Genomic DNA, 144,179 nt, shown 5'->3' with positions numbered 1-144,179 from the left:
AAGGAGTTGGATATCCCATCTCATGTTATAGGAAGAGTCTCAGGTTTGGTATTAGAAGCATTGAGATATCACATCTCATGCTATAGGAAGTGTCTCAGGATTGGAATGGGAATGACTTGGATATCACATCTCATGCTATAGGGAGGGTCTCAAGTTTGATATTAGAATCATTGAGATATCACATCTTATGCTATAGGAAGGGTCTCAGGATTGGAATGGGAAGGAGTAGGATATCACATCTCATGCTATAGGAAGGATCTCAGGTTTGGTATAAGCATTGAGATATCACATCTCTTCTATCGGAAGGGTCTCAGGATTGGAATGGGAAGGAGTTGGATATTCCCATCTCATGTTATAGGAAGGGTCTCAGGTTTGGTATTAGAAGCATTGAGATATCACATCTCATGCTATAGGAAGGGTCTCAGGATTGGAATGGGAAGGACTTGGATAATCCATCTCATGCTATAGGGAGGGTCTCAAGTTTGATATTAGAAGCATTGAGATATCACATCTCACGATATCGGAAGGGTCTCAGGATTGGAATGGGAAGGAGTTGGATATCACATCTCATGATAAAGGAAGGGTCTAAGGTTTGGAAGGGGAAGGATTTGGATATCACATCTCATGTTATAGGACGGGTCTCAGGTTTGGTATTAGAAGCACTGAGATATCAAGTCTTATGGTATAGGAAGGGTCTCAGAATTGGAATGAGAAGGAGTTGGATATCACATCTCAAGCTATAGGAAGGGTCTCAGGATTGGAATGGGAAGGAGTTTGATATCACATCTCATGCAATAGTATGGGTCTCAGGTTTGGTATAAGCATTGGGATATCACATCTCATGCTATCGGAAGGGTATCAGGATTGGATTTGGAAGGAGCTGGATATCCCATCTCATGCTATAGGAAGGGTCTCAGGTTGGAATGGGAAGGAGTTGGATATCACATCTCATGTTATAGGAAGGGTCTCAGGATTGGAATGGGAAGGACTTGGATATCACATCTCATGCTATAGGAAGGCTCTCAGGTTTGGAAGGGGAAAGAGTTGGATATCACATTTCATGTTAGAGGTAGGATCTCAGGTTTGGTATTAGAGGCATTGAGATATCACATCTCATGCTATCAGAAGGGTCTCAGGATTGGAATGGGAAGGAGTTGGATATCACATCTCATGCTAAAGGGAGGGTCTCAGGTTTGGAAGGGGAAGGATTTGGATATCACATCTCATGTTATAGGAAGGATCTTAGGTTTGGTATTAGAAGCATTGAGATATCACATCTCATGCTATCCGAAGGATCTCAGGTTTGGTATTAGAAGCATTGAGATATCACATCTCATTCTATCAGAATGGTCCAGGATTGGAATCGGAAGGAGTTGGATATCACATCTCATGCTAAAGGGAGGGTCTCAGGTTTGGAAGGGGAAGGATTTGGATATCACATCTCATGTTATCAGAAGGATCTCAGGTTTGGTATTAGAAGTATTGAGATATCACATCTCATGCTATAGGAAGGGTCTCAGGATTGGAATGGGAAGGAGTTGGATATCACATCTCAAGCTATAGGAAGGGTCTCAGGTTTGGTATAAGCATTGGGATATCACATCACATGCTATAGGAAGGGCCTCAGGATTGGAATGGGAAGGAGTTGGATATCGCACCTCATGTTATAGGAAAGATCTCAGGTTTGGTATTAGAAGCATTGAGACAACACATCTCATGTTATTGGAAGGGTCTCAGGATTGGAATGGGAAGAAGTTGGATATCACATCTCATGCTATAGGAAGAGTCTCAGGTTTGGTATAAGCATTGAGATATCACATCTCATGATATAGGAAGGGCTCAGGATTGGAATGGGAAGGAGTTGTATATGACATCTCATGCCATAGGAAGGGTCTCAGGTTTGGTATAAGCATTGAGATATCACATCACATGCTATAGGAAGGGTCTCAGGATTGGAATGGGAAGGACTTGGATATCACATCTCATGCTAAAGGGAGGGTCTCAGGTTTGGAAGGGGAAGGATTTGGAAATCACATCTCATGTTATAGGAAGGATCTCAGGTTTGGTATAAGAAGCATTGAGATATCACATCTCATGCTATCGGAAGAATCTCAGATTTGGTATTAGAGACATTGAGATATCACATCTCATGCTATCATAAGGGTCTCAGGATTGGAATGGGAAGGAGTTGGATATCACATCTCATGCTATAGGAAGGATCTCAGGTTTGGAACGGGAAGGAGTTGGATATCACATCTCATGTTATAGGAAGAGTCTCACATTTGGTATAAGCATTGAGATATCACATCTCTGCAATCGGAAGTGTCTCAGGATTGGGATGGGAAGGAGTTGGATATCACATCTCATGCTATAGGAAGGGTCTCAGGTTTGGAACGGGAAGGAGTTGGATATCCCATCTCATGTTATAGGACTGGTCTCAGGTTTGGTATTAGAAGCATTGAGATATCACATCACATGCTGTCGGAAGGGTCTCAGGTTTGGAATGGGAAGGAATTGGATATCACATCTCATGTTATAGGAAGGGTCTCAGGTTTGGTATAAGCATTGAGATATCACATCTCTGCTATCGGAAGTGTCTCAGGATTGGAATGGGAAGGAGTTGGATATCACATCTCATGTTATAGGACGGGTCTCAGGTTTGTTATTAGAATCGTTGAGATATCATATTGCATGCTGTAGGAAGGGTCTAAGGATTGGAATGGGAAGGACTTGGATATCACATCTCATGCTATAGGTAGGCTCTCAGGTTTGGAAAGGGAAGGAGTTGGATATCACATTTCATGTTAGAGGAAGGATCTCAGGTTTGGTATTAGAGCCATTGGATATCACATCTCATGCTATAGGAAGGGTCTCAGGATTGGAATGGGAAGGAGTTGGATATCACATCTCATGCTATAGGAAGGGTTTTAGGTTTGGTATAAGCATTGAGATATCACATCTCATGCTATAGGAAGGGTCTCAGGATTGGAATGGGAAGGATCTGTATATGACATCTCATGCCATAGGAAGGGTCTCAGGTTTGGTATAAGCATTGAGATATCACATCTCTGCTTTCGGAAGGGTCTCAGGATTGGAATGGGAAGGAGTTGGATATCCCATCTCATGTTATAGGAAGAATCTCAGGTTTGGTATTAGAAGCATTGAGATATCACATCTCATGCTATAGGAAGTGTCTCAGGATTGGAATGGGAAGGACTTGGATATCACATCTCATGCTATAGGGAGGGTCTCAAGTTTGATATTAGAAGCATCGAGATATCACATCTCATGCTATAGGAAGGGTCTCAGTATTGGAATGGGAAGGAGTTGGATATCACATCTCATGCTATAGGAAGGGTCTCAGGTTTGGTATAAGCATTGAGATATCACATCTCTGCTATCGGAAGGGTCTCAGGATTGGAATGGGAAGGAGTTGGATATTCCCATCTCATGTTATAGGAAGGGTCTATCAGGTCTTAGCATGAGACTCTTCCTATAACATGAGATGTGATATCCAACTCCTTCCCATTCCAATCCTGAGACCCTTCCGATAGCTTGAGATGTGATATCTCAATGCTTCTAATATCAATACTGAGACCCTCCCTATAGCATGAGATGTGATATCTAAGTCCTTCCCATTCCAATCCTGAGACCCTTCCGATAGCAGAGATGTGATATCTCAATGCTTATACCAAACCTGAGACCCTTCCTATAGCATGAGATGTGATATCCAACTCCTTCCCATTCCAATCCTGAGACCCTTCCTATAGCATGATATGTGAAATCTCAATGCTTCTACCAAAACTGAGACCCTTCCTTTAGCATGAGATGTGATATCCAACTCCTTCCCATTCCAATCCTGAGACCAGTCCTATAGCATGAGATGTGCTATCTCAATGCTTCTAATACCAAACCTGAGATCCTTCCTATAACATGAGATGTGATATCTAACTCCTTCACATTCCAATCCTGAGACCCTTCCTATAGCATGAGATGTGATATCTCAATGCTTCTAATACCAAACCTGAGATCCTTCAGATAGCATGAGATATGATATCTCAATGCTTCTAATACCAAACCTGAGATCCTTCCTATAACATGAGATGTGATATCCAAATCCTTCCCCTTCCGAACCTGAGACCCTCCCTTTAGCATGAGATGTGATATCCAACTCCTTCCCATTCCAATCCTGATACCCTTCTGATAGCATGAGATGTGATATCTCAATGCCTCGAATAGCAAACCTGAGATCCTACCTCTAACATGAAATGTGATATCCAACTCCTTCCCTTTCCAAACCTGAGAGCCTTCCTACAGCATGAGATGTGATATCCAAGTCCTTCCCATTCCAATCCTGAGACCCTTCCTATAACATGAGATGTCATATCCAACTCCTTCCCATTCCAACCTGAGACCCTTCCTATAGCATGAGATGGGATATCCAACTCCTTCCAAATCCAATCCTGATACCCTTCCGATAGCATGAGATGTGATATCCCAATGCTTCTACAAAACCTGAGACCCATACCATGGCATGAGATGTGATATCAAACTCCCGTCCTATACCATGAGACTTGATATCTCAATGCTTCTAATACCAAACCTGAGACCGGTCCAATAACATGAGATGTGATATCCAAATCCTTCCCCTTCCAAACCTTAGACCCTTCCTTTATCATGAGATGTGATATCCAAGTCCTTCCCATTCCATTCCTGAGACCCTTCCTATAGCATGAGATGTGATATCTCAATGCTTCTAATACCAAACCTGAGACCCTTCCTATAACATGAGATGTGATATCCAAGTCCTTCCCATTTCAATCCTGAGACCCTTCCTATAGCATGAGATGTGATATCTCAATGCTTCTAATACCAAACCTGAGACCCTTCCTATAACATGAATTCTGATATCCAAGTCCTTCCCATTCCAATCCTGAGACCCTTCCAATAGCAGAGATGTGATATCTCAATGCTTCTAATATCAAACCTGAGACCTGTCCTATAACATGAGATGGGATATCCAACTCCTTCCCGTTCCAAACCTGATACCCTTCCTATAGCATGAGATGTGATATCCAATTCCTTCCCATCCCAATCCTGAGACACCTCTGATAGCAGAGATGTGATATCTCAATGCTTATACCAAACCTGAGACTCTTCCTATAACATGAGATGTGATATCTAACTCCTTCCCGTTCCAAACCTGAGACCCTTCCTATAGCATGAGATGTGATATCCAACTCCTTCCCATTCCAATCCTGAGACCCTTCCTATAGCATGAGATGTGATATCTCAATTCTTATACCAAATCTGAGACCCTTCCTATAGCATAAGATGTGATATCCAACTCCTTCCCATTCCAATACTGAGACCCTTCCTATAGCATGAGATGTGATATCTCAATGCTTCTAATACCAAACCTGAGATCCTTCCTATAACATGAGATGTGATATCCAACTCCTTCCCATTCCAATCCTGAGACCCTTATGATAGCTTGAGATGTGATATCTCAATGCCTCTAATACCAAACCTGAGATACTTCCGATAGCATGAGATGTGATATCTCAATGCTTTTAATACCAAACCTGAGATCCTTCCTATAACATGAGATGTGATTTCCAAATCCTTCCCCTTCCAAACCTGAGACCCTCCCTTTAGCATGAGATGTGATATACAACTCCATCCCATTCCAATCCTGAGACCCTTCTGATAGCATGAGATGTGATATCTCAATGCCTCTAATACCAAACCTGAGATCCTACCTCTAACATGAAATGTGATATCCATCTCCTTCCCTTTCCAAACCTGAGACCCTGCCTATAGCATGAGATGTGATATTCAAGTCCTTCCCATTCCAATCCTGAGACCCTTCCTATAGCATGTGATGTGATATCTCAATGCGTATACCAAACCTGAGACCCTTCCTATGGCATGAGATGTCATATACAACTCCTTCCCATTCCAATCCTAAGACCCTTCCTATAACATGAGATGTGATGTCTCAATGCTTCTAATACCAAACCTGAGATCTTTCCTATAACATGAGATGTGATATCCAACTCCTTCCCATTCCAATCCTGAGACCCTTCCTATAGCATGAGATGTGATATCTCAATGCTTATACCAAACCTGAGACCCTTCCTATAGCTTGAGATGTGATATCCAACTCCTTCCCATTCCAATCCTGACACCCTTCCTATAGCATGAGATGTGATATCTTAAGGCCTCTAATACCAAACCTGAGATCCTTCCTCTAACATGAGATGTGATATCCAACTCCTTCCCATTCCAATCCTGAGACCCTTCCGATAGCTTGAGATGTGATATCTCAATGCTTCTAATATCAATACTGAGACCCTCCCTATAGCATGAGATGTGATATCTAAGTCCTTCCCATTCCAATCCTGAGACCCTTCCGATAGCAGAGATGTGATATCTCAATGCTTATACCAAACCTGAGACCCTTCCTATAGCATGAGATATGATATCCAACTCCTTCCCATTCCAATCCTGAGACCCTTCCTATAGCATGATATGTGAAATCTCAATGCTTCTACCAAAACTGAGACCCTTCCTTTAGCATGAGATGTGATATCCAACTCCTTCCCATTCCAATCCTGAGACCAGTCCTATAGCATGAGATGTGATATCTCAATGCTTCTAATACCAAACCTGAGATCCTTCCTATAACATGAGATGTGATATCCAACTCCTTCCCATTCCAATCCTGAGACCCTTTCTATAGCATGACATGTGATATCTCAATGCTTCTAATACCAAACCTGAGATCCTTCCTATAACATGAGATGTGATATCCAAATCCTTCCCCTTCCGAACCTGAGACCCTCCGTTTAGCATGAGATGTGATATCCAACTCCTTCCCATTCCAATCCTGATACCCTTCTGATAGAATGAGATGTGATATCTCAATGCCTCTAATACCAAACCTGAGATCCTACCTCTAACATGAAATGTGATATCCAACTCCTTCCCTTTCCAAACCTGAGAGCCTTCCTACAGCATGAGATGTGATATCCAAGTCCTTCCCATTCCAATCCTGAGACCCTTCCTATAACATGAGATGTCATATCCAACTCCTTCCCATTCCAACCTGAGACCCTTCCTATAGCATGAGATGGGATATCCAACTCCTTCTTATGCCAAACCTGAGACCCTTCCTATGGCATGAGATGGGATATCCAACTCCTTGCCATTCAAATCCTGAGACCCTCCCTATAACAAGAGATGTCATATCCAACTCCTTCCCATTCCAAACCTGAGACCCTTCCTTTAGCATGAGATGTAATATCCAAATCCTTCACATTCCAATCCGGAGACCCTTCCTATAGCATGAGATGTGATATCTCAATATTTCTAATACCAAACATGAGATCCTTCCTATAACATGAGATGTGATATCCAACTCCTTCCCATTCCAAACCTGAGACCCTTCCGATAGCATGAGATGTGATATCTCAATGCTTCAAAAACCAAACATGAGAACCATCCTAAAACATGAGATGTGAAATCCAAATCCTTCCCTTCCCAAACCTGAGACTCTTCCTATAGCATGAGATGTGATATCTCAATGCTTCTACCAAACCTGAAACCCTTCCTATAGCATGAGTTGTGATATCCAACTCCTTCCCATTCCAATCCTGAGACACTTCCTATAGCATGAGATGTGATATCACAATGCTTCTAATACCAAACCTGAGACCCGTCCTATAACATGAAATGTGATATCCATCTCCTTCCCTTTCCAAACCTGAGACCCTGCCTATAGCATGAGATGTGATATTCAAGTCCTTCTCATTCCAATCCTGAGACCCTTCCTATAGCATGTGATGTGATATCTCAATGCGTATAGCAAACCTGAGACCCTTCCTATGGCATGAGATGTCATATACAACTCCTTCCCATTCCAATCCTAAGACCCTTCCTATAACATGAGATGTGATGTCTCAATGCTTCTAATACCAAACCTGAGATCTTTCCTATAACATGAGATGTGATATCCAACTCCTTCCCATTCCAATCCTGAGACCCTTCCTATAGCATGAGATGTGATATCTCAAGGCCTCTAATACCAAACCTGAGATCCTTCCTCTAACATGAAATGTGATATCCAACTCCTTTCCCTTCCTAACCTGAGACCCTTCCTATAGCATGAGATGTGATATCCAACTCCTTCCCATTCCAATCCTGAGACCCTTCTGATAGCTTGAGATGTGATATCTCAATGCTTCTAATATCAATACTGAGACCCTCCCTATAGCATGAGATGTGATATCTATGTCCTTCCCATTCCAATCCTGAGACCCTTCCGATAGCAGAGATGTGATATCTCAATGCTTATACCAAACCTGAGACCCTTCCTATAGCATGAGATATGATATCCAACTCCTTCCCATTCCAATCCTGAGACCCTTCCTATAGCATGATATGTGAAATCTCAATGCTTCTACCAAAACTGAGACCCTTCCTTTAGCATGAGATGTGATATCCAACTCCTTCCCATTCCAATCCTGAGACCAGTCCTATAGCATGAGATGTGATATCTCAATGCTTCTAATACCAAACCTGAGATCCTTCCTATAACATGAGATGTGATATCCAACTCCTTCCCATTCCAATCCTGAGACCCTTCCTATAGCATGACATGTGATATCTCAATGCTTCTAATACCAAACCTGAGATCCTTCCGATAGCATGAGATGTGATATCTCAATGCTTCTAATACCAAACCTGAGATCCTTCCTATAACATGAGATGTGATATCCAAATCCTTCCCCCTCCGAACCTGAGACCCTCCGTTTAGCATGAGATGTGATATCCAACTCCTTCCCATTCCAATCCTGATACCCTTCTGATAGAATGAGATGTGATATCTCAATGCCTCTAATACCAAACCTGAGATCCTACCTCTAACATGAAATGTGATATCCAACTCCTTCCCTTTCCAAACCTGAGAGCCTTCCTACAGCATGAAATGTGATATCCAAGTCCTTCCCATTCCAATCCTGAGACCCTTCCTATAACATGAGATGTCATATCCAACTCCTTCCCATTCCAACTTGAGACCCTTCCTATAGCATGAGATGGGATATCCAACTCCTTCTTATGCCAAACCTGAGACCCTTCCTATGGCATGAGATGGGATATCCAACTCCTTCCCAATCCAATCCTGAGACCCTTCCGATAGCAGAGATGTGATATCTCAACGCTTCTACCAAACCTGAGACCCTTCCTATAACATGAGATGTGATATCCAATTCCTTCCCATTCCAAACCTGAGACCCTTCCTATTGGATGAGATGTGATATCCAACTCCTTCCCATTCCAACCCTGAGACCCTTCCTATACCATGAGATGTGATATCTCAATGCTTCTAATACCAAACCTGGGTCCCGTCCTATAACATGAGATATGATATCCAAATCCTTCCCCTTCCAAACCTGAGACCCTTCCTTTAGCATGAGATGTGATATCCAAATACTTCCCATTCCAATCCTAAAACCCTTCCTATAGCATGAGATGTGATATCTCAATGTTTCTAATAAAAAACCTGAGACCCTTCCTATAGCAAGAGATGCGATATCCAAATCCTTCCCATTCCAATCCTGAGACCCTTCCTATAACATGAGATGTGATATCCAACTCCTTCCCATTCCAACCTGAGACCCTTCCTATAGCATGAGAAGGGATATCCAACTCCTTCCCAATCCAATCCTGAGACCCTTCCGATAGCAGAGATGTGATATCTCAATGCTTATACCAAACCTGAGACCCTTCCTATGGCATGAGATGTGATATCCAACTCCTTGCCATTCAAATCCTGAGACCCTCCCTATAACAAGAGATGTCATATCCAACTCCTTCCCATTCCAAACCTGAGACCCTTCCTTTAGCATGAGATGTAATATCCAAATCCTTCACATTCCAATCCGGAGACCCTTCCTATAGCATGAGATGTGATATCTCAATGCTTCTAATACCAAACATGAGATCCTTCCTATAACATGAGATGTGATATCCAACTCCTTCCCATTCCAAACCTGAGACCCTTCCGATAGCATGAGATGTGATATCTCAATGCTTCAAAAACCAAACATGAGAACCATCCTATAACATGAGATGTGAAATCCAAATCCTTCCCTTCCCAAACCTGAGACTCTTCCTATAGCATGAGATGTGATATCTCAATGCTTCTACCAAACCTGAAACCCTTCCTATAGCATGAGATGTGATATCCAACTCCTTCCCATTCCAATCCTGAGACACTTCCTATAGCATGAGATGTGATATCACAATGCTTCTAATACCAAACCTGAGACCCGTCCTATAACATGAGATGTGATATCCAAATCCTTCCCCTTCCAAACCTTAGACCCTTCCTTTATCATGAGATGTGATATCGAAGTCCTTCCCATTCCATTCCTGAGACCCTTCCTATAGCATGAGATGTGATATCTCAATGCTTCTAATACCAAACCTGAGACCCTTCCTATAACATGAGATGTGATATCCAAGTCCTTCCCATTCCAATCCTGAGACCCTTCCTATAGCATGAGATGTGATATCCTAGTCCTTCCCATTCCAATCCTGAGACCCTTCCGATAGCAGAGATGTGATATCTCAATGCTTATACCAAACCTGAGACCCTTCCTATGGCATGAGATGTCATATACAACTCCTTCCCATTCCAATCCTGAGACCCTTCCTATAGCATGAGATGTGATATCTCAATGCTTATACCAAACCTGAGACCCTTCCTATAGCATGAGATGTGATATCCAACTCCTTCCCATTCCAATCCTGATACCCTTCCTATAACATGAGATGTGATGTCTCAATGCTTCTAATACCAAACATGAGATCCTTCCTATGGCATGAGATGTCATATAAAACTCCTTCCCATTCCATTCCTGAGACCCTTCCTATAGCATGAGATATGATATCCAACTCCTTCCCATTCCAATCCTGAGACCCTTCCTATAGCAAGAGATGCGATATCCAAATCCTTCCCATTCCAATCCTGAGACCCTTCCTATAACATGAGATGTGATATCCAACTCCTTCCCATTCCAACCTGAGACCCTTCCTATAGCATGAGAAGGGATATCCAACTCCTTCCCAATCCAATCCTGAGACCCTTCCGATAGCAGAGATGTGATATCTCAATGCTTATACCAAACCTGAGACCCTTCCTATGGCATGAGATGTGATATCCAACTCCTTGCCATTCAAATACTGAGACCCTCCCTATAACAAGAGATGTCATATCCAACTCCTTCCCATTCCAAACCTGAGACCCTTCCTTTAGCATGAGATGTAACTATAGCATGAGATGTGATATCCAACTCCTTCCCATTCCAATCCTGAGACCCTTCCTATAGCATGAGATGTGATATCTCAATGCTTCTAATACCAAACCTGAGATCCTTCCTATAACAAGAGATGTGATATCCAACTCCTTCCCATTCCAATCCTGAGACCCTTATGATAGCATGAGATGTGATATCTCAATGCCTCTAATACCAAACCTGAGATACTTCCGATAGCATGAGATGTGATATCTAAATGCTTCTAATACCAAACCTGAGATCCTTTCTATAACATGAGATGTGATTTCCAAATCCTTCCCCTTCCAAACCTGAGACCCTCCCTTTAGCATGAGATGTGATATACAACTCCTTCCCATTCCAATCCTGAGACCCTTCTGATAGCATGAGATGTGATATCTCAATGCCTATAATACCAAACCTGAGATCCTACCTCTAACATGAAATGTGATATCCATCTCCTTCCCTTTCCAAACCTGAGACCCTGCCTATAGCATGAGATGTGATATCCAAGTCCTTCCCATTCCAATCCTGAGACCCTTCATATAGAATGTGATGTGATATCTCAATGCTTATACCAAACCTGAGACCCTTCCTATGGCATGAGATGTCATATACAACTCCTTCCCATTCCAATCATGAGACCCTTCCTATAGCATGAGATGTGATATCTCAATGCTTATACCAAACCTGAGACCCTTCCTATAGCATGAGATGTGATATCCAACGTCTTCCCATTCCAATCCTAAGACCCTTCCTATAACATGAGATGTGATGTCTCAATGCTTCTAATACCAAACCTGAGATCTTTCCTATAACATGAGATGTGATATCCAACTCCTTCCCATTCCAATCCTGAGACCCTTCCTATAGCATGAGATGTGATATCTCAATGCTTATACCAAACCTGAGACCCTTCCTATAGCTTGAGATGTGATATCCAACTCCTTCCCATTCCAATCCTGAGACCCTTCCTATAGCATGAGATGTGATATCTCAAGGCCTCTAATACCAAACCTGAGATCCTTCCTCTAACATGAAATGTGATATCCAACTCCTTCCCCTTCCAAACCTGAGAGCCTTCCTATAGCATGAGATATGATATCCAAGTCCTTCCCATTCCAATCCTGAGACCCTTCCTATAACATGAAATGTGATATCCAACTCCTTCCCATTCCAACCTGAGACCCTTCCTATAGTATGAGATGGGATATCCAACTCCTTCCAAATCCAATACTGATACCCTTCCAATAGCATGAGATGTGATATCCCAATGCTTCTACCAAACCTGAGACCCATACTATGGCATAAGATGTGACATCAAACTCCTTCCCATTCCAATCCTGAGACCCTTCCTATAGCTTGAGATGTGATATCCAACTCCTTCCCATTCCAATTCTGAGACCCCTCCTATACCATGAGACTTGATATCTCAATGCTTCTAATACCAAACCTGAGACCCGTCCTATAACATGAGATGTGATATCCAAATCCTTCCCCTTCCAAACCTTAGACCCTTCCTTTATCATGAGATGTGATATCCAACTCCTTCCCATTCCAATCCTGAGACCCTTCCTATAGCATGAGATGTGATATCTCAATGCTTCTAATACCAAACCTGAGATCCTTTCGATAGCATGAGATGTGATATCTCAATGCTTCTAATACCAAACCTGAGATCCTTCCTATAACATGAGATGTGATATCCAAATCCTTCCCCTTCCGAACCTGAGACCCTCCCTTTAGCATGAGATGTGATATCCAACTCCTTCCCATTCCAATCCTGAGACCCTTCTGATAGCATGAGATGTGATATCTCAATGCCTCTAATACCAAACCTGAGATCCTACCTCTAACATGAAATGTGATATCCATCTCCTTCCCTTTCCAAACCTGAGACCCTGCCTATAGCATGAGATGTGATATTCAAGTCCTTCCCATTCCAATCCTGAGACCCTTCCTATAGCATGTGATGTGATATCTCAATACTTATACCAAACCTGAGACCCTTCCTATGGCATGAGATGTCATATACAACTCCTTCCCATTCCAATCCTGAGACCCTTCCTATAGCATGAGATGTGATATCTCAATGCTTATACCAAACCTGAGACCCTTCCTATAGCATGAGATGTGATATCCAACTTCTTCCCATTCCAATCCTAAGACCCTTCCTATAACATGAGATGTGATGTCTCAATGCTTCTAATACCAAACCTGAGATCTTTCCTATAATATGAGATGTGATATCCAACTCCTTCCCATTCCAATCCTGAGACCCTTCCTATAGCATGAGATGTGATATCTCAATGCTTATACCAAACCTGAGACCCTTCCTATAGCTTGAGGTGTGATATCGAACTCCTTCCCATTCCAATCCCGAGACCCTTCCTATAGCATGAGATGTGATATCTCAAGGCCTCTAATACCAAACCTGAGATCCTTCCTCTAACATGAAATGTGATATCCAACTCCTTCCCCTTCCAAACCTGAGAGCCTTCCTATAGCATGAGATATGATATCCAAGTCCTTCCCATTCCAATCCTGAGACCCTTCCTATAACATGAAATGTGAAATCCAACTCCTTCCCATTCCAACCTGAGACCCTTCCTATAGCATGAGATGGGATATCCAACTCCTTCCAAATCCAATACTGATACCCTTCCAATAGCATGAGATGTGATATCCCAATGCTTCTACCAAACCTGAGACCCATACTATGGCATAAGATGTGATATCAAACGCCTTCCCATTCCAATCCTGAGACCCTTCCTATAGCTTGAGATGTGATATCCAACTCCTTCCCATTCCAATTCTGAGACCCTTCCTATACCATGAGACTTGATATCTCAATGCTTCTAATACCAAACCTGAGACCCGTCCTATAACATGAGATGTGATATCCAAATCCTTCCCCTTCCAAACCTTAGACCCTTCCTTTATCATGAGATGTGATATCCAACTCCTTCCCATTCCAATCCTGAGACCCTTCCGATATCATGAGATTTGTTATCTCAATGCTTCTAATATCAAACTTGAGACCCTCCCTATAGCAAGAGATGTGACATCCAAGTCCTCCCCATTCCAATCCTGAGACCCTTCCTATAGTATGAGATGTGATATCTCAATGCTTCTAATACCAAACCTGAGACCCTTCCTATAACATGAGATGGGATATCCAACTCCTTCCCATTCCAATCCTGAGACCCTTCCGATAGCAGAGATGTGATATCTCAATGCGTATACCAACCTGAGATCCTTCCTATAACATGAGATGTGATATCCAAATCCTTCCCATTCCAAACCTGAGACCCTTCCTATAGCATATGTGATATCCAACTCCTTCCAATTCCAAACATGAGACCCTTCCCATAGCAAGAATGTAATATCCAACTCCTTCCCATTCCAATCCTGAGACCATTCCTATAGCATGAGATGTGATATCTCAATGCTTCTAATACCAAACCTGAGATCCTTCCTATGACATGAGATGTGATATCCAATTCCTTCCCATTCCAAACCTGAGACCCTTCCTACAGCATGCGATGTGATATCTCAATGCTTCTAATACCAAACCTGAGACCAGTCCTATAACATGAGATGGGATATCCAACTCCTTCCCGTTCCAATCCTGAGACACTTCCGATTGCAGAGATTTGATATCTCAATGCTTATACCAAACCTGAGACTCTTCCTATAACATGAGATGTGATATCCAACTCCTTCCCGTTCCAAACCTGAGACCCTTCCTATAGCATGAGATGTGATATCCAAATCCTTCCCATCCCAATCCTGAGACACTTCCAATTGCAGAGATGTGATATCTCAATGCTTATACCAAACCTGAGACTCTTCCTATAACACGAGATGTGATATCCAACTCCTTCCCGTTCCAAACCTGAGACCCTTCCTATAGCATGAGATGTGATATCCAACTCCTTCCCATTCCAATCCTGAGACCCTTCCGATAGCATGAGATGTGATATCTCAATGCCTCTAATACCAAACCTGAGATCCTTCCTATAACTTGTGATGTGATATTCAAATCCTTCCCCTTCCAAACCTGAGACCCTCCCTTTAGCATGAGATGTGATATACAACTCCTTCCCATTCCAATCCTGAGACCCTTCTGATAGCATGAGATGTGATATCTCAATGCCTCTAATACCAAACCTGAGATCCTACCTCTAACATGAAATGTGATATCCATCTCCTTCCCTTTCCAAACCTGAGACCCTGCCTATAGCATGAGCTGTGATATCCAATTCCTTCCCATTCCAATCCTGAGACCCTTCCTATAGCATGTGATGTGATATCTCAATGCTTATACCAAACCTGAGACCCTTCTTATGGCATGAGATGTCATATACAACTCCTTCCCATTCCAATCCTGGGACCCTTCCTATAGCATGAGATGTGATATCTCAATGCTTATACCAAACCTGAGACCCTTCCTATAGCATGAGATGTGATATCTCAAGGCCTCTAATACCAAACCTGAGATCCTACCTCTAACATGAAATGTGATATCCATCTCCTTCCCTTTCCAAACCTGAGACCCTGCCTATAGCATGAGCTGTGATATCCAATTCCTTCCCATTCCTATCCTGAGACCCTTCCTATAGCATGTGATGTGATATCTCAATGCTTATACCAAACCTGAGACCCTTCTTATGGCATGAGATGTCATATACAACTCCTTCCCATTCCAATCCTGAGACCCTTCCTATAGCATGAGATGTGATATCTCAATGCTTATACCAAACCTGAGACCCTTCCTATAGCATGAGATGTGATATCCAACTCCTTCCCGTTCCAAACCTGAGACACTTCCTATAGCATATGTGATATCCAACTCCTTCCATTCCAAACATGAGACCCTTCCTATAGAAAGAATGTAATATCCAACTCTTACCCATTCCAATCCTGAGACCCTTCCTATAGCAAGAGATGTGATATCCAAATCCTTCCCATTCCAATCCTGAGACCCTTCCTATAACATGAGATGTGATATCCAACTCCTTCCCATTCCAACCTGAGACACTTCCTATAGCATGAGAAGGGATATCCAACTCCTTCGCAATCCAATCCGGAGACCCTTCCGATAGCAGAGATGTGATATCTCAATGCTTATACCAAACCTGAGACCCTTCCTATGGCATGATATGTGATATCCATCTCCTTGCCATTCAAATCCTGAGACCCTTTTATAGCATGGGAAGGGATATCCAACTCCTTCCCAATCCAATCCTGAGACCCTTCCGATAGCAGAGATGTGATATCTCAACGCTTCTACCAAACCTGAGACCCTTCCTTTAGCATGAGATGTGATATCCAAATCCTTCGCATTCCAATCCTGAGACCCTTCCTATAGCATGAGATGTGATATCTCAATGGTTCTAATACCAAACCTGAGATCCTTCCTATAACATGAGATGTGATATCCAATTCCTTCCCATTCCAAACCTGAGACCCTTCCTATAACATGAAATGTGATATCTCAAGGCCTCTAATACCAAACCTGAGATCCTTCCTCTAACATGAAATGTGATATCCAACTCCTTCCCATTCCAAACCTGAGACCCTTCCTATAACATGAAATGTGAAATCCAACTCCATCCCATTCCAACCTGAGACCTTTCCTATAGCATGAGATGGGATATCCAACTCCTTCCAAATCCAATACTGATACCATTCCGATAGCATGAGATGTGATATCCCAATGCTTCTACCAAATCTGAGACCCATACTATGGCATGAGATGTGATATCAAACTCCTTCCCATTCCAATCCTGAGACCCTTCCTATAGCTTGAGATGTGATATCCAATTTCTTCCCATTCCAATCCTGAGACCCTTCCGATATCATGAGATTTGTTATCTCAATGCTTCTAATATCAAACTTGAGACCCTCCCTATAGCATGAGATGTGACATCCAAGTCCTCCCCATTCCAATCCTGAGACCCTTCCTATAGCATGAGATGTGATATCTCAATGCTTCTAATACCAAACCTGAGACCCTTCCTATAACATGAGATGGGATATCCAACTCAGATGGGATATCCAACTCCTTCCCATTCCAATCCTGAGACCCTTCCGATAGCAGAGATGTGATATCTCAATTCTTATATCAAACCTGAGACCCTTCCTATGGCCTGAGATGTCATATACAACTCCTTCCCATTCCAATCCTGAGACACTTCCTATAGCATGAGATGTGATATCTCAATCCTTATACCAAATCTGATACCCTTCCTATAGCATGACATGTGATATCCAACTCCTTCCCATTCCAATCCTGAGACCCTTCCTATAGCATGAGATGTGATGTCTCAATGCTTCTAATACCAAACCTGAGATCCTTCCTATAACATGAGATGTGATATCCAACTCCTTCCCATTCCAATCCTGAGACCCTTATGATAGCATGAGATGTGATATCTCAATGCCTCTTATACCAAACCTGAGATCCTTCCGATAGCATGAGATGTGATATCTCAATGCTTCTAATACCAAACCTGAGATCCTTCCTATAATATGAGATGTGATTTCCAAATCCTTCCCCTTCCAAACCTGAGACCCTCCCTTTAGCATGAGATGTGATATCCAACTCCTTCCCATTCCAATCCTGAGACCCTTCTGATAGCATGAGATGTGATATCTCAATGCCTCTAATACCAAACCTGAGATCCTACCTCTAACATGAAATGTGATATCCATCTCCTTCCCTTTCCAAACCTGAGACCCTGCCTATAGCATGAGATGTGATATCCAAGTCCTTCCCATTCCAATCCTGAGACCCTTCCTATAGCATGTGATGTGATATCTCAATGCTTATACCAAACCTGAGACCCTTCCTATGGCATGAGATGTCATGTACAACTCCTTCCCATTCCAATCCTGAGACCCTTCCTATAGCATGAGATGTGATATCTCAATGCTTATACCAAACCTGAGACCCTTCCTATAGCATGAGATGTGATATCCAACTTCTTCCCATTCCAATCCAGAGACCCTTCCTATAGCATGAGATGTGATATCTCAATGCTTATACCAAACCTGAGACCCTTCCTATAGCTTGAGATGTGATATCCAACTCCTTCCCATTCCAATCCTGAGACCCTTCCGATAGCATGAGATGTGATATCTCAAGGCCTCTAATACCAAACCTGAGATCCTTCCTCTAACATGAAATGTGATATCCAACTCCTTCCCTTTCCAAACCTGAGAACCTTCCTATAGCATGAGATATGATATCCAACTCCTTCCCATTCAAACCTGAGACCCTTCCTATAGCATGAGATGGGATATCCAACTCCTTCCAAATCTAATACTGATACCCTTCCGATAGCATGAGATGTGATATCCCAATGCTTCTACCAAACCTGAGAACCATACTATGGCATGAGATGTGATATCAAACTCCTTCCCATTCCAATCCTGAGACGCTTCCTATAGCTTGAGATGTGATATCCAACTCCTTCCCATTCCAATTCTGAGACCCTTCTTATACCATGAGACTTGATATCTCAATGCTTCTAATACCAAACCTGAGACCCGTCCTATAACATGAGATGTGATATCCAAATCCTTCCCCTTCCAAACCTTAGACCCTTCCTTTATCATGAGATGTGATATCCAACTCCTTCCCATTCCAATCCTGAGACCCTTCCGATATCATGAGATTTGTTATCTCAATGCTTCTAATATCAAACTTGAGACCCTCCCTATAGCATGAGATGTGACATCCAAGTCCTTCCCATTCCAATCCTGAGACCCTTCCTATAGCATGAGATGTGATATCTCAATGCTTCTAATACCAAACCTGAGAACTCATGCTAAAGGGAGGGTCTCAGGTTTGGAAGGGGAAGGATTTGGATATCACATCTCATGTTATAGGAAGGATCTCAGGATTGGTATTAGAAGCATTGAGATATCACATCTCATGCTATCGGAAGGATCTCAAGTTTGGTATTAGAAGCATTGAGATATCACATCTCATGCTATCGGAAGGATCTCAGGTTTGGCATTAGAAGCATTGAGATATCACATCTCATGCTATAGCAAGGGTCTCAGGTTTGGAACGGGAAGGAGTTGGATATCCCATCTCATGTTATAGGACTGGTCTCAGGTTTGGTATTAGAAGCATTGAGATATCACATTGCATGTTTTAGGAAGGGTCTCAGGTTTGGAATGGGAAGGAATTGGATATCACATCTCATGTCATAGGAAGGATCTCAGGTTTGGTATTAGAAGCATTGAGATATCACATCTCATGCTATAGGAATGGTCTCAGGATTGGAATGGGAAGGAGTTGGATATTACATTCTTGCTATAGGAAGGGTCTCATGTTTGGAATGGGAAGGAGTTGGATATCACATATGGTATAGGAAGGGTCTCAGGTTTGGAACGGGAAGGAGTTGGATATCACATCTCATGTTGTAGGAAGCGTCTCAGGTTTGATATAAGGATTGAGATATCACATCTCTGCTATCGGAAGTGTCTCAGGATTGGAATGGGAAGAAGTTGGATATCCCATCTCATGTTATAGGATGGGTCTCAGGTTTGTTATTAGAATCATTGAGATATCATATTGCATGCTGTAGGAAGGGTCTAAGGATTGGAATGGGAAGGACTTGGATATCACATCTCATGCTATAGGTAGGCTCCCAGGTTTGGAAAGGGAAGGCGTTGGATATCACATCTCATGCTATAGGAAGGGTCTCAGGATTGGAATGGGAAGGAGTTGGATATCACATCTCATGCTATAGGAAGGGTCTCAGGTTTGGTATAAGCATTGGATATCACATCTCATGCTATAGGAAGGGTCTCAGGATTGGAATGGGAAGGAGTTGGATATCACATCTCATGTTATAGGAAGGATCTCAGGTTTGGTATTAGAAGCATTAAGACATCACATCTCATGCTATAGGAAGGGTCTCAGGATTGGAATGGGAAGGAGTTGTATATGACATCTCATGCCGTAGGAAGGGTCTCAGGTTTGGTATAAGCATTGAGATATCACATCTCTGCTATAGGAAGGGTCTCAGGATTGGAATGGGAAGGAGTTGGATATCCCATCTCATGTTATAGGAAGGGTCTCATGATTGGAATGGGAAGGACTTGGATATCACATCTCATGCTATAGGAAGGCTCTCAGGTTTGGAAGGGGAAAGAGTTGGATATCACATTTCATGTTAGAGGTAGGATCTCAGGTTTGGTATTAGAGGCATTGAGATATCACATCTCATGCTATCAGAAGGGTCTCAGGATTGGAATGGGAAGGAGTTGGATATCACATCTCATGCTAAAGGGAGGGTCTCAGGTTTGGAAGGGGAAGGATTTGGATATCACATCTCATGTTATAGGAAGGATCTCAGGTTTGGTATTAGAAGCATTGAGATATCACATCTCCTGCTATCAGAATGGTCTCAGGATTGGAATGGGAAGGAGTTGGATATCACATCTCATACTAAAGGGAGGGTTCCCGGTTTGGAAGGGGAAGGATTTGGATATCACATGTCATGTTATCGGAAGGATCTCAGGTTTGGTATTAGAAGTATTGAGATATCACATCTCATGCTATAGGAAGGGTCTCAGGATTGGAATGGGAAGGAGTTGGATATCACATCTCATGCTAAAGGAAGGGTCTCAGGTTTGGTAGAAGCATTGAGATATCACATCTCATGCTATAAGAAGGGTCTCAGGATTGGAATGGGAAGGACTTAGATATCACATATCATGCTATAGGGAGGGTCTCAGTTTTGATATTAGAAGCATTGAGATATTACATCTCATGCTATCGGAAGTGTCTCAGGTTTGGAATGGGAAGGAGCTGGATATCACATCTCATGCTAAAGGAAGGGTCTCAGGTTTGGAACGGGAAGGAGTTGGATATCACATCTCATGTTATAGGAAGGGTCTCAGGTTTGGTATAAGCATTGAGATATCACATCTCTGCTATAGGAAGTGTCTCAGGATTGGAATGGGAAGGAGTTGGATATCCCATCTCATGTTATAGGACGGGTCTCAGGTTTGTTATTAGAATCATTGAGATATCATATTGCATGCTGTAGGAAGGGTCTAAGGATTGGAATGGGAAGGACTTGGATATCACATCTCATGCTATAGATAGGCTCTCAGGTTTGGAAAGGGAAGGAGTTGGATATCACATTTCATGTTAGAGGAAGGATCTCAGGTTTGGTATTAGAGGCATTGAGATATCACATCTCATGCTATAGGAAGGGTCTCAGGTTGGAATGGGAAGGAGTTGGATTTCACATCTCATGTTATAGGAAGGGTCTCAGGATTGGAATGGGAAGGACTTGGATATCACATCTCATGCTATAGGAAGGCTCTCAGGTTTGGAAGGGGAAAGAGTTGGATATCACATTTCATGTTAGAGGTAGGATCTCAGGTTTGGTATTAGAGGCAATGAGATATCACATCTCTTGCTAAAGGGAGGGTCTCAGGTTTGGAAGGGGAAGGATTTGGATATCACATCTCATGTTATAGGAAGGATCTCAGGTTTGGTATTAGAAGCATTGAGATATCACATCTCATGCTATCGGAAGGATCTCAGGTTTGGTATTAGAAGCATTGAGATATCACATCTCATGCTATCAGAAGGTTCTCAGGATTGGAATGGGAAGGAGTTGGATATCACATCTCATGCTAAAGGGAGGGTCTCAGGTTTGGAAGGGGAAGGATTTGGATATCACATCTCATGTTATCGGAAGGATCTCAGGTTTGGTATTAGAAGTATTGAGATATCACATCTCATGCTATATGAAGGGTCTCAGGATTGGAATGGGAAGGAGTTGGATATCACATCTCATGCTAAAGGAAGGGTCTCAGGTTTGGTAGAAGCATTGAGATATCACATCTCATGCTATCAGAAGGTTCTCAGGATTGGAATGGGAAGGAGTTGGATATCACATCTCATGCTAAAGGGAGGGTCTCAGGTTTGGAAGGGGAAGGATTTGGATATCACATCTCATGTTATCGGAAGGATCTCAGGTTTGGTATTAGAAGTATTGAGATATCACATCTCATGCTATATGAAGGGTCTCAGGATTGGAATGGGAAGGAGTTGGATATCACATCTCATGCTAAAGGAAGGGTCTCAGGTTTGGTAGAAGCATTGAGATATCACATCTCATGCTATAGGAAGGGTCTCAGGATTGGAATGGGAAGGACTTAGATATCACATATCATGCTATAGGGAGGGTCTCAGTTTTGATATTAGAAGCATTGAGATATCACATCTCATGCTATCGGAAGTGTCTCAGGATTGGAATGGGAAGGAGCTGGATATCACATCTCATGCTAAAGGAAGGGTCTCAGGTTTGGAACGGGAAGGAGTTGGATAGCCGATCTCATGTTATAGGAAGGGTCTCAGGTTTGGTATAAGCATTGAGATATCACATCTCTGCTATCGGAAGTGTCTCAGGATTGGAATGGGAAGGAGTTGGATATCCCATCTCATGTTATAGGACGGGTCTCAGGATTGTTATTAGAATCATTGAGATATCATATTGCATGCTGTAGGAAGGGTCTAAGGATTGGAATGGGAAGGACTTGGATATCACATCTCATGCTATGGATAGGCTCTCAGGTTTGGAAAGGGAAGGAGTTGGATATCACATTTCATGTTAGAGGAAAGATCTCAGGTTTGGTATTAGAGGCATTGAGATATCACATCTCATGCTATAGGAAGCGTCTCAGGATTGGAATGGAAGGAGTTGGATATCACATCTCATGTTATAGGAAGGATCTCAGGTTTGGTATTAGAAGCATTGAGACATCACATCTCATGCTATAGGAAGGGTCTCAGGATTGGAATGGGAAGGAGTTGGATATCACATCTCATGCTATAGGAAGGGTCTCTGGTTTTGTATAAGCATTGAGATATCACATCTCATGCTATCGGAAGTGTCTCAGGATTGGAATGGGAAGGAGCTGGATATCACATCTCATGCTAAAGGAAGGGTCTCAGGTTTGGAACGGGAAGGAGTTGGATATCACATCTCATGTTATAGGAAGGGTCTCAGGTTTGGTATAAGCATTGAGATATCACATCTCTGCTATAGGAAGTGTCTCAGGATTGGAATGGGAAGGAGTTGGATATCCCATCTCATGTTATAGGACGGGTCTCAGGTTTGTTATTAGAATCATTGAGATATCATATTGCATGTTGTAGGAAGGGTCTAAGGATTGGAATGGGAAGGACTTGGATATCACATCTCATGCTATAGATAGGCTCTCAGGTTTGGAAAGGGAAGGAGTTGGATATCACATTTCATGTTAGAGGAAGGATCTCAGGTTTGGTATTAGAGGCATTGAGATATCACATCTCATGCTATAGGAAGGGTCTCAGGTTGGAATGGGAAGGAGTTGGATTTCACATCTCATGTTATAGGAAGGGTCTCAGGATTGGAATGGGAAGGACTTGGATATCACATCTCATGCTATAGGAAGGCTCTCAGGTTTGGAAGGGGAAAGAGTTGGATATCACATTTCATGTTAGAGGTAGGATCTCAGGTTTGGTATTAGAGGCAATGAGATATCACATCTCATGCTAAAGGGAGGGTCTCAGGTTTGGAAGGGGAAGGATTTGGATATCACATCTCATGTTATAGGAAGGATCTCAGGTTTGGTATTAGAAGCATTGAGATATCACATCTCATGCTATCGGAAGGATCTCAGGTTTGGTATTAGAAGCATTGAGATATCACATCTCATGCTATCAGAAGGTTCTCAGGATTGGAATGGGAAGGAGTTGGATATCACATCTCATGCTAAAGGGAGGGTCTCAGGTTTGGAAGGGGAAGGATTTGGATATCACATCTCATGTTATCGGAAGGATCTCAGGTTTGGTATTAGAAGTATTGAGATATCACATCTCATGCTATATGAAGGGTCTCAGGATTGGAATGGGAAGGAGTTGGATATCACATCTCATGCTAAAGGAAGGGTCTCAGGTTTGGTAGAAGCATTGAGATATCACATCTCATGCTATAGGAAGGGTCTCAGGTTTGGAATGGGAAGGACTTAGATATCACATATCATGCTATAGGGAGGGTCTCAGTTTTGATATTAGAAGCATTGAGATATCACATCTCATGCTATCGGAAGTGTCTCAGGATTGGAATGGGAAGGAGCTGGATATCACATCTCATGCTAAAGGAAGGGTCTCAGGTTTGGAACGGGAAGGAGTTGGATAGCCGATCTCATGTTATAGGAAGGGTCTCAGGTTTGGTATAAGCATTGAGATATCACATCTCTGCTTTCGGAAGTGTCTCAGGATTGGAATGGGAAGGAGTTGGATATCCCATCTCATGTTATAGGACGGGTCTCAGGATTGTTATTAGAATCATTGAGATATCATATTGCATCCTGTAGGAAGGGTCTAAGGATTGGAATGGGAAGGACTTGGATATCACATCTCATGCTATGGATAGGCTCTCAGGTTTGGAAAGGGAAGGAGTTGGATATCACATTTCATGTTAGAGGAAAGATCTCAGGTTTGGTATTAGAGGCATTGAGATATCACATCTCATGCTATAGGAAGCGTCTCAGGATTGGAATGGAAGGAGTTGGATATCACATCTCATGTTATAGGAAGGATCTCAGGTTTGGTATTAGAAGCATTGAGACATCACATCTCATGCTATAGGAAGGGTCTCAGGATTGGAATGGGAAGGAGTTGGATATCACATCTCATGCTATAGGAAGGGTCTCTGGTTTTGTATAAGCATTGAGATATCACATCTCATGCTATAGGAAGGGTCTCAGGATTGGAATGGGAAGGAGTTGTATATGACATCTCATGCCGTAGGAAGGGTCTCAGGTTTAGTATAAGCATTGAGATATCACATCTCTGCTATCGGAAAGGTCTCAGGATTGGAATGGGAAGGAGTTGGATATCCCATCTCATGTTATAGGAAGAGTCTCAGGTTTGGTATTAGAAGCATTGAGATATCACATCTCATGCTATAGGAAGTGTCTCAGGATTGGAATCGGAAGGACTTGGATATCACATCTCATGCTATAGGGAGGGTCTCACGTTTGATATTAGAAGCATTGAGATATCACATCTCATGCTATAGGAAGGGTCTCAGGATTGGAATGGGAAGGAGTTGGATATCACATCTCATGCTATAGGAAAGGTCTCAGGTTTGGTATAAGCAGTGAGATATCACATCTCATGCTATAGGAAGTGTCTCATGATTGGAATGGGAAGGAGTTGGATATCACATCTCATGTTATAGGAAGGATCTCAGGTTTGGTATAAGCATTGAGATATCACATCTCTGCTATCGGAAGGGTCTCAGGATTGGAATGGGAAGGAGTTGGAGATTCCCATCTCATGTTATAGGAAGGGTCTCAGGTTTGGTATTAGAAGCATTGAGACATCACATCTCATGCTATAGGAAGGGTCTCAGGATTGGAATGGGAAGGACTTGGATATCACATCTCATGCTATAGGGAGGGTCTCAAGTTTGATATTAGAAGCATTGAGATATCACATCTCACGATATCGGAAGGGTCTCAGGATTGGAATGGGAAGGAGTTGGATATCACATCTCATGATAAAGGAAGGGTCTAAGGTTTGGAAGGGGAAGGATTTGGATATCACATCTCATGTTATAGGGCGGGTCTCAGGTTTGGTATTAGAAGCATTGAGATATCAAGTCTCATGGTATAGGAAGGGTCTCAGAATTGGAATTGGAAGGAGTTGGATATCACATCTCAAGCTATAGGAAGGGTCTCAGGATTGGAATGGGAAGGAGTTTGATTTCACATCTCATGCCATAGTATGGGTCTCAGGTTTGGTATAAGCATTGGGATATCACATCTCATGCTATCGGAAGGGTATCAGGATTGGATTTGGAAGGAGTTGGATATCCCATCTCATGCTATAGAAAGGGTCTCAGGTTGGAATGGGAAGGAGTTGGATATCACATCTCATGTTATAGGAAGGGTCTCGGGATTGGAATGGGAAGGAGTTGGATATCACATCTCATGCTATAGGAAGGCTCTCAGGTTTGGAAGGGGAAAGAGTTGGATATCACATTTCATGTTAGAGGTAGGATCTCAGGTTTGGTATTAGAGGCATTGAGATATCACATCTCATGCTATCAGAAGGGTCTCAGGATTGGAATGGGAAGGAGTTGGATATCACATCTTATGCTAAAGGGAGGGTCTCAGGTTTGGAAGGGGAAGGATTTGGATATCACATCTCATGTTATAAGAAGGAGCTCAGGTTTGGTATTAGAAGCATTGAGATATCACATCTCATGCTATCAGAAGGATCTCAGGTTTGGTATTAGAAGCATTGAGATATCACATCTCATGCTATCAGAAGGGTCTCAGGATTGGAATGGGAAGGAGTTGGATATCACATCTCATGCTAAAGGGAGGGTCTCAGGTTTGGAAGGGGAAGGATTTGGATATCACATCTCATGTTATCGGAAGGATCTCAGGTTTGGTATTAGAAGTATTGAGATATCACATCTCATGCTATAGGAAGGGTCGCAGGATTGGAATGGGAAGGAGTTGGATATCACATCTCAAGCTATAGAAAGGGTCTCAGGTTTGGTATAAGCATTGAGATATCACATCACATGCTATAGGAAGGGTCTCAGGATTGGAATGGGAAGGTGTTGTATATGACATCTCATGTCATAGGAAGGGTCTCAGGTTTGGCATAAGCATTGAGATATCACATCACATGCTATAGGAAGGGTCTCAGGATTGGAATGGGAAGGACTTGGATATCACATCTCATGCTATAGGCAGGGTCTCAGGTTTGGAAAGGGAAGGAGTTGGATATCACATTTCATGTTAGAGGTAGGATATCAGGTTTGGTATTAGAGGCATTGAGATATCACATCTCATGCTATCAGAAGGGTCTCAGGATTGGAATGGGAAGGAGTTGGATATCACATCTCATGCTAAAGGGAGGGTCTCAGGTTTGGAAGGGAAAGGATTTGGATATCACATCTCATGTTATAGGAAGGATCTCAGGTTTGGTATTAGAGGCATTGAGATATCACATCTCATGCTATCAGAAGGGTCTCAGGATTGGAATGGGAAGGAGTTGGATATCACATCTCATGCTAAAGGGAGGGTCTCAGGTTTGGAAGGGGAAGAATTTGGATATCACATCACATGTTATAGGAAGGATCTCAGGTTTGGTATTAGAAGCATTGAGATATCACATCTCATGCTATCGGAAGGGTCTCAGGATTGGAATGGGAAGGAGTTGGAAATCACATCTCATGCTATAGGAAGGGTCTCAGGTTTGGAACGGGAAGGAGTTGGATATCACATCTCATGTTATAGGAAGAGTCTCAGGTTTGGTATAAGCATTGAGATATCACATCTCTGCAATCGGAAATGTCTCAGGATTGGGATGGGAAGGAGTTGGATATCACATCTCATGCTATAGGAAGGGTCTCAGGTTTGGAACGGGAAGGAGTTGGATATCAAATCTCATGCTATAGGAAGGCTCTCAGGTTTGGAAGGGGAAAGAGTTGGATATCACATTTCATGTTAGAGGTAGGATCTCAGGTTTGGTATTAGAGGCATTGAGATATCACATCTCATGCTATCAGAAGGGTCTCAGGATTGGAATGGGAAGGAGTTGGATATCACATCTCATGCTAAAGGGAGGGCCTCAGGTTTGGAAGGGGAAGGATTTGGATATCACATCTCATGTTATAAGAAGGAGCTCAGGTTTGGTATTAGAAGCATTGAGATATCACATCTCATGCTATCGGAAGGATCTCAGGTTTGGTATTAGAAGCATTGAGATATCACATCTCATGCTATCAGAAGGGTCTCAGGATTGGAATGGGAAGGAGTTGGATATCACATCTCATGCTAAAGGGAGGGTCTCAGGTTTGGAAGGGGAAGGATTTGGATATCACATCTCATGTTATCCGAAGGATCTCAGGTTTGGTATTAGAAGTATTGAGATATCACATCTCATGCTATAGGAAGGGTCTCAGGATTGGAATGGGAAGGAGTTGGATATCACATCTCAAGCTATAGGAAGGGTCTCAGGTTTGGTATAAGCATTGAGATATCACATCACATGCTATAGGAAGGGTCTCAGGATTGGAATGGGAAGGAGTTGTATATGACATCTCATGCCATAGGAAGGGTCTCAGGTTTGGTATAAGCATTGAGATATCACATCACATGCTATAGGAAGGGTCTCAGGATTGGAATGGGAAGGACTTGGATATCACATCTCATGCTATAGGCAGGGTCTCAGGTTTGGAAAGGGAAGGAGTTGGATATCACATTTCATGTTAGAGGTAGGATATCAGGTTTGGTATTAGAGGCATTGAGATATCACATCTCATGCTATCAGAAGGGTCTCAGGATTGGAATGGGAAGGAGTTGGATATCACATCTCATGCTAAAGGGAGGGTCTCAGGTTTGGAAGGGGAAGGATTTGGATATCACATCTCATGTTATAGGAAGGATCTCAGGTTTGGTATTAGAGGCATTGAGATATCACATTTCATGCTATCATAAGGGTCTCAGGATTGGAATGGGAAGGAGTTGAATATCACATCTCATGCTATAGGAAGGGTCTCAGGTTTGGTATAACCAGTGAGATATCACATCTCATGCTATAGGAATTGTCTCAGGATTGGAATGGGAAGGAGTTGGATATCACATCTCATGTTATAGGAAGGATCTCAGGTTTGGTATAAGCATTGAGATATCACATCTCTGCTATCGGAAGGGTCTCAGGATTGGAATGGGAAGGAGTTGGATATTCCCATCTCATGTTATAGGAAAGGTCTCAGGTTTGGTATTAGAAGCATTGAGATATCACATCTCATGCTATAGGAAGAGTCTCAGGAATGGAATGGGAAGGAGTTGGATATCACTTCTCATGATAAAGGAAGGGTCTAAGGTTTGGAAGGGGAAGGATTTGGATATCACATCTCATGTTATAGGACGGGTCTCAGGTTTGGTATTAGAAGCATTGAGATATCAAGTCTCATTGTATAGGAAGGGTCTCAGAATTGGAATGGGAAGGAGTTGGATATCACATCTCAAGCTATAGGAAGGGTCACAGGATTGGAATGGGAAGGAGTTTGATATCACATCTCATGCCATAGTATGGGTCTCAGGTTTGGTAGAAGCATTGGGATATCACATCTCATGCTATCGGAAGGGTATCAGGATTGGATTTGGAAGGAGTTGGATATCCCATCTCATGCTATAGGAAGGGTCTCAGGTTGGAATGGGAAGGAGTTGGATATCACATCTCATGTTATAGGAAGGGTCTCAGGATTGGAATGGGAAGGACTTGGATATCACATCTCATGCTATAGGAAGGCTCTCAGGTTTGCAACGGGAAAGAGTTGGATATCACATTTCATGTTAGAGGTAGGATCTCAGGTTTGGTATTAGAGGCATTGAGATATCACATCTCATGCTATCAGAAGAGTCTCAGAATTGGAATGGGAAGGAGTTGGATATCACATCTCATGCCATAGTATGGGTCTCAGGTTTGGTAGAAGCATTGGGATATCACATCTCATGCTATCGGAAGGATTTCAGGATTGGATTTGGAAGGAGTTGGATATCCCATCTCATGCTATAGGAAGGGTCTCAGGTTGGAATGGGAAGGAGTTTGATATCACATCTCATGCCATAGTATGGGTCTCAGGTTTGGTAGAAGCATTGGGATATCACATATCATGCTATCGGAAGGGTATCAGGATTGGATTTGGAAGGAGTTGGATATCCCATCTCATGCTATAGGAAGGGTCTCAGGTTGGAATGGGAAGGAGTTGGATATCACATCTCATGTTATAGGAAGGGTCTCAGGATTGGAATGGAAAGGACTTGGATATCATATCTCATGCTATAGGAAGGCTCTCAGGTTTGGAAGGGGAAGGAGTTGGATATCACATCTCAAGCTATAGGAACGGTCTCAGGTTTGGTATAAGCATTGAGATATCACATCTCATGCTATAGGAATGGTCTCAGGATTGGAATGGGAAGGAGTTGGATATCACATCTCATGCTAAAGGGAGGGCCTCAGGTTTGGAAGGGGAAGGATTTGGATATCACATCTCATGTTATAAGAAGGAGCTCAGGTTTGGTATTAGAAGCATTGAGATATCACATCTCATGCTATCGGAAGGGTCTCAGGTTTGGTATTAGAAGCATTGAGATATAACATCTCATGGTATAGGACGGGTCTCAGGATTGGAATGGGAAGGACATGGATATCACATCTCTTGTTATAGGAAGGGTCTCAGGTTTGGTATTAGAAACATTGAGATATCACATCTCATGATATAGTAAGGGTCTCAGGATTGGAATGGGAAGGACTTGGATATCTCATCTCATGTTATAGGAAGGGTCCCAGGTTTGGTATTAGAAGCATTGAGATATCAAGTCTCATTGTATAGGAAGGGTCTCAGAATTGGAATGGGAAGGAGTTGGATATCACATCTCAAGCTATAGGAAGGGTCACAGGATTGGAATGGGAAGGAGTTTGATATCACATCTCATGCCATAGTATGGGTCTCAGGTTTGGTAGAAGCATTGGGATATCACATCTCATGCTATCGGAAGGGTATCAGGATTGGATTTGGAAGGAGTTGGATATCCCATCTCATGCTATAGGAAGGGTCTCAGGTTTGGAAGTGGAAGGATTTGGATATCACATCTCATGTTATAGGAAGGATCTCAGGTTTGGTATTAGAAGCATTGAGATATCACATCTCATGCTATAGGAAGGGTCTCAGGATTGGAAAGGGAAGGAGTTGGATATCACATCTCAAGCTATAGGAAGGGTCTCAGGATTGGAATGAGAAGGAGTTGGATATCACATCTCATGCTATAGGAAGGGTCTCAGGTCTGGAATCGGAAGGAGTTGTATATGACATTTCATGCCAAAGGAAGGGTCTCAGGTTTGGTATAAGCATTGAGATATCACATCTCTGCTATTGGAAGGGTCTCAGGATTGGAATGGGAAGGAGTTGGATATCCCATCTCATTATAGGAAGGGTCTCAGGTTTGGTATTAGAAGCATTGAGATATCACATCTCATGGTATAGGACGGGTCTCAGGATTGGAATGGGAAGGACATGGATATCACATCTCTTGTTATAAGAAGGGTCTCAGGTTTGGTATTAGAAACATTGAGATATCACATCTCATGCTATAGTAAGGGTCTCAGGATTGGAATGGGAAGGACTTGGATATCCCATCTCATGTTATAGGAAGGGTCCCAGGTTTGGTATTAGAAGCATTGAGATATCACATCTCATGCTATAGGAAGGGTCTCAGAATTGGAATGGGAAGGAGTTGGATTTCACATCTCATCCACTAGGAAGGATCTCAGGATTGGAATGGGAAGGATTTGGATGTCACATCTCTTGCTATAGAAAGGGTCTCAGTTTTTTATTAGAAACATTGAGATATCACATCTCATGCTATAGGAAGGGTTTCAGGATTGGAATGGGAAGGATTTGTATATCACATCTCATGCTAAAGGAAGGGTCTCAGGTTTGGAAGGGGAAGGATTTGGATATCATATCTCATGTTATAGGACGGGTCGCAGGTTTGGTATTAGAAGCTTTGAGATATCACATCACATGCTATAGGAAGGTCTCAGGATTGGAATGGGAAGGAGTTGGATATCCCTTCTCATGCTATAGGAAGGTTCTCAGGTTGGAATGGGAAGGAGTTGGATATCACATCTCATGTTATAGGAAGGGTCTCAGGATTGGAATGGGAAGGATTTGGATATCACATATCTTGCTATAGGAAGGGTCTCAGGTTTTTTATTAGAAACAATGAGATATCACATCTCATGCTACAGGAAGGGTTTCAGGATTGGAATGGGAAGGATTTGGATATCACATCTCATGCTAAAGGAAGGGTCTCAGGTTTGGAAGGGGAAGGATTTGGATATCATATCTCATGTTATAGGACGGGTCCCAGGTTTGGTATTAGAAGCTTTGAGATATCACATCTCATGCTATAGGTAGGGTCTCAGGATTGGAATGGGGAGGAGTTGGATATCACATCTCATGCTAAAGGAAGGGACTCAGGTTTGATAGAAGCATTGAGATATTACATCTCATGCTATAGGAAGGGTTTCAGGATTGGAATGGGAAGGAGTTGGATATCACATCTCATGCCATAGGAAGGGTCTCAGGTTTGGAAAGGGAAGGAGTTGGATATCACATTTCATGTTAGAGGAAGGATCTCAGATTTGGTATTAGAGGCATTGAGATATCACATCTAATGCTATAGGAAGGGTCTCAGGATTGGATTGGGAAGGAGTTGGATATCACATCTCATGCTATAGGAAGGGTCTCAGGTTTGCTATGAACATTGAGATATCACATCTCATGCTATAGGAAGGGTCTCAGGATTGGAATGGGAAGGAGTTGGATATCACATCTGATGTTATAGGAAGGATCTCAGGTTTGGTATTAGAAGCATTGAGACATCACATCTCATGCTATAGGAAGGGTCTCAGGATTGAAATAGGAAGGAGTTGGATATCACATCTCATGCTATAGGAAGGGTCTCAGGTTTGGTATAAGCATTGAGATATCACATCTCATGCTATAGGAAGGGTCTCAGGATTGGAATGGGAAGGAGTTGTATATGACATCTCATGCCATAGGAAGGGTCTCAGGTTTGGTATAAGCATTGAGATATCACATCTCTGCTATCGGAAGGGTCTCAGGATTGGAATGGGAAGGAGTTGGATATCCCATCTCATGTTATAGGAAGAGTCTCAGGTTTGGTATTAGAAGCATTGAGATATCACATCTCATGCTATAGGAATGGTCTCAGGATTGGAATGGGAAGGATTTTGATATCACATCTCATGCCATGTATGGGTCTCAGGTTTGGTATAAGCATTGAGATATCACATCTCATGCTATAGGAAGGGTCTCAGGATTGGAATGGGAAGGAGTTGTATATGACATCTCATGCCATAGGAAGGGTCTCAGGTTTGGTATAAGCATTGAGATATCACATCTCTGCTATCGGAAGGGTCTCAGGATTGGAATGGGAAGGAGTTGGATATCCCATCTCATGTTATAGGAAGAGTCTCAGGTTTGGTATTAGAAGCATTGAGATATCACATCTCATGCTATAGGAAGTGTCTCAGGATTGGAATGGGAAGGAGTTTGATATCACATCTCATGCCATGTATGGGTTTCAGGTTTTGTAGAAGCATTGGGATATCACATCTCATGCTATCGGAAGGGTATCAGGATGGATTTGGAAGGATTTGGATATCACATTTCATGTTATAGGAAGGATCTCAAGTTTGGTATTAGAAGCATTGAGATATCACATCTCATGCTATCGGAAGGATCTCAGGTTTGGTATTATAGGCATTGAGATATCACATCTCATGCTATCAGAAGGGTCTCAGGATTGGAATGGGAAGGAGTCGGATATCACATCTCATGCTAAAGGGAGGGTCTCAGGTTTGGAAGTGGAAGGATTTGGATATCACATCTCATGTTATAGGAAGGATCTCAGGTTTGGTATTAGAAGCATTGAGATATCACATCTCATGCTATAGGAAGGGTCTCAGGATTGGAAAGGGAAGGAGTTGGATATCACATCTCAAGCTATAGGAAGGGTCTCAGGATTGGAATGAGAAGGAGTTGGATATCACATCTCATGCTATAGGAAGGGTCTCAGGTCTGGAATCGGAAGGAGTTGTATATGACATTTCATGCCAAAGGAAGGGTCTCAGGTTTGGTATAAGCATTGAGATATCACATCTCTGCTATTGGAAGGGTCTCAGGATTGGAATGGGAAGGAGTTGGATATACCATCTCATTATAGGAAGGGTCTCAGGTTTGGTATTAGAAGCATTGAGATATAACATCTCATGGTATAGGACGGGTCTCAGGATTGGAATGGGAAGGACATGGATATCACATCTCTTGTTATAGGAAGGGTCTCAGGTTTGGTATTAGAAACATTGAGATATCACATCTCATGATATAGTAAGGGTCTCAGGATTGGAATGGGAAGGACTTGGATATCTCATCTCATGTTATAGGAAGGGTCCCAGGTTTGGTATTAGAAGCATTGAGATATCACATCTCATGCTATAGGAAGGGTCTCAGAATTGGAATGGGAAGGACTTGGATATCACATCTCATGCTATAGGAAGGCTCTCAGGTTTGGAAGGGGAAGGAGTTGGATATCACATTTCATGTTAGAGGTAGGATCTCAGGTTTGGTATTAAAGGCATTGAGATATCACATCTCATGCTATCAGAAGGATCTCAGGATTGGAATGGGAAGGAGTTGGATATCACATCTCATGCTAAAGGGAGGGTCTCAGGTTTGGAAGGGGAAGGAGTTGGATATCACATTTCATGTTAGAGGTAGGATCTCAGGTTTGGTATTAGAGGCATTGAGATATCACATCTCATGCTATCAGAAGGATCTCAGGATTGGAATGGGAAGGAGTTGGATATCACATCTCATGCTAAAGGGAGGGTCTCAGGTTTGGAAGGGGAAGGATTTGGATATTACATCTCGTGTTATAGGAATGATCTCAGGTTTGGTATTAGAAGCATTGAGATATCACATCTCATGCTATAGGAAGGGTCTCAGGATTGGAATGGGAAGGAGTTGGATATCACATCTCATGCTATAGGAAGGGTCTCAGGATTGGAATGGGAAGGAGTTGTATATGACATCTCATGCCACAGGAAGGGTCTCAGGTTTGGTATAAGCATTGAGATATCACATCTCTGCTATCGGAAGGGTCTCAGGATTGGAATGGGAAGGAGTTGGATATCCCATCTTATGTTATAGGAAGGGTCTCAGGTTTGGTATTAGAAGCATTGAGATATCACATCTCATGCTATCAGAAGGGTCTCAGGATTGGAATGGGAAGGAGTCGGATATCACATCTCATGCTAAAGGGAGGGTCTCAGGTTTGGTATTAGAAGCATTGAGATATCACATCTCATGTTATAGGAAGAATCTCAGGTTTGGTATTAGAGGCATTGAGATATCACATCTCATGCTATCAGAAGGGTCTCAGGATTGGTATGGGAAGGAGTCGGATATCACATCTCATGCTAAAGGGAGGGTCTCAGGTTTGGTATTAGAAGCATTGAGATATCACATCTCATGTTATAGGAAGAATCTCAGGTTTGGTATTAGAGGCATTGAGCTATCACATCTCATGCTATAGGAAGGGTCTCAGGATTGGAATGGGAAGGAGTTGGATATCACATCTCATGCTAAAGGAAGGGTCTCAGTTTTGGTAGAAGCATTGAGATATCACATCTCATGGTATAGGAAGGGTCTCAGTATTGGAATGGGAAGGAGTTGGATTTCACATCTCATCCAATAGGAAGGATCTCAGGATTGGAATGGGAAGGATTTGGATATCACATCTCTTGCTATAGGAAGGGTCTCAGGTTTTTTATTAGAAACATTGAGATATCACATCTCATGCTATAGGAAGGGTTTCAGGATTGGAATGGGAAGGATTTGGATATCACATCTCATGCTAAAGGAAGGGTCTCAGGTTTGGAAGGGGAAGGATTTGGATATCATATCTCATGTTATAGGACGGGTCCCAGGTTTGGTATTAGAAGCTTTGAGATATCACATCTCATGCTATAGTAAGGGTCGCAGGATTGGAATGGGAAGGAGTTGGATATCACATCTCATGCTAAAGGAAGGGACTCAGGTTTGATAGAAGCATTGAGATATTACATCTCATGCTATAGGAAGGGTCTCAGGATTGGAATGGGAAGGAGTTGGATATCACATCTCATGCCATAGGAAGGGTCTCAGGTTTGGTACAAGCATTGAGATATCACATCTCTGCTATCGGAAGGGTCACAGGATAGGAATGGGAAGGTGTTGGATATCACATCTCAAGCTATCTCAGGATTGGAATGGGAAGGAGTTTGATATCACATCTCAAGCTATAGGAAGGTTCTCAGGTTTGGAAGGGGAAGGATTTGGATCTCATATCTCATGTTTTAGGACGGGTCTCAGGTTTGGTATTAGAAGCATTGAGATATCACATCTCATGGTATAGGAAGGGTCTCAGGATTGGAATGGGAAGGAGTTGGATATCACATCTCAAGCTATCACAGGATTGGACTGGGAAGGAGTTTGATATCACATCTCAAGCTATAGGAAGGGTCTCAGGTTTGGAAAGGGAAGGATTTGGATTTCACATCTAATGTTATAGGATGGTTCTCATGTTTGGTTTTAGAAGCATTGAGATATCACATCTAATGCTATCGGAAGGGTCTCAGGTTTGGAAAGGGAAGGATTTGGATTTCACATATGTTATTGGATGGTTCTCAGGTTTGTTTTTAGAAGCATTAAGATATCACATCTCATGCTATAGGAAGGGTCTCAGGTTTTGGAGTGGGAAGGAGTTGGATACACATCTCATGTTATAGGAAGGATCTCAGGTTTGGTATTAGAAAAATTGTGATATCACATATCATGCTATAGGAAGGGTCTCAGGATTGGAATGGGAAGGAGTTGGATATGACATCTCATGCCACAGGAAGGGTCTCAGGTTTGGTATAAGCATTGAGATATCACATCTTTGCTATCGGAAGGGTCTCAGGATTGGAATGGGAAGGAGTTGGATATCCCATCTTATGTTATAGGAAGGGTCTCAGGTTTGGTGTTGGAAGCATTGAGATATCACATCTCATGCTATCAGAAGGGTCTCAGGATTGGAATGGGAAGGAGTCGGATATCACACCTCATGCTAAAGGGAGGGTCTCAGGTTTGGTATTAGAAGCATTGAGATATCACATATCATGTTATAGGAAGAATCTCTGGTTTGGTATTAGAGGCATTGAGATATCACATCTCATGCTATCAGAAGGGTCTCAGGATTGGAATGGGAAGGAGTCGGATATCACATCTCATGCTAAAGGGAGGGTCTCAGGTTTGGTATTAGAAGCATTGAGATATCACATCTCATGTTATAGGTAGAATCTCAGGTTTGGTATTAGAGGCATTGAGATATCACATCTCATGTTATAGGAAGGGTCTCAGGATTGGAATGGGAAGGATTTGGATATCACATCTCTTGCTATAGGAAGAGTCTCAGGTTTTTTATTAGAAACATTGAGATATCACATCTCATGCTATAGGAAGGGTTTCAGGATTGGAATGGGAAGGATTTGGATATCACATCTCATGCTAAAGGAAGGGTCTCAGGTTTGGAAGGGGAAGGATTTGGATATCATATCTCATGTTATAGGATGGTTCTCATGTTTGGTTTTAGAAGCATTGAGATATCACATGTAATGCTATCGGAAGGGTCCCAGGATAGGAATGGGAAGGACTTAGATATCACATCCCATGCTATAGGGAGGGTCTCAGTTTTGGAAAGGGAAGGATTTGGATTTCACATCTCATGTTATAGGATGGTTCTCATGTTTGATTTTAGAAGCATTGAGATATCACATGTAATGCTATCGGAAGGGTCTCAGGTTTGGAAAGGGAAGGATTTGGATTTCACATATGTTATTGGATGGTTCTCAGGTTTGGTTTTAGAAGCATTAAGATATCACATCTCAGGCTATAGGAAGGGTCTCAGGATTGGAATGGGAAGGAGTTGGATATCACATCTCAAGCTATCTCAGTATTGGAATGGGAAGGAGTTTGATATCACATCTCATGCAATCGGAAGGGTCTCAGGTTTGGAATGGGAAGGAGTTGGATATCACATCTCATGTTTTAGGACGGGTGTCAGGTTTGGTATTAGAAGCATTGAGATATCACATCTCATAGTATAGGAAGGGTCTCAGGATTGGAATGGGAAGGAGTTGGATATCACATCTCAAGCTATCTCAGGATTGGAATGGGAAGGAGTTTGATATCACATCTCATGCAATCGGAAGGGTCTCAGGTTTGGAATGGGAAGGAGTTGGATATCACATCTCATGTTATAGGAAGGATCTCAGGTTTATTATTAGAAGCATTGAGATTTCACATCTCATGCTATAGGAAGGGTCTCAGGATTGGAATCGGAAGGAGGTGTATTTGACATCTCATGCCATAGGAAAGGTCTCAGGTTTGGTATAAGCATTGAGCTATCACATCTCTGCTATCGGAAGGGTCTCAGGATTGGAATGGGAAGGAGTTGGATATCCCATCTCATTATAGGAAGGGTCTCAGGTTTGGTATTAGAAGCATTGAGATATCACATCTCATGCTATAGGAAGGGTCTCAGGATTGGAATGGGAAGGACTTGAATATCACATCTCATGTTATAGCAAGGGTCTCAGGTTTGGTATTAGAAGCATTGAGATATCACATCTCATGCTATAGGTAGACTCTCATGTTTGGAAAGGGAAGGAGTGGGATATCACATTTCATGTTCAAGGAAGGATCTCAGGTTTGGTATTAGAGGCATTGAGATATCACATCTCATGCTATAGGAAGGGTCTCAGGATTGGAATGGGAAGGATTTGGATATCACATCTCATGCTATAGGAAGTGTCTCAGGATTGGAATGGGAAGGAGTTTGATATCACATCTCATGCCATGTATGGGTTTCAGGTTTTGTAGAAGCATTGGGATATCACATCTCATGCTATCGGAAGGGTATCAGGATGGATTTGGAAGGATTTGGATATCACATTTCATGTTATAGGAAGGATCTCAAGTTTGGTATTAGAAGCATTGAGATATCACATCTCATGCTATAGGAAGGGTCTCAGGATTGGAAAGGGAAGGAGTTGGATATCACATCTCAAGCTATAGGAAGGGTCTCAGGATTGGAATGAGAAGGAGTTGGATATCACATCTCATGCTATAGGAAGGGTCTCAGGTCTGGAATCGGAAGGAGTTGTATATGACATTTCATGCCAAAGGAAGGGTCTCAGGTTTGGTATAAGCATTGAGATATCACATCTCTGCTATTGGAAGGGTCTCAGGATTGGAATGGGAAGGAGTTGGATATACCATCTCATTATAGGAAGGGTCTCAGGTTTGGTATTAGAAGCATTGAGATATAACATCTCATGGTATAGGACGGGTCTCAGGATTGGAATGGGAAGGACATGGATATCACATCTCTTGTTATAGGAAGGGTCTCAGGTTTGGTATTAGAAACATTGAGATATCACATCTCATGATATAGTAAGGGTCTCAGGATTGGAATGGGAAGGACTTGGATATCTCATCTCATGTTATAGGAAGGGTCCCAGGTTTGGTATTAGAAGCATTGAGATATCACATCTCATGCTATAGGAAGGGTCTCAGAATTGGAATGGGAAGGACTTGGATATCACATCTCATGCTATAGGAAGGCTCTCAGGTTTGGAAGGGGAAGGAGTTGGATATCACATTTCATGTTAGAGGTAGGATCTCAGGTTTGGTATTAAAGGCATTGAGATATCACATCTCATGCTATCAGAAGGATCTCAGGATTGGAATGGGAAGGAGTTGGATATCACATCTCATGCTAAAGGGAGGGTCTCAGGTTTGGAAGGGGAAGGAGTTGGATATCACATTTCATGTTAGAGGTAGGATCTCAGGTTTGGTATTAGAGGCATTGAGATATCACATCTCATGCTATCAGAAGGATCTCAGGATTGGAATGGGAAGGAGTTGGATATCACATCTCATGCTAAAGGGAGGGTCTCAGGTTTGGAAGGGGAAGGATTTGGATATTACATCTCGTGTTATAGGAATGATCTCAGGTTTGGTATTAGAAGCATTGAGATATCACATCTCATGCTATAGGAAGGGTCTCAGGATTGGAATGGGAAGGAGTTGGATATCACATCTCATGCTATAGGAAGGGTCTCAGGATTGGAATGGGAAGGAGTTGTATATGACATCTCATGCCACAGGAAGGGTCTCAGGTTTGGTATAAGCATTGAGATATCACATCTCTGCTATCGGAAGGGTCTCAGGATTGGAATGGGAAGGAGTTGGATATCCCATCTTATGTTATAGGAAGGGTCTCAGGTTTGGTATTAGAAGCATTGAGATATCACATCTCATGCTATCAGAAGGGTCTCAGGATTGGAATGGGAAGGAGTCGGATATCACATCTCATGCTAAAGGGAGGGTCTCAGGTTTGGTATTAGAAGCATTGAGATATCACATCTCATGTTATAGGAAGAATCTCAGGTTTGGTATTAGAGGCATTGAGATATCACATCTCATGCTATCAGAAGGGTCTCAGGATTGGTATGGGAAGGAGTCGGATATCACATCTCATGCTAAAGGGAGGGTCTCAGGTTTGGTATTAGAAGCATTGAGATATCACATCTCATGTTATAGGAAGAATCTCAGGTTTGGTATTAGAGGCATTGAGCTATCACATCTCATGCTATAGGAAGGGTCTCAGGATTGGAATGGGAAGGAGTTGGATATCACATCTCATGCTAAAGGAAGGGTCTCAGTTTTGGTAGAAGCATTGAGATATCACATCTCATCCAATAGGAAGGATCTCAGGATTGGAATGGGAAGGATTTGGATATCACATCTCTTGCTATAGGAAGGGTCTCAGGTTTTTTATTAGAAACATTGAGATATCACATCTCATGCTATAGGAAGGGTTTCAGGATTGGAATGGGAAGGATTTGGATATCACATCTCATGCTAAAGGAAGGGTCTCAGGTTTGGAAGGGGAAGGATTTGGATATCATATCTCATGTTATAGGACGGGTCCCAGGTTTGGTATTAGAAGCTTTGAGATATCACATCTCATGCTATAGTAAGGGTCGCAGGATTGGAATGGGAAGGAGTTGGATATCACATCTCATGCTAAAGGAAGGGACTCAGGTTTGATAGAAGCATTGAGATATTACATCTCATGCTATAGGAAGGGTCTCAGGATTGGAATGGGAAGGAGTTGGATATCACATCTCATGCCATAGGAAGGGTCTCAGGTTTGGTACAAGCATTGAGATATCACATCTCTGCTATCGGAAGGGTCACAGGATAGGAATGGGAAGGTGTTGGATATCACATCTCAAGCTATCTCAGGATTGGAATGGGAAGGAGTTTGATATCACATCTCAAGCTATAGGAAGGTTCTCAGGTTTGGAAGGGGAAGGATTTGGATCTCATATCTCATGTTTTAGGACGGGTCTCAGGTTTGGTATTAGAAGCATTGAGATATCACATCTCATGGTATAGGAAGGGTCTCAGGATTGGAATGGGAAGGAGTTGGATATCACATCTCAAGCTATCACAGGATTGGACTGGGAAGGAGTTTGATATCACATCTCAAGCTATAGGAAGGGTCTCAGGTTTGGAAAGGGAAGGATTTGGATTTCACATCTAATGTTATAGGATGGTTCTCATGTTTGGTTTTAGAAGCATTGAGATATCACATCTAATGCTATCGGAAGGGTCTCAGGTTTGGAAAGGGAAGGATTTGGATTTCACATATGTTATTGGATGGTTCTCAGGTTTGTTTTTAGAAGCATTAAGATATCACATCTCATGCTATAGGAAGGGTCTCAGGTTTTGGAGTGGGAAGGAGTTGGATACACATCTCATGTTATAGGAAGGATCTCAGGTTTGGTATTAGAAAAATTGTGATATCACATATCATGCTATAAGAAGGGTCTCAGGATTGGAATGGGAAGGAGTTGGATATGACATCTCATGCCACAGGAAGGGTCTCAGGTTTGGTATAAGCATTGAGATATCACATCTTTGCTATCGGAAGGGTCTCAGGATTGGAATGGGAAGGAGTTGGATATCCCATCTTATGTTATAGGAAGGGTCTCAGGTTTGGTGTTGGAAGCATTGAGATATCACATCTCATGCTATCAGAAGGGTCTCAGGATTGGAATGGGAAGGAGTCGGATATCACACCTCATGCTAAAGGGAGGGTCTCAGGTTTGGTATTAGAAGCATTGAGATATCACATATCATGTTATAGGAAGAATCTCTGGTTTGGTATTAGAGGCATTGAGATATCACATCTCATGCTATCAGAAGGGTCTCAGGATTGGAATGGGAAGGAGTCGGATATCACATCTCATGCTAAAGGGAGGGTCTCAGGTTTGGTATTAGAAGCATTGAGATATCACATCTCATGTTATAGGTAGAATCTCAGGTTTGGTATTAGAGGCATTGAGATATCACATCTCATGTTATAGGAAGGGTCTCAGGATTGGAATGGGAAGGATTTGGATATCACATCTCTTGCTATAGGAAGAGTCTCAGGTTTTTTATTAGAAACATTGAGATATCACATCTCATGCTATAGGAAGGGTTTCAGGATTGGAATGGGAAGGATTTGGATATCACATCTCATGCTAAAGGAAGGGTCTCAGGTTTGGAAGGGGAAGGATTTGGATATCATATCTCATGTTATAGGATGGTTCTCATGTTTGGTTTTAGAAGCATTGAGATATCACATGTAATGCTATCGGAAGGGTCCCAGGATAGGAATGGGAAGGACTTAGATATCACATCCCATGCTATAGGGAGGGTCTCAGTTTTGGAAAGGGAAGGATTTGGATTTCACATCTCATGTTATAGGATGGTTCTCATGTTTGATTTTAGAAGCATTGAGATATCACATGTAATGCTATCGGAAGGGTCTCAGGTTTGGAAAGGGAAGGATTTGGATTTCACATATGTTATTGGATGGTTCTCAGGTTTGGTTTTAGAAGCATTAAGATATCACATCTCAGGCTATAGGAAGGGTCTCAGGATTGGAATGGGAAGGAGTTGGATATCACATCTCAAGCTATCTCAGTATTGGAATGGGAAGGAGTTTGATATCACATCTCATGCAATCGGAAGGGTCTCAGGTTTGGAATGGGAAGGAGTTGGATATCACATCTCATGTTTTAGGACGGGTGTCAGGTTTGGTATTAGAAGCATTGAGATATCACATCTCATAGTATAGGAAGGGTCTCAGGATTGGAATGGGAAGGAGTTGGATATCACATCTCAAGCTATCTCAGGATTGGAATGGGAAGGAGTTTGATATCACATCTCATGCAATCGGAAGGGTCTCAGGTTTGGAATGGGAAGGAGTTGGATATCACATCTCATGTTATAGGAAGGATCTCAGGTTTATTATTAGAAGCATTGAGATTTCACATCTCATGCTATAGGAAGGGTCTCAGGATTGGAATCGGAAGGAGGTGTATTTGACATCTCATGCCATAGGAAAGGTCTCAGGTTTGGTATAAGCATTGAGCTATCACATCTCTGCTATCGGAAGGGTCTCAGGATTGGAATGGGAAGGAGTTGGATATCCCATCTCATTATAGGAAGGGTCTCAGGTTTGGTATTAGAAGCATTGAGATATCACATCTCATGCTATAGGAAGGGTCTCAGGATTGGAATGGGAAGGACTTGAATATCACATCTCATGTTATAGCAAGGGTCTCAGGTTTGGTATTAGAAGCATTGAGATATCACATCTCATGCTATAGGTAGACTCTCATGTTTGGAAAGGGAAGGAGTGGGATATCACATTTCATGTTCAAGGAAGGATCTCAGGTTTGGTATTAGAGGCATTGAGATATCACATCTCATGCTATAGGAAGGGTCTCAGGATTGGAATGGGAAGGATTTGGATATCACATCTCATGCTATAGGAAGGGTCTCAGGTTTGGTATAAACATTGAGATATCACATATCATGCTATAGGAAGGGTCTCAGGTTTATTATTAGAAGCATTGAGATTTCACATCTCATGCTATAGGAAGGGTCTCAGGATTGGAATCGGAAGGAGGTGTATTTGACATCTCATGCCATAGGAAGGGTCTCAGGTTTGGTATAAGCATTGAGCTATCACATCTCTGCTATCGGAAGGGTCTCAGGATTGGAATGGGAAGGAGTTGGATATCCCATCTCATTATAGGAAGGGTCTCAGGTTTGGTATTAGAAGCATTGAGATATCACATCTCATGCTATAGGAAGGGTCTCAGGATTGGAATGGGAAGGACTTGAATATCACATCTCATGTTATAGCAAGGGTCTCAGGTTTGGTATTAGAAGCATTGAGATATCACATCTCATGCTATAGGGAGGGTCTCAGGATTGGAATGGGAACGACTTGGATATCACATCTCATGATAAAGGAAGGGTCTAAGGTTTGGAAGGGGAAGGAGTTGGATATCACATCTCATGTTATAGGAAGGATCTCAGGTTTATTATTAGAAGCATTGAGATTTCACATCTCATGCTATAGGAAGGGTCTCAGGATTGGAATCGGAAGGAGGTGTATTTGACATCTCATGCCATAGGAAGGGTCTCAGGTTTGGTATAAGCATTGAGCTATCACATCTCTGCTATCGGAAGGGTCTCAGGATTGGAATGGGAAGGAGTTGGATATCCCATCTCATTATAGGAAGGGTCTCAGGTTTGGTATTAGAAGCATTGAGATATCACATCTCATGCTATAGGAAGGGTCTCAGGATTGGAATGGGAAGGACTTGAATATCACATCTCATGTTATAGCAAGGGTCTCAGGTTTGGTATTAGAAGCATTGAGATATCACATCTCATGCTATAGGGAGGGTCTCAGGATTGGAATGGGAACGACTTGGATATCACATCTCATGATAAAGGAAGGGTCTAAGGTTTGGAAGGGGAAGGATTTGGATATCACATCTCATGTTATAGGACCGGTCTCAGGTTTGGTATTAGAAGCATTGAGATATCAAGTCCCATGGTATAGGACTGGTCTCAGAATTGGAATGGGAAGGAGTTGGATATCACATCTCAAGCTATAGGAAGGGTGTCAGGATTGGAATGGGAAGGAGTTTGATATCACATCTCATGCCATGGTATGGGTCTCAGGTTTTGTAGAAGCATTGGGATATCACATCTCATGCTATCGGAAGGGTATCAGGATTGGATTTGGAAGGAGTTGGATATCCTATCTCATGCTATAGGAAGGGTCTCAGGTTGGAATGGGAAGGAATTGGATATCACATCTCATGTTATAGGAAGGGTATCAGGATTGGAATGGGAAGGACTTGGATATCACATCTCATGCTTTAGGAAGGCTATCAGGTTTGGAAGGGGAAGGAGTTGCATATCAAATTTCATTTTAGAGGTAGGATCTCAGGTTTGGTATTAGAGGCATTGAGATATCACATCTCATGCTATAGGAAGGGTCTCACGATTGGAATGGGAAGGATTTGGATATCACATCTCATGCTATAGGAAGGGTCTCAGGTTTGGTATAAGCATTGAGATATCACATCTCATGCTATAGAAACGGTCTCAAGATTGCAATGGGAAGGAGTTGGATATCACATCTCATGTTATAGGAAGGATCTCAGATTTGGTATTAGAAGCATTGAGACATCACATCTCATGCTATAGGAAGGGTCTCAGGATTGGAATGGGAAGGAGTTGGATATCACATCTCATGTTATAGGAAGGGTCTCAGGATTGGAATGGGAAGCACTTTGATATCACATCTCATGTTATAGGAAGGCTCCCAGGTTTAGAAGGGGAAGGAGTTGGATATCACATTTCATGTTAGAGGTAGGATCTCAGGTTTGGTATTAGAGGCATTGAGATATAACATCTCATGCTATCAGAAAGGTCTCAGGATTGGAATGGGAAGGAGTTGGATATCACATCTCATGCTAAAGGGAGGGTCTCAGGTTTGGAAGGGGAAGGATTTGGATATCACATCTCATGCTATAGGAAGGGTCTCAGGATTGGAATGGGAAGGACTTGAATATCCCATCTCATGCTATAGGGAGGCTCTCACGTTTGGAAAGGGAAGGAGTTGGATATCACATTTCATGTTAGAGGTAGGATCTCAGGTTTGGTATTAGAGGCATTGAATATCACATCTCATGCTATCAGAAGGGTCTCAGGATTGGAATGGGAAAGAGTTGGATATCACATCTCATGCTAAAGGGAGCGTCTCAGGTTTGGAAGGGGAAGGATTTTGATATCACATCTCATGTTATAGGAAGGATCTCAGGTTTGGTATTAGAGGGATTGAGATATCACATCTCATGCTATCGGAAGGGTATCAGGATTGGATTTGGAATTAGTTGGATATCCCATCTCATGCTATAGGAAGGGTCTCAGGTTGGAATGGGAAGGAGTTGGATATCACATCTCATGTTATAGGAAGGGTCTCAGGATTGGAATGGGAAATACTTCGATATCACATCTCATGCTATAGGAAGGCTCTCAGGTTTGCAAGGGGAAGGAGTTGGATATCACATTTCATGTTAGAGGTAGGATCTCAGGTTTGGTATTAGAGGCATTGAGATATCACATCTCATGCTATCAGAAATGTCTCAGGATTGGAAAGGGAAGGAGTTGGATATCACATCTCATGCTAAAGGGAGGGTCTCTGGTTTGGAAGGGGAAGGATTTGGATATCACATCTCATGTTATAGGAAGGATCTCAGGTTTGGTATTAGAAGCATTGAGATATCACATCTCATGCTATAGGAAGGGTCTCAGGTTTGGAATGGGAAGGAATTGGATATCACATCATAGGAAGGATCTCAGGTTTGGTATTAGAAGCATTGAGATATCACATCTCATTCTATAGGAATGGTCTCAGGATTGGAATGGGAAGGAGTTGGATATTAGATTCTTGCTATAGAAAGGGTCTCAGGTTTGGAACTGGAAGGAGTTGGATATCACATCTCATGTTATAGGAAGGGTCTCAGGTTTGGTCTAAGCATTGAGATATCACATCTCTGCTATCAGAAGTTTCTCAGGATTGAAATGGGAAGGAGTTGGATATCCCATCTCATGGTATAGGACGGGTATCAGGTTTGGTAATAGAATCATTGAGATATCACATCTCATGCTGTAGGAAGTGTCTAAGGATTGGAATGGGAAGGACTTGGATATCACATCTCATGCTATAGGTAGACTCTCAGGTTTGGAAAGGGAAGGAGTGGGATATCACATTTCATGTTCAAGGAAGGATCTCAGGTTTGGTATTAGAGGCATTGAGATATCACATCTCATGCTATAGGAAGGGTCTCAGGATTGGAATGGGAAGGATTTGGATATCACATCTCATGCTATAGGAAGGGTCTCAGGTTTGGTATAAACATTGAGATATCACATATCATGCTATAGGAAGGGTCTCAGGATTGGAATGGGAATGAGTTGGATATCACATCTCATGCCATAGGAAGGGTCTCAGGTTTGGTACAAGCATTGAGATATCACATCTCTGCTATCGGAAGGGTCTCAGGATAGGAATGGGAAGGAGTTGGATATCACATCTCAAGCTATCTCAGGATTGGAATGGGAAGGAGTTTGATATCACATCTCAAGCTATAGGAAGGTTCTCAGGTTTGGAGGGGGAAGGATTTGGATCTCACATCTCATGTTTTAGGACGGGCCTCAGGTTTGGTATTAGAAGCATTGAGATATCACATCTCATGGTATAGGAAGGGTCTCAGGATTGGAATGGGAAGGAGTTGGATATCACATCTCGAGCTATCACAGGATTGGAATGGGAAGGAGTTTGATATCACATCTCAAGCTATAGGAAGGGTCTCAGGTTTGGAAAGGGAAGGATTTGGATTTCACATCTCATGTTATAGGATGGTTCTCATGTTTGGTTTTAGAAGCATTGAGATATCACATCTAATGCTATCGGAAGGGTCTCAGGTTTGGAAAGGGAAGGATTTGGATTTCACATATGTTATTGGATGGTTCTCAGGTTTGGTTTTAGAAGCATTAAGATATCACATCTCATGCTATAGGAAGGGTCTCAGGTTTTGGAATGGGAAGGAGTTGGATACACATCTCATGTTATAGGAAGGATCTCAGGTTTGGTATTAGGAAAATTGTGATATCACATATCATGCTATAGGAAGGGTCTCAGGATTGGAATGGGAAGGATTTGGATATCACATCTCATGCTATAGGAAGGGTCTCAGGTTTTGTATAAGCATTGAGATATCACATCTCTGATATCGGAAGGGTCTCAGGATTGGAATGGAAAGGAGTTGGATATCCCATCTTATGTTATAGGAAGGGTCTCAGGTTTGGTATTAGAAGCATTGAGATATCACATCTCATGCTATCAGAAGGGTCTCAGGATTGGAATGGGAAGGAGTCCGATATCACATCTCATGCTAAAGGGAGGGTCTCAGATTTGGTATTAGAAGCATTGAGATATCACATCTCATGTTATAGGAAGAATCTCTGGTTTGGTATTAGAGGCATTGAGATATCACATCTCATGCTATCAGAAGGGTCTCAGGATTGGAATGGGAAGGAGTCGGATATCACATCTCATGCTAAAGGGAGGGTCTCAGGTGTGGTATTAGAAGCATTGAGATATCACATCTCATGTTATAGGAAGAATCTCAGGTTTGGTATTAGAGGCATTGAGATATCACATCTCATGTTATAGGAAGGGTCTCAGGATTGGAATGGGAAGGATTTGGATATCACATCTCTTGCTATAGGAAGAGTCTCAGGTTTTTTATTAGAAACATTGAGATATCACATCTCATGCTAAAGGAAGGGTCTCAGGTTTGGAAGGGGAAGGATTTGGATATCATATCTCATGTTATAGGATGGGTCCCAGGTTTGGTATTAGAAGCTTTGAAATATCACATCTCATGCTATAGGAAGGGTCTCAGGATTGGAATGGGAAGGAGTTGGATATCACATCTCATGCTAAAGGAAGGGATTCAGGTTTGATAGAAGCATTGAGATATCACATCTCATGCTATAGGAAGGGTCTCAAGATTGGAATGGGAAGGAGTTGGATATCACATCTCATGCCATAGGAAGGTTCTCAGGTTTGGTCCAAGCATTGAGATATCATATCTCTGCTATCGGAAGGGTCTCAGGATAGGAATGGGAAGGACTTAGATATCACATCTCATGCTATAGGGAGGGTCTCAGGTTTGGAAAGGGAAGGATTTGGATTTCACATCTCATGTTATAGGATGGTTCTCATGTTTGGTTTTAGAAGCATTGAGATATCACATCTAATGCTATCGGAAGGGTCTCAGGTTTGGAAAGGGAAGGATTTGGATACACATCTCATGTTATAGGAAGGATCTCAGGTTTGGTATTAGAAAAATTGTGATATCACATATCATGCTATAGGAAGGGTCTCAGTATTGGAATGGGAAGGAGTTGGATATCACATCTCATGCTAAAGGAAAGATCTCAGGTTTGGAAGGGGAAGGATTTGGACATCACATCTCATGTTTTAGGACGGGTGTCAGGTTTGGTATTATAAGCATTGAGATATCACATCTCATGGTATAGGAAGGGTCTCAGGATTGGAATGGGAAGGAGTTGGATATCACATCTCATGCTAAAGGAAAGATCTCAGGTTTGGAAGGGGAAGGATTTGGACATCACATCTCATGTTTTAGGACGGGTGTCAGGTTTGGTATTAGAAGCATTGAGATATCACATCTCATGGTATAGGAAGGGTCTCAGGATTGGAATGGGAAGGAGTTGGATATCACATCTCATGCTAAAGGAAAGATCTCAGGTTTGGAAGTGGAAGGATTTGGACATCACATCTCATGTTTTAGGACGGGTGTCAGGTTTGGTATTAGAAGCATTGAGATATCACATCTCATGGTATAGGAAGGGTCTCAGGATTGGAATGGGAAGGAGTTTGATATCACATCTCGTGCAATCGGAAGGGTCTCAGGTTTGGAATGGGAAGGAGTTGGATATCACATCTCATGTTATAGGAAGGATCTCAGGTTTATTATTAGAAGCATTGAGATATCACATCTCATGGTATAGGAAGGGTCTCAGGATTGGAATGGGAAGGAGTTGGATATCACATCTCATGCTAAAGGAAAGATCTCAGGTTTGGAAGTGGAAGGATTTGGACATCACATCTCATGTTTTAGGACGGGTGTCAGGTTTGGTATTAGAAGCATTGAGATATCACATCTCATGGTATAGGAAGGGTCTCATGATTGGAATGGGAAGGAGTTGGATATCACATCTCATGCTATAGGAAGGGTCTCAGGATTGGAATGGGAAGGAGTTGTATATGACATCTCATGCCACAGGAAGGGTCTCAGGTTTGGTATAAGCATTGAGATATCACATCTCTGCTATCGGAAGGGTCTCAGGATTGGAATGGGAAGAAGTTGGATATCCCATCTTATGTTATAGGAAGGGTCACAGGTTTGGTATTAGAAGCATTGAGATATCACATCTCATGCTATCAGAAGGGTCTCAGGATTGGAATGGGAAGGAGTCGGATATCACATCTCATGCTAAAGGGAGGGTCTCAGGTTTGGTATTAGAAGCATTGAGATATCACATCTCATGTTATAGGAAGAATCTCAGGTTTGGTATTAGAGGCATTGAGATATCACATCTCATGCTATCAGAAGGGTCTCAGGATTGGTATGGGAAGGAGTCGGATATCACATCTCATGCTAAAGGGAGGGTCTCAGGTTTGGTATTAGAAGCATTGAGATATCACATCTCATGTTATAGGAAGAATCTCAGGTTTGGTATTAGAGGCATTGAGATATCACATCTAATGCTATAGGAAGGGTCTCAGGATTGGAATGGGAAGGAGTTGGATATCACATCTCATGCTAAAGGAAGGGTCTCAGTTTTGGTAGAAGCATTGAGATATCACATCTCATGGTATAGGAAGGGTCTCAGTATTGGAATGGGAAGGAGTTGGATTTCACATCTCATCCAATAGGAAGGATCTCAGGATTGGAATGGGAAGGATTTGGATGTCACATCTCTTGCTATAGAAAGGGTCTCAGTTTTTTTATTAGAAACATTGAGATATCACATCTCATGCTATAGGAAGGGTTTCAGGATTGGAATGGGAAGGATTTGTATATCACATCTCATGCTAAAGGAAGGGTCTCAGGTTTGGAAGGGGAAGGATTTGGATATCATATCTCATGTTATAGGACGGGTCGCAGGTTTGGTATTAGAAGCTTTGAGATATCACATCTCATGCTATAGGAAGGTCTCAGGATTGGAATGGGAAGGAGTTGGATATCCCTTCTCATGCTATAGGAAGGTTCTCAGGTTGGAATGGGAAGGAGTTGGATATCACATCTCATGTTATAGGAAGGGTCTCAGGATTGGAATGGGAAGGATTTGGATATCACATCTCTTGCTATAGGAAGGGTCTCAGGTTTTTTATTAGAAACATTGAGATATCACATCTCATGCTATAGGAAGGGTTTCAGGATTGGAATGGGAAGGATTTGGATATCACATCTCATGCTAAAGGAAGGGTCTCAGGTTTGGAAGGGGAAGGATTTGGATATCATATCTCATGTTATAGGACGGGTCCAAGGTTTGGCATTAGAAGCTTTGAGATATCACATCTCATGCTATAGGAAGGGTCTCAGGATTGGAATGGGAAGGAGTTGGATATCACATCTCATGTTAAAGGAAGGGACTCAGGTTTGATAGAAGCATTGAGATATTACATCTCATGCTATAGGAAGGGTTTCAGGATTGGAATGGGAAGGAGTTGGATATCACATCTCATGCCATAGGAAGAGTCTCAGGTTTGGTACAAGCATTGAGATATCACATCTCTGCTATCGGAAGGGTCACAGGATAGGAATGGGAAGGTGTTGGATATCACATCTCAAGCTATCTCAGGATTGGAATGGGAAGGAGTTTGATATCACATATGTTATTGGATGGTTCTCAGGTTTGTTTTTAGAAGCATTAAGATATCACATCTCATGCTATAGGAAGGGTCTCAGGTTTTGGAGTGGGAAGGAGTTGGATACACATCTCATGTTATAGGAAGGATCTCAGGTTTGGTATTAGAAAAATTGTGATATCACATATCATGCTATCGGAAGGGTCTCAGTTTTGGAAAGGGAAGGATTTGGATTTCACATATGTTATTGGATGGTTCTCAGGTTTGTTTTTAGAAGCATTAAGATATCACATCTCATGCTATAGGAAGGGTCTCAGGTTTTGGAGTGGGAAGGAGTTGGATACACATCTCATGTTATAGGAAGGATCTCAGGTTTGGTATTAGAAAAATTGTGATATCACATATCATGCTATAGGAAGGGTCTCAGGATTGGAATGGGAAGGAGTTGGATATGACATCTCATGCCACAGGAAGGGTCTCAGGTTTGGTATAAGCATTGAGATATCACATCTTTGCTATCGGAAGGGTCACAGGATAGGAATGGGAAGGTGTTGGATATCACATCTCAAGCTATCTCAGGATTGGAATGGGAAGGAGTTTGATATCACATCTCAAGCTATAGGAAGGTTCTCAGGTTTGGAAGGGGAAGGATTTGGATCTCATATCTCATGTTTTAGGACGGGTCTCAGGTTTGGTATTAGAAGCATTGAGATATCACATCTCATGGTATAGGAAGGGTCTCAGGATTGGAATGGGAAGGAGTTGGATATCACATCTCAAGCTATCACAGGATTGGAATGGGAAGGAGTTTGATATCACATCTCAAGCTATAGGAAGGGTCTCAAGTTTGGAAAGGGAAGGATTTGGATTTCACATCTCATGTTATAGGATGGTTCTCATGTTTGGTTTTAGAAGCATTGAGATATCACATCTAATGCTATCGGAAGGGTCTCAGGTTTGGAAAGGGAAGGATTTGGATTTCACATATGTTATTGGATGGTTCTCAGGTTTGTTTTTAGAAGCATTAAGATATCACATCTCATGCTATAGGAAGGGTCTCAGGTTTTGGAGTGGGAAGGAGTTGGATACACATCTCATGTTATAGGAAGGATCTCAGGTTTGGTATTAGAAAAATTGTGATATCACATATCATGCTATAGGAAGGGTCTCAGGATTGGAATGGGAAGGAGTTGGATATGACATCTCATGCCACAGGAAGGGTCTCAGGTTTGGTATAAGCATTGAGATATCACATCTTTGCTATCGGAAGGGTCTCAGGATTGGAATGGGAAGGAGTTGGATATCCCATCTTATGTTATAGGAAGGGTCTCAGGTTTGGTGTTAGAAGCATTGAGATATCACATCTCATGCTATCAGAAGGGTCTCAGGATTGGAATGGGAAGGAGTCGGATATCACACCTCATGCTAAAGGGAGGGTCTCAGGTTTGGTATTAGAAGCATTGAGATATCACATCTCATGTTATAGGAAGAATCTCTGGTTTGGTATTAGAGGCATTGAGATATCACATCTCATGCTATCAGAAGGGTCTCAGGATTGGAATGGGAAGGAGTCGGATATCACATCTCATGCTAAAGGGAGGGTCTCAGGTTTGGTATTAGAAGCATTGAGATATCACATCTCATGTTATAGGAAGAATCTCAGGTTTGGTATCAGAGGCATTGCGATATCACATCTCATGTTATAGGAAGGGTCTCAGGATTGGAATGGGAAGGATTTGGATATCACATCTCTTGCTATAGGAAGAGTCTCAGGTTTTTTATTAGAAACATTGAGATATCACATCTCATGCTATGGGAAGGGTTTCAGGATTGGAATGGGAAGGATTTGGATATCACATCTCATGCTAAAGGAAGGGTCTCAGGTTTGGAAGGGGAAGGATTTGGATATCATATCTCATGTTATAGGACGGGTCCCAGGTTTGGTATTAGAAGCTTTGAAATATCACATCTCATGCTATAGGAAGGGTCTCAGGATTGGAATGGGAAGGAGTTGGATATCACATCTCATGCTAAAGGAAGGGACTCAGGTTTGATAGAAGCATTGAGATATCACATCTCATGCTATAGGAAGGGTCTCAGGATTGGAATGGGAAGGAGTTGGATATCACATCTCATGTCATAGGAAGGGTCTCAGGTTTGGTCCGAGCATTGAGATATCACATGTCTGCTATCGGAAGGGTCCCAGGATAGGAATGGGAAGGACTTAGATATCACATCCCATGCTATAGGGAGGGTCTCAGGTTTGGAAAGGGAAGGATTTGGATTTCACATCTCATGTTATAGGATGGTTCTCATGTTTGGTTTTAGAAGCATTGAGATATCACATGTAATGCTATCGGAGGGTCTCAGGTTTGGAAAGGGAAGGATTTGGATTTCACATATGTTATTGGATGGTTCTCAGGTTTGGTTTTAGAAGCATTAAGATATCACATCTCAGGCTATAGGAAGGGTCTCAGGATTGGAATGGGAAGGAGTTGGATATCACATCTCAAGCTATCTCAGTATTGGAATGGGAAGGAGTTTGATATCACATCTCATGCAATCGGAAGGGTCTCAGGTTTGGAATGGGAAGGAGTTGGATATCACATCTCATGTTTTAGGACGGGTGTCAGGTTTGGTATTAGAAGCATTGAGATATCACATCTCATAGTATAGGAAGGGTCTCAGGATTGGAATGGGAAGGAGTTGGATATCACATCTCAAGCTATCTCAGGATTGGAATGGGAAGGAGTTGGATATCACATCTCATGTTATAGGAAGGATCTCAGGTTTATTATTAGAAGCATTGAGATATCACATCTCATGCTATAGGAAGGGTCTCAGGATTGGAATCGGAAGGAGGTGTATTTGACATCTCATGCCATAGGAAGGGTCTCAGGTTTGGTATAAGCATTGAGCTATCACATCTCTGCTATCGGAAGGGTCTCAGGATTGGAATGGGAAGGAGTTGGATATCCCATCTCATTATAGGAAGGGTCTCAGGTTTGGTATTAGAAGCATTGAGATATCACATCTCATGCTATAGGAAGGGTCTCAGGATTGGAATGGGAAGGACTTGAATATCACATCTCATGTTATAGCAAGGGTCTCAGGTTTGGTATTAGAAGCATTGAGATATCACATCTCATGCTATAGGAAGGGTCTCAGGATTGGAATGGGAACGACTTGGATATCACATCTCATGATAAAGGAAGTGTCCAAGGTTTGGAAGGGGAAGGATTTGGATATCACATCTCATGTTATAGGACCGGTCTCAGGTTTGCTATTAGAAGCATTGAGATATCAAGTCCCATGGTATAGGACTGGTCTCAGAATTGGAATGGGAAGGAGTTGGATATCACATCTCAAGCTATAGGAAGGGTGTCAGGATTGGAATGGGAAGGAGTTTGATATCACATCTCATGCCATGGTATGGGTCTCAGGTTTTGTAGAAGCATTGGGATATCACATCTCATGCTATCGGAAGGGTATCAGGATTGGATTTGGAAGGAGTTGGATATCCCATCTCATGCTATAGGAAGGGTCTCAGGTTTGGTGTTAGAAGCATTGAGATATCACATCTCATGCTATCAGAAGGGTCTCAGGATTGGAATGGGAAGGAGTCGGATATCACACCTCATGCTAAAGGGAGGGTCTCAGGTTTGGTATTAGAAGCATTGAGATATCACATCTCATGTTATAGGAAGAATCTCTGGTTTGGTATTAGAGGCATTGAGATATCACATCTCATGCTATCAGAAGGGTCTCAGGATTGGAATGGGAAGGAGTCGGATATCACATCTCATGCTAAAGGGAGGGTCTCAGGTTTGGTATTAGAAGCATTGAGATATCACATCTCATGTTATAGGAAGAATCTCAGGTTTGGTATTAGAGGCATTGCGATATCACATCTCATGTTATCGGAAGGGTCTCAGGATTGGAATGGGAAGGATTTGGATATCACATCTCTTGCTATACGAAGAGTCTCAGGTTTTTTATTAGAAACATTGAGATATCACATCTCATGCTATAGGAAGGGTTTCAGGATTGGAATGGGAAGGATTTGGATATCACATCTCATGCTAAAGGAAGGGACTCAGGTTTGGAAGGGGAAGGATTTGGATATCATATCTCATGTTATAGGACGGGTCCCAGGTTTGGTATTAGAAGCTTTGAAATATCACATCTCATGCTATAGGAAGGGTCTCAGGATTGGAATGGGAAGGAGTTGGATATCACATCTCATGCTAAAGGAAGGGACTCAGGTTTGATAGAAGCATTGAGATATCACATCTCATGCTATAGGAAGGGTCTCAGGATTGGAATGGGAAGGAGTTGGATATCACATCTCATGTCATAGGAAGGGTCTCAGGTTTGGTCCGAGCATTGAGATATCACATGTCTGCTATCGGAAGGGTCCCAGGATAGGAATGGGAAGGACTTAGATATCACATCCCATGCTATAGGGAGGGTCTCAGGTTTGGAAAGGGAAGGATTTGGATTTCACATCTCATGTTATAGGATGGTTCTCATGTTTGGTTTTAGAAGCATTGAGATATCACATGTAATGCTATCGGAGGGTCTCAGGTTTGGAACGGGAAGGATTTGGATTTCACATATGTTATTGGATGGTTCTCAGGTTTGGTTTTAGAAGCATTAAGATATCACATCTCAGGCTATAGGAAGGGTCTCAGGATTGGAATGGGAAGGAGTTGGATATCACATCTCAAGCTATCTCAGTATTGGAATGGGAAGGAGTTTGATATCACATCTCATGCAATCGGAAGGGTCTCAGGTTTGGAATGGGAAGGAGTTGGATATCCCATCTCATGTTTTAGGACGGGTGTCAGGTTTGGTATTAGAAGCATTGAGATATCACATCTCATAGTATAGGAAGGGTCTCAGGATTGGAATGGGAAGGAGTTGGATATCACATCTCAAGCTATCTCAGGATTGGAATGGGAAGGAGTTGGATATCACATCTCATGTTATAGGAAGGATCTCAGGTTTATTATTAGAAGCATTGAGATATCACATCTCATGCTATAGGAAGGGTCTCAGGATTGGAATCAGAAGGAGGTGTATTTGACATCTCATGCCATAGGAAGGGTCTCAGGTTTGGTATAAGCATTGAGCTATCACATCTCTGCTATCGGAAGGGTCTCAGGATTGGAATGGGAAGGAGTTGGATATCCCATCTCATTATAGGAAGGGTCTCAGGTTTGGTATTAGAAGCATTGAGATATCACATCTCATGCTATAGGAAGGGTCTCAGGATTGGAATGGGAAGGACTTGAATATCACATCTCATGTTATAGCAAGGGTCTCAGGTTTGGTATTAGAAGCATTGAGATATCACATCTCATGCTATAGGAAGGGTCTCAGGATTGGAATGGGAACGGCTTGGATATCACATCTCATGATAAAGGAAGGGTCCAAGGTTTGGAAGGGGAAGGATTTGGATATCACATCTCATGTTATAGGACCGGTCTCAGGTTTGCTATTAGAAGCATTGAGATATCAAGTCCCATGGTATAGCACTGGTCTCAGAATTGGAATGGGAAGGAGTTGGATATCACATCTCAAGCTATAGGAAGGGTGTCAGGATTGGAATGGGAAGGAGTTTGATATCACATCTCATGCCATGGTATGGGTCTCAGGTTTTGTAGAAGCATTGGGATATCACATCTCATGCTATCGGAAGGGTATCAGGATTGGATTTGGAAGGAGTTGGATATCCCATCTCATGCTATAGGAAGGGTCTCAGGTTGGAATGGGAAGGAATTGGATATAACATCTCATGTTATAGGAAGGGTATCAGGATTGGAATGGGAAGGACTTGGATATCACATCTCATGCTATAGGAAGGCTATCAGGTTTGGAAGGGGAAGGAGTTGCATATCAAATTTCATTTTAGAGGTAGGATCTCAGGTTTGGTATTAGAGGCATTGAGATATCACATCTCATGCTATAGGAAGGGTCTCACGATTGGAATGGGAAGGATTTGGATATCACATCTCATGCTATAGGAAGGGTCTCAGGTTTGGTATAAGCATTGAGATATCACATCTCATGCTATAGAAACAGTCTCAAGATTGCAATGGGAAGGAGTTGGATATCACATCTCATGTTATAGGAAGGATCTCAGATTTGGTATTAGAAGCATTGAGACATCACATCTCATGCTATAGGAAGGGTCTCAGGATTGGAATGGGAAGGAGTTGGATATCACATCTCATGTTATAGGAAGGGTCTCAGGGTTGGAATGGGAAGCACTTCGATATCACATCTCATGTTATAGGAAGGCTCCCAGGTTTAGAAGGGGAAGGACTTGGATATCACATTTCATGTTAGAGGTAGGATCTCAGGTTTGGTATTAGAGGCATTGAGATATAACATCTCATGCTATCAGAAAGGTCTCAGGATTGGAATGGGAAGGAGTTGGATATCACATCTCATGCTAAAGGGAGGGTCTCAGGTTTGGAAGGGGAAGGATTTGGATATCACATCTCATGCTATAGGAAGGGTCTCAGGATTGGAATGGGAAGGATTTGGATATCACATCTCATGCTATAGGAAGGGTCTCAGGTTTGGTATAAGCATTGAGATATCACATCTCATGCTATAGGAAGGGTCTCAGGATTGGAATGGGAAGGAGTTGGATATCACATTTCATGCTATAGGTAGGCTCTCAGTTTTGGAAAGGGAAGGTTTTGGATATCACATCTCATGCTATAGGAAGGGTCTCACGATTGGAATGGGAAGGAGTTGGATATCGAATCTTATGTTATAGGAAGGGTCTCAGGTTTGGTATTAGAAGCATTGAGATATCACATCTCATGCTATAGGAAGGGTCTCAGGATTGGAATGGGAAGGACTTGAATATCCCATCTCATGCTATAGGGAGGCTCTCACGTTTGGAAAGGGAAGGAGTTGGATATCACATTTCATGTTAGAGGTAGGATCTCAGGTTTGGTATTAGAGGCATTGAATATCACATCTCATGCTATCAGAAGGGTCTCAGGATTGGAATGGGAAGGAGTTGGATATCACATCTCATGCTAAAGGGAGCGTCTCAGGTTTGGAAGGGGAAGGATTTTGATATCACATCTCATGTTATAGGAAGGATCTCAGGTTTGGTATTAGAGGGATTGAGATATCACATCTCATGCTATCGGAAGGGTATCAGGATTGGATTTGGAATTAGTTGGATATCCCATCTCATGCTATAGGAAGGGTCTCAGGTTGGAATGGGAAGGAGTTGGATATCACATCTCATGTTATAGGAAGGGTCTCAGGATTGGAATGGGAAATACTTCGATATCACATCTCATGCTATAGGAAGGCTCTCAGGTTTGCAAGGGGAAGGAGTTGGATATCACATTTCATGTTAGAGGTAGGATCTCAGGTTTGGTATTAGAGGCATTGAGATATCACATCTCATGCTATCAGAAATGTCTCAGGATTGGAAAGGGAAGGAGTTGGATATCACATCTCATGCTAAAGGGAGGGTCTCTGGTTTGGAAGGGGAAGGATTTGGATATCACATCTCATGTTATAGGAAGGATGTCAGGTTTGGTATTAGAAGCATTGAGATATCACATCTCATGCTATAGGAAGGGTCTCAGGTTTGGAATGGGAAGGAATTGGATATCACATCTCATGTCATAGGAAGGATCTCAGGTTTGGTATTAGAAGCATTGAGATATCACATCTCATTCTATAGGAATGGTCTCAGGATTGGAATGGGAAGGAGTTGGATATTAGATTCTTGCTATAGAAAGGGTCTCAGGTTTGGAACTGGAAGGAGTTGGATATCACATCTCATGTTATAGGAAGGGTCTCAGGTTTGGTATTAGAAGCATTGAGATATCACATCTCATGCTATAGGAAGGGTCTCAGGATTGGAATGGGAAGGACTTGAATATCACATCTCATGTTATAGCAAGGGTCTCAGGTTTGGTATTAGAAGCATTGAGATATCACATCTCATGCTATAGGAAGGGTCTCAGGATTGGAATGGGAACGACTTGGATATCACATCTCATGATAAAGGAAGGGTCCAAGGTTTGGAAGGGGAAGGATTTGGATATCACATATCATGTTATTGGACCGGTCTCAGGTTTGCTATTAGAAGCATTGAGATATCAAGTCCCATGGTATAGGACTGGTCTCAGAATTGGAATGGGAAGGAGTTGGATATCACATCTCAAGCTATAGGAAGGGTGTCAGGATTGGAATGGGAAGGAGTTTGATATCACATCTCATGCCATGGTATGGGTCTCAGGTTTTGTAGAAGCATTGGGATATCACATCTCATGCTATCGGAAGGGTATCAGGATTGGATTTGGAAGGAGTTGGATATCCCATCTCATGCTATAGGAAGGGTCTCAGGTTTGGTGTTAGAAGCATTGAGATATCACATCTCATGCTATCAGAAGGGTCTCAGGATTGGAATGGGAAGGAGTCGGATATCACACCTCATGCTAAAGGGAGGGTCTCAGGTTTGGTATTAGAAGCATTGAGATATCACATCTCATGTTATAGGAAGAATCTCTGGTTTGGTATTAGAGGCATTGAGATATCACATCTCATGCTATCAGAAGGGTCTCAGGATTGGAATGGGAAGGAGTCGGATATCACATCTCATGCTAAAGGGAGGGTCTCAGGTTTGGTATTAGAAGCATTGAGATATCACATCTCATGTTATAGGAAGAATCTCAGGTTTGGTATTAGAGGCATTGCGATATCACATCTCATGTTATCGGAAGGGTCTCAGGATTGGAATGGGAAGGATTTGGATATCACATCTCTTGCTATACGAAGAGTCTCAGGTTTTTTATTAGAAACATTGAGATATCACATCTCATGCTATAGGAAGGGTTTCAGGATTGGAATGGGAAGGATTTGGATATCACATCTCATGCTAAAGGAAGGGACTCAGGTTTGGAAGGGGAAGGATTTGGATATCATATCTCATGTTATAGGACGGGTCCCAGGTTTGGTATTAGAAGCTTTGAAATATCACATCTCATGCTATAGGAAGGGTCTCAGGATTGGAATGGGAAGGAGTTGGATATCACATCTCATGCTAAAGGAAGGGACTCAGGTTTGATAGAAGCATTGAGATATCACATCTCATGCTATAGGAAGGGTCTCAGGATTGGAATGGGAAGGAGTTGGATATCACATCTCATGTCATGGGAAGGGTCTCAGGTTTGGTCCGAGCATTGAGATATCACATGTCTGCTATCGGAAGGGTCCCAGGATAGGAATGGGAAGGACTTAGATATCACATCCCATGCTATAGGGAGGGTCTCAGGTTTGGAAAGGGAAGGATTTGGATTTCACATCTCATGTTATAGGATGGTTCTCATGTTTGGTTTTAGAAGCATTGAGATATCACATGTAATGCTATCGGAGGGTCTCAGGTTTGGAAAGGGAAGGATTTGGATTTCACATATGTTATTGGATGGTTCTCAGGTTTGGTTTTAGAAGCATTAAGATATCACATCTCAGGCTATAGGAAGGGTCTCAGGATTGGAATGGGAAGGAGTTGGATATCACATCTCAAGCTATCTCAGTATTGGAATGGGAAGGAGTTTGATATCACATCTCATGCAATCGGAAGGGTCTCAGGTTTGGAATGGGAAGGAGTTGGATATCACATCTCATGTTTTAGGACGGGTGTCAGGTTTGGTATTAGAAGCATTGAGATATCACATCTCATAGTATAGGAAGGGTCTCAGGATTGGAATGGGAAGGAGTTGGATATCACATCTCAAGCTATCTCAGGATTGGAATGGGAAGGAGTTGGATATCACATCTCATGTTATAGGAAGGATCTCAGGTTTATTATTAGAAGCATTGAGATATCACATCTCATGCTATAGGAAGGGTCTCAGGATTGGAATCAGAAGGAGGTGTATTTGACATCTCATGCCATAGGAAGGGTCTCAGGTTTGGTATAAGCATTGAGCTATCACATCTCTGCTATCGGAAGGGTCTCAGGATTGGAATGGGAAGGAGTTGGATATCCCATCTCATTATAGGAAGGGTCTCAGGTTTGGTATTAGAAGCATTGAGATATCACATCTCATGCTATAGGAAGGGTCTCAGGATTGGAATGGGAAGGACTTGAATATCACATCTCATGTTATAGCAAGGGTCTCAGGTTTGGTATTAGAAGCATTGAGATATCACATCTCATGCTATAGGAAGGGTCTCAGGATTGGAATGGGAACGACTTGGATATCACATCTCATGATAAAGGAAGGGTCCAAGGTTTGGAAGGGGAAGGATTTGGATATCACATCTCATGTTATAGGACCGGTCTCAGGTTTGCTATTAGAAGCATTGAGATATCAAGTCCCATGGTATAGCACTGGTCTCAGAATTGGAATGGGAAGGAGTTGGATATCACATCTCAAGCTATAGGAAGGGTGTCAGGATTGGAATGGGAAGGAGTTTGATATCACATCTCATGCCATGGTATGGGTCTCAGGTTTTGTAGAAGCATTGGGATATCACATCTCATGCTATCGGAAGGGTATCAGGATTGGATTTGGAAGGAGTTGGATATCCCATCTCATGCTATAGGAAGGGTCTCAGGTTGGAATGGGAAGGAATTGGATATAACATCTCATGTTATAGGAAGGGTATCAGGATTGGAATGGGAAGGACTTGGATATCACATCTCATGCTATAGGAAGGCTATCAGGTTTGGAAGGGGAAGGAGTTGCATATCAAATTTCATTTTAGAGGTAGGATCTCAGGTTTGGTATTAGAGGCATTGAGATATCACATCTCATGCTATAGGAAGGGTCTCACGATTGGAATGGGAAGGATTTGGATATCACATCTCATGCTATAGGAAGGGTCAGAGGTTTGGTATAAGCATTGAGATATCACATCTCATGCTATAGGAAGGGTCTCAGGATTGGAATGGGAAGGAGTTGGATATCACATCTCATGTTATAGGAAGGGTCTCAGGGTTGGAATGGGAAGCACTTCGATATCACATCTCATGTTATAGGAAGGCTCCCAGGTTTAGAAGGGGAAGGACTTGGATATCACATTTCATGTTAGAGGTAGGATCTCAGGTTTGGTATTAGAGGCATTGAGATATAACATCTCATGCTATCAGAAAGGTCTCAGGATTGGAATGGGAAGGAGTTGGATATCACATCTCATGCTAAAGGGAGGGTCTCAGGTTTGGAAGGGGAAGGATTTGGATATCACATCTCATGCTATAGGAAGGGTCTCAGGATTGGAATGGGAAGGATTTGGATATCACATCTCATGCTATAGGAAGGGTCTCAGGTTTGGTATAAGCATTGAGATATCACATCTCATGCTATAGGAAGGGTCTCAGGATTGGAATGGGAAGGAGTTGGATCTCACATTTCATGCTATAGGTAGGCTCTCAGTTTTGGAAAGGGAAGGTTTTGGATATCACATCTCATGCTATAGGAAGGGTCTCACGATTGGAATGGGAAGGAGTTGGATATCGAATCTTATGTTATAGGAAGGGTCTCAGGTTTGGTATTAGAAGCATTGAGATATCACATCTCATGCTATAGGAAGGGTCTCAGGATTGGAATGGGAAGGACTTGAATATCCCATCTCATGCTATAGGGAGGCTCTCACGTTTGGAAAGGGAAGGAGTTGGATATCACATTTCATGTTAGAGGTAGGATCTCAGGTTTGGTATTAGAGGCATTGAATATCACATCTCATGCTATCAGAAGGGTCTCAGGATTGGAATGGGAAGGAGTTGGATATCACATCTCATGCTAAAGGGAGCGTCTCAGGTTTGGAAGGGGAAGGATTTTGATATCACATCTCATGTTATAGGAAGGATCTCAGGTTTGGTATTAGAGGGATTGAGATATCACATCTCATGCTATCGGAAGGGTATCAGGATTGGATTTGGAATTAGTTGGATATCCCATCTCATGCTATAGGAAGGGTCTCAGGTTGGAATGGGAAGGAGTTGGATATCACATCTCATGTTATAGGAAGGGTCTCAGGATTGGAATGGGAAATACTTCGATATCACATCTCATGCTATAGGAAGGCTCTCAGGTTTGCAAGGGGAAGGAGTTGGATATCACATTTCATGTTAGAGGTAGGATCTCAGGTTTGGTATTAGAGGCATTGAGATATCACATCTCATGCTATCAGAAATGTCTCAGGATTGGAAAGGGAAGGAGTTGGATATCACATCTCATGCTAAAGGGAGGGTCTCTGGTTTGGAAGGGGAAGGATTTGGATATCACATCTCATGTTATAGGAAGGATGTCAGGTTTGGTATTAGAAGCATTGAGATATCACATCTCATGCTATAGGAAGGGTCTCTGGTTTGGAATGGGAAGAATTTGGATATCACATCTCATGTCATAGGAAGGATCTCAGGTTTGGTATTAGAAGCATTGAGATATCACATCTCATTCTATAGGAATGGTCTCAGGATTGGAATGGGAAGGAGTTGGATATTAGATTCTTGCTATAGAAAGGGTCTCAGGTTTGGAACTGGAAGGAGTTGGATATCACATCTCATGTTATAGGAAGGGTCTCAGGTTTGGTCTGAGCATTGAGATATCACATCTCTGCTATCAGAAGTTTCTCAGGATTGAAATGGGAAGGAGTTGGATATCCCATCTCATGGTATAGGACGGGTCTCAGGTTTGGTAATAGAATCATTGAGATATCAGATCTCATGCTGTAGGAAGTGTCTAAGGATTGGAATGGGAAGGACTTGGATATCACATCTCATGCTATAGGTAGACTCTCAGGTTTGGAAAGGGAAGGAGTGGGATATCACATTTCATGTTCAAGGAAGGATCTCAGGTTTGGTATTAGAGGCATTGAGATATCACATCTCATGCTATAGGAAGGGTCTCAGGATTGGAATGGGAAGGATTTGGATATCACATCTCATGCTATAGGAAGGGTCTCAGGTTTGGTATAAGCATTGAGATATCACATATCATGCTATAGGAAGGGTCTCAGGATTGGAATGGGAAGGAGTTGGATATCACATCTCATGCCATAGGAAGGGTCTCAGGTTTGGTACAAGCATTGAGATATCACATCTCTGCTATCGGAAGGGTCTCTGGATAGGAATGGGAAGGAGTTGGATATCACATCTCAAGCTATCTCAGGATTGGAATGGGAAGGAGTTTGATATCACATCTCAAGCTATAGGAAGGTTCTCAGGTTTGGAGGGGGAAGGATTTGGATCTCACATCTCATGTTTTAGGACGGGTCTCAGGTTTGGTATTAGAAGCATTGAGATATCACAACTCATGGTATAGGAAGGGTCTCAGGATTGGAATGGGAAGGAGTTGGATATCACATCTCGAGCTATCACAGGATTGGAATGGGAAGGAGTTTGATATCACATCTCAAGCTATAGGAAGGGTCTCAGGTTTGGAAAGGGAAGGATTTGGATTTCACATCTCATGTTATAGGATGGTTCTCATGTTTGGTTTTAGAAGCATTGAGATATCACATCTAATGCTATCGGAAGGGTCTCAGGTTTGGAAAGGGAAGGATTTGGATTTCACATATGTTATTGGATGGTTCTCAGGTTTGGTTTTAGAAGCACTAAGATATCACATCTCATGCTATAGGAAGGGTCTCAGGTTTTGCAATGGGAAGGAGTTGGATACACATCTCATGTTATAGGAAGGATCTCAGGTTTGGTATTAGAAAAATTGTGATATCACATATCATGCTATAGGAAGGGTTTCAGGATTGGAATGGGAAGGAGTTTTATATGACATCTCATGCCACAGGAAGGGTCTCAGGTTTGGTATAAGCATTGAGATATCACATCTCTGCTATAGGAAGGGTCTCAGGTTTGGAATGGGAAGGAATTGGATATCACATCTCATATCATAGGAAGGATCTCAGGTTTGGTATTAGAAGCATTGAGATATCACATCTCATTCTATAGGAATGGTCTCAGGATTGGAATGGGAAGGAGTTGGATATTAGATTCTTGCTATAGAAAGGGTCTCAGGTTTGGAACTGGAAGGAGTTGGATATCACATCTCATGTTATAGGAAGGGTCTCAGGTTTGGTCTAAGCATTGAGATATCACATCTCTGCTATCAGAAGTTTCTCAGGATTGAAATGGGAAGGAGTTGGATATCCCATCTCATGGTATAGGACGGGTCTCAGGTTTGGTAATAGAATCATTGAGATATCACATCTCATGCTGTAGGAAGTGTCTAAGGATTGGAATGGGAAGGACTTGGATATCACATCTCATGCTATAGGTAGACTCTCAGGTTTGGAAAGGGAAGGAGTGGGATATCACATTTCATGTTCAAGGAAGGATCTCAGGTTTGGTATTAGAGGCATTGAGATATCACATCTCATGCTATAGGAAGGGTCTCAGGATTGGAATGGGAAGGATTTGGATATCACATCTCATGCTATAGGAAGGGTCTCAGGTTTGGTATAAGCATTGAGATATCACATATCATGCTATAGGAAGGGTCTCAGGATTGGAATGGGAAGGAGTTGGATATCACATCTCATGCCATAGGAAGGGTCTCAGGTTTGGTACAAGCATTGAGATATCACATCTCTGCTATCGGAAGGGTCTCAGGATAGGAATGGGAAGGAGTTGGATATCACATCTCAAGCTATCTCAGGATTGGAATGGGAAGGAGTTTGATATCACATCTCAAGCTATAGGAAGGTTCTCAGGTTTGGAGGGGGAAGGATTTGGATCTCACATCTCATGTTTTAGGAGGGGTCTCAGGTTTGGTATTAGAAGCATTGAGATATCACATCTCATGGTATAGGAAGGGTCTCAGGATTGGAATGGGAAGGAGTTGGATATCACATCTCGAGCTATCACAGGATTGGAATGGGAAGGAGTTTGATATCACATCTCAAGCTATAGGAAGGGTCTCAGGTTTGGAAAGGGAAGGATTTGGATTTCACATCTCATGTTATAGGATGGTTCTCATGTTTGGTTTTAGAAGCATTGAGATATCACATCTAATGCTATCGGAAGGGTCTCAGGTTTGGAAAGGGAAGGATTTGGATTTCACATATGTTATTGGATGGTTCTCAGGTTTGGTTTTAGAAGCATTAAGATATCACATCTCATGCTATAGGAAGGGTCTCAGGTTTTGGAATGGGAAGGAGTTGGATACACATCTCATGTTATAGGAAGGATCTCAGGTTTGGTATTAGAAAAATTGTGATATCACATATCATGCTATAGGAAGGGTCTCAGGATTGGAATGGGAAGGAGTTTTATATGACATCTCATGCCACAGGAAGGGTCTCAGGTTTGGTATAAGCATTGAGATATCACATCTCTGCTATCGGAAGGGTCTCAGGATTGGAATGGGAAGGAGTTGGATATCCCATCTTATGTTATAGGAAGGGTCTCAGGTTTGGTATTAGAAGCATTGAGATATCACATCTCATGTTATAGGAAGAATCTCTGGTTTGGTATTAGAGGCATTGAGATATCACATCTCATGTTATAGGAAGGGTCTCAGGATTGGAATGGGAAGGATTTGGATATCACATCTCATGCTAAAGGAAGGGTCTCAGTTTTGGTAGAAGCATTGAGATATCACATCTCATGGTATAGGAAGGGTCTCATGATTGGAATGGGAAGGAGTTGGATATCACATCTCATGCTATAGGAAGGGTCTCAGGATTGGAATGGGAAGGAGTTGTATATGACATCTCATGCCACAGGAAGGGTCTCAGGTTTGGTATAAGCATTGAGATATCACATCTCTGCTATCGGAAGGGTCTCAGGATTGGAATGGGAAGAAGTTGGATATCCCATTTTATGTTATAGGAAGGGTCACAGGTTTGGTATTAGAAGCATTGAGATATCACATCTCATGCTATCAGAAGGGTCTCAGGATTGGAATGGGAAGGAGTCGGATATCACATCTCATGCTAAAGGGAGGGTCTCAGGTTTGGTATTAGAAGCATTGAGATATCACATCTCATGTTATAGGAAGAATCTCAGGTTTGGTATTAGAGGCATTGAGATATCACATCTCATGCTATCAGAAGGGTCTCAGGATTGGTATGGGAAGGAGTCGGATATCACATCTCATGCTAAAGGGAGGGTCTCAGGTTTGGTATTAGAAGCATTGAGATATCACATCTCATGTTATAGGAAGAATCTCAGGTTTGGTATTAGAGGCATTGAGATATCACATCTAATGCTATAGGAAGGGTCTCAGGATTGGAATGGGAAGGAGTTGGATATCACATCTCATGCTAAAGGAAGGGTCTCAGTTTTGGTAGAAGCATTGAGATATCACATCTCATGGTATAGGAAGGGTCTCAGTATTGGAATGGGAAGGAGTTGGATTTCACATCTCATCCAATAGGAAGGATCTCAGGATTGGAATGGGAAGGATTTGGATGTCACATCTCTTGCTATAGAAAGGGTCTCAGTTTTTTTATTAGAAACATTGAGATATCACATCTCATGCTATAGGAAGGGTTTCAGGATTGGAATGGGAAGGATTTGTATATCACATCTCATGCTAAAGGAAGGGTCTCAGGTTTGGAAGGGGAAGGATTTGGATATCATATCTCATGTTATAGGACGGGTCGCAGGTTTGGTATTAGAAGCTTTGAGATATCACATCTCATGCTATAGGAAGGTCTCAGGATTGGAATGGGAAGGAGTTGGATATCCCTTCTCATGCTATAGGAAGGTTCTCAGGTTGGAATGGGAAGGAGTTGGATATCACATCTCATGTTATAGGAAGGGTCTCAGGATTGGAATGGGAAGGATTTGGATATCACATCTCTTGCTATAGGAAGGGTCTCAGGTTTTTTATTAGAAACATTGAGATATCACATCTCATGCTATAGGAAGGGTTTCAGGATTGGAATGGGAAGGATTTGGATATCACATCTCATGCTAAAGGAAGGGTCTCAGGTTTGGAAGGGGAAGGATTTGGATATCATATCTCATGTTATAGGACGGGTCCAAGGTTTGGCATTAGAAGCTTTGAGATATCACATCTCATGCTATAGGAAGGGTCTCAGGATTGGAATGGGAAGGAGTTGGATATCACATCTCATGTTAAAGGAAGGGACTCAGGTTTGATAGAAGCATTGAGATATTACATCTCATGCTATAGGAAGGGTTTCAGGATTGGAATGGGAAGGAGTTGGATATCACATCTCATGCCATAGGAAGAGTCTCAGGTTTGGTACAAGCATTGAGATATCACATCTCTGCTATCGGAAGGGTCACAGGATAGGAATGGGAAGGTGTTGGATATCACATCTCAAGCTATCTCAGGATTGGAATGGGAAGGAGTTTGATATCACATATGTTATTGGATGGTTCTCAGGTTTGTTTTTAGAAGCATTAAGATATCACATCTCATGCTATAGGAAGGGTCTCAGGTTTTGGAGTGGGAAGGAGTTGGATACACATCTCATGTTATAGGAAGGATCTCAGGTTTGGTATTAGAAAAATTGTGATATCACATATCATGCTATCGGAAGGGTCTCAGTTTTGGAAAGGGAAGGATTTGGATTTCACATATGTTATTGGATGGTTCTCAGGTTTGTTTTTAGAAGCATTAAGATATCACATCTCATGCTATAGGAAGGGTCTCAGGTTTTGGAGTGGGAAGGAGTTGGATACACATCTCATGTTATAGGAAGGATCTCAGGTTTGGTATTAGAAAAATTGTGATATCACATATCATGCTATAGGAAGGGTCTCAGGATTGGAATGGGAAGGAGTTGGATATGACATCTCATGCCACAGGAAGGGTCTCAGGTTTGGTATAAGCATTGAGATATCACATCTTTGCTATCGGAAGGGTCACAGGATAGGAATGGGAAGGTGTTGGATATCACATCTCAAGCTATCTCAGGATTGGAATGGGAAGGAGTTTGATATCACATCTCAAGCTATAGGAAGGTTCTCAGGTTTGGAAGGGGAAGGATTTGGATCTCATATCTCATGTTTTAGGACGGGTCTCAGGTTTGGTATTAGAAGCATTGAGATATCACATCTCATGGTATAGGAAGGGTCTCAGGATTGGAATGGGAAGGAGTTGGATATCACATCTCAAGCTATCACAGGATTGGAATGGGAAGGAGTTTGATATCACATCTCAAGCTATAGGAAGGGTCTCAAGTTTGGAAAGGGAAGGATTTGGATTTCACATCTCATGTTATAGGATGGTTCTCATGTTTGGTTTTAGAAGCATTGAGATATCACATCTAATGCTATCGGAAGGGTCTCAGGTTTGGAAAGGGAAGGATTTGGATTTCACATATGTTATTGGATGGTTCTCAGGTTTGTTTTTAGAAGCATTAAGATATCACATCTCATGCTATAGGAAGGGTCTCAGGTTTTGGAGTGGGAAGGAGTTGGATACACATCTCATGTTATAGGAAGGATCTCAGGTTTGGTATTAGAAAAATTGTGATATCACATATCATGCTATAGGAAGGGTCTCAGGATTGGAATGGGAAGGAGTTGGATATGACATCTCATGCCACAGGAAGGGTCTCAGGTTTGGTATAAGCATTGAGATATCACATCTTTGCTATCGGAAGGGTCTCAGGATTGGAATGGGAAGGAGTTGGATATCCCATCTTATGTTATAGGAAGGGTCTCAGGTTTGGTGTTAGAAGCATTGAGATATCACATCTCATGCTATCAGAAGGGTCTCAGGATTGGAATGGGAAGGAGTCGGATATCACACCTCATGCTAAAGGGAGGGTCTCAGGTTTGGTATTAGAAGCATTGAGATATCACATCTCATGTTATAGGAAGAATCTCTGGTTTGGTATTAGAGGCATTGAGATATCACATCTCATGCTATCAGAAGGGTCTCAGGATTGGAATGGGAAGGAGTCGGATATCACATCTCATGCTAAAGGGAGGGTCTCAGGTTTGGTATTAGAAGCATTGAGATATCACATCTCATGTTATAGGAAGAATCTCAGGTTTGGTATCAGAGGCATTGCGATATCACATCTCATGTTATAGGAAGGGTCTCAGGATTGGAATGGGAAGGATTTGGATATCACATCTCTTGCTATAGGAAGAGTCTCAGGTTTTTTATTAGAAACATTGAGATATCACATCTCATGCTATGGGAAGGGTTTCAGGATTGGAATGGGAAGGATTTGGATATCACATCTCATGCTAAAGGAAGGGTCTCAGGTTTGGAAGGGGAAGGATTTGGATATCATATCTCATGTTATAGGACGGGTCCCAGGTTTGGTATTAGAAGCTTTGAAATATCACATCTCATGCTATAGGAAGGGTCTCAGGATTGGAATGGGAAGGAGTTGGATATCACATCTCATGCTAAAGGAAGGGACTCAGGTTTGATAGAAGCATTGAGATATCACATCTCATGCTATAGGAAGGGTCTCAGGATTGGAATGGGAAGGAGTTGGATATCACATCTCATGTCATAGGAAGGGTCTCAGGTTTGGTCCGAGCATTGAGATATCACATGTCTGCTATCGGAAGGGTCCCAGGATAGGAATGGGAAGGACTTAGATATCACATCCCATGCTATAGGGAGGGTCTCAGGTTTGGAAAGGGAAGGATTTGGATTTCACATCTCATGTTATAGGATGGTTCTCATGTTTGGTTTTAGAAGCATTGAGATATCACATGTAATGCTATCGGAGGGTCTCAGGTTTGGAAAGGGAAGGATTTGGATTTCACATATGTTATTGGATGGTTCTCAGGTTTGGTTTTAGAAGCATTAAGATATCACATCTCAGGCTATAGGAAGGGTCTCAGGATTGGAATGGGAAGGAGTTGGATATCACATCTCAAGCTATCTCAGTATTGGAATGGGAAGGAGTTTGATATCACATCTCATGCAATCGGAAGGGTCTCAGGTTTGGAATGGGAAGGAGTTGGATATCACATCTCATGTTTTAGGACGGGTGTCAGGTTTGGTATTAGAAGCATTGAGATATCACATCTCATAGTATAGGAAGGGTCTCAGGATTGGAATGGGAAGGAGTTGGATATCACATCTCAAGCTATCTCAGGATTGGAATGGGAAGGAGTTGGATATCACATCTCATGTTATAGGAAGGATCTCAGGTTTATTATTAGAAGCATTGAGATATCACATCTCATGCTATAGGAAGGGTCTCAGGATTGGAATCGGAAGGAGGTGTATTTGACATCTCATGCCATAGGAAGGGTCTCAGGTTTGGTATAAGCATTGAGCTATCACATCTCTGCTATCGGAAGGGTCTCAGGATTGGAATGGGAAGGAGTTGGATATCCCATCTCATTATAGGAAGGGTCTCAGGTTTGGTATTAGAAGCATTGAGATATCACATCTCATGCTATAGGAAGGGTCTCAGGATTGGAATGGGAAGGACTTGAATATCACATCTCATGTTATAGCAAGGGTCTCAGGTTTGGTATTAGAAGCATTGAGATATCACATCTCATGCTATAGGAAGGGTCTCAGGATTGGAATGGGAACGACTTGGATATCACATCTCATGATAAAGGAAGTGTCCAAGGTTTGGAAGGGGAAGGATTTGGATATCACATCTCATGTTATAGGACCGGTCTCAGGTTTGCTATTAGAAGCATTGAGATATCAAGTCCCATGGTATAGGACTGGTCTCAGAATTGGAATGGGAAGGAGTTGGATATCACATCTCAAGCTATAGGAAGGGTGTCAGGATTGGAATGGGAAGGAGTTTGATATCACATCTCATGCCATGGTATGGGTCTCAGGTTTTGTAGAAGCATTGGGATATCACATCTCATGCTATCGGAAGGGTATCAGGATTGGATTTGGAAGGAGTTGGATATCCCATCTCATGCTATAGGAAGGGTCTCAGGTTTGGTGTTAGAAGCATTGAGATATCACATCTCATGCTATCAGAAGGGTCTCAGGATTGGAATGGGAAGGAGTCGGATATCACACCTCATGCTAAAGGGAGGGTCTCAGGTTTGGTATTAGAAGCATTGAGATATCACATCTCATGTTATAGGAAGAATCTCTGGTTTGGTATTAGAGGCATTGAGATATCACATCTCATGCTATCAGAAGGGTCTCAGGATTGGAATGGGAAGGAGTCGGATATCACATCTCATGCTAAAGGGAGGGTCTCAGGTTTGGTATTAGAAGCATTGAGATATCACATCTCATGTTATAGGAAGAATCTCAGGTTTGGTATTAGAGGCATTGCGATATCACATCTCATGTTATCGGAAGGGTCTCAGGATTGGAATGGGAAGGATTTGGATATCACATCTCTTGCTATACGAAGAGTCTCAGGTTTTTTATTAGAAACATTGAGATATCACATCTCATGCTATAGGAAGGGTTTCAGGATTGGAATGGGAAGGATTTGGATATCACATCTCATGCTAAAGGAAGGGACTCAGGTTTGGAAGGGGAAGGATTTGGATATCATATCTCATGTTATAGGACGGGTCCCAGGTTTGGTATTAGAAGCTTTGAAATATCACATCTCATGCTATAGGAAGGGTCTCAGGATTGGAATGGGAAGGAGTTGGATATCACATCTCATGCTAAAGGAAGGGACTCAGGTTTGATAGAAGCATTGAGATATCACATCTCATGCTATAGGAAGGGTCTCAGGATTGGAATGGGAAGGAGTTGGATATCACATCTCATGTCATAGGAAGGGTCTCAGGTTTGGTCCGAGCATTGAGATATCACATGTCTGCTATCGGAAGGGTCCCAGGATAGGAATGGGAAGGACTTAGATATCACATCCCATGCTATAGGGAGGGTCTCAGGTTTGGAAAGGGAAGGATTTGGATTTCACATCTCATGTTATAGGATGGTTCTCATGTTTGGTTTTAGAAGCATTGAGATATCACATGTAATGCTATCGGAGGGTCTCAGGTTTGGAAAGGGAAGGATTTGGATTTCACATATGTTATTGGATGGTTCTCAGGTTTGGTTTTAGAAGCATTAAGATATCACATCTCAGGCTATAGGAAGGGTCTCAGGATTGGAATGGGAAGGAGTTGGATATCACATCTCAAGCTATCTCAGTATTGGAATGGGAAGGAGTTTGATATCACATCTCATGCAATCGGAAGGGTCTCAGGTTTGGAATGGGAAGGAGTTGGATATCCCATCTCATGTTTTAGGACGGGTGTCAGGTTTGGTATTAGAAGCATTGAGATATCACATCTCATAGTATAGGAAGGGTCTCAGGATTGGAATGGGAAGGAGTTGGATATCACATCTCAAGCTATCTCAGGATTGGAATGGGAAGGAGTTGGATATCACATCTCATGTTATAGGAAGGATCTCAGGTTTATTATTAGAAGCATTGAGATATCACATCTCATGCTATAGGAAGGGTCTCAGGATTGGAATCAGAAGGAGGTGTATTTGACATCTCATGCCATAGGAAGGGTCTCAGGTTTGGTATAAGCATTGAGCTATCACATCTCTGCTATCGGAAGGGTCTCAGGATTGGAATGGGAAGGAGTTGGATATCCCATCTCATTATAGGAAGGGTCTCAGGTTTGGTATTAGAAGCATTGAGATATCACATCTCATGCTATAGGAAGGGTCTCAGGATTGGAATGGGAAGGACTTGAATATCACATCTCATGTTATAGCAAGGGTCTCAGGTTTGGTATTAGAAGCATTGAGATATCACATCTCATGCTATAGGAAGGGTCTCAGGATTGGAATGGGAACGACTTGGATATCACATCTCATGATAAAGGAAGGGTCCAAGGTTTGGAAGGGGAAGGATTTGGATATCACATCTCATGTTATAGGACCGGTCTCAGGTTTGCTATTAGAAGCATTGAGATATCAAGTCCCATGGTATAGCACTGGTCTCAGAATTGGAATGGGAAGGAGTTGGATATCACATCTCAAGCTATAGGAAGGGTGTCAGGATTGGAATGGGAAGGAGTTTGATATCACATCTCATGCCATGGTATGGGTCTCAGGTTTTGTAGAAGCATTGGGATATCACATCTCATGCTATCGGAAGGGTATCAGGATTGGATTTGGAAGGAGTAGGATATCCCATCTCATGCTATAGGAAGGGTCTCAGGTTGGAATGGGAAGGAATTGGATATAACATCTCATGTTATAGGAAGGGTATCAGGATTGGAATGGGAAGGACTTGGATATCACATCTCATGCTATAGGAAGGCTATCAGGTTTGGAAGGGGAAGGAGTTGCATATCAAATTTCATTTTAGAGGTAGGATCTCAGGTTTGGTATTAGAGGCATTGAGATATCACATCTCATGCTATAGGAAGGGTCTCACGATTGGAATGGGAAGGATTTGGATATCACATCTCATGCTATAGGAAGGGTCTCAGGTTTGGTATAAGCATTGAGATATCACATCTCATGCTATAGAAACAGTCTCAAGATTGCAATGGGAAGGAGTTGGATATCACATCTCATGTTATAGGAAGGATCTCAGATTTGGTATTAGAAGCATTGAGACATCACATCTCATGCTATAGGAAGGGTCTCAGGATTGGAATGGGAAGGAGTTGGATATCACATCTCATGTTATAGGAAGGGTCTCAGGGTTGGAATGGGAAGCACTTCGATATCACATCTCATGTTATAGGAAGGCTCCCAGGTTTAGAAGGGGAAGGACTTGGATATCACATTTCATGTTAGAGGTAGGATCTCAGGTTTGGTATTAGAGGCATTGAGATATAACATCTCATGCTATCAGAAAGGTCTCAGGATTGGAATGGGAAGGAGTTGGATATCACATCTCATGCTAAAGGGAGGGTCTCAGGTTTGGAAGGGGAAGGATTTGGATATCACATCTCATGCTATAGGAAGGGTCTCAGGATTGGAATGGGAAGGATTTGGATATCACATCTCATGCTATAGGAAGGGTCTCAGGTTTGGTATAAGCATTGAGATATCACATCTCATGCTATAGGAAGGGTCTCAGGATTGGAATGGGAAGGAGTTGGATATCACATTTCATGCTATAGGTAGGCTCTCAGTTTTGGAAAGGGAAGGTTTTGGATATCACATCTCATGCTATAGGAAGGGTCTCACGATTGGAATGGGAAGGAGTTGGATATCGAATCTTATGTTATAGGAAGGGTCTCAGGTTTGGTATTAGAAGCATTGAGATATCACATCTCATGCTATAGGAAGGGTCTCAGGATTGGAATGGGAAGGACTTGAATATCCCATCTCATGCTATAGGGAGGCTCTCACGTTTGGAAAGGGAAGGAGTTGGATATCACATTTCATGTTAGAGGTAGGATCTCAGGTTTGGTATTAGAGGCATTGAATATCACATCTCATGCTATCAGAAGGGTCTCAGGATTGGAATGGGAAGGAGTTGGATATCACATCTCATGCTAAAGGGAGCGTCTCAGGTTTGGAAGGGGAAGGATTTTGATATCACATCTCATGTTATAGGAAGGATCTCAGGTTTGGTATTAGAGGGATTGAGATATCACATCTCATGCTATCGGAAGGGTATCAGGATTGGATTTGGAATTAGTTGGATATCCCATCTCATGCTATAGGAAGGGTCTCAGGTTGGAATGGGAAGGAGTTGGATATCACATCTCATGTTATAGGAAGGGTCTCAGGATTGGAATGGGAAATACTTCGATATCACATCTCATGCTATAGGAAGGCTCTCAGGTTTGCAAGGGGAAGGAGTTGGATATCACATTTCATGTTAGAGGTAGGATCTCAGGTTTGGTATTAGAGGCATTGAGATATCACATCTCATGCTATCAGAAATGTCTCAGGATTGGAAAGGGAAGGAGTTGGATATCACATCTCATGCTAAAGGGAGGGTCTCTGGTTTGGAAGGGGAAGGATTTGGATATCACATCTCATGTTATAGGAAGGATGTCAGGTTTGGTATTAGAAGCATTGAGATATCACATCTCATGCTATAGGAAGGGTCTCAGGTTTGGAATGGGAAGGAATTGGATATCACATCTCATGTCATAGGAAGGATCTCAGGTTTGGTATTAGAAGCATTGAGATATCACATCTCATTCTATAGGAATGGTCTCAGGATTGGAATGGGAAGGAGTTGGATATTAGATTCTTGCTATAGAAAGGGTCTCAGGTTTGGAACTGGAAGGAGTTGGATATCACATCTCATGTTATAGGAAGGGTCTCAGGTTTGGTATTAGAAGCATTGAGATATCACATCTCATGCTATAGGAAGGGTCTCAGGATTGGAATGGGAAGGACTTGAATATCACATCTCATGTTATAGCAAGGGTCTCAGGTTTGGTATTAGAAGCATTGAGATATCACATCTCATGCTATAGGAAGGGTCTCAGGATTGGAATGGGAACGACTTGGATATCACATCTCATGATAAAGGAAGGGTCCAAGGTTTGGAAGGGGAAGGATTTGGATATCACATATCATGTTATTGGACCGGTCTCAGGTTTGCTATTAGAAGCATTGAGATATCAAGTCCCATGGTATAGGACTGGTCTCAGAATTGGAATGGGAAGGAGTTGGATATCACATCTCAAGCTATAGGAAGGGTGTCAGGATTGGAATGGGAAGGAGTTTGATATCACATCTCATGCCATGGTATGGGTCTCAGGTTTTGTAGAAGCATTGGGATATCACATCTCATGCTATCGGAAGGGTATCAGGATTGGATTTGGAAGGAGTTGGATATCCCATCTCATGCTATAGGAAGGGTCTCAGGTTTGGTGTTAGAAGCATTGAGATATCACATCTCATGCTATCAGAAGGGTCTCAGGATTGGAATGGGAAGGAGTCGGATATCACACCTCATGCTAAAGGGAGGGTCTCAGGTTTGGTATTAGAAGCATTGAGATATCACATCTCATGTTATAGGAAGAATCTCTGGTTTGGTATTAGAGGCATTGAGATATCACATCTCATGCTATCAGAAGGGTCTCAGGATTGGAATGGGAAGGAGTCGGATATCACATCTCATGCTAAAGGGAGGGTCTCAGGTTTGGTATTAGAAGCATTGAGATATCACATCTCATGTTATAGGAAGAATCTCAGGTTTGGTATTAGAGGCATTGCGATATCACATCTCATGTTATCGGAAGGGTCTCAGGATTGGAATGGGAAGGATTTGGATATCACATCTCTTGCTATACGAAGAGTCTCAGGTTTTTTATTAGAAACATTGAGATATCACATCTCATGCTATAGGAAGGGTTTCAGGATTGGAATGGGAAGGATTTGGATATCACATCTCATGCTAAAGGAAGGGACTCAGGTTTGGAAGGGGAAGGATTTGGATATCATATCTCATGTTATAGGACGGGTCCCAGGTTTGGTATTAGAAGCTTTGAAATATCACATCTCATGCTATAGGAAGGGTCTCAGGATTGGAATGGGAAGGAGTTGGATATCACATCTCATGCTAAAGGAAGGGACTCAGGTTTGATAGAAGCATTGAGATATCACATCTCATGCTATAGGAAGGGTCTCAGGATTGGAATGGGAAGGAGTTGGATATCACATCTCATGTCATGGGAAGGGTCTCAGGTTTGGTCCGAGCATTGAGATATCACATGTCTGCTATCGGAAGGGTCCCAGGATAGGAATGGGAAGGACTTAGATATCACATCCCATGCTATAGGGAGGGTCTCAGGTTTGGAAAGGGAAGGATTTGGATTTCACATCTCATGTTATAGGATGGTTCTCATGTTTGGTTTTAGAAGCATTGAGATATCACATGTAATGCTATCGGAGGGTCTCAGGTTTGGAAAGGGAAGGATTTGGATTTCACATATGTTATTGGATGGTTCTCAGGTTTGGTTTTAGAAGCATTAAGATATCACATCTCAGGCTATAGGAAGGGTCTCAGGATTGGAATGGGAAGGAGTTGGATATCACATCTCAAGCTATCTCAGTATTGGAATGGGAAGGAGTTTGATATCACATCTCATGCAATCGGAAGGGTCTCAGGTTTGGAATGGGAAGGAGTTGGATATCACATCTCATGTTTTAGGACGGGTGTCAGGTTTGGTATTAGAAGCATTGAGATATCACATCTCATAGTATAGGAAGGGTCTCAGGATTGGAATGGGAAGGAGTTGGATATCACATCTCAAGCTATCTCAGGATTGGAATGGGAAGGAGTTGGATATCACATCTCATGTTATAGGAAGGATCTCAGGTTTATTATTAGAAGCATTGAGATATCACATCTCATGCTATAGGAAGGGTCTCAGGATTGGAATCAGAAGGAGGTGTATTTGACATCTCATGCCATAGGAAGGGTCTCAGGTTTGGTATAAGCATTGAGCTATCACATCTCTGCTATCGGAAGGGTCTCAGGATTGGAATGGGAAGGAGTTGGATATCCCATCTCATTATAGGAAGGGTCTCAGGTTTGGTATTAGAAGCATTGAGATATCACATCTCATGCTATAGGAAGGGTCTCAGGATTGGAATGGGAAGGACTTGAATATCACATCTCATGTTATAGCAAGGGTCTCAGGTTTGGTATTAGAAGCATTGAGATATCACATCTCATGCTATAGGAAGGGTCTCAGGATTGGAATGGGAACGACTTGGATATCACATCTCATGATAAAGGAAGGGTCCAAGGTTTGGAAGGGGAAGGATTTGGATATCACATCTCATGTTATAGGACCGGTCTCAGGTTTGCTATTAGAAGCATTGAGATATCAAGTCCCATGGTATAGCACTGGTCTCAGAATTGGAATGGGAAGGAGTTGGATATCACATCTCAAGCTATAGGAAGGGTGTCAGGATTGGAATGGGAAGGAGTTTGATATCACATCTCATGCCATGGTATGGGTCTCAGGTTTTGTAGAAGCATTGGGATATCACATCTCATGCTATCGGAAGGGTATCAGGATTGGATTTGGAAGGAGTTGGATATCCCATCTCATGCTATAGGAAGGGTCTCAGGTTGGAATGGGAAGGAATTGGATATAACATCTCATGTTATAGGAAGGGTATCAGGATTGGAATGGGAAGGACTTGGATATCACATCTCATGCTATAGGAAGGCTATCAGGTTTGGAAGGGGAAGGAGTTGCATATCAAATTTCATTTTAGAGGTAGGATCTCAGGTTTGGTATTAGAGGCATTGAGATATCACATCTCATGCTATAGGAAGGGTCTCACGATTGGAATGGGAAGGATTTGGATATCACATCTCATGCTATAGGAAGGGTCAGAGGTTTGGTATAAGCATTGAGATATCACATCTCATGCTATAGGAAGGGTCTCAGGATTGGAATGGGAAGGAGTTGGATATCACATCTCATGTTATAGGAAGGGTCTCAGGGTTGGAATGGGAAGCACTTCGATATCACATCTCATGTTATAGGAAGGCTCCCAGGTTTAGAAGGGGAAGGACTTGGATATCACATTTCATGTTAGAGGTAGGATCTCAGGTTTGGTATTAGAGGCATTGAGATATAACATCTCATGCTATCAGAAAGGTCTCAGGATTGGAATGGGAAGGAGTTGGATATCACATCTCATGCTAAAGGGAGGGTCTCAGGTTTGGAAGGGGAAGGATTTGGATATCACATCTCATGCTATAGGAAGGGTCTCAGGATTGGAATGGGAAGGATTTGGATATCACATCTCATGCTATAGGAAGGGTCTCAGGTTTGGTATAAGCATTGAGATATCACATCTCATGCTATAGGAAGGGTCTCAGGATTGGAATGGGAAGGAGTTGGATCTCACATTTCATGCTATAGGTAGGCTCTCAGTTTTGGAAAGGGAAGGTTTTGGATATCACATCTCATGCTATAGGAAGGGTCTCACGATTGGAATGGGAAGGAGTTGGATATCGAATCTTATGTTATAGGAAGGGTCTCAGGTTTGGTATTAGAAGCATTGAGATATCACATCTCATGCTATAGGAAGGGTCTCAGGATTGGAATGGGAAGGACTTGAATATCCCATCTCATGCTATAGGGAGGCTCTCACGTTTGGAAAGGGAAGGAGTTGGATATCACATTTCATGTTAGAGGTAGGATCTCAGGTTTGGTATTAGAGGCATTGAATATCACATCTCATGCTATCAGAAGGGTCTCAGGATTGGAATGGGAAGGAGTTGGATATCACATCTCATGCTAAAGGGAGCGTCTCAGGTTTGGAAGGGGAAGGATTTTGATATCACATCTCATGTTATAGGAAGGATCTCAGGTTTGGTATTAGAGGGATTGAGATATCACATCTCATGCTATCGGAAGGGTATCAGGATTGGATTTGGAATTAGTTGGATATCCCATCTCATGCTATAGGAAGGGTCTCAGGTTGGAATGGGAAGGAGTTGGATATCACATCTCATGTTATAGGAAGGGTCTCAGGATTGGAATGGGAAATACTTCGATATCACATCTCATGCTATAGGAAGGCTCTCAGGTTTGCAAGGGGAAGGAGTTGGATATCACATTTCATGTTAGAGGTAGGATCTCAGGTTTGGTATTAGAGGCATTGAGATATCACATCTCATGCTATCAGAAATGTCTCAGGATTGGAAAGGGAAGGAGTTGGATATCACATCTCATGCTAAAGGGAGGGTCTCTGGTTTGGAAGGGGAAGGATTTGGATATCACATCTCATGTTATAGGAAGGATGTCAGGTTTGGTATTAGAAGCATTGAGATATCACATCTCATGCTATAGGAAGGGTCTCTGGTTTGGAATGGGAAGAATTTGGATATCACATCTCATGTCATAGGAAGGATCTCAGGTTTGGTATTAGAAGCATTGAGATATCACATCTCATTCTATAGGAATGGTCTCAGGATTGGAATGGGAAGGAGTTGGATATTAGATTCTTGCTATAGAAAGGGTCTCAGGTTTGGAACTGGAAGGAGTTGGATATCACATCTCATGTTATAGGAAGGGTCTCAGGTTTGGTCTGAGCATTGAGATATCACATCTCTGCTATCAGAAGTTTCTCAGGATTGAAATGGGAAGGAGTTGGATATCCCATCTCATGGTATAGGACGGGTCTCAGGTTTGGTAATAGAATCATTGAGATATCAGATCTCATGCTGTAGGAAGTGTCTAAGGATTGGAATGGGAAGGACTTGGATATCACATCTCATGCTATAGGTAGACTCTCAGGTTTGGAAAGGGAAGGAGTGGGATATCACATTTCATGTTCAAGGAAGGATCTCAGGTTTGGTATTAGAGGCATTGAGATATCACATCTCATGCTATAGGAAGGGTCTCAGGATTGGAATGGGAAGGATTTGGATATCACATCTCATGCTATAGGAAGGGTCTCAGGTTTGGTATAAGCATTGAGATATCACATATCATGCTATAGGAAGGGTCTCAGGATTGGAATGGGAAGGAGTTGGATATCACATCTCATGCCATAGGAAGGGTCTCAGGTTTGGTACAAGCATTGAGATATCACATCTCTGCTATCGGAAGGGTCTCTGGATAGGAATGGGAAGGAGTTGGATATCACATCTCAAGCTATCTCAGGATTGGAATGGGAAGGAGTTTGATATCACATCTCAAGCTATAGGAAGGTTCTCAGGTTTGGAGGGGGAAGGATTTGGATCTCACATCTCATGTTTTAGGACGGGTCTCAGGTTTGGTATTAGAAGCATTGAGATATCACAACTCATGGTATAGGAAGGGTCTCAGGATTGGAATGGGAAGGAGTTGGATATCACATCTCGAGCTATCACAGGATTGGAATGGGAAGGAGTTTGATATCACATCTCAAGCTATAGGAAGGGTCTCAGGTTTGGAAAGGGAAGGATTTGGATTTCACATCTCATGTTATAGGATGGTTCTCATGTTTGGTTTTAGAAGCATTGAGATATCACATCTAATGCTATCGGAAGGGTCTCAGGTTTGGAAAGGGAAGGATTTGGATTTCACATATGTTATTGGATGGTTCTCAGGTTTGGTTTTAGAAGCACTAAGATATCACATCTCATGCTATAGGAAGGGTCTCAGGTTTTGCAATGGGAAGGAGTTGGATACACATCTCATGTTATAGGAAGGATCTCAGGTTTGGTATTAGAAAAATTGTGATATCACATATCATGCTATAGGAAGGGTTTCAGGATTGGAATGGGAAGGAGTTTTATATGACATCTCATGCCACAGGAAGGGTCTCAGGTTTGGTATAAGCATTGAGATATCACATCTCTGCTATAGGAAGGGTCTCAGGTTTGGAATGGGAAGGAATTGGATATCACATCTCATATCATAGGAAGGATCTCAGGTTTGGTATTAGAAGCATTGAGATATCACATCTCATTCTATAGGAATGGTCTCAGGATTGGAATGGGAAGGAGTTGGATATTAGATTCTTGCTATAGAAAGGGTCTCAGGTTTGGAACTGGAAGGAGTTGGATATCACATCTCATGTTATAGGAAGGGTCTCAGGTTTGGTCTAAGCATTGAGATATCACATCTCTGCTATCAGAAGTTTCTCAGGATTGAAATGGGAAGGAGTTGGATATCCCATCTCATGGTATAGGACGGGTCTCAGGTTTGGTAATAGAATCATTGAGATATCACATCTCATGCTGTAGGAAGTGTCTAAGGATTGGAATGGGAAGGACTTGGATATCACATCTCATGCTATAGGTAGACTCTCAGGTTTGGAAAGGGAAGGAGTGGGATATCACATTTCATGTTCAAGGAAGGATCTCAGGTTTGGTATTAGAGGCATTGAGATATCACATCTCATGCTATAGGAAGGGTCTCAGGATTGGAATGGGAAGGATTTGGATATCACATCTCATGCTATAGGAAGGGTCTCAGGTTTGGTATAAGCATTGAGATATCACATATCATGCTATAGGAAGGGTCTCAGGATTGGAATGGGAAGGAGTTGGATATCACATCTCATGCCATAGGAAGGGTCTCAGGTTTGGTACAAGCATTGAGATATCACATCTCTGCTATCGGAAGGGTCTCAGGATAGGAATGGGAAGGAGTTGGATATCACATCTCAAGCTATCTCAGGATTGGAATGGGAAGGAGTTTGATATCACATCTCAAGCTATAGGAAGGTTCTCAGGTTTGGAGGGGGAAGGATTTGGATCTCACATCTCATGTTTTAGGAGGGGTCTCAGGTTTGGTATTAGAAGCATTGAGATATCACATCTCATGGTATAGGAAGGGTCTCAGGATTGGAATGGGAAGGAGTTGGATATCACATCTCGAGCTATCACAGGATTGGAATGGGAAGGAGTTTGATATCACATCTCAAGCTATAGGAAGGGTCTCAGGTTTGGAAAGGGAAGGATTTGGATTTCACATCTCATGTTATAGGATGGTTCTCATGTTTGGTTTTAGAAGCATTGAGATATCACATCTAATGCTATCGGAAGGGTCTCAGGTTTGGAAAGGGAAGGATTTGGATTTCACATATGTTATTGGATGGTTCTCAGGTTTGGTTTTAGAAGCATTAAGATATCACATCTCATGCTATAGGAAGGGTCTCAGGTTTTGGAATGGGAAGGAGTTGGATACACATCTCATGTTATAGGAAGGATCTCAGGTTTGGTATTAGAAAAATTGTGATATCACATATCATGCTATAGGAAGGGTCTCAGGATTGGAATGGGAAGGAGTTTTATATGACATCTCATGCCACAGGAAGGGTCTCAGGTTTGGTATAAGCATTGAGATATCACATCTCTGCTATCGGAAGGGTCTCAGGATTGGAATGGGAAGGAGTTGGATATCCCATCTTATGTTATAGGAAGGGTCTCAGGTTTGGTATTAGAAGCATTGAGATATCACATCTCATGTTATAGGAAGAATCTCTGGTTTGGTATTAGAGGCATTGAGATATCACATCTCATGTTATAGGAAGGGTCTCAGGATTGGAATGGGAAGGATTTGGATATCACATCTCTTGCTATAGGAAGAGTCTCAGGTTTTTTATTAGAAACATTGAGATATCACATCTCATGCTAAAGGAAGGGTCTCAGGTTTGGAAGGGGAAGGATTTGGATATCATATCTCATGTTATAGGACGGGTCCCAGGTTTGGTATTAGAAGCTTTGAAATATCACATCTCATGCTATAGGAAGGGTTTCAGGATTGGAATGGGAAGGAGTTGGATATCACATCTCATGCTAAAGGAAGGGACTCAGGTTTGATAGAAGCATTGAGATATCACATCTCATGCTATAGGAAGGGTCTCAAGATTGGAATGGGAAGGAGTTGGATATCACATCTCATGCCATAGGAAGGTTCTCAGGTTTGGTCCAAGCATTGAGATATCATATCTCTGCTATCGGAAGGGTCTCAGGATAGGAATGGGAAGGACTTAGATATCACATCTCATGCTATAGGAAGGGTCTCAGGTTGGAATGGGAAGGAATTGGATATAACATCTCATGTTATAGGAAGGGTATCAGGATTGGAATGGGAAGGACTTGGATATCACATCTCATGCTATAGGAAGGCTATCAGGTTTGGAAGGGGAAGGAGTTGCATATCAAATTTCATTTTAGAGGTAGGATCTCAGGTTTGGTATTAGAGGCATTGAGATATCACATCTCATGCTATAGGAAGGGTCTCACGATTGGAATGGGAAGGATTTGGATATCACATCTCATGCTATAGGAAGGGTCTCAGGTTTGGTATAAGCATTGAGATATCACATCTCATGCTATAGAAACAGTCTCAAGATTGCAATGGGAAGGAGTTGGATATCACATCTCATGTTATAGGAAGGATCTCAGATTTGGTATTAGAAGCATTGAGACATCACATCTCATGCTATAGGAAGGGTCTCAGGATTGGAATGGGAAGGAGTTGGATATCACATCTCATGTTATAGGAAGGGTCTCAGGGTTGGAATGGGAAGCACTTCGATATCACATCTCATGTTATAGGAAGGCTCCCAGGTTTAGAAGGGGAAGGACTTGGATATCACATTTCATGTTAGAGGTAGGATCTCAGGTTTGGTATTAGAGGCATTGAGATATAACATCTCATGCTATCAGAAAGGTCTCAGGATTGGAATGGGAAGGAGTTGGATATCACATCTCATGCTAAAGGGAGGGTCTCAGGTTTGGAAGGGGAAGGATTTGGATATCACATCTCATGCTATAGGAAGGGTCTCAGGATTGGAATGGGAAGGATTTGGATATCACATCTCATGCTATAGGAAGGGTCTCAGGTTTGGTATAAGCATTGAGATATCACATCTCATGCTATAGGAAGGGTCTCAGGATTGGAATGGGAAGGAGTTGGATATCACATTTCATGCTATAGGTAGGCTCTCAGTTTTGGAAAGGGAAGGTTTTGGATATCACATCTCATGCTATAGGAAGGGTCTCACGATTGGAATGGGAAGGAGTTGGATATCGAATCTTATGTTATAGGAAGGGTCTCAGGTTTGGTATTAGAAGCATTGAGATATCACATCTCATGCTATAGGAAGGGTCTCAGGATTGGAATGGGAAGGACTTGAATATCCCATCTCATGCTATAGGGAGGCTCTCACGTTTGGAAAGGGAAGGAGTTGGATATCACATTTCATGTTAGAGGTAGGATCTCAGGTTTGGTATTAGAGGCATTGAATATCACATCTCATGCTATCAGAAGGGTCTCAGGATTGGAATGGGAAGGAGTTGGATATCACATCTCATGCTAAAGGGAGCGTCTCAGGTTTGGAAGGGGAAGGATTTTGATATCACATCTCATGTTATAGGAAGGATCTCAGGTTTGGTATTAGAGGGATTGAGATATCACATCTCATGCTATCGGAAGGGTATCAGGATTGGATTTGGAATTAGTTGGATATCCCATCTCATGCTATAGGAAGGGTCTCAGGTTGGAATGGGAAGGAGTTGGATATCACATCTCATGTTATAGGAAGGGTCTCAGGATTGGAATGGGAAATACTTCGATATCACATCTCATGCTATAGGAAGGCTCTCAGGTTTCCAAGGGGAAGGAGTTGGATATCACATTTCATGTTAGAGGTAGGATCTCAGGTTTGGTATTAGAGGCATTGAGATATCACATCTCATGCTATCAGAAATGTCTCAGGATTGGAAAGGGAAGGAGTTGGATATCACATCTCATGCTAAAGGGAGGGTCTCTGGTTTGGAAGGGGAAGGATTTGGATATCACATCTCATGTTATAGGAAGGATGTCAGGTTTGGTATTAGAAGCATTGAGATATCACATCTCATGCTATAGGAAGGGTCTCAGGTTTGGAATGGGAAGGAATTGGATATCACATCTCATGTCATAGGAAGGATCTCAGGTTTGGTATTAGAAGCATTGAGATATCACATCTCATTCTATAGGAATGGTCTCAGGATTGGAATGGGAAGGAGTTGGATATTAGATTCTTGCTATAGAAAGGGTCTCAGGTTTGGAACTGGAAGGAGTTGGATATCACATCTCATGTTATAGGAAGGGTCTCAGGTTTGGTCTGAGCATTGAGATATCACATCTCTGCTATCAGAAGTTTCTCAGGATTGAAATGGGAAGGAGTTGGATATCCCATCTCATGGTATAGGACGGGTCTCAGGTTTGGTAATAGAATCATTGAGATATCAGATCTCATGCTGTAGGAAGTGTCTAAGGATTGGAATGGGAAGGACTTGGATATCACATCTCATGCTATAGGTAGACTCTCAGGTTTGGAAAGGGAAGGAGTGGGATATCACATTTCATGTTCAAGGAAGGATCTCAGGTTTGGTATTAGAGGCATTGAGATATCACATCTCATGCTATAGGAAGGGTCTCAGGATTGGAATGGGAAGGATTTGGATATCACATCTCATGCTATAGGAAGGGTCTCAGGTTTGGTATAAGCATTGAGATATCACATATCATGCTATAGGAAGGGTCTCAGGATTGGAATGGGAAGGAGTTGGATATCACATCTCATGCCATAGGAAGGGTCTCAGGTTTGGTACAAGCATTGAGATATCACATCTCTGCTATCGGAAGGGTCTCTGGATAGGAATGGGAAGGAGTTGGATATCACATCTCAAGCTATCTCAGGATTGGAATGGGAAGGAGTTTGATATCACATCTCAAGCTATAGGAAGGTTCTCAGGTTTGGAGGGGGAAGGATTTGGATCTCACATCTCATGTTTTAGGACGGGTCTCAGGTTTGGTATTAGAAGCATTGAGATATCACAACTCATGGTATAGGAAGGGTCTCAGGATTGGAATGGGAAGGAGTTGGATATCACATCTCGAGCTATCACAGGATTGGAATGGGAAGGAGTTTGATATCACATCTCAAGCTATAGGAAGGGTCTCAGGTTTGGAAAGGGAAGGATTTGGATTTCACATCTCATGTTATAGGATGGTTCTCATGTTTGGTTTTAGAAGCATTGAGATATCACATCTAATGCTATCGGAAGGGTCTCAGGTTTGGAAAGGGAAGGATTTGGATTTCACATATGTTATTGGATGGTTCTCAGGTTTGGTTTTAGAAGCACTAAGATATCACATCTCATGCTATAGGAAGGGTCTCAGGTTTTGCAATGGGAAGGAGTTGGATACACATCTCATGTTATAGGAAGGATCTCAGGTTTGGTATTAGAAAAATTGTGATATCACATATCATGCTATAGGAAGGGTTTCAGGATTGGAATGGGAAGGAGTTTTATATGACATCTCATGCCACAGGAAGGGTCTCAGGTTTGGTATAAGCATTGAGATATCACATCTCTGCTATAGGAAGGGTCTCAGGTTTGGAATGGGAAGGAATTGGATATCACATCTCATATCATAGGAAGGATCTCAGGTTTGGTATTAGAAGCATTGAGATATCACATCTCATTCTATAGGAATGGTCTCAGGATTGGAATGGGAAGGAGTTGGATATTAGATTCTTGCTATAGAAAGGGTCTCAGGTTTGGAACTGGAAGGAGTTGGATATCACATCTCATGTTATAGGAAGGGTCTCAGGTTTGGTCTAAGCATTGAGATATCACATCTCTGCTATCAGAAGTTTCTCAGGATTGAAATGGGAAGGAGTTGGATATCCCATCTCCTGGTATAGGACGGGTCTCAGGTTTGGTAATAGAATCATTGAGATATCACATCTCATGCTGTAGGAAGTGTCTAAGGATTGGAATGGGAAGGACTTGGATATCACATCTCATGCTATAGGTAGACTCTCAGGTTTGGAAAGGGAAGGAGTGGGATATCACATTTCATGTTCAAGGAAGGATCTCAGGTTTGGTATTAGAGGCATTGAGATATCACATCTCATGCTATAGGAAGGGTCTCAGGATTGGAATGGGAAGGATTTGGATATCACATCTCATGCTATAGGAAGGGTCTCAGGTTTGGTATAAGCATTGAGATATCACATATCATGCTATAGGAAGGGTCTCAGGATTGGAATGGGAAGGAGTTGGATATCACATCTCATGCCATAGGAAGGGTCTCAGGTTTGGTACAAGCATTGAGATATCACATCTCTGCTATCGGAAGGGTCTCAGGATAGGAATGGGAAGGAGTTGGATATCACATCTCAAGCTATCTCAGGATTGGAATGGGAAGGAGTTTGATATCACATCTCAAGCTATAGGAAGGTTCTCAGGTTTGGAGGGGGAAGGATTTGGATCTCACATCTCATGTTTTAGGAGGGGTCTCAGGTTTGGTATTAGAAGCATTGAGATATCACATCTCATGGTATAGGAAGGGTCTCAGGATTGGAATGGGAAGGAGTTGGATATCACATCTCGAGCTATCACAGGATTGGAATGGGAAGGAGTTTGATATCACATCTCAAGCTATAGGAAGGGTCTCAGGTTTGGAAAGGGAAGGATTTGGATTTCACATCTCATGTTATAGGATGGTTCTCATGTTTGGTTTTAGAAGCATTGAGATATCACATCTAATGCTATCGGAAGGGTCTCAGGTTTGGAAAGGGAAGGATTTGGATTTCACATATGTTATTGGATGGTTCTCAGGTTTGGTTTTAGAAGCATTAAGATATCACATCTCATGCTATAGGAAGGGTCTCAGGTTTTGGAATGGGAAGGAGTTGGATACACATCTCATGTTATAGGAAGGATCTCAGGTTTGGTATTAGAAAAATTGTGATATCACATATCATGCTATAGGAAGGGTCTCAGGATTGGAATGGGAAGGAGTTTTATATGACATCTCATGCCACAGGAAGGGTCTCAGGTTTGGTATAAGCATTGAGATATCACATCTCTGCTATCGGAAGGGTCTCACGATTGGAATGGGAAGGAGTTGGATATCCCATCTTATGTTATAGGAAGGGTCTCAGGTTTGGTATTAGAAGCATTGAGATATCACATCTCATGTTATAGGAAGAATCTCTGGTTTGGTATTAGAGGCATTGAGATATCACATCTCATGTTATAGGAAGGGTCTCAGGATTGGAATGGGAAGGATTTGGATATCACATCTCTTGCTATAGGAAGAGTCTCAGGTTTTTTATTAGAAACATTGAGATATCACATCTCATGCTAAAGGAAGGGTCTCAGGTTTGGAAGGGGAAGGATTTGGATATCATATCTCATGTTATAGGACGGGTCCCAGGTTTGATATTAGAAGCTTTGAAATATCACATCTCATGCTATAGGAAGGGTTTCAGGATTGGAATGGGAAGGAGTTGGATATCACATCTCATGCTAAAGGAAGGGACTCAGGTTTGATGGAAGCATTGAGATATCACATCTCATGCTATAGGAAGGGTCTCAAGATTGGAATGGGAAGGAGTTGGATATCACATCTCATGCCATAGGAAGGTTCTCAGGTTTGGTCCAGGCATTGAGATATCATATCTCTGCTATCGGAAGGGTCTCAGGATCGGAATGGGAATGACTTAGATATCACATCTCATGCTATACGGAGGGTCTCAGGTTTGGAAAGGGAAGGATTTGGATTTCACATCTCATGTTATAGGATGGTTCTCATGTTTGGTTTTAGAAGCATTGAGATATCACATCTAATGCTATCGGAAGGGTCTCAGGTTTGGAAAGGGAAGGATTTGGATACACATCTCATGTTATAGGAAGGATCTCAGGTTTGGTATTAGAAAAATTGTGATATCACATATCATGCTATAGGAAGGGTCTCAGGATTGGAATGGGAAGGAGTTGGATATCACATCTCATGCTAAAGGAAAGATCTCAGGTTTGAAAGGGGAAGGATTTGGACATCACATCTCATGTTTTAGGACGGGTGTCAGGTTTGGTATTAGAAGCATTGAGATATCACATCTCATGGTATAGGAAGGGTCTCAGGATTGGAATGGGAAGGAGTTGGATATCACATCTCATGCTAAAGGAAAGATCTCAGGTTTGAAAGGGGAAGGATTTGGACATCACATCTCATGTTTTAGGACGGGTGTCAGGTTTGGTATTAGAAGCATTGAGATATCACATCTCATGGTATAGGAAGGGTCTCAGGATTGGAAGGGGAAGGATTTGGACATCACATCTCATGTTTTAGGACGGGTGTCAGGTTTGGTATTAGAAGCATTGAGATATCACATCTCATGGTATAGGAAGGGTCTCAGGATTGGAATGGGAAGGAGTTGGATATCACATCTCATGCTAAAGGAAAGATCTCAGGTTTGGAAGGGGAAGGATTTGGACATCACATCTCATGTTTTAGGACGGGTGTCAGGTTTGGTATTAGAAGCATTGAGATATCACATCTCATGGTATAGGAAGGGTCTCAGGATTGGAATGGGAAGTAGTTTGATATCACATCTCATGCAATCGGAAGGGTCTCAGGTTTGGAATGGGAAGGAGTTGGATATCACATCTCATGTTATAGGAAGGATCTCAGGTTTATTATTAGAAGCATTGAGATATCACATCTCATGCTATAGGAAGGGTCTCAGGATTGGAATCGGAAGGAGTTGTATTTGACATCTCATGCCATAGGAAGGGTCTCAGGTTTGGTATAAGCTTTGAGATATCACATCTCTGCTATCGGAAGGGTCTCAGGATTGGAATGGGAAGGAGTTGGATATCCCATCTCATTATAGGAAGGGTCTCAGGTTTGGTATTAGAAGCATTGAGATATCACATCTCATGCTATAGGAAGGGTCTCAGGATTGGAATGGGAAGGACTTGAATATCACATCTCATGTTATAGCAAGGGTCTCAGGTTTGGTATAAGCATTGAGATATCACATCTCTGCTATCGGAAGGGTCTCAGAATTGGAATGGAAGGATTTGGATATCACATCTCAAGCTATAGGAAGGGTGTCAGGATTGGAATGGGAAGGAGTTTGATATCACATCTCATGCCATGGTATGGGTCTCAGGTTTTGTAGAAGCATTGGGATATCACAACTCATGCTATCGGAAGGGTATCAGGATTGGATTTGGAAGGAGTTGGATATTCCATCTCATGCTATAGGAAGGGTCTCAGGTTGGAATGGGAAGGAGTTGGATATCACATCTCATGTTATAGGAAGGGTATCAGGATTGGAATGGGAAGGACTTGGATATCACATCTCATGCTATAGGAAGGCTATCAGGTTTGGAAGGGGAAGGAGTTGCATATCAAATTTCATTATAGAGGTAGGATCTCAGGTTTGGTATTAGAGGCATTGAGATATCACATCTCATGCTATAGGAAGGGTCTCACGATTGGAATGGGAAGGATTTGGATATCACATCTCATGCTATAGGAAGGGTCTCAGGTTTGGTATAAGCATTGAGATATCACATCTCATGCTATAGAAACTGTCTCAAGATTGCAATGGGAAGGAGTTGGATATCACATTTCATGTTAGAGGTAGGATCTCAGGTTTGGTATTAGAGGCATTGAGATATAACATCTCATGCTATCAGAAGGGTCTCAGGATTGGAATGGGAAGGAGTTGGATATCACATCTCATGCTAAAGGGAGGGTCTCAGGTTTGGAAGGGGAAGGATTTGGATATCACATCTCATGCTATAGGAAGGGTCTCAGGATTGGAATGGGAAGGATTTGGATATCACATCTCATGCTATAGGAAGGGTCTCAGGTTTGGTATAAGCATTGAGATATCACATCTCATGCTATAGGAAGGGTCTCAGGATTGGAATGGGAAGGAGTTGGATATCACATCTCATGCTATAGGTAGGCTCTCAGTTTTGGAAAGGGAAGGTTTTGGATATCACATCTCATGCTATAGGAAGGGTCTCACGATTGGAATGGGAAGGATTTGGATATCACATCTCATGCTATAGGAAGGGTCTCAGGATTGGAATGGGAAGGAGTTGGATATCACATCTCATGCTATAGGAAGGGTCTCAGGAATGGAATGGGAAGGAGTTTTATATGACATCTCATGCCATAGGAAGGATCTCAGGTTTGGTATTAGAAGCATTGAGACATCACATCTCATGTTATAGGAAGGGTCTCAGGATTGGAATGGGAAGGAGTTGGATATCACATCTCATGCTATAGGAAGGGCCTCAGGTTTGGTATAAGCATTGAGATATCACATCTCATTCTATAGGAAGGGTCTCAGGATTGGAATGGGAAGGAGTTGTATATGACATCTCATGCCATAGGAAGGGTCTCAGGTTTGGTATCAGCATTGGGATATCACATCTCTGCTATTGGAAGGGTCTCAGGATTGGAATGGGAAGGAGTTGGATATCCCATCTTATGTTAATAGAAGGGTCTCAGGTTTGGTATTAGAAGCATTGAGATATCACATCTCATGCTATAGGAAGGGTCTCAGGATTGGAATGGGAAGGACTTGAATATCCCATCTCATGCTATAGGGAGGCTCTCACATTTGGAAAGGGAAGGAGTTGGATATCACATTTCATGTTAGAGGTAGGATCTCAGGTTTGGTATTAGAGGCATTGCATATCACATCTCATGCTATCAGAAGGGTCTCAGGATTGGAATGGGAAGGAGTTGGATATCACATCTCATGCTAAAGGGAGGGTCTCAGGTTTGGAAGGGGAAGGATTTTGATATCACATCTCATGTTATAGGAAGGATCTCAGGTTTGGTATTAGAGGGATTGAGATATCACATCTCATGCTATCGGAAGGGTATCAGGATTGGATTTGGAAGTAGTTGGATATCCCATCTCATGCTATAGGAAGGGTGTCAGGTTGGAATGGAAAGGAGTTGGATATCACATCTCATGTTATAGGAAGGGTCTCAGGATTGGAATGGGAAATACTTCGATATCACATCTCATGCTATAGGAAGGCTCTCAGGTTTGGAATGGGAAGGAATTGGATATCACATCTCATGTCATAGGAAGGATCTCAGGTTTGGTATTAGAAGCATTGAGATATCACATCTCATGCTATAGGAATGGTGTCAGGATTGGAATGGGAAGGAGTTGGATATTAGATTCTTGCTATAGAAAGGGTCTCAGGTTTGGAACGGGAAGGAGTTGGATATCACATCTCATGTTATAGGAAGGGTCTCAGGTTTGGTCTAAGCATTTGTTAAGACGGATTTCTGAACTCTGTCCTGGTGGCGCAGAAGTTCAGAAGGCCAACCTAATTACTTGGAACAGGGTAACCTCTGGACAAGCCAGACCAATCAAGGTAGCGATCGCGGCGGTCAAGACTAGGTCTCAAGAGGGGTGAGGGTGACTGAAAGCCCGCAATGAGCACACAAAGCAAGAGCGCTTACAAACTACTCCAAACAGTTGTTATATCAAAAATATAAACACATTTATTTTAAGGCCTTTAAAACAACGACCGTAGCGAGAAAATCACAATAACACAGTATTAAGCCAACACATACCAAATCAACACAATATATATACAAATACACAGTCGCAAGCGTTTAAAGCACGAAATATGTAGTCCACCTGAAAGGAAAGGAAAACAGGCAGTGCGATAACGCTTTTGACTCAGTTCGCCTTTAGAGGCACCTAACTAGATGGAAGTCCGAGCCCTGCGAAGAGTGGAGCCTTGTGCTCAAAGTACCTGCCACGCCGGTGCCAACGGGCAAAAGGGGAAGCTCTTCGGAGGAAGTCAGGCAGTTCGGGTTAGTGCACAGCAGAAGGAGAACAGGTTCCGCAACTCAAGCGCAGCCTCCACAGCAGGCAGAAGCAGAGCGCGAGTACGGCCAAAAGGGTGCTGTTTTTACACAGCAGGGAAAAGCAATGGGATACTGCAGGAGGGCGACCAGATCCTAGCTAAACTACTCACCGGTCCCCGAAGCAAGCAGACCCAGGCTTCTCCACGTTTGTTTCAGCAGCTGGCAGGTTCAGAAGAGCAGGGAACGCCTCGTAGTCGTGTAGAGCAAAAAGACGTCCCAATCGACGAAACCAGCACAGTTTTGTTGCCGCAGCAGGACAACGGAGCGGCCGTGTGTATTCAAGCCAAATGTACACTCCTCCCTTCAGACTTGGGAACGCCAAGTGTACGAAGCGTGGGAGAGTGACAAGGACTCGAAATACAACACAACCTGGCGGCAGTTACAGAGCAGGACTCCCTTGTAAGCTGGTCAGTCAACTGGATGGCCCAGAGACACTTCCGAAGGCTTACTTGGCAGGAGATGATGAAGTCGCCGGGAATAGCTGTTCCTGCTATTCCAAAGGTCGAAGCACCAGTACAGGCCTTCTGGTTCGATCCAAGGAGGAAAGGGTTTCACAGGACGACAGCAGTGCAAAGGAGGATTCCTTCAGCAGGTCACCAGCGATTCCTCGGTCCAGCCTCTGGGTTGCAGGATACTTGGCTCCTGTATTCCTTCGTTCGTGAGAACTCAGGAGATCGACATGGTAGTGGTGTTTCCAGCTCCCTCTTATCCACGGTTCCCTTCGCGCCAAAACGGAGGGGAGCCAATGGGAGATCCGCTCATCAACACACATACCATACGTGGACCAATCACGGACCACGGTGGTCCCAGGCATTCACACTACCCCAGACTCTCTGGCACCCAGGATGTGTAATGGGGACAGACATCCCAGCCCACACCCTGGAGGCACACAAACGACATGTAGAAGCCCGCGAAAGCAACTACGTTTCGCGGGAAAGTACATGCCCAAAATAAGGAAGGCCCCGGGTCGCCCGACCTGGGGAAGGTGAAGGGAGCAAGACGGTCAGTGGACAAGACAAAGGAGCCTCGTGGTCTTGCCATTTTGGAGAGCCAGGCCACCATTTTGGGTTCAGGGCAAAAACGTGCTCAGAACGCCAAAAGGAGCTCAAAATAAACAAAGCGATCGCTGCCACCATTCGAGTCCCTGAATGACTTGCACCGATCAAATATCATCCTAAAAGAGTATCTAGGGTCTGTAGAAGGCTAGAGACCCAAGAGAGCTGTAACTTAGCTTACAGTGCCCTCTTGTGTCATGTTGCACTAAAGCCGCAACACGATAGAAGAAACTACGGGAAACAGCGTTCCCCGGTACTGACTGTCTTAAGGGCATGTCAGTTTCCCCGTAAGAAAGGAGCGAAAGCCCAGAGAAGTGCGGCAGAAGGCTGTACTTCTCTGGCAAAGTCAAGAACAAGGTTAAAAACAATAGCAAAAAGTTTAGGGGTTGCCACATGGAAGGAAAGTTCCCTACAATTACGAAATCTTTCCTAACACTCGCCCCTCCCAGACTATGGACAGGGGGAACTAATCCACCCCTGGATGAGTCTCTTGTTCAGGTCGGTTAAACATTCTGGACAACCCATCAGCATTGCCTATGCTCAATAGTGAAGTCGAAGCCTTGTAGACTTATGGACCACCTAAGCAACTTTGGATTCTCCCCCTTCATGTTCATTAGCCACTTTAACGGCTTATGGTCAGTCTGCACAGTGAAGTGGGTCCCATAGAGGTAGGGCCTCAGCTTCCTTAGGGCCCACACAACAGAGAAACATTCTTTCTCTACCGTGGACCATCTGAGCTCTCTGTCCTTAAGCTGGCGACTAATAAAACCGATAGGGTGTTCCTTACCCTTCTCATCTACTTGTGATAGTACAGCTCCTATCCCAGTGTCAGAGGCATCCGTCTGCACGATAAAAGGTCTTTGATAATCAGGGGCCCTGAGCACAGGGGCCTGGCACAAGGAGTCTTTTAAGCCATTGAAGGCCTTCTCACACTCGTCGGTCCAAGTTACCTTCTTGGGTTTCTTCGGAGTTGTGAGGGCAGTCAGAGGAGCAGCTATGGTGCCATAGTCTGCCACAAAATTGCGATAATACCCCGTGAGTCCTAAGAAGGCTCTCACTTGGGTTTGCGTAGTGGGGGTAGGCCAGTCTTGTACTGCTTGTACTTTACTGGGTAGAGGCTGTATCCTCCCTCCACCTACTTCATGTCCAAGGTAAACCACTGAGCCTTGACCAATCTGGCATTTACTAGCCTTTATGGTCAAGTGGGCTTTCTGAAGAGCCTGGAGCACAATCCTGAGGTGTTTCACATGGTCTTCCCAGGTGGCACTGAAAACTGCTATATCGTCCAGATATGCAAGACAGAATTCGTCCAACCCATTCAACACATGATTCACAAGCCTCTGGAAAGTGGCAGGTGCATTCTTCAACCCGAACGGCATTACCCGGAATTGGTAAAGGCCGTCTGGAGTAGAAAATGCTGTCTTCTCCTTGGCATGTTCTGCTAAAGCTATTTGCCAATAGCCAGCAGTGAGGTCAAACGTGCTGAGGTACTTGGAGGCACCCAAAGTATCCACCAGCTCATCTGTTCGAGGCAAGGGGTGTGCATCTGTCTTGGTGACAGCATTCAGAGCCCTGTAATCCATGCAGAACCTCAATGCAGAAGTGCCTGCCTTTGGAACCAATACCACAGGACTGGACCAAGGACTACTAGAGGGTTCAATCACCCCAAGGTCTAACATCTTGTTGACCTCGGTCTTAATATAAGACCGTACTTTATCTGACATCCTGTATCCCCTACTTTTGGTAGGTACACTGTCTCCTGTGTCAATGTTATGTTTGCACCAAGGTGTCAAACCAGGGGACTGTGAAAACAGGGGGGAAAACTGCCTAAGCAAACTTTTCACCTCAGCCTGCTGATCAGAAGTCAGGTGAGGGGCCACTCGGACACCCTCAACGGAGCTATCTGAAGGACCGCTTTGGAACAGGTCGGGGAGAGGTTCTGACTCCTCTTCCTCAACATCTGAAGCCAGTAGCAGTGCTGCGATTTTGACTCTTGGGACGAAAGCCTTCAGCCTATTCACGTGGAACACTTTTGGAGCCTGTCCAGGCCTTCCAAGGTCCACTAAATAGTTCACCTCACCCAGGGGCTCCACCACTGTGTAAGGGCCTGACCATTTGTCCTGTAAAGCTCGAGGCCTTATTGGATTCATGATCAGGACTTGCTGACCAGGTGTAAAGTTGATGAGGGAAGCTTTCTGGTCGTACCAATGTTTCACCAGCGCTTGCCCTGCCTTCAATTTATCACTAGCCAAGCCCATCAGAAGTACCATCCGTTTTCTGAGCCCTAGCACATAGTCAACTACATTGGTAGTAACAGGGGGAGTGGGCATCTCCCATCCCTCTTTGACGATGGCTAAGGGTCCCCGTACGGGATGACCGAACAGAAGTTCGAAGGGGCTGAAGCCAACACCCTCCTGTGGTACCTCTCGGTAGGCAAACAGTAGGCATGGTAAAAGAAGATCCCATTTTCTTCTCTGAGGCTCCTCCAGAGCCCCAATCATGCTCTTTAACGTTCTGTTGAAACGTTCCACCAGACCATTGGTCTGGGGGTGATATGCAGAAGAGAACTTGTAGGTGACCCCACATTCTTTCCACATAGCCTGCATATACTTCGACATAAAGTTGCTGCCACGATCTGACACAACTTCTTTAGGGAAGCCAACCCTAGTAAATATGCCGAGTAAAGCTTTTGCAACTGACTTGGCAGTTACAGTTTTCAATGGGATGGCCTCAGGATACCTGGTTGCATGGTCGACCAGCACCAGGATAAACCTATTGCCCGAGGATGTTTGCGGGTCAAGGGGACCAACGATGTCGATCCCTACCCTTTCAAATGGTACCCCCACAACTGGGAGCGGTACCAACGGAGCTTGGATTGTCGCGCCAACCTTACCAGACAACTGGCAGGAGGCACAACTCCTACAGTGACTTTCTACTTGCACCCCCATCTTGGGCCAGTAGAAGTGCATGGATAACCTTTGCTTGGTCCTCTTAATACCAAGGTGACCAGCAAGGGGAACTTCATGCACCAACTGCAGGAGGAAGGGCCTAACAGCAAGGGGAACCACCAACCTCCTATGGTCTCCTTCTGTAGACTCTGTGGGCTCACTATACAGGAGTCCACCTTCCCAATAAATCCTATGCTTCCCAGGAGGCTCACCCTCAAGCTGGGAGCAGGCCTGTCTCCTTAGGCCTTCCAGAGATGGGCACTCACGTTGGCCTTTACTGAATTCGTCCCTATCAGGACCTCCTTCAACTAACAAGTCTTTTAGTTCAGGATGATCGTTGGGGTCGAATACTTCAGGCATCGCCACCTCCTCGTCAGGCCCGGGCGATTGACCAACTTCCTCCACCGCAGTGGTAGGCGAGCTCGGGGGAATATTCTCTTTCCCTCGAATTGACTTGTAGACTCCTTTCGCCTTGGGTTTCCCCTTTGGCTGGGGCGGCGTATTGGACTTGGCCAATGCTGCCCGTGCTTGAGACCGTGTGTAGGGTCTTTCGGCAGTGTCTCCTACGAGCCCTAAAGCTCTGAGATCATTGCCCAACAAGACCTTTCCCGGGACGTTTCTCTGAATGCTCACTGGAATCCTGACTGCTGTACCATTTAAAGTAAGATTTACAGGGATCACGGGAAACATACGGAGGGGGCCGTCAGCCAACTTAGTGGGCATCAGAGTAGCTCTGGCAACTTCCTCTGAGTCTACCAAGGTAGAATCCACTACAGTGCGACTGCACCCACTATCCCTAAGAGCTGGAGTATCCACTCCATTGATCAGCACACTGTCTTTAAAGTAGTGCTTGGTATTATCCGGAATCCTAGCATAAGCCTCTGCGACTTTAGGCTCCCAGGAACCCAGGGACACTAAAACTACCTCAGCCTCTATTCCGCTGGGAAATGAGTCTGAGGAGAAGGATGCTCCTGTAATCTCTTCTTCCTCGTAGGAGGAGAAAGCCAGATTAGCGGAGTGGACCCCCAAAGGTCTAACCTTACAACGGGGATCCCCCTTCACATGGTCAGTTGCTCCACAAGAAAAACAAGCCCCAGTGGGTCTGTTTACGTAGGGAGGCTTATTGTAACCAGAGTTCTGTTTCGGAGGCTGACCTCCACTACCCTGTGAGTTCTCTTGTGTCTTACCCTTGTTTTTCTTTTTGTGGCCCTTATGGGAAGAAGATTTAGTAGATTCCCCACCCTCCATATCTTTGGACTTTTTCCCTTCCTCCTGCTTACCAGGATGAGTTTTGTCCTTATGGGACACTCGATGTGACACCCATAAGTCTGCTGCAATGGCCAGCTTCTTAGGATCTATCTCCTTCGAATCGGCCAAATGCTGCTTAAGCTCCGGGGAAGAAGAAGCAAAAATATGTTCCAGCATGACCAGATTGATCATGCCTTCGAAGGTAGAAACCTTATAACCTTCGACCCAGCCAGTTAAGTTTTTCAAAGATTCAGCGACATAAGATACCCAAGTACCACCTTCCTTTTTCTTATACTCTCGAAAACGCTTTAAATATTGGGCCGGAGTCTTCCCAAACTTTAAAATGAGAGTTTGCTTTAACATTGCGAAATCAGCCCGCTCAGCCTTCGACATTTCCATAATGGCACTGCAGCCAGAATGGGGCAGTCTACTGAGCAACCACACAATCTTATCAGCATTGTCAACTTCCTGGACCTCGCATGCATACTCAAACGCATTCAGCCAGTCCATAATGTCATTCCTCTCTTCATACACACTGAGCAGATCTTTTGGAAACCGTGGATGAGAGGAAGCCCCAGACCCATGTCTAGGACCCTTGGATCCATTTGCAACCTGAAGCTTGGCCAGTTCCAACTGGTGATCCCTGTCTTTCTGTTTTTCTGCCTGTTCGATTTTTAGTTTGGCTATGCTGAATTCAAGCTCCTGCTGCCTAAACCGCAGCTCTTGCTTCTTGAATTCAAGCATAGCCTCCCCATCAACACTGGCAGAGGAAACATTAGACATTACATCCTCCCTGTCCTCGTGGTCGCGATGGATCAGTGCAGCGGCAGAACCGTCGGTTCTGCCAGTGAGAGCAGCCCCACCACCTTCTGCACTGTCCTCGGAAGTTATAGCGTCAAGCTGCGCTTCTTGACACGCCACGATTCTCTGGATCATTTCCAATTTTGTGCCTTGAGAGGAAACACCTCTCTCCACACACATCTTTTTCAGCGTTTCTGATTTGGAAGCATTTAAAGTTAACAAGGTATTTGTTTCCATACTGTTTGATAGGACTATGGCCTTTTTAAAGTTATATTACAACAATTCACTACGTGTACTGTTTGGAATAACCTGAAATGCCTTAGTTCGAGCGCAACACTGGATACCTTCAGTCGTATCCCACCGCTGTACACCAATTTGTTAAGACGGATTTCTGAACTCTGTCCTGGTGGCGCAGAAGTTCAGAAGGCCAACCTAATTACTTGGAACAGGGTAACCTCTGGACAAGCCAGACCAATCAAGGTAGCGATCGCGGCGGTCAAGACTAGGTCTCAAGAGGGGTGAGGGTGACTGAAAGCCCGCAATGAGCACACAAAGCAAGAGCGCTTACAAACTACTCCAAACAGTTGTTATATCAAAAATATAAACACATTTATTTTAAGGCCTTTAAAACAACGACCGTAGCGAGAAAATCACAATAACACAGTATTAAGCCAACACATACCAAATCAACACAATATATATACAAATACACAGTCGCAAGCGTTTAAAGCACGAAATATGTAGTCCACCTGAAAGGAAAGGAAAACAGGCAGTGCGATAACGCTTTTGACTCAGTTCGCCTTTAGAGGCACCTAACTAGATGGAAGTCCGAGCCCTGCGAAGAGTGGAGCCTTGTGCTCAAAGTACCTGCCACGCCGGTGCCAACGGGCAAAAGGGGAAGCTCTTCGGAGGAAGTCAGGCAGTTCGGGTTAGTGCACAGCAGAAGGAGAACAGGTTCCGCAACTCAAGCGCAGCCTCCACAGCAGGCAGAAGCAGAGCGCGAGTACGGCCAAAAGGGTGCTGTTTTTACACAGCAGGGAAAAGCAATGGGATACTGCAGGAGGGCGACCAGATCCTAGCTAAACTACTCACCGGTCCCCGAAGCAAGCAGACCCAGGCTTCTCCACGTTTGTTTCAGCAGCTGGCAGGTTCAGAAGAGCAGGGAACGCCTCGTAGTCGTGTAGAGCAAAAAGACGTCCCAATCGACGAAACCAGCACAGTTTTGTTGCCGCAGCAGGACAACGGAGCGGCCGTGTGTATTCAAGCCAAATGTACACTCCTCCCTTCAGACTTGGGAACGCCAAGTGTACGAAGCGTGGGAGAGTGACAAGGACTCGAAATACAACACAACCTGGCGGCAGTTACAGAGCAGGACTCCCTTGTAAGCTGGTCAGTCAACTGGATGGCCCAGAGACACTTCCGAAGGCTTACTTGGCAGGAGATGATGAAGTCGCCGGGAATAGCTGTTCCTGCTATTCCAAAGGTCGAAGCACCAGTACAGGCCTTCTGGTTCGATCCAAGGAGGAAAGGGTTTCACAGGACGACAGCAGTGCAAAGGAGGATTCCTTCAGCAGGTCACCAGCGATTCCTCGGTCCAGCCTCTGGGTTGCAGGATACTTGGCTCCTGTATTCCTTCGTTCGTGAGAACTCAGGAGATCGACATGGTAGTGGTGTTTCCAGCTCCCTCTTATCCACGGTTCCCTTCGCGCCAAAACGGAGGGGAGCCAATGGGAGATCCGCTCATCAACACACATACCATACGTGGACCAATCACGGACCACGGTGGTCCCAGGCATTCACACTACCCCAGACTCTCTGGCACCCAGGATGTGTATTGGGACCAGACATCCCAGCCCACACCCTGGAGGCACACAAACGACATGTAGAAGCCCGCGAAAGCAACTACGTTTCGCGGGAAAGTACATGCCCAAATAAGGAAGGCCCCGGGTCGCCCGACCTGGGGAAGGTGAAGGGAGCAAGACGGTCAGTGGACAAGACAAAGGTCTGGCCATTTTGGAGAGCCAGGCCACCATTTTGGGTTCAGGGCAAAAACGTGCTCAGAACGCCAAAAGGAGCTCAAAATAAACAAAGCGATCGCTGCCACCATTCGAGTCCCTGAATGACTTGCACCGATCAAATACCATCCTAAAAGAGTATCTAGGGTCTGTAGAAGGCTAGAGACCCAAGAGAGCTGTAACTTAGCTTACAGTGCCCTCTTGTGTCATGTTGCACTAAAGCCGCAACACGATAGAAGAAACTACGGGAAACAGCGTTCCCCGGTACTGACTGTCTTAAGGGCATGTCAGTTTCCCCGTAAGAAAGGAGCGAAAGCCCAGAGAAGTGCGGCAGAAGGCTGTACTTCTCTGGCAAAGTCAAGAACAAGGTTAAAAACAATAGCAAAAAGTTTAGGGGTTGCCACATGGAAGGAAAGTTCCCTACAATTACGAAATCTTTCCTAACAGCATTGAGATATCACATCTCTGCTATCGGAAGTTTCTCAGGATTGAAATGGGAAGGAGTTGGATATCCCATCTCATGTTATAGGACGGGTCTCAGGTTTGGTAATAGAATCATTGAGATATCACATCTCATGCTGTAGGAAGTGTCTAAGGATTGGAATGGGAAGGACTTGGATATCACATCTCATGCTATAGGTAGACTCTCAGGTTTGGAAAGGGAAGGAGTGGGATATCACATTTCATGTTCAAGGAAGGATCTCAGGTTTGGTATTAGAGGCATTGAGATATCACATCTCATGCTATAGGAAGGGTCTCAGGATTGGAATGGGAAGGATTTGGATATCACATCTCATGCTATAGAAAGGGTCTCAGGTTTGGTATAAGCATTGAGATATCACATCTCATGCTAAAGGAAGGATCTCAGGATTGGAATGGGAAGGAGTTGGATATCACATCGCATGCTATAGGTAGGCTCTCAGGTTTGGAAAGGGAAGGATTTGGATATCACATTTCATGTTAGAGGAAGGATCTCAGGTTTGGTATTAGAGGCATTGAGATATCACATCTCATGCTATAGGAAGGGTCTCACGATTGGAATGGGAAGGATTTGGATATCACATCTCATGCTATAGGAAGGGTCTCAGGTTTGGTATAAGCATTGAAATATCACATCCCATGCTATAGGAAGGGTCTCAGGATTGGAATGGAAGGAGTTGGATATCACATCTCATGTTATAGGAAGGATCTCAGATTTGGTATTAGAAGCATTGAGACATCACATCTCATGCTATAGGAAGGGTCTCAGGATTGGAATGGGAAGGAGTTGGATATCACATCTCATGTTATAGGAAGGGTCTCAGGATTGGAATGGGAAGGACTTCGATATCACATCTCATGTTATAGGAAGGCTCCCAGCTTTGGAAGGGGAAGGAGTTGGATATCACATTTCATGTTAGAGGTAGAATCTCAGGTTTGGTATTAGAGGCATTGAGATATAACATCTCATGCTATCAGAAGGGTCTCAGGATTGGAATGGGAAGGAGTTGGATATCACATCTCATGCTAAAGGGAGGGTCTCAGGTTTGGAAGGGGAAGGATTTGAATATCACATCTCGTGTTATAGGAAGGATCTCAGGTTTGGTATTAGAAGAATTGAAATATCACATCTCATGCTATCGGAAGGATCTCAGGTTTGGTATTAGAAGCATTGAGATATCACATCTCATGCTATCAGAACGGTCTCAGGATTGGAATGGGAAGGAGTTGGATATCACATCTCATGCTAAAGGGAGGGTCTCTGGTTTGGAAGGGGAAGGATTTGTATATCACATCTCATGTTAAAGGAAGGATCTCAGGTTTGTTATTAGAAGCATTGAGATATCACATCTCATGCTATAGGAAGGGTCTCAGGATTGGAATGGGAAGGAGTTGGATATCATATCTCATGCTATAGGAAGGGTCTCAGGAATGGAATGGGAAGGAGTTTTATATGACATCTCATGCCATAGGAAGGATCTCATGTTTGGTATTATAAGCATTGAGACATCACATCTCATGTTATAGGAAGGGTATCAGGATTGGAATGGGAAGGAGTTGGATATCACATCTCATGCTATAGGAAGGGTCTCAGGTTTGGTATAAGCATTGAGATATCACATATCATGCTATAGGAAGGGTCTCAGGATTGGAATGGGAAGGAGTTGTATATGACATCTCATGCCATAGGAAGGGTCTCAGGTTTGGTATAAGCATTGAGATATCACATCTCTGCTATCGGAAGGGTCTCAGGATTGGAATGGGAAGGACTAGGATATCACATCTCATGCTATAGGAAGGGTCTCAGGATTGGAATGGGAAGGACTTGGATATCACATCTCATGTTATAGGAAGGGTCTAAGGTTTGGAAGGGGAAGGATTTGGATATCACATCTCATGTTATAGGATGGGTCTCAGGAATGGAATGGGAAGGACTTGGATATCACATCTCATGATAAAGGAAGGGTCTAAGGTTTGGAAGGGGAAGGATTTGGATATCACATCTCATGTTATAGGACGGGTCTCAGGTTTGGTATTAGAAGCATTGTGATATCACATCTCATGCTATAGGAAGTGTCTCAGGATTGGAATGGGAAGGAGTTGGATATCACATCTCATGCTATAGGAAGGGTTTCAGGTTTGGTAGAAGCATTGAGATATCACATCTCATGCTATAGGAAGAGTCTCAGGTTTGGGAAGGGAAGGATTTGGATTTCACATCTCATGTTATAGGATGGTTCTCATGTTTGGTTTTTGAAGCATTGAGATACCACATCTCATGCTATCGGAAGGGTCTCAGGTTTGGAATGGGAAGGAGTTGGATATCACATCTCATGTTATAGGAAGGATCTCATGTTTGGTATTAGAAGCATTGAGATATCACATCTCATGCTATAGGAAGGGTCTCCGGATTGGAATGTGAAGGATTTGGATATTACATCTCATTCTAAAGGAAGGGTCTCAGGTTTGGAATGGGAAGGAGTTGGATATGACATCTCTTGTTATAGGGTGGGTCTCAGGATTTGAATGGCAAGGAGTTGGATATCACATCTCATGCCATGGGAAGGGTCTCAGGTTTGGTATAAGCATTGAGATATCACATCTCTGCTATCGGAAGGGTCTCAGGATTGGATTGGGAACGAGTTGGATATCACTTCTCATGCTATAGGAAGGGTCTCAGGTTGGAATGGGAAGGAGTTGGATATCACATCTCATGTTATAGTAAGGGTCTCAGGATTGGAATGGGAAGGATTTGGATATCGCATCTCTTGCTATAGGAAGGGTCTCAGGATTTTTATTAGAAACATTGAGATATCACATCTCATGCTATAGGACTGGTCTCAGGATTGGAATGGAAAGGAGTTGGATATCACATCTCATGCTAAAGGAAGGGTCTCAGTTTTGGTAGAAGCATTGAGATTTCACATATCATGCTATAGGAAGGGTCTCAGGATTGGAATGGGAAGGAGTTGGATATCATATCTCATGCTATAGGAAGGGTCTCAGGTTTGGTATAAGCATTGAGATATCACATCTCTGCTATCGGAAGGGTCTCAGGATTGGAATGGGAAGGACTTAGATATCACATCTCATGCTATAGGGAGGGTCTCAGTATTGATATTAGAAGCATTGAGATATCACATCTCAAGCTATCAGAAGGGTCTCAGGATTGGAATGGGAAGGAGTTGGATATCACATCTCATGCTATAGGAAGGGTCTCAGGTTAGGAAGGGAAAGGAGTTGGATATCACATTTCATGTTAGAGGAAGGATCTCAGGTTTGGTATTAGAGGCCTTGAGATATCACATCTCATGCTATAGGAAGGGTCTCAGGATTGGAATGGGAAGGAGTTGGATATCACATCTCATGTTATAGGAAAGATCTCAGGTTTGGTATTAGAAGCATTGAGACATCACATCTCATGTTATAGGAAGGGTCTTAGGATTGGATTGGGAAGGAGTTGTATATGACATCTCATGCCATAGGAAGGGTCTCAGGTTTGCTATACGCATTGAGATATCACATCACATGCTATAGGAAGGGTCTCAGGATTGGAATGAGAAGGACTTGAATATCACATCTCATGCTATAGGCAGGGTCTCAGGTTTGGAAAGGGAAGGAGATGGATATCACATTTCATGTTATAGGACGGGTCTCAGGTTTGGTATTAGAAGCATTGTGATATCACATCTCATGCTATAGGAAGTGTCTCAGGATTGGAATGGGAAGGAGTTGGATATCACAACTCATGCTATAGGAAGGGTTTCAGGTTTGGTAGAAGCATTGAGATATCACATCTCATGCTATAGGAAGAGTCTCAGGTTTGGGAAGGGAAGGATTTGGATTTCACATCTCATGTTTTAGGATGGTTCTCATGTTTGGTTTTTGAAGCATTGAGATATCACATCTCATGCTATCGGAAGGGTCTCAGGTTTGGAATGGGAAGGAGTTGGATATCACATCTCATGTTATAGGAAGGATCTCATGTTTGGTATTAGAAATATTGAGATATCACATCTCATGCTATAGGAAGGGTCTCCGGATTGGAATGTGAAGGATTTGGATATTACATCTCATGCTAAAGGAAGGGTCTCAGGTTTGGAATGGGAAGGAGTTGGATATGACATCTCTTGTTATAGGGAGGGTCTCAGGATTTGAATGGCAAGGAGTTGGATATCCCATCTCATGCCATAGGAAGGGTCTCAGGTTTGGCATAAGAAGGAGTTGGATATCCCATCTCATGCTATAGGAAGGGTCTCAGGTTGGAATGGGAAGGAGTTGGATATGACATCTCATGTTATAGGAAGGGTCTCAGGATTGGAATGGGAAGGACTTGGATATCACATCTCATGCTGTAGGAAGGCTCTCAGGTTTGGAAAGGGAAGGAGTTGGATATCACATTTCATGTTAGAGGTAGGATCTCAGGTTTGGTATTAGAGGCATTGATATATCACATCTCATTCTATCAGAAGGGTATCAGGATTGGAAGGGGAAGGAGTTGGATATCACATCTCATGCTAAACGGAGGGTCTCAGGTTCGGAAGGGGAAGGATTTGGATATCACATCTCATGTTATAGGAAGGATCTCAGGTTTGATATTAGAAGCATTGAGATATCACATCTCATGCTATCAGAAGGATCTCAGGTTTGGTATTAGAAGCATTGAGATATCACATGTCATGCTATAGGAAGGGTCTCAGGATTGGAATGGGAAGGAGTTGGATATCACATCTCATGTTATAGCAAGGATCTCAGGTTTGGTATTAGAAGCATTGAGATATCACATCTCATGCTATAGGACTGGTCTCAGGATTGGAATGGGAAGGAGTTGGATATCACATCTCATGCTAAAGGAAGGGTCTCAGTTTTGGTAGAAGCATTGAGATTTCACATATCATGCTATAGGAAGGGTCTCAGGATTGGAATGGGAAGGAGTTGGATATCATATCTCACGCTATAGGAAGGGTCTCAGGTTTGGTATAAGCATTGAGATATCACATCTCTGCTATCGGAAGGGTCTCAGGATTGGAATGGGAAGGACTTAGATATCACATCTCATGCTATAGGGAGGGTCTCAGTATTGATATTAGAAGCATTGAGATATCACATCTCAAGCTATCGGAAGGGTCTCAGGATTGGAATGGGAAGGAGTTGGATATCACATCTCATGTTAGAGGAAGGATCTCAGGTTTGGTATTAGAGGCCTTAAGATATCACATCTCATGCTATAGGAAGGGTCTCAGGATTGGAATGGGAAGGAGTTGGATATCACATCTCAAGCTATAGGAAGGGTCTCAGGTTTGGTATAAGCATTGAGATATGACATCTCATGCTATAGGAAGGGTCTCAGGATTGGAATGGGAAGGAGTTGGACATCACATCTCATGTTATAGGAAGGGTCTTAGGATTGGAATGGGAAGGTGTTGTATATGACATCTCATGCCATAGGAAGGGTCTCAGGTTTGGTATACGCATTGAGATATCACATCACATGCTATAGGAAGGGTCTCAGGATTGGAATGGGAAGGACTTGAATATCACATCTCATGCTATAGGCAGGGTCTCAGGTTTGGAAATGGAAGGAGATGGATATCACATTTCATGTTAGAGGTAGGATCTCAGGTTTGGTATTAGAGGCATTGAGATATCACATCTCATGCTATCAGAAGGGTCTCAGGATTGGAATGGGATGGAGTTGTATATCACATCTCATGCTAAAGGGAGGGTCTCAGGTTTGGAAGGGGAAGGATTTGGAAATCACATCTCATGTTATAGGAAGGATCTCAGGTTTGGTATTAAAAGCATTGAGATATCACATCTCATGCTATCGGAAGTATCTCAGGTTTGGTATTAGAGGCATTGAGATATCACATCTCATGCTATCATAAGGGTCTCAGGATTGGAATGGGAAGGAGTTGGATATCACATCTCATGTTATAGGAAGGATCTCAGGTTTGGTATTAGAAGCATTGAGATATCACATCTCATGCTATAGGAGGGGTCTCAGTATTGGAATGGGAAGGAGTTGGATATCACATCTTATGCTATAGGAAGGGTCTCAGATTTGGTATAAGAATTGAGATATCACATCTCATGCTATAGGAAGGGTCTCAGGATTGGAATGGGAAGGAGTTGGATATCACATCTCATGCTATAGGAAGGGTCTCAGGTTTGGAACGGGAAGGAGTTAGATATCACATCTCATGTTATAGGAAGAGTCTCAGGTTTGGTATAAGCATTGAGATATCACATCTCTGCTATCGGAGGTGTCTCAGGATTGGGATGGGAAGGAATTGGATATCACATCTCATGCTATAGGAAAGGTATCAGGTTTGGAACGGGAAGGAGTTGGATATCCCATCTCATGTTATAGGACAGGTCTCAGGTTTGATATTAGAAGCATTGAGATATCACATCTCTGCTATTGGAAGGGTCTCAGGATTGGAATGGGAAGGACTTGGATATCAGAATTCATGTTATAGGAAGGGTCTCAGGTTTGATATTAGAAGCATTGAGATATCACATCTCATGTTATAGGAAGGGTCTCAGGTTTGGTATTAGAAGCATTGAGATATCACATCTCATGCTATAGGAAGGGTCTCAGGAATGGAATGGGAAGGACTTGGATATCACATATCATGATAAAGGAAGGGTCTAAGGTTTGGAAGGGGAAGGATTTGGATATCACATCTCATGTTATTGGACCGGTCTCAGGTTTGGTATTAGAAGCATTGAGATATCAAGTCTCATGGTATAGGACGGGAGTTTGATATCACATCGCATGCCATGGTATGGGTCTCAGGTTTTGTAGAAGCATTGGGATATCACATCTCATGCTATCGGAAGGGTATCAGGATTGGATTTGGAAGGAGTTGGATATCCCATCTCATGCTATAGGAAGGGTCTCAGGTTGGAATGGGAAGGAGTTGGATATGACATCTCATGTTATAGGAAGGGTCTCAGGATTGGAATGGGAAGGACTTGGATATCACATCTCATGCTGTAGGAAGGCTCTCAGGTTTGGAAAGGGAAGGAGTTGGATATCACATTTCATGTTAGAGGTAGGATCTCAGGTTTGCTATTCGAGGCATTGAGATATCACATCTCATGCTATCAGAAGGGTATCAGGATTGGAATGGGAAGGAGTTGGATATCACATCTCATGCTAAAGGGAAGGTCTCAGGTTCGGAAGGGGAAGGATTTGGATATCACATCTCATGTTATAGGAAGGATCTCAGGTTTGGTATTAGAAGCATTGAGATATCATATCTCATGCTATCTGAAGGATCTCAGGTTTGGTATTAGAAGCATTGAGATATCACATCTCATGCTATAGGAAGGGTCTCAGGATTGGAATGGGAAGGAGTTAGATATCACATCTCATGTTATAGGAAGGATCTCAGGTTTGGTATTAGAAGCATTGAGATAGCACATCTCATGCTATAGGACTGGTCTCAGGATTGGAATGGGAAGGAGTTGGATATCACATCTCATGCTAAAGGAAGGGTCTCAGTTTTGGTAGAAGCATTGAGATTTCACATATCATGCTATAGGAAGGGTCTCAGGATTGGAATGGGAAGAAGTTGGATATCACATCTCATGCTATAGGAAGGGTCTCAGGTTTGGTATAAGCATTGAGATATCACATCTCTGCTATCGGAACGGTCTCAGGATTGGAATGGGAAGGACTTAGATATCACATCTCATGCTATAGGGAGGGTCTCAGTATTGATATTAGAAGCATTGAGATATCACATCTCAAGCTATCGGAAGGGTCTCAGGATTGGAATGGGAAGGAGTTGGATATCACATCTCATGTTATAGGAAGAGTCTCATGCTAAGACCTGATAGACCCTTCCTATAACATGAGATGGGAATATCCAACTCCTTCCCATTCCAATCCTGAGACCCTTCCTATAGCATGTGATGTGATATCTCAATGCTTATACCAAACCTGAGACCCTTCCTATGGCATGAGATGTCATATACAACTCCTTCCCATTCCAATCCTGAGCCCTTCCTATATCATGAGATGTGATATCTCAATGCTTATACCAAACCTGAGACTCTTCCTATAGCATGAGATGTGATATCCAACTTCTTCCCATTCCAATCCTGAGACCCTTCCAATAACATGAGATGTGTTGTCTCAATGCTTCTAATACCAAACCTGAGATCTTTCCTATAACATGAGGTGTGATATCCAACTCCTTCCCATTCCAATCCTGTGGCCCTTCCTATAGCATGTGATGTGATATCCCAATGCTTATACCAAACCTGAGACCCTTCCTATAGCTTGAGATGTGATATCCAACTCCTTCCCATTCCAATCCTGAGACCCTTCCTATAGCATGAGATGTGATATCTCAATACTTCTAATACCAAACCTGAGATCCTTCTGATAACATGAGATGTGATATCCAAATCCTTCCCCTTCCAAACCTGAGACCCTCCCTTTAGCATGAGATGTGATATCCAACTCCTTCCGATTCCAATCCTGGACCATTCTGATAGCATGAGATGTGATATCTCAATGCTTCTAATACCAAAGCTGAGATCCTTCCGATAGCATGAGATGTGATATCTCAATGCTTCTAATACCAAACCTAAGATCCTTCTTATAACATGAGATGTGATATCCAAATCCTTCCCCTTCCAAACCTGAGACCCTCCCTTTAGCATGAGATGGGATATCCAGCTCCTTCCAAATCCAATCCTGATACCCTTCCGATAGCATGAGATGTGATATCCCAATGCTTATACCAAACCTGAGACCCATACTATTGCATGAGATGTGATATCAAACTCCTTCCCATTCCAATCCTGAGACCCTTCCTATAGCTTGAGATGTGATATCCAACTCCTTCTCATTCCAATTCTGAGACCCTTCCTATACCATAAGACTTGATATCTCAGTGCTTCTAATACCAAACCTGAGACCCGTCCTATAACATGAGATGTGATATCCAAATCCTTCCCCTTCCAAACCTTAGACCCTTCCTTTATCATGAGATGTGATATCCAACTCCTTCCCATTCCAATCCTGAGACCCTTCCGATATCGTGAGATGTGATATCTCAATGCTTCTAATATCAAACTTGAGACCCTCCCTATAGCATGAGATGGATTATCCAAGTCCTTCCCATTCCAATCCTGAGACACTTCCTATAGCATGAGATGTGATATCTCAATGCTTCTAATACCAAACCTGAGACCCTTCCTATAACATGAGATGGGAATATCCAACTCCTTCCCATTCCAATCCTGAGACCCTTCCGATAGAAGAGATGTGATATCTCAATGCTTATACCAAACCTGAGATCCTTCCTCTAACATGAAATGTGATATCCAACTCCTTCCCTTTCCAAAGCTGAGAGCCTATCCATAGCATGAGATGTGATATCCAAGTCCTTCCCATTCCAATCCTGAGACCCTTCCAATAACATGAGATGTGATGTCTCAATGCTTCTAATACCAAACCTGAGATCTTTCCTATAACATGAGATGTGATATCCAACTCCTTCCCATTCCAATCCTGAGGCCCTTCCTATAGCATGTGATGTGATATCTCAATGCTTATACCAAACCTGAGACCCTTCCTATAGCTTGAGATGTGATATCCAACTCCTTCCCATTCCAATCCTGAGACCCTTCCTATAGCATGAGATGTGATATCTCAATACTTCTAATACCAAACCTGAGATCCTTCTGATAACATGAGATGTGATATCCAAATCCTTCCCCTTCCAAACCTGAGACCCTCCCTTTAGCATGAGATGGAATATCCAACTCCTTCCGATTCCAATCCTGAGACCATTCTGATAGCATGAGATGTGATATCTCAATGCTTCTAATACCAAACCTGAGATCCTTCCTATAACATGAGATGTGATATCCAAATCCTTCCCCTTCCAAACCTCAGACCCTCCCTTTAGCATGAGATGTGATATCCAACTCCTTCCCATTCCAATCCTGAGACCCTTCTGATAGCATGAAATGTGATATCTCAATGCCTCTAATACCAAACCTGAGATCCTACCTCTAACATGAAATGTGATATCCAACTCTTTCCCCTTCCAAACCTGAGAGCCTTCCTATAGCATGAGATGTGATATCCAAGTCCTTCCCATTCCAATCCTGAGACCCTTCCTATAACATGAGATGTGATATCCAACTCCTTCCCATTCCAACCTGAGACCCTTCCTATAGCATGAGATGGGATATCCAGCTCCTTCCAAATCCAATCCTGATACCCTTCCGATAGCATGAGATGTGATATCCCAATGCTTATACCAAACCTGAGACCCATACTATTGCATGAGATGTGATATCAAACTCCTTCCCATTCCAATCCTGAGACCCTTCCTATAGCTTGAGATGTGATATCCAACTCCTTCTCATTCCAATTCTGAGACCCTTCCTAGACCATAAGACTTGATATCTCAGTGCTTCTAATACCAAACCTGAGACCCGTCCTATAACATGAGATGGGATATCCAACTCCTTCCCATTCCAATCCTGAGACACTTCCGATGGTAGAGATGTGATATCTCAATGTTTATACCAAACCTGAGACCCTTCCTATAGCATGAGATGTGATATCCAACTCCTTCCCATCCCAATCCTGAGACACTTCCGATTGCAGAGATGTGATATCTCAATGCTTATACCAAATGTGAGACTCTTCCTATAACATGAGATGTGATATCCAACTCCTTCCCGTTCCAAACCTGAGATCCTTCCTATAGCATGAGATGTGATATCCAACTCCTTCCCATTCCAATCCTGAGACCCTTATGATAGCATGAGATGTGATATCTCAATGCCTCTAATACCAAATCTGAGATTCTTCCGATAGCATGAGATGTGATATCTCAATGCTTCTTATACCAAACCTGAGATCCTTCCTATAACATGAGATGTGATTTCCAAATCCTTCCCCTTCCAAACCTGAGACCCTCCCTTTAGCATGAGATGTGATATCCAAGTCCTTCCCATTCCAATCCTGAGACCCTTCCTATAGCATGTGATGTGATATCTCAATGCTTATACCAAACCTGAGACCCTTCCTATGGCATGAGATGTCATATACAACTCCTTCCCATTCCAATCCTGAGCCCTTCCTATATCATGAGATGTGATATCTCAATGCTTATACCAAACCTGAGACTCTTCCTATAGCATGAGATGTGATATCCAACTTCTTCCCATTCCAATCCTGAGACCCTTCCAATAACATGAGATGTGTTGTCTCAATGCTTCTAATACCAAACCTGAGATCTTTCCTATAACATGAGGTGTGATATCCAACTCCTTCCCATTTCAATCCTGAGGCCCTTCCTATAGCATGTGATGTGATATCCCAATGCTTATACCAAACCTGAGACCCTTCCTATAGCTTGAGATGTGATATCCAACTCCTTCCCATTCCAATCCTGAGACCCTTCCTATAGCATGAGATGTGATATCTCAATACTTCTAATACCAAACCTGAGATCCTTCTGATAACATGAGATGTGATATCCAAATCCTTCCCCTTCCAAACCTGAGACCCTCCCTTTAGCATGAGATGTGATATCCAACTCCTTCCGATTCCAATCCTGGACCATTCTGATAGCATGAGATGTGATATCTCAATGCTTCTAATACCAAAGCTGAGATCCTTCCGATAGCATGAGATGTGATATCTCAATGCTTCTAATAGCAAACCTAAGATCCTTCTTATAACATGAGATGTGATATCCAAATCCTTCCCCTTCCAAACCTGAGACCCTCCCTTTAGCATGAGATGGAATATCCAACTCCTTCCGATTCCAATCCTGAGACCATTCTGATAGCATGAGATGTGATATCTCAATGCTTCTAATACCAAACCTGAGATCCTTCCGATAGCATGAGATGTGATATCTCAATGCTTCTAATACCAAACCTGAGATCCTTCCTATAACATGAGATGTGATATCCAAATCCTTCCCCTTCCAAACCTCAGACCCTCCCTTTAGCATGAGATGTGATATCCAACTCCTTCCCATTCCAATCCTGAGACCCTTCTGATAGCATGAAATGTGATATCTCAATGCCTCTAATACCAAACCTGAGATCCTACCTCTAACATGAAATGTGATATCCAACTCTTTCCCCTTCCAAACCTGAGAGCCTTCCTATAGCATGAGATGTGATATCCAAGTCCTTCCCATTCCAATCCTGAGACCCTTCCTATAACATGAGATGTGATATCCAACTCCTTCCCATTCCAACCTGAGACCCTTCCTATAGCATGAGATGGGATATCCAGCTCCTTCCAAATCCAATCCTGATACCCTTCCGATAGCATGAGATGTGATATCCCAATGCTTATACCAAACCTGAGACCCATACTATTGCATGAGATGTGATATCAAACTCCTTCCCATTCCAATCCTGAGACCCTTCCTATAGCTTGAGATGTGATATCCAACTCCTTCTCATTCCAATTCTGAGACCCTTCCTAGACCATAAGACTTGATATCTCAGTGCTTCTAATACCAAACCTGAGACCCGTCCTATAACATGAGATGGGATATCCAACTCCTTCCCATTCCAATCCTGAGACACTTCCGATGGTAGAGATGTGATATCTCAATGTTTATACCAAACCTGAGACCCTTCCTATAGCATGAGATGTGATATCCAACTCCTTCCCATCCCAATCCTGAGACACTTCCGATTGCAGAGATGTGATATCTCAATGCTTATACCAAATGTGAGACTCTTCCTATAACATGAGATGTGATATCCAACTCCTTCCCGTTCCAAACCTGAGATCCTTCCTATAGCATGAGATGTGATATCCAACTCCTTCCCATTCCAATCCTGAGACCCTTATGATAGCATGAGATGTGATATCTCAATGCCTCTAATACCAAATCTGAGATTCTTCCGATAGCATGAGATGTGATATCTCAATGCTTCTTATACCAAACCTGAGATCCTTCCTATAACATGAGATGTGATTTCCAAATCCTTCCCCTTCCAAACCTGAGACCCTCCCTTTAGCATGAGATGTGATATCCAAGTCCTTCCCATTCCAATCCTGAGACCCTTCCTATAGCATGTGATGTGATATCTCAATGCTTATACCAAACCTGAGACCCTTCCTATGGCATGAGATGTCATATACAACTCCTTCCCATTCCAATCCTGAGCCCTTCCTATATCATGAGATGTGATATCTCAATGCTTATACCAAACCTGAGACTCTTCCTATAGCATGAGATGTGATATCCAACTTCTTCCCATTCCAATCCTGAGACCCTTCCAATAACATGAGATGTGTTGTCTCAATGCTTCTAATACCAAACCTGAGATCTTTCCTATAACATGAGGTGTGATATCCAACTCCTTCCCATTCCAATCCTGAGGCCCTTCCTATAGCATGTGATGTGATATCCCAATGCTTATACCAAACCTGAGACCCTTCCTATAGCTTGAGATGTGATATCCAACTCCTTCCCATTCCAATCCTGAGACCCTTCCTATAGCATGAGATGTGATATCTCAATACTTCTAATACCAAACCTGAGATCCTTCTGATAACATGAGATGTGATATCCAAATCCTTCCCCTTCCAAACCTGAGACCCTCCCTTTAGCATGAGATGTGATATCCAACTCCTTCCGATTCCAATCCTGGACCATTCTGATAGCATGAGATGTGATATCTCAATGCTTCTAATACCAAAGCTGAGATCCTTCCGATAGCATGAGATGTGATATCTCAATGCTTCTAATACCAAACCTAAGATCCTTCTTATAACATGAGATGTGATATCCAAATCCTTCCCCTTCCAAACCTGAGACCCTCCCTTTAGCATGAGATGGGATATCCAGCTCCTTCCAAATCCAATCCTGATACCCTTCCGATAGCATGAGATGTGATATCCCAATGCTTATACCAAACCTGAGACCCATACTATTGCATGAGATGTGATATCAAACTCCTTCCCATTCCAATCCTGAGACCCATCCTATAGCTTGAGATGTGATATCCAACTCCTTCTCATTCCAATTCTGAGACCCTTCCTATACCATAAGACTTGATATCTCAGTGCTTCTAATACCAAACCTGAGACCCGTCCTATAACATGAGATGTGATATCCAAATCCTTCCCCTTCCAAACCTTAGACCCTTCCTTTATCATGAGATGTGATATCCAACTCCTTCCCATTCCAATCCTGAGACCCTTCCGATATCGTGAGATGTGATATCTCAATGCTTCTAATATCAAACTTGAGACCCTCCCTATAGCATGAGATGGATTATCCAAGTCCTTCCCATTCCAATCCTGAGACACTTCCTATAGCATGAGATGTGATATCTCAATGCTTCTAATACCAAACCTGAGACCCTTCCTATAACATGAGATGGGAATATCCAACTCCTTCCCATTCCAATCCTGAGACCCTTCCGATAGAAGAGATGTGATATCTCAATGCTTATACCAAACCTGAGATCCTTCCTCTAACATGAAATGTGATATCCAACTCCTTCCCTTTCCAAACCTGAGAGCCTATCCATAGCATGAGATGTGATATCCAAGTCCTTCCCATTCCAATCCTGAGACCCTTCCAATAACATGAGATGTGATGTCTCAATGCTTCTAATACCAAACCTGAGATCTTTCCTATAACATGAGATGTGATATCCAACTCCTTCCCATTCCAATCCTGAGGCCCTTCCTATAGCATGTGATGTGATATCTCAATGCTTATACCAAACCTGAGACCCTTCCTATAGCTTGAGATGTGATATCCAACTCCTTCCCATTCCAATCCTGAGACCCTTCCTATAGCATGAGATGTGATATCTCAATACTTCTAATACCAAACCTGAGATCCTTCTGATAACATGAGATGTGATATCCAAATCCTTCCCCTTCCAAACCTGAGACCCTCCCTTTAGCATGAGATGGAATATCCAACTCCTTCCGATTCCAATCCTGAGACCATTCTGATAGCATGAGATGTGATATCTCAATGCTTCTAATACCAAACCTGAGATCCTTCCGATAGCATGAGATGTGATATCTCAATGCTTCTAATACCAAACCTGAGATCCTTCCTATAACATGAGATGTGATATCCAAATGCTTCCCCTTCCAAACCTCAGACCCTCCCTTTAGCATGAGATGTGATATCCAACTCCTTCCCATTCCAATCCTGAGACCCTTCTGATAGCATGAAATGTGATATCTCAATGCCTCTAATACCAAACCTGAGATCCTACCTCTAACATGAAATGTGATATCCAACTCTTTCCCCTTCCAAACCTGAGAGCCTTCCTATAGCATGAGATGTGATATCCAAGTCCTTCCCATTCCAATCCTGAGACCCTTCCTATAACATGAGATGTGATATCCAACTCCTTCCCATTCCAACCTGAGACCCTTCCTATAGCATGAGATGGGATATCCAGCTCCTTCCAAATCCAATCCTGATACCCTTCCGATAGCATGAGATGTGATATCCCAATGCTTATACCAAACCTGAGACCCATACTATTGCATGAGATGTGATATCAAACTCCTTCCCATTCCAATCCTGAGACCCTTCCTATAGCTTGAGATGTGATATCCAACTCCTTCTCATTCCAATTCTGAGACCCTTCCTAGACCATAAGACTTGATATCTCAGTGCTTCTAATACCAAACCTGAGACCCGTCCTATAACATGAGATGGGATATCCAACTCCTTCCCATTCCAATCCTGAGACACTTCCGATGGTAGAGATGTGATATCTCAATGTTTATACCAAACCTGAGACCCTTCCTATAGCATGAGATGTGATATCCAACTCCTTCCCATCCCAATCCTGAGACACTTCCGATTGCAGAGATGTGATATCTCAATGCTTATACCAAATGTGAGACTCTTCCTATAACATGAGATGTGATATCCAACTCCTTCCCGTTCCAAACCTGAGATCCTTCCTATAGCATGAGATGTGATATCCAACTCCTTCCCATTCCAATCCTGAGACCCTTATGATAGCATGAGATGTGATATCTCAATGCCTCTAATACCAAATCTGAGATTCTTCCGATAGCATGAGATGTGATATCTCAATGCTTCTTATACCAAACCTGAGATCCTTCCTATAACATGAGATGTGATTTCCAAATCCTTCCCCTTCCAAACCTGAGACCCTCCCTTTAGCATGAGATGTGATATCCAAGTCCTTCCCATTCCAATCCTGAGACCCTTCCTATAGCATGTGATGTGATATCTCAATGCTTATACCAAACCTGAGACCCTTCCTATGGCATGAGATGTCATATACAACTCCTTCCCATTCCAATCCTGAGCCCTTCCTATATCATGAGATGTGATATCTCAATGCTTATACCAAACCTGAGACTCTTCCTATAGCATGAGATGTGATATCCAACTTCTTCCCATTCCAATCCTGAGACCCTTCCAATAACATGAGATGTGTTGTCTCAATGCTTCTAATACCAAACCTGAGATCTTTCCTATAACATGAGGTGTGATATCCAACTCCTTCCCATTCCAATCCTGAGGCCCTTCCTATAGCATGTGATGTGATATCCCAATGCTTATACCAAACCTGAGACCCTTCCTATAGCTTGAGATGTGATATCCAACTCCTTCCCATTCCAATCCTGAGACCCTTCCTATAGCATGAGATGTGATATCTCAATACTTCTAATACCAAACCTGAGATCCTTCTGATAACATGAGATGTGATATCCAAATCCTTCCCCTTCCAAACCTGAGACCCTCCCTTTAGCATGAGATGTGATATCCAACTCCTTCCGATTCCAATCCTGGACCATTCTGATAGCATGAGATGTGATATCTCAATGCTTCTAATACCAAAGCTGAGATCCTTCCGATAGCATGAGATGTGATATCTCAATGCTTCTAATACCAAACCTAAGATCCTTCTTATAACATGAGATGTGATATCCAAATCCTTCCCCTTCCAAACCTGAGACCCTCCCTTTAGCATGAGATGGGATATCCAGCTCCTTCCAAATCCAATCCTGATACCCTTCCGATAGCATGAGATGTGATATCCCAATGCTTATACCAAACCTGAGACCCATACTATTGCATGAGATGTGATATCAAACTCCTTCCCATTCCAATCCTGAGACCCTTCCTATAGCTTGAGATGTGATATCCAACTCCTTCTCATTCCAATTCTGAGACCCTTCCTATACCATAAGACTTGATATCTCAGTGCTTCTAATACCAAACCTGAGACCCGTCCTATAACATGAGATGTGATATCCAAATCCTTCCCCTTCCAAACCTTAGACCCTTCCTTTATCATGAGATGTGATATCCAACTCCTTCCCATTCCAATCCTGAGACCCTTCCGATATCGTGAGATGTGATATCTCAATGCTTCTAATATCAAACTTGAGACCCTCCCTATAGCATGAGATGGATTATCCAAGTCCTTCCCATTCCAATCCTGAGACACTTCCTATAGCATGAGATGTGATATCTCAATGCTTCTAATACCAAACCTGAGACCCTTCCTATAACATGAGATGGGAATATCCAACTCCTTCCCATTCCAATCCTGAGACCCTTCCGATAGAAGAGATGTGATATCTCAATGCTTATACCAAACCTGAGATCCTTCCTCTAACATGAAATGTGATATCCAACTCCTTCCCTTTCCAAACCTGAGAGCCTATCCATAGCATGAGATGTGATATCCAAGTCCTTCCCATTCCAATCCTGAGACCCTTCCAATAACATGAGATGTGATGTCTCAATGCTTCTAATACCAAACCTGAGATCTTTCCTATAACATGAGATGTGATATCCAACTCCTTCCCATTCCAATCCTGAGGCCCTTCCTATAGCATGTGATGTGATATCTCAATGCTTATACCAAACCTGAGACCCTTCCTATAGCTTGAGATGTGATATCCAACTCCTTCCCATTCCAATCCTGAGACCCTTCCTATAGCATGAGATGTGATATCTCAATACTTCTAATACCAAACCTGAGATCCTTCTGATAACATGAGATGTGATATCCAAATCCTTCCCCTTCCAAACCTGAGACCCTCCCTTTAGCATGAGATGGAATATCCAACTCCTTCCGATTCCAATCCTGAGACCATTCTGATAGCATGAGATGTGATATCTCAATGCTTCTAATACCAAACCTGAGATCCTTCCGATAGCATGAGATGTGATATCTCAATGCTTCTAATACCAAACCTGAGATCCTTCCTATAACATGAGATGTGATATCCAAATCCTTCCCCTTCCAAACCTCAGACCCTCCCTTTAGCATGAGATGTGATATCCAACTCCTTCCCATTCCAATCCTGAGACCCTTCTGATAGCATGAAATGTGATATCTCAATGCCTCTAATACCAAACCTGAGATCCTACCTCTAACATGAAATGTGATATCCAACTCTTTCCCCTTCCAAACCTGAGAGCCTTCCTATAGCATGAGATGTGATATCCAAGTCCTTCCCATTCCAATCCTGAGACCCTTCCTATAACATGAGATGTGATATCCAACTCCTTCCCATTCCAACCTGAGACCCTTCCTATAGCATGAGATGGGATATCCAGCTCCTTCCAAATCCAATCCTGATACCCTTCCGATAGCATGAGATGTGATATCCCAATGCTTATACCAAACCTGAGACCCATACTATTGCATGAGATGTGATATCAAACTCCTTCCCATTCCAATCCTGAGACCCTTCCTATAGCTTGAGATGTGATATCCAACTCCTCATTCCAATTCTGAGACCCTTCCTAGACCATAAGACTTGATATCTCAGTGCTTCTAATACCAAACCTGAGACCCGTCCTATAACATGAGATGTGATATCCAAATCCTTCCCCTTCCAAACCTTAGACCCTTCCTTTATCATGAGATGTGATATCCAACTCCTTCCCATTCCAATCCTGAGTCCCTTCCTATAGCATGTGATGTGATATCTCAATGCTTATACCAAACCTGAGACCCTTCCTATAGCTTGAGATGTGATATCCAACTCCTTCCCATTCCAATCCTGAGACCCTTCCTATAGCATGAGATGTGATATCTCAATACTTCTAATACCAAACCTGAGATCCTTCTGATAACATGAGATGTGATATCCAAATCCTTCCCCTTCCAAACCTGAGACCCTCCCTTTAGCATGAGATGGAATATCCAACTCCTTCCGATTCCAATCCTGAGACCATTCTGATAGCATGAGATGTGATATCTCAATGCTTCTAATACCAAACCTGAGATCCTTCCGATAGCATGAGATGTGATATCTCAATGCTTCTAATACCAAACCTGAGATCCTTCCTATAACATGAGATGTGATATCCAAATCCTTCCCCTTCCAAACCTCAGACCCTCCCTTTAGCATGAGATGTGATATCCAACTCCTTCCCATTCCAATCCTGAGACCCTTCTGATAGCATGAAATGTGATATCTCAATGCCTCTAATACCAAACCTGAGATCCTACCTCTAACATGAAATGTGATATCCAACTCTTTCCCCTTCCAAACCTGAGAGCCTTCCTATAGCATGAGATGTGATATCCAAGTCCTTCCCATTCCAATCCTGAGACCCTTCCTATAACATGAGATGTGATATCCAACTCCTTCCCATTCCAACCTGAGACCCTTCCTATAGCATGAGATGGGATATCCAGCTCCTTCCAAATCCAATCCTGATACCCTTCCGATAGCATGAGATGTGATATCCCAATGCTTATACCAAACCTGAGACCCATACTATTGCATGAGATGTGATATCAAACTCCTTCCCATTCCAATCCTGAGACCCTTCCTATAGCTTGAGATGTGATATCCAACTCCTTCTCATTCCAATTCTGAGACCCTTCCTAGACCATAAGACTTGATATCTCAGTGCTTCTAATACCAAACCTGAGACCCGTCCTATAACATGAGATGGGATATCCAACTCCTTCCCATTCCAATCCTGAGACACTTCCGATGGTAGAGATGTGATATCTCAATGTTTATACCAAACCTGAGACCCTTCCTATAGCATGAGATGTGATATCCAACTCCTTCCCATCCCAATCCTGAGACACTTCCGATTGCAGAGATGTGATATCTCAATGCTTATACCAAATGTGAGACTCTTCCTATAACATGAGATGTGATATCCAACTCCTTCCCGTTCCAAACCTGAGATCCTTCCTATAGCATGAGATGTGATATCCAACTCCTTCCCATTCCAATCCTGAGACCCTTATGATAGCATGAGATGTGATATCTCAATGCCTCTAATACCAAATCTGAGATTCTTCCGATAGCATGAGATGTGATATCTCAATGCTTCTTATACCAAACCTGAGATCCTTCCTATAACATGAGATGTGATTTCCAAATCCTTCCCCTTCCAAACCTGAGACCCTCCCTTTAGCATGAGATGTGATATCCAAGTCCTTCCCATTCCAATCCTGAGACCCTTCCTATAGCATGTGATGTGATATCCCAATGCTTATACCAAACCTGAGACCCATACTATTGCATGAGATGTGATATCAAACTCCTTCCCATTCCAATCCTGAGACCCTTCCTATAGCTTGAGATGTGATATCCAACTCCTCATTCCAATTCTGAGACCCTTCCTAGACCATAAGACTTGATATCTCAGTGCTTCTAATACCAAACCTGAGACCCGTCCTATAACATGAGATGTGATATCCAAATCCTTCCCCTTCCAAACCTTAGACCCTTCCTTTATCATGAGATGTGATATCCAACTCCTTCCCATTCCAATCCTGAGGCCCTTCCTATAGCATGTGATGTGATATCTCAATGCTTATACCAAACCTGAGACCCTTCCTATAGCTTGAGATGTGATATCCAACTCCTTCCCATTCCAATCCTGAGACCCTTCCTATAGCATGAGATGTGATATCTCAATACTTCTAATACCAAACCTGAGATCCTTCTGATAACATGAGATGTGATATCCAAATCCTTCCCCTTCCAAACCTGAGACCCTCCCTTTAGCATGAGATGGAATATCCAACTCCTTCCGATTCCAATCCTGAGACCATTCTGATAGCATGAGATGTGATATCTCAATGCTTCTAATACCAAACCTGAGATCCTTCCGATAGCATGAGATGTGATATCTCAATGCTTCTAATACCAAACCTGAGATCCTTCCTATAACATGAGATGTGATATCCAAATCCTTCCCCTTCCAAACCTCAGACCCTCCCTTTAGCATGAGATGTGATATCCAACTCCTTCCCATTCCAATCCTGAGACCCTTCTGATAGCATGAAATGTGATATCTCAATGCCTCTAATACCAAACCTGAGATCCTACCTCTAACATGAAATGTGATATCCAACTCTTTCCCCTTCCAAACCTGAGAGCCTTCCTATAGCATGAGATGTGATATCCAAGTCCTTCCCATTCCAATCCTGAGACCCTTCCTATAACATGAGATGTGATATCCAACTCCTTCCCATTCCAACCTGAGACCCTTCCTATAGCATGAGATGGGATATCCAGCTCCTTCCAAATCCAATCCTGATACCCTTCCGATAGCATGAGATGTGATATCCCAATGCTTATACCAAACCTGAGACCCATACTATTGCATGAGATGTGATATCAAACTCCTTCCCATTCCAATCCTGAGACCCTTCCTATAGCTTGAGATGTGATATCCAACTCCTTCTCATTCCAATTCTGAGACCCTTCCTAGACCATAAGACTTGATATCTCAGTGCTTCTAATACCAAACCTGAGACCCGTCCTATAACATGAGATGGGATATCCAACTCCTTCCCATTCCAATCCTGAGACACTTCCGATGGTAGAGATGTGATATCTCAATGTTTATACCAAACCTGAGACCCTTCCTATAGCATGAGATGTGATATCCAACTCCTTCCCATCCCAATCCTGAGACACTTCCGATTGCAGAGATGTGATATCTCAATGCTTATACCAAATGTGAGACTCTTCCTATAACATGAGATGTGATATCCAACTCCTTCCCGTTCCAAACCTGAGATCCTTCCTATAGCATGAGATGTGATATCCAACTCCTTCCCATTCCAATCCTGAGACCCTTATGATAGCATGAGATGTGATATCTCAATGCCTCTAATACCAAATCTGAGATTCTTCCGATAGCATGAGATGTGATATCTCAATGCTTCTTATACCAAACCTGAGATCCTTCCTATAACATGAGATGTGATTTCCAAATCCTTCCCCTTCCAAACCTGAGACCCTCCCTTTAGCATGAGATGTGATATCCAAGTCCTTCCCATTCCAATCCTGAGACCCTTCCTATAGCATGTGATGTGATATCTCAATGCTTATACCAAACCTGAGACCCTTCCTATGGCATGAGATGTCATATACAACTCCTTCCCATTCCAATCCTGAGCCCTTCCTATATCATGAGATGTGATATCTCAATGCTTATACCAAACCTGAGACTCTTCCTATAGCATGAGATGTGATATCCAACTTCTTCCCATTCCAATCCTGAGACCCTTCCAATAACATGAGATGTGTTGTCTCAATGCTTCTAATACCAAACCTGAGATCTTTCCTATAACATGAGGTGTGATATCCAACTCCTTCCCATTCCAATCCTGAGGCCCTTCCTATAGCATGTGATGTGATATCCCAATGCTTATACCAAACCTGAGACCCTTCCTATAGCTTGAGATGTGATATCCAACTCCTTCCCATTCCAATCCTGAGACCCTTCCTATAGCATGAGATGTGATATCTCAATACTTCTAATACCAAACCTGAGATCCTTCTGATAACATGAGATGTGATATCCAAATCCTTCCCCTTCCAAACCTGAGACCCTCCCTTTAGCATGAGATGTGATATCCAACTCCTTCCGATTCCAATCCTGGACCATTCTGATAGCATGAGATGTGATATCTCAATGCTTCTAATACCAAAGCTGAGATCCTTCCGATAGCATGAGATGTGATATCTCAATGCTTCTAATACCAAACCTAAGATCCTTCTTATAACATGAGATGTGATATCCAAATCCTTCCCCTTCCAAACCTGAGACCCTCCCTTTAGCATGAGATGGGATATCCAGCTCCTTCCAAATCCAATCCTGATACCCTTCCGATAGCATGAGATGTGATATCCCAATGCTTATACCAAACCTGAGACCCATACTATTGCATGAGATGTGATATCAAACTCCTTCCCATTCCAATCCTGAGACCCATCCTATAGCTTGAGATGTGATATCCAACTCCTTCTCATTCCAATTCTGAGACCCTTCCTATACCATAAGACTTGATATCTCAGTGCTTCTAATACCAAACCTGAGACCCGTCCTATAACATGAGATGTGATATCCAAATCCTTCCCCTTCCAAACCTTAGACCCTTCCTTTATCATGAGATGTGATATCCAACTCCTTCCCATTCCAATCCTGAGACCCTTCCGATATCGTGAGATGTGATATCTCAATGCTTCTAATATCAAACTTGAGACCCTCCCTATAGCATGAGATGGATTATCCAAGTCCTTCCCATTCCAATCCTGAGACACTTCCTATAGCATGAGATGTGATATCTCAATGCTTCTAATACCAAACCTGAGACCCTTCCTATAACATGAGATGGGAATATCCAACTCCTTCCCATTCCAATCCTGAGACCCTTCCGATAGAAGAGATGTGATATCTCAATGCTTATACCAAACCTGAGATCCTTCCTCTAACATGAAATGTGATATCCAACTCCTTCCCTTTCCAAACCTGAGAGCCTATCCATAGCATGAGATGTGATATCCAAGTCCTTCCCATTCCAATCCTGAGACCCTTCCAATAACATGAGATGTGATGTCTCAATGCTTCTAATACCAAACCTGAGATCTTTCCTATAACATGAGATGTGATATCCAACTCCTTCCCATTCCAATCCTGAGGCCCTTCCTATAGCATGTGATGTGATATCTCAATGCTTATACCAAACCTGAGACCCTTCCTATAGCTTGAGATGTGATATCCAACTCCTTCCCATTCCAATCCTGAGACCCTTCCTATAGCATGAGATGTGATATCTCAATACTTCTAATACCAAACCTGAGATCCTTCTGATAACATGAGATGTGATATCCAAATCCTTCCCCTTCCAAACCTGAGACCCTCCCTTTAGCATGAGATGGAATATCCAACTCCTTCCGATTCCAATCCTGAGACCATTCTGATAGCATGAGATGTGATATCTCAATGCTTCTAATACCAAACCTGAGATCCTTCCGATAGCATGAGATGTGATATCTCAATGCTTCTAATACCAAACCTGAGATCCTTCCTATAACATGAGATGTGATATCCAAATCCTTCCCCTTCCAAACCTCAGACCCTCCCTTTAGCATGAGATGTGATATCCAACTCCTTCCCATTCCAATCCTGAGACCCTTCTGATAGCATGAAATGTGATATCTCAATGCCTCTAATACCAAACCTGAGATCCTACCTCTAACATGAAATGTGATATCCAACTCTTTCCCCTTCCAAACCTGAGAGCCTTCCTATAGCATGAGATGTGATATCCAAGTCCTTCCCATTCCAATCCTGAGACCCTTCCTATAACATGAGATGTGATATCCAACTCCTTCCCATTCCAACCTGAGACCCTTCCTATAGCATGAGATGGGATATCCAGCTCCTTCCAAATCCAATCCTGATACCCTTCCGATAGCATGAGATGTGATATCCCAATGCTTATACCAAACCTGAGACCCATACTATTGCATGAGATGTGATATCAAACTCCTTCCCATTCCAATCCTGAGACCCTTCCTATAGCTTGAGATGTGATATCCAACTCCTTCTCATTCCAATTCTGAGACCCTTCCTAGACCATAAGACTTGATATCTCAGTGCTTCTAATACCAAACCTGAGACCCGTCCTATAACATGAGATGGGATATCCAACTCCTTCCCATTCCAATCCTGAGACACTTCCGATGGTAGAGATGTGATATCTCAATGTTTATACCAAACCTGAGACCCTTCCTATAGCATGAGATGTGATATCCAACTCCTTCCCATCCCAATCCTGAGACACTTCCGATTGCAGAGATGTGATATCTCAATGCTTATACCAAATGTGAGACTCTTCCTATAACATGAGATGTGATATCCAACTCCTTCCCGTTCCAAACCTGAGATCCTTCCTATAGCATGAGATGTGATATCCAACTCCTTCCCATTCCAATCCTGAGACCCTTATGATAGCATGAGATGTGATATCTCAATGCCTCTAATACCAAATCTGAGATTCTTCCGATAGCATGAGATGTGATATCTCAATGCTTCTTATACCAAACCTGAGATCCTTCCTATAACATGAGATGTGATTTCCAAATCCTTCCCCTTCCAAACCTGAGACCCTCCCTTTAGCATGAGATGTGATATCCAAGTCCTTCCCATTCCAATCCTGAGACCCTTCCTATAGCATGTGATGTGATATCTCAATGCTTATACCAAACCTGAGACCCTTCCTATGGCATGAGATGTCATATACAACTCCTTCCCATTCCAATCCTGAGCCCTTCCTATATCATGAGATGTGATATCTCAATGCTTATACCAAACCTGAGACTCTTCCTATAGCATGAGATGTGATATCCAACTTCTTCCCATTCCAATCCTGAGACCCTTCCAATAACATGAGATGTGTTGTCTCAATGCTTCTAATACCAAACCTGAGATCTTTCCTATAACATGAGGTGTGATATCCAACTCCTTCCCATTCCAATCCTGAGGCCCTTCCTATAGCATGTGATGTGATATCCCAATGCTTATACCAAACCTGAGACCCTTCCTATAGCTTGAGATGTGATATCCAACTCCTTCCCATTCCAATCCTGAGACCCTTCCTATAGCATGAGATGTGATATCTCAATACTTCTAATACCAAACCTGAGATCCTTCTGATAACATGAGATGTGATATCCAAATCCTTCCCCTTCCAAACCTGAGACCCTCCCTTTAGCATGAGATGTGATATCCAACTCCTTCCGATTCCAATCCTGGACCATTCTGATAGCATGAGATGTGATATCTCAATGCTTCTAATACCAAAGCTGAGATCCTTCCGATAGCATGAGATGTGATATCTCAATGCTTCTAATACCAAACCTAAGATCCTTCTTATAACATGAGATGTGATATCCAAATCCTTCCCCTTCCAAACCTGAGACCCTCCCTTTAGCATGAGATGGGATATCCAGCTCCTTCCAAATCCAATCCTGATACCCTTCCGATAGCATGAGATGTGATATCCCAATGCTTATACCAAACCTGAGACCCATACTATTGCATGAGATGTGATATCAAACTCCTTCCCATTCCAATCCTGAGACCCTTCCTATAGCTTGAGATGTGATATCCAACTCCTTCTCATTCCAATTCTGAGACCCTTCCTATACCATAAGACTTGATATCTCAGTGCTTCTAATACCAAACCTGAGACCCGTCCTATAACATGAGATGTGATATCCAAATCCTTCCCCTTCCAAACCTTAGACCCTTCCTTTATCATGAGATGTGATATCCAACTCCTTCCCATTCCAATCCTGAGACCCTTCCGATATCGTGAGATGTGATATCTCAATGCTTCTAATATCAAACTTGAGACCCTCCCTATAGCATGAGATGGATTATCCAAGTCCTTCCCATTCCAATCCTGAGACACTTCCTATAGCATGAGATGTGATATCTCAATGCTTCTAATACCAAACCTGAGACCCTTCCTATAACATGAGATGGGAATATCCAACTCCTTCCCATTCCAATCCTGAGACCCTTCCGATAGAAGAGATGTGATATCTCAATGCTTATACCAAACCTGAGATCCTTCCTCTAACATGAAATGTGATATCCAACTCCTTCCCTTTCCAAACCTGAGAGCCTATCCATAGCATGAGATGTGATATCCAAGTCCTTCCCATTCCAATCCTGAGACCCTTCCAATAACATGAGATGTGATGTCTCAATGCTTCTAATACCAAACCTGAGATCTTTCCTATAACATGAGATGTGATATCCAACTCCTTCCCATTCCAATCCTGAGGCCCTTCCTATAGCATGTGATGTGATATCTCAATGCTTATACCAAACCTGAGACCCTTCCTATAGCTTGAGATGTGATATCCAACTCCTTCCCATTCCAATCCTGAGACCCTTCCTATAGCATGAGATGTGATATCTCAATACTTCTAATACCAAACCTGAGATCCTTCTGATAACATGAGATGTGATATCCAAATCCTTCCCCTTCCAAACCTGAGACCCTCCCTTTAGCATGAGATGGAATATCCAACTCCTTCCGATTCCAATCCTGAGACCATTCTGATAGCATGAGATGTGATATCTCAATGCTTCTAATACCAAACCTGAGATCCTTCCGATAGCATGAGATGTGATATCTCAATGCTTCTAATACCAAACCTGAGATCCTTCCTATAACATGAGATGTGATATCCAAATCCTTCCCCTTCCAAACCTCAGACCCTCCCTTTAGCATGAGATGTGATATCCAACTCCTTCCCATTCCAATCCTGAGACCCTTCTGATAGCATGAAATGTGATATCTCAATGCCTCTAATACCAAACCTGAGATCCTACCTCTAACATGAAATGTGATATCCAACTCTTTCCCCTTCCAAACCTGAGAGCCTTCCTATAGCATGAGATGTGATATCCAAGTCCTTCCCATTCCAATCCTGAGACCCTTCCTATAACATGAGATGTGATATCCAACTCCTTCCCATTCCAACCTGAGACCCTTCCTATAGCATGAGATGGGATATCCAGCTCCTTCCAAATCCAATCCTGATACCCTTCCGATAGCATGAGATGTGATATCCCAATGCTTATACCAAACCTGAGACCCATACTATTGCATGAGATGTGATATCAAACTCCTTCCCATTCCAATCCTGAGACCCTTCCTATAGCTTGAGATGTGATATCCAACTCCTCATTCCAATTCTGAGACCCTTCCTAGACCATAAGACTTGATATCTCAGTGCTTCTAATACCAAACCTGAGACCCGTCCTATAACATGAGATGTGATATCCAAATCCTTCCCCTTCCAAACCTTAGACCCTTCCTTTATCATGAGATGTGATATCCAACTCCTTCCCATTCCAATCCTGAGGCCCTTCCTATAGCATGTGATGTGATATCTCAATGCTTATACCAAACCTGAGACCCTTCCTATAGCTTGAGATGTGATATCCAACTCCTTCCCATTCCAATCCTGAGACCCTTCCTATAGCATGAGATGTGATATCTCAATACTTCTAATACCAAACCTGAGATCCTTCTGATAACATGAGATGTGATATCCAAATCCTTCCCCTTCCAAACCTGAGACCCTCCCTTTAGCATGAGATGGAATATCCAACTCCTTCCGATTCCAATCCTGAGACCATTCTGATAGCATGAGATGTGATATCTCAATGCTTCTAATACCAAACCTGAGATCCTTCCGATAGCATGAGATGTGATATCTCAATGCTTCTAATACCAAACCTGAGATCCTTCCTATAACATGAGATGTGATATCCAAATCCTTCCCCTTCCAAACCTCAGACCCTCCCTTTAGCATGAGATGTGATATCCAACTCCTTCCCATTCCAATCCTGAGACCCTTCTGATAGCATGAAATGTGATATCTCAATGCCTCTAATACCAAACCTGAGATCCTACCTCTAAGATGAAATGTGATATCCAACTCTTTCCCCTTCCAAACCTGAGAGCCTTCCTATAGCATGAGATGTGATATCCAAGTCCTTCCCATTCCAATCCTGAGACCCTTCCTATATCATGAGATGTGATATCCAACTCCTTCCCATTCCAACCTGAGACCCTTCCTATAGCATGAGATGGGATATCCAGCTCCTTCCAAATCCAATCCTGATACCCTTCCGATAGCATGAGATGTGATATCCCAATGCTTATACCAAACCTGAGACCCATACTATTGCATGAGATGTGATATCAAACTCCTTCCCATTCCAATCCTGAGCCCCTTCCTATAGCTTGAGATGTGATATCCAACTCCTTCTCATTCCAATTCTGAGACCCTTCCTATACCATAAGACTTGATATCTCAGTGCTTCTAATACCAAACCTGAGACCCGTCCTATAACATGAGATGTGATATCCAAATCCTTCCCCTTCCAAACCTTAGACCCTTCCTTTATCATGAGATGTGATATCCAACTCCTTCCCATTCCAATCCTGAGACCCTTCCGATATTCTGAGATGTGATATCTCAATGCTTCTATCAAACTTGAGACTCTCCCTATAGCATGAGATGGATTATCCAAGTCCTTCCCATTCCAATCCTGAGACCCTTCCTATAGCATGAGATGTGATATCTCAATGCTTCTAATACCAAACCTGAGACCCTTCCTATAACATGAGATGGGAATATCCAACTCCTTCCCATTCCAATCCTGAGACCCTTCCGATAGAAGAGATGTGATATCTCAGTGCTTATACCAAACCTGAGATCCTTCCTATAGCATGAGATGTGATATCCTACTCCTTCCCATTCCAATCCTGAGACCCTTCCTATAGCATGAGATGTGATATCTCAATGCTTCTACCAAACCTGAGACCCTTCCTTTAGCATGAGATGTGATATCCAACTCCTTCCCATTCCAATCCTGAGACCCTTCCTATAGCATGAGATGTGATATCTCAATACTTCTAATACCAAACCTGAGATCCTTCCGATAACATGAGATGTGATATCTCAATACTTCTAATACCAAACCTGAGATCCATCCTATAACATGAGATGTGATATCCAAATCCTTCCCCTTCCAAACCTGCGACCCTCCCTTTAGCATGAGATGTGATATCCAACTCCTTCCCATTCCAATCCTGAGACCCTTCTGATAGCATAAGATATATCTCAATGCTTCTATACCAAACCTGAGATCCTTCTGATAGCATGAGATGTGATATCTCAATGCTTCTAATACCAAACTTGAGATCCTACCTCTAACATGAAATGTGATATCCAACTCTTTCCCCTTGCAAACCTGAGAGCCTTCCTATAGCATGAGATGTGATATCCAAGTCCTTCCCATTACAGTCCTCAGACCCTTCCTATAACATGAGATGTGATATCCAACTCCTTCCCATTCCAACCTGAGACCCTTCCTATAGCATGAGATGGGATATCCAACTCCTTCCAAATCCAATCCCGATACCCTTCCGATAGCATGAGATATGATATCCCAATGCTTCTACCAAACCTGAGACCCATATTATGGCATGAGATGTGATATCAAACTCCTTCCCATTCTAATCCTGAGACCCTTCCTATACCATGAGACTTGATATCTCAATGCTTCTAATACCAAACCTGAGACCCGTCCTATAACATGAGATGTGATATCCAAATCCTTCCCCTTCCAAACCTTAGACCCTTCCTTTATCATGAGATGTGATATCCAACTCCTTCCCATTCCAATCTTGAGACCCCTCCGATATCATGAAATGTGATATCTCAATGCTTCTATCAAACTTGAGACCCTCCCTATAGCATGAGATGTGATATCCAAGTCCTTCCCATTCCAATCCTGAGACCCTTCCTATTGCATGAGATGTGATATCTCAATGCTTCTAATACCAAACCTGAGACCCTTCCTATAACATGAGATGGGAATATCCAACTCCTTCCCATTCCAATCCTTAGACCCTTCCTACAGCATGCAATATGATATCTCAATGATTTTAATAAAAAACCTGAGACCCGTCCTATAACATGAGATGGGATATCCAACTCCTTCCCATTCCAATCCTGAGACACTTCCGATGGTAGAGATGTGATATCTCAATGTTTATACCAAACCTGAGACCCTTCCTATAACATGAGATGTGATATCCAACTCCTTCCCATTCCAATCCTGAGACCCTTCCTATAGCATGAGATGTGATATCCAACTCCATCCCATTCCAATCCTGAGACCTTTCTGATAGCATAAGATATGATATCTCAATGCTTCTATACCAAACCTGAGATCCTTCTGATAGCATGAGATGTGATATCTCAATGCTTCTAATACCAAACCTGAGATCCTACCTCTAACATGAAATGTGATATCCAACTCGTTCCCCTTGCAAACCTGAGAGCCTTCCTATAGCATGAGATGTGATATCCAAGTCCTTCCCATTCCAATCCTGAGACCCTTCCTATAACATGAGATGTGATATCCAACTCCTTCCCATTCCAACCTGAGACCCTTCCTATAGCATGAGATGGGATATCCAACTCCTTCCAAATCCAATCCCGATACCCTTCCGATAGCATGAGATGTGATATCCCAATGCTTCTACCAAACCTGAGACCCATATTATGGCATGAGATGTGATATCAAACTCCTTCCCATTCTAATCCTGAGACCCTTCCTATACCATGAGACTTGATATCTCAATGCTTCTAATACCAAACCTGAGACCCGTCCTATAACATGAGATGTGATATCCAAATCCTTCCCCTTCCAAACCTTAGACCCTTCCTTTATCATGAGATGTGATATCCAACTCCTTCCCATTCCAATCTTGAGACCCTTCCGATATCATGAAATGTGATATCTCAATGCTTCTATCAAACTTGAGACCCTCCCTATAGCATGAGATGCGATATCCAAGTCCTTCCCATTCCAATCCTGAGACCCGTCCTATAACATGAGATGGGATATCCAACTCCTTCCCATTCCAATCCTGAGACACTTCCGATGGTAGAGATGTGATATCTCAATGTTTATACCAAACCTGAGACCCTTCCTATAACATGAGATGTGATATCCAACTCCTTCCCATTCCAATCCTGAGACCCTTCCTATAGCATGAGATGTGATATCCAACTCCATCCCATTCCAATCCTGAGACCCTTCCTATAGCATGAGATGTGATATCCAACTCCTTCCATTCCAATCCTTAGACCCTTCCTACAGCATGCAATATGATATCTCAATGATTTTAATAAAAAACCTGACACCCGTCCTATAACATGAGATGGGATATCCAACTCCTTCCCATTCCAATCCTGAGACACTTCCGATAGCAGAAATGTGATATCTCAATGTTTATACCAAACCCGAGACCCTTCCTATAACATGAGATGTGATATCCAACTCCTTCCCGTTCCAAACCTGAGACCGTTCCTTTAGCATGAGATGTGATATCCAGCTCCTTCCCATTCCAATCCTGAGACACTTCCGATAGCATGAGATGTGATATCTCAAGGCTTCTAATATCAAAACTGAGACCCTCTCTATAGCATGATATGTGATATCTAAGTCCTTCCCATTCCAATCCTGAGACCCTATAGCATGAGATGTGATATCTCAATGCTTATCCTTGATTCCTGTAGTAAATTGATTTCCTTTGCAGGCCGACTCCTGTCACGAATGCCTTGTCTGCATGCATTCTCCCCTGGCCATTCGCTCACCGTGGCTATTTGCCAACCCCCTTCCTCTCTCAGTGGATGGACTTCTCCATCCTTGCCTCCTACCACTCAACTCCGCCTACTTGGAGAATTCAACATGAACCTGTATGCTTCCTGACCTGGACTTTTACGAGATCTGCAACTCTTCATGTCGCTGGCCCTACACACTGCAGGGAATACTCGGGATTTTCTGATCTCAGACCTCCCCCTCTGTAACCCTCTCAACAATCCTCTCCCGTGGTGATCAAGTTCTCATCTCCAAAGAAGGCTAACTGCCAGCTATTCCTCCTCAGAGGAGTTCTCCCTTTCTGTCCCTGCTCCCTGCACAGTTTCGCGTTGCAAACACTCGCTTTCCTGCTCTCTGGTTTAGAGGCTTTTCCTTCTCAGAGGCCTTCTTCCTTTCTGCCCTTTTCGCGTTGCAAGTACTCGCTTCCCAGCTCTCTGGTTTAGACGCGTGTTCCCTGCCTTCTCTCCTCTTCCCGCTGCCTTCAAATCAAAAAATGAGCTCCAAAAGATACACAGTGCTCAGAATGCTCTATAACACCCATTATTCAACATATAGCCGTAATCCGCTAGACGTATTGAAACGTGCTGTAAACTAGCAAAAACAGCTAGAAAATGTACTTTCCTCGCGTTTTTGTAAATGCTAATTCTGATGGGTTCCCATGTATGTACTGTCCGTGCGTTTGTTGTCGAATCCTGATGTTTTTAACCACTGTTCTCCCATACAAGGGGGGGGGGTCAACGTCTACTGCTGTTCACAGGCTGAATGTATACGGCTGAAATCTTCAAGGCATTATCAGCTTTCCTGACTGTTTTGGAACGTGTATTTGCCATCTGTTAATGCAGTCGCCCTGTGTTCATCTTCCCTTCTACTTCACAGGCTGCACTCCCCTGGTGATCACATTCTCCTCTCCAGAGCAGGCTGACTACCAGCTGCTCCTCCTCATAGGCGTTCATCCTTTCTGTCCCTGCTCCCTGCACCGTTCCGCGTTGCATGTACTCGCTTACCAGCTCTCTGGTTTAGATGCGTGTTCCCTGCCTTCTCTCCTCTTCCTACAGCCTTCCAATGAGCTCAACAAGATAGTGTTCAGAATGCTTTATAACCCCATTATTCAACATATAGCTGTAACCCGCTAGACGTATTGAAACGTGCTAAAAAACGAGCAGAAACAGCTCGAAAATGTACTTTTCTCGCGTTTTGGTAAATGCGAATTCTGGTGGATTCCCATTTTGTACTCTGTTCGTGCGTTTGTTCAGTCGAATCCTGGTCTTTTGAACCACTCTTCTCCCATACAAAGGACGGTCAAAATGTGTTGTTCACAGTCTGAATTTATACTGCTGAAATGCTCGCTTCCCTGCTCTCTGGTTTAGATGCGTGTTCCCTGCCTTCTCTCCTCTTCCTACAGCCTTCCAATGAGCTCCACTAGATAGTGTTCAGAATGCTTTATAACCCCATTATTCAACATATAGCTGTAACCCGCTAGACGTATTGAAACGTGCTAAAAACTAGCAAAAATAGCTAGAAAATGTACTCCCCTCGCGTTTTTGTAAAGGCGAATTCTGGTGGGTTCCCATGTTGTATGTACTGTCCGTGCGTTTGTTGTCGAATCCTGATGTTTTTAACCATTGTTCTCCCATACAAGGGGGGGGGGGGGGGGTCAACGTCTACTGCTGTTCACAGGCTGAATGTATACGGCTGAAATCTTCAAGGCATTATCAGCTTTCCTGACTGTTTTGGAACGTGTATTTGCCATCTGTTAATGCAGTCGCCCTGTGTTCATCGTCCCTTCTACTTCACAGGCTGCACTCCCCCGGTGATCACATTCTCCTCTCCAGAGCAGGCTGACTACCAGCTGCTCCTCTTCATAGGCGTTCATCCTTTCTGTCCCTGCTCCCTGCACCGTTCCGCGTTGCATGTACTCGCTTCCCAGCTCTCTGGTTTAGATGCGTGTTCCCTGCCTTCTCTCCTCTTCCTACAGCCTTCCAATGAGCTCCACAAGATAGTGTTCAGAATGCTTTATAACCCCATTATTCAACATATAGCTGTAACCCGCTAGACGTATTGAAACGTGCTAAAAAACGAGCAGAAACAGCTCGAAAATGTACTTTTCTCGCGTTTTGGTAAATGCGAATTCTGGTGGATTCCCATTTTGTACTCTGTTCGTGCGTTTGTTCAGTCGAATCCTGGTCTTTTGAACCACTCTTCTCCCATACAAAGGAGGGTCAAAATGTGTTGTTCACAGGCTGAATTTATACTGCTGAAATGCTCGCTTCCCTGCTCTCTGGTTTAGACGCGTGTACCCTGCATTTACCAAAACGCGAGGGAAGTACATTTTCTAGCTGTTTTTGCTAGTTTTTAGCACGTTTCAATACGTCTAGCGGGTTACAGCTATATGTTGAATAATGGGTGTTATAAAGCATTCTGAACACTATCTTGTGGAGCAAATTGGAAGGCTGTAGCAAGAGGAGAGAAGGCAGGGAACACGCATCTCAACCAGAGAGCTGGGACGCGAGTACATGCAACGCGAAACGGTGCAGGGAGCAGGGACAGAAAGGATGAACACCTATGAGGAGGAGCAGCTGGTAGTTAGCCTGCAAAGGAGAGAAGAATGTGATCACTAGGGGAGTGCAGCCTGTAAACTAGAAGGAACGATGAACAAAGGGCGACTGCATTAACAGATGGCAAATACACGTTCCAAAACAGTCAGGAAAGCTGATAATGCCTTGAAGATTTCAGCCGTATACATTCAGCCTGTGAACAGCAGATGTTGACCCCCCTCCCTAGTATGGGAGAACAGTGGTTAAAAACTTCAGGATTCGACACAAAGGCACGGACACAGTACATACAACATGGGAACCCACCAGAATTCGCCTTTACAAAAACGCGAGGGAAGTACATTTTCTAGCTATTTTTGCTAGTTTTTAGCACGTTTCAATACGTCTAGCGGGTTACAGCTATATGTTGAATAATGGGGTTATAAAGCATTCTGAACACTATCTAGTGGAGCTCATTGGAAGGCTGTAGGAAGAGGAGAGAAGGCAGGGAACACGCATCTAAACCAGAGAGCAGGGAAGCGAGCATTTCAGCAGTATAAAATCAGCCTGTGAACAACACATTTTGACCGTCCTTTGTATGGGAGAAGAGTGGTTCAAAAGACCAGGATTCGACTGAACAAACGCACGAACAGAGTACAAAATGGGAATCCACCAGAATTCGCATTTACCAAAACGCGAGAAAAGTACATTTTCGAGCTGTTTCTGCTCATTTTTAGCACGTTTCAATACGTCTAGCGGGTTACAGCTATATGTTGAATAATGGGGTTATAAAGCATTCTGAACACTATCTTGTGGAGCTCATTGGAAGGCTGTAGGAAGAGGAGAGAAGGCAGGGAACACGCATCTAAACCAGAGAGCTGGGAAGCGAGTACTTGCAACGCGAATAGGGCAGAAAGGAAGAAGGCCTCTGAGAAGGAAAAGCGTCTAAACCAGAGAGCAGGAAAGCGAGTGTTTGCAACGCGAAACTGTGCAGGGAGCAGGGACAGAAAGGGAGAACTCCTCTGAGGAGGAATAGCTGGCAGTTAGCCTTCTTTGGAGATGAGAACTTGATCACCACGGGAGAGGATTGTTGAGAGGGTTACAGAGGGGGAGGTCTGAGATCAGAAAATCCCGAGTATTCCCTGCAGTGTGTAGGGCCAGCGACATGAAGAGTTGCAGATCTCGTAAAAGTCCAGGTCAGGAAGCATACAGGTTCATGTTGAATTCTCCAAGTAGGCGGAGTTGAGTGGTAGGAGGCAAGGATGGAGAAGTCCATCCACTGAGAGAGGAAGGGGGTTGGCAAATAGCCACGGTGAGCGAATGGCCAGGGGAGAATGCATGCAGACAAGGCATTCGTGACAGGAGTCGGCCTGCAAAGGAAATCAATTTACTATAGGAATCAAGGATAAGCATTGAGATATCACATCTCATGCTATAGGGTCTCAGGATAGGAATGGGAAGGACTTAGATATCACATATCATGCTATAGAGAGGGTCTCAGTTTTGATATTAGAAGCCTTGAGATATCACATCTCATGCTATCGGAAGTGTCTCAGGATTGGAATGGGAAGGAGCTGGATATCACATCTCATGCTAAAGGAAGGGTCTCAGGTTTGGAACGGGAAGGAGTTGGATATCACATCTCATGTTATAGGAAGGGTCTCGGGTTTGGTATAAACATTGAGATATCACATCTCTGCTATCGGAAGTGTCTCAGGATTGGAATGGGAAGGAGTTGGATATCCCATCTCATGTTATAGGACGGGTCTCAGGTTTTTTATTAAAATCATTGAGATATCATTTTGCATGCTGTAGGAAGGGTCTAAGGATTGGAATGGAAGGAGTTGGATATCACATCTCATGTTAAAGGAAGGATCTCAGGTTTGGTATTAGAAGCATTGAGACATCACATCTCATGCTATAGGAAGGGTCTCAGCATTGGAATGGGATGGAGTTGGATATCACATCTCATGCTATAGGAAGGGTCTCAGGATTGGAATGGGAAGGAGTTGGATATCACATCTCATGTTATAGGAAGGGTCTCAGGTTTGGTATAAACATTGGGATATCACATCTCTACCATCGGAAGTGTCTCAGGATTGGAATGGGAAGCAGTTGGATATCCCATCTCATGTTATAGGACGGGTCTCAGGTTTTTTATTAAAATCATTGAGATATCATATTGCATGCTGTAGGAAGGGTCTAAGGATTGGAATGGGAAGGAGTTGGATATTCCCATCTCATGTTATAGGAAGGGTCTCAGGTTTGGTATTAGAAGCATTGAGATATCACATCTCATGCTATAGGAAGGGTCTCAGGATTGGAATGGGAAGGACTTGGATATCACATCTCATGCTATAGGGAGGGTCTCAAGTTTGATAGAAGCATTGAGATATCACATTTCATGATATCGGAAGGGTCTCAAGATTGGAATGGGAAGGAGTTGGATATCACATCTCATGATAAAGGAAGGGTCTAAGGTTTGGAAGGGGAAGGATTTGGATATCACATCTCATGTTATAGGACGGGTCTCAGGTTTGGTATTAGAAGCATTGAGATATCAAGTCTCATGGTATAGGAAGGGTCTCAGGATTAGAATGGGAAGGAGTTTGATATCACATCTCATGCCATAATATGGGTCTCAGGTTTGGTAGAAGCATTGGGATATCACATCTCATGCTATCGGAAGGGTATCGGGATTGGATTTGGAAGGAGTTGGATATCCCATCTCATGCTATAGGAAGGGTCTCAGGTTGGAATGGGAAGGAGTTGGATATCACATCTCATGTTATAGGAAGGGTCTGAGGACTGTAATGGGAAGGACTTGGATATCACATCTCATGCTATAGGAAGGCTCTCAGGTTTGCAAGGGGAAAGAGTTGGATATCACATTTCATGTTAGAGGTAGGATCTCAAGTTTGGTATTAGAAGCATTGAGATATCACATCTCATGCTATCAGAAGGATCTCAGGTTTGGTATAGAAGCATTGAGATATCATATCTTATGCTATCAGAAGGGTCTCAGGATTGGAATGGGATGGAGTTGGATATCACATCTCATGCTATAGGAAGGGTCTCAGGATTGGAATGGGAAGGAGTTGGATATCACATCTCATGTTATAGGAAGGGTCTCAGGTTTGGTATAAACATTGAGATATCACATCTCTACCATCGGAAGTGTCTCAGGATTGGAATGGGAAGGAGTTGGATATCCCATCTCATGTTATAGGACGGGTCTCAGGTTTTTTATTAAAATCATTGAGATATCATATTGCATGCTGTAGGAAGGGTCTAAGGATTGGAATGGGAAGGAGTTGGATATTCCCATCTCATGTTATAGGAAGGGTCTCAGGTTTGGTATTAGAAGCATTGAGATATCACATCTCATGCTATAGGAAGGGTCTCAGGATTGGAATGGGAAGGACTTGGATATCACATCTCATGCTATAGGGAGGGTCTCAAGATTGGAATGGGAAGGAGTTGGATATCACATCTCATGATAAAGGAAGGGTCTAAGGTTTGGAAGGGGAAGGATTTGGATATCACATCTCATGTTATAGGACGGGTCTCAGGTTTGGTATTAGAAGCATTGAGATATCAAGTCTCATGGTATAGGAAGGGTCTCAGGATTAGAATGGGAAGGAGTTTGATATCACATCTCATGCCATAATATGGGTCTCAGGTTTGGTAGAAGCATTGGGATATCACATCTCATGCTATCGGAAGGGTATCGGGATTGGATTTGGAAGGAGTTGGATATCCCATCTCATGCTATAGGAAGGGTCTCAGGTTGGAATGGGAAGGAGTTGGATATCACATCTCATGTTATAGGAAGGGTCTCAGGATTGGAATGGGAAGGACTTGGATATCACATCTCATGCTATAGGAAGGCTCTCAGGTTTGCAAGGGGAAAGAGTTGGATCTCACATTTCATGTTAGAGGTAGGATCTCAGGTTTGGTATTAGAAGCATTGAGATATCACATCTCATGCTATCAGAAGGATCTCAGGTTTGGTATAGAAGCATTGAGATATCATATCTTATGCTATCAGAAGGGTCTCAGGATTGGAATGGGAAGGAGTTGGATATCACATCTCATGCTAAAGGGAGGGTCTCAGGTTTGGAAGGGGAAGGATTTGGATATCACATCTCATGTTATAGGATGGATCTCAGGTTTGGTATTAGAAGTATTGAGATATCACATCTCATGTTATCGGAAGGATCTCAGGTTTGGTATTAGAAGTATTGAGATATCACATCTCATGCTATAGGAAGGGTCTCAGGATTGGAATGGGAAGGAGTTGGATATCACATCTCATGCTAAAGGAAGGGTCTCAGGTTTGGTAGAAGCATTGAGATATCACATCTCATGCTATAGGAAGGGTCTCAGGATTGGAATGGGAAGGACTTAGATATCACATATGCTATAGGGAGGGTCTCAGTTTTGATATTAGAAGCATTGAGATATCACATCTTATGCTATCAGAAGTGTCTCAGGATTGGAATGGGAAGGAGTTGGATATCACATCTCATGCTAAAGGAAGGGTCTCAGGTTTGGAACGGGAAGGAGTTGGATATCACATCTCATGTTATAGGAAGGGTCTCAGGTTTGGTATAAACATTGAGATATCACATCTCTGCTATCGGACGTGTCTCAGGATTGGAATGGGAAGGAGTTGGATATCCCATCTCATGTTATAGGATGGGTCTCAGGTTTTTTATTAGAATCATTGAGATATCATATTGCATGCTGTAGGAAGGGTCTAAGGATTGGAATGGGAAGGACTTGGATATCACATCTCATGCTATAGATAGGCTCTCAGGTTTGGAAAGTGAAGGAGTTGGATATCACATTTCATGTTAGAGGAAGGATCTCAGGTTTGGTATTAGAAGCATTGAGACATCACATCTCATGCTATAGGAAGGGTCTCAGGATTGGAATGGGAAGGAGTTGAATATGACATCTCATGCCGTAGGAAGGGTCTCAGGTTTGGTATTAGAAGCATTGAGACATCACATCTCATGCTATAGGAAGGGTCTGAGGATTGGAATGGGAAGGAGTTGGATATCACATCTCCTGCTATGGGAAGGGTCTCAGGTTTGGTATAAGCAGTGAGATATCACATCTCATGCTATAGGAAGTGTCTCAGGATTGGAATGGGAAGGAGTTGGATATCACATCTCATGTTATAGGAAGGATCTCAGGTGTGGTATAAGCATTGAGATATCACATCTCTGCTGTCGGAAGGGTCTCAAGATTGGAATGGGAAGGAGTTGGATATTCCCATCTCATGTTATAGGAAGGGTCTCAGGTTTGGTATTAGAAGCATTGAGATATCACATCTCATGCTATAGGAAGGGTCTCAGGATTGGAATGGGAAGGACTTGGATATCACATCTCATGCTATAGGGAGGGTCTCAAGTTTGATATTAGAAGCTTTGAGATATCACATCTCATGATATCGGAAGGGTCTCAGGATTGGAATGGGAAGGAGTTGGATATCACATCTCATGATAAAGGAAGGGTCTAAGGTTTGGAAGGGGAAGGATTTGGA

Source organism: Ambystoma mexicanum, unplaced genomic scaffold, assembly GCF_040938575.1.
Source record: "Ambystoma mexicanum isolate Mex_15411 unplaced genomic scaffold, UKY_AmexF1_1 Mex_scaf3, whole genome shotgun sequence".
Lineage (NCBI taxonomy): Eukaryota > Metazoa > Chordata > Amphibia > Caudata > Ambystomatidae > Ambystoma > Ambystoma mexicanum.
This window is presented reverse-complemented; position numbering follows the sequence as displayed.